Below are 144,179 nucleotides of genomic sequence, written 5' to 3' on the forward strand. Positions count from 1 at the left end.
TATATATTTAAGTATATATCTTACATATCATTTACACATATTTTCTGGTTTCTTACAACTTCTGGAAAATGTTTATATGTATGAAAAATGTAAAATGTATATATATATATATATATAGATATAGGTATAATAAAATTGTATAATAAAACTGCGATAGTTCGGTCTGCTGTTATATAATTCCAGCACGTAGGCGCAGTTCTGCATGCGGATGTGCGGGAGTCCCGGGTGCAGAGAGAAACTCCAGCGCGTGGTGTGATGCTCCGTCTGCTTCTCATCAGCGTGACGTCACACTGCGAGCTGTCCGCGCGCCGCTGGTGCTGAAGCAAGATGGCAGTGCGCTAGAGGCGCGAAAAAACGGCCGATAAACTGAGGGGACTACGGGAAAGTGCTTTATGCGAACATTTTCTGTCAGTTCGTCTGTTAATTCACGCGTTTATTGTCCAGAAGCTGTAGTTATGGCTGTGTGTTGAGTGAAGGCGACTGAATTCAATCACAGCACGTAAACGGACTGTCCCGTTCCGGCGGAGCGCGGCTGCCGGAGGTCGACGCGACGCGGCGCGATGTCTCTGCTGTGCGTCGGGGGTGAGTAACAGTCTTACATTTGCCCTTTGTTGGGACACAATTGTATTTGCCTTGACAATCCTGTTATCCGATACAATCACTTACAAAAAGTACCATATGAGAAGACTGGATCATTACCATGGTACTTCACAGAATGCCATGGTATCTGCATGGTACTTTTTGCTAGTGATCTCTCTTGACATGTACCATGTTAAATACGATGATACTATGGTATAAATCTGAATTTAGTTGTATCATTCACAAAAAAAGTACTGTTGCAGCACCATGGGACTTTAATATCAACCATGAAATTAACTTATTGTGGTATTTACATGGTATTACCTCATTTTTTATGTCCAAAAATGTGGTAAAAGGGAATGTTCATCTGCTAATAATAATGACGTATATAAATAAATATACAAATAATGGAATTTGCACATACACACACATATAATTGAAAATTATTTTTTCATTGTTTTGCATTGTTCAAAAGCAAATTAGCAAATTTCCTAATCCCCATTTAGTGTCATGCATAAAAAAAACATTTTTATTTTTTATTACCATTATGGAAAAATATTGAAAATTATTAAGCTTACATTAGGAGTAGTTAGATATTTTGTGACACTATATTTAGTGAAAAAAAGCTCATTTGCATGGTAGTGTATATATATAATATGTAATATGTATATCCCTTATATTCCGTGGTTCATGTCCAAAAAATGTGGTAAAATGTGTCATCATGTTTTGTCATAGTACATTTACAAAAAACATGTTTTTGCAAGCTAATGCTTGTCATAGATTTTCAGATGTGTTTCTGTTTTATGAAGGTGTTAGTGTTTTTCCCTTATAAGATTCATTCATCAACCTGTTAATCAAGTCAAGTGTTAATTTTATAATTTAATGCAGATGCATTGCAGGACAGTGTTATTTTGTGAATCTGATTTGTAGAAATGTGTTATTGTAAAGGGTTTTGCTCATATGTTCAGCTCAGTGTGGGATTCTCTAGCGCAGCGTGGGAAGTGTGCTCGTGAGGGAATCCTGTGCGTGTGGGTGTGTAGCTTAATGAAATGACATTTCTCACGAAGATCATTCTAGTCACGGTGCGAATCTTTCAAGGCAGTACGTTTCTTCAGGTTCACATGCATTAGCTTTTTAGATAAAATAATGATTGATTGACACGTCAGTTGATTTTTGTTATCAGTGCCTCAGACGCCTCGAAACGATTCACAGCGATAGCGCTGTGTGTGCATGCTGTGAAAGCAACATCTGTTCTGCAACATCTGTACCGCATATAGTCACAGAGACTCTTGTACATCCAGTGCACTTCAAAAAAACAAAGCATCGATAGCGGCATGATTGTAATCCAGCTATCCGGCTGATTTTGCTCTGATGCAATGACACGTGGCTGGCTCATTCTTATTCTGTGCTGCACCAGACTATAAAACACTAGCTGCTCTCTCACTAGTAGTGCTGGTCATCATTATGAGCGCAGTTGTTCAAGGGTGACTCTTACTAAGCCTGCCAAGATTCATGCATGAATCATTTTATCCCAAAATCAAAAACAAAAAAAGTGATCTATGAATAACTGTAATACTATATATAAATAATGCTAAATTACATAAATAAATATAAAATAATGGAATTTTCACATACACACATATATAATTATCGAAGAAATAGTTTTTCATTGGTCAAAAGCAAATTTGCAAATTTCCTAATTCTCTTTAGTGTAATGCAAAAAACAATATATTTATTACCAAAAGATTGAAACTGATTAATCTTATTGTTAGATTATTTTATGAGTTATGAGTTAGATATTTTGAAATTATAATTTAGTTAAAAAAAGCTAATTTCCCAATTCTATTCAGTGTAATGAAAATAAATAAATATTTTCATTACCGTAATGCAAAAAATATTGATGATATGTATATTAATATTTAACTTATTTTAGTAGTAGTTAGATACTTTGTGATTCTATATTTAGTGGAAAAAGCAAAAAAGTTAACTTCCCAGTTCCCTTTAGTGTTATGCAAAAGAAAAAATTATTACCATTATGCAAAAGATTGAAAATTCTTAAGCTTATTATCAAGAAACAATTATGTTTATTTTATGAGTAGTTAGATGCTTTGTGATTCTATATTTAGTGGAAAAAGCAAAAAAGCGATTTTCCCAATTCTCTTGAGTGTAATCCAAAAAAAATAAAATAAAATAAAATAAAATAAATATTTTCATTACCATAATGCAAAAAGATATAAATAAAATGTATATTAACATTAAGGTTATTTTAGTAGTGGTTACATATTTTGTCATTCTGTATTTAATGGAAAAAGTAAAAAAGCTAATTTCCCAGTTCCATTTAGTGTAATGCAAAAGGGAAAAAAATATTACCATTATGCAAAAGATTGAAAATTATTAAGCTTATTATCAAGAAAAAAATTAAGCTTATTTTATGAGTAGTTTTTTTTAAATATATTTAGTGGAAAAAGCAAAAAAGCTAATTTCTTTATTGTCTTCAGTGTAATCCTAAATAAATAAATAAATAAATAAATACACGACATTTTCATTACCATAATGCAAAAAGATAAGGAAAAAGCAAAAAAAAAAAAAAAAAAAAACCCGCTAATTTCCCAATTCCCTTTAGTGTAATGCAATAAATAAATAAATAAATAAAATACAATACAAATATGTATGTATACATTTAAATATATATATTAAATACATACATACATACATATATATATATGTATATATATATGTATGCATGTATGTATATACACTATATAATTTGTGTACACACACATAATAATAAAGATAATCATAAAATAATCATAAAATAGAAAAATGTAAGATTAATAAATAAATAAATCATAAAACAATTCAATGCCATATTGCCAAAAGTATAATAATACTTTACATTGTCTGTTATTTACCATGCCAGTATTTGTTTTACTGATTTTAATTTATGCTGATTTAAATAAACAAACCATTGTGTCCAGACAGTAAGAATCTCATTGTTAGGATTAAATACAGTAATGAGAATCTTGAGGAGATTATGTGCTTTTTTGTAATGGAAAATAACACAGTGCAAATAATTTTAGCCATCCTATTTTTGGGGATAAAATATGACCTGGAAATGGTGAAATTTACACTCAAGTACAGCAGCTATTTGAAATCAAGTCCCTCATCTGGGAATTCTGTCTCAATCCACTCTCTCTTTCCCTGCGCCGTAAATCAGGAGTGCTGTGATTTACAGGAAGTCCCTGAATAAAGGCACAGCGACTGTTCAGGAAAAGGGTTATGGGTTTATTGCTCAGTGAGATGACAAAAGCTCTTATTCTTGATGTGTTGTTTGTCATGACAGAGGTGTTGGATCAATGTTCATTACAGAGAGACTGTGTAGCGTAAAGGGTCATGGCTGAATTAAGCCCTTTACTTAAGATATCACAAAGATGTGTGCTTGGCAGTATATTCTCAGACACTCCACTAGTCAATTTGCATATATAACCCTTAACATGTTGTATAATGAATTTTAAAGATGATTGCATTACATAAGGCCTCTGTTGTGTTGAATAACTCTTATGATGTTCAGTGCTGTTGTCATATGCTGAGTGTAGGAGGGTTTTCGCACTTATGTAATATTGAAAACGCTTTAGCAGTCGGCATGGGTGGATAACATCCCACCTCTTGTTTCCAGCCAAACATCACAGGGAAAAGCAAAGTCTTCACAGTTAGTAATGTGTTTTGATGTTTATGAGGAGTTTTCTTGTTCATAATTGATGTCCAAAAGCTTTACTTGTGGATTATTGTGATGTTTTTAGCAGCTGCTTGGAATCTCAATTGGACGGCACCCATTCACTGCAGAGGATCCATTGGTGTCAGATTTGTCTGCGTTCAAAAGTCTGAAATTTCAATATGAACTCTATGCAAGTATTGACTATTTTAGAAGAAACTTCTGAGACAACCTTAACTTAAATGAAGCGTCTCAGGAGATGTAATGGAGCTCTAAATTATGAAGGAGCAACATCTGAGCAATGACATTTTCCTCTGGGCATGTCAGTAAAACCCATTCTGGCCTTCTTGGTTTCCTTTCACAGTCAGCTGGTTGTATTCCTCTCGGCTGTGGCGAATAAATGGGGCCTGGGAGTCATTGATTACGATGTGTTGTTTGTGGGCAGCAGATCCAGCTCTGAATTATTTATATTGGCAGTGATTTATGATTCTGAGCTATTATTAAGCGCTAGTTTCCTGGGTTCTGCGATCCAGCGTCCTCCTCATTGATCTGGTCTGGGTATTGATATATTACAGTGGTCTGTTCTAACTGCACTCAATGAAACAGCACACGATAGAGCTCCCCCCTCTCTATAATTCAATCTTAGATGGAGCTGAATGGCAAAGATCGCTTCCGGTTTGTCCCCGTTCTTTAGTGTTTATTTGCTTGAAATGGAAAGAGCTCAGTGGCTTAAAATAGATTGGGTCTTTCAGCACAGATGCACAGTGGCCGCTCTTCTTGCACCGGGTCGTCATATTTCTGTCGACTATGCAGATATAAAGAAGCTGTATCAGACCAGAGGATCTATTTTTATGTGCATCTGGGGACACATTTAACCAAGCTCACCTGCAAACTGGCACAAGCATGATTAAAGCAGGGCAGAGTACAGATCTTTTTTTTTTTTTTACTTTCAAAATTTTCATTTGTGTGTCTACCATCCATCCATCCATCCATCCATCCATCCATCATTCTATCTGTTTATCATTTTGTCTATCATTTTGTCCATCCATCCATCCATCCATTATTTTGTCTGACCGTCCATCCTTCTGTCCGTTCATCATCCATCCATCTGTCCATCATTTTGTCTTTTGTTTTGACTGTCTACCCATCCATCCATACATCCATCCATTTGTTCATTCATCCATCCATCCATCCATCCGTCCGTCCACCATTTTGTCTGTCATTTTGTCCATCCATACATTCATCTGTCTGTCCATCATTTTGTCCATTGTTTTGACCGTCTACCCATCCATCCATCATTTTGTCTGCCCATCCATCCATCCGTTCGTCTGTCCATCCATCTGTTTGTTTGTCCATCCGTTCGTCTGTCTTTTTGTCTGTCATTTTGTCCGTCTGTCCGTCCAATATTTTATCTGTTGTTTTGTCCATCCATCCATTTGTCCATTATTTTGTCTGTCTACCCGTCCGTCTGTCCATCACTTTGTCTGTCCATCCATCCATCGTTTTGACTGTCTATCTGTCCGTCTGTCCATTATTTTGTCTGTTGTTTTTTCTGTCCATCTGTCTATCATTTTGTCAGTTGTTTTTTCTGTCCATCTGTCCATCATTTTGTCTATTGTTTTGACTGTCTACCCGTCCATCTGTCCGTCTGTAATTTTGTCTGTCATTTTGTCTGTCCATCTTTCCGTCCGTCTGTTCTTCTGTCCATCATTTTGTCTGTCATTTTGTCCATCCATCTGTCTGTCATTTTGTGTCATTTTGTCTGTCCATCCATCCATCCATCTGTTCATCCTTTTGTCTATTGTTTTGACTGTCTACCTATCCGTCTGTCTGTCCGTCCGTCATTTTGTCTGCAGTTTTGACTGTCCATCCATCCATCCATCCGTCTATCTTTTTTCTGTTGTTAGGTCTGTCCATCCCTCATTTGTCCGTCTATCATTTTGTCTATTGTTTTGACTGTCTACCTGTCCATCTGTCCGTCTGTCGTTTTGACTGTCCATCCATCCATCCATCCATCCATCCATCCATCCATCCGTCCGTCTATCTTTTTTCTGTCGTTTTGTCTGTCCATCCATTCATCCATCTATCCATCATTTTGTCTATCGTTTTGACTGTCTACCCGTCCATCTGTCCATCAATTTGTCTATCATTTTGTCTGTCTGTCCATCCATCCATCATTTTGTCTATCGTTTTTGACTGTCTACCCATCTATCCGTCTGTCCATCATTTTGTCTGTCGTTTTGTCTGTCCATTCATCCATCCATCTCTGGGTTCAGGCCAAAATTGCGAGCTCTGAGCCCTCCCCTCAGGGAGCATGCCCAATATGCATAACCCTTACTCTATTTATTATAATATGTAAGTATGAACTCACGAAATGATATATAACTCATGCTCTCTCTCTTTTATAGTATGCTGTATGAATGAATGTGTGTATCTTTAACTTTAAGAACTCTTGTTTGTTTATGAGGAACGAAATGAAAGGAATCAAGGGTGAATTCAGGGAGCCATTAACGTCTAGTGTGAGATGAGTCTGATGAATGATGTTATCTGCTGTTGGTCTGATAGGGTAGAAAGAAGCGTTCAGGATTCATTAGTGACACCGGAAGCCCTGGGGAGAAAAACGCAGTGGACTTGATCAGACCGCAGAGAGACACAATGAGTCAGAACCCCAGAAACCAACACCTAGTGAGTGTTTTCCACTGAGGAATTTGCTGATGTACTGAAAACAGAATTAAGAGGCCATTGGGTGAAATTGAACTGAAGTCTTTATTTCTAAACTGTAGGGTTTCCTGCTAGAAAGACCTGCATTTATTGTGTTTAGATTATGGTTTCTGGTGTCCCAGGGCTTCTGTTCATTACACAAAGCTCTTGAATGGTTTCAGAAGACTTGAATATTATATACCTGCTTATGGACTGCTTTAATGACGCTTTTTATAAACAGAGTTTAATTTTTTACATGTAAATTTACATTTTTTTGTTATTTATTATATAACAACGCCAAGATCATGCTTTTAATTCCTAACAAAAACTATCGTCACATTATTTTCAAAACTAAAACTTAGGTCTTCACAGCAACCCATCAAGATAAAAGTTTGGTTTAACTTGAAGAAACTGTGACAGAAATATATTACTTAATGTGCGATGCTACTACTACTAAAAAAATGATTAAAACATTATTTTTAAGGAATATTTACCAGAAAAATGTAAATGCACAACACAATATTTCTAAAAAAAAAAGAAAAGAAAGAAAGAAGGAAAATAATAATAATCTCAGTTCTGAAAACAAAGCATTTACTTTTTTTTTTTCATATTAATTAGTATTTCTGGCAACTCGTAAATGTGTTGCGGGTCAGATTGACCTGGAATGTCTGCTTGATTTTCATTCTTCTCTGATGTGATATCCTGAGGTGCTGGCGTAGACTCTCAAGTCTGTAGATGTTCTCTTGAGTACCTCCGGTGAAATTAAACTAACGCCGGCACTTTCCTCTCAGCTCTCATCTTTTTAGATGGTTTTATTGGCCAGAATTCCAGTCAGCAGAGGTGCCGGAACGAATGCGAACGCATCGGAATTACTGCAGCACGGATACCGCAATAGCACTACAGTAATGATTACCCAGAAATCAACTCACTTTAGATAAGAGTGAGGATGAAAACTACATGAGTGGTCCTAATAGAGAAGCAGCAGTGAGTGTTTATGCCGGTGTGTATAGAGTCCAGCTGACTCAGGGCTTTAAAACACACTCACTTCCTGTTTTAATGGCTGTTCTGAGGAAGAGGAGAGAAGATGAGCATTTGGGTGGGGTTGAATGGGGTTTGGAGCGGGTTTGCATATTAATGCTTCTCTGCACTGTATGGCATGTGCTACAGCAGGTATCAATAATGCATGGGAACACACGTCATCACAGTGCAGAGAGGTGGAAAACTTTAAGAAATCCCCTCATTCCTGTATGAAGAGACTTCTGCTCATCTATAATGCATGAGCTCTTCTGTTTCTGAGTATACACTGTATGTATGTATCAGACACCATATGTATATAAAACACCAAATGCAGCAGACTTGTAAGTCTGAAAGTTGAAAGAGTTTTGCACAGACAAACACCAATATCTAGTTTCATTGTGTTTGTTTCAGCTCATTTTGTTCCGTTTTACTGACTCTTTATTACTAATACTAACTTTTATTCTTCTGTGTTTGTATTTTACAGTGAAGAAGGCCAAATATGATGGACCCCAGGGTAAATAAACACCTTTTGTCCCCTTTCGCTATGTATACATTTAAATAAAAATTATGATATATGTTATATAGATAAAACATGGTGCTTTCAGTTAAATTGAATTTTTTGCCATGTATCTCAGTGGTAAAAAAAAATGACCCATTTACTTCATATTTGTATTAAATTGGTCATAAATTTAAATGCAAATGTAATTTTTATAATTTAAATTTCCCTCAAATATTTAAAAACAGAAAGTGGTAAACTGCATAAGGTTCCTTATGTTAACATAAGTTAATTTACATTTACATTTTATGCTTTTAGCAGATGTTTTTATCCAAGAAAACATGCAAATGAGAAACATAAGCAATTTGTCACAAAGCTAATAATATTCATAGAGTATAATAGCAGGTTTATTAGTAGGTCTGATTAGTACATAGTTCAGGATAGGAATTAAATGCCATTTTTTCACATAATTTTGTAATCTAATTAATGTTAATTCATATAAATGAAATAAATGTATACATAATTTATAAATTTATTTATAAACTGTTCAGTAAAATGCTTTTTGTTTTTACTGTATAACAATGAAAATCTTTTTTCTTTTTCCCTATCATTTAGTAATCTAGTTTAATGTTAACTTAAATTATTTACAATAATAAATTATTTACAAAAATAAATAAAAGTAAATGTATATTGTAAAAAATCATTTGTACATTGATTTATAAATTGTTCAGTACAATACTTTTTGGATTTACTTTGGATTTGTTTTTACATTATTTAGTAATCTAGTTTAATGTTAATTTATATAAAATTATTTAAAATAAAACACTAAATAAATGTATAGAATAATTGATTAACATATATGTATAAATTGTTCAGTACAGTACTTATTGGTTTTATTTCATAACAAACAATAAAAAACAGTTTGTTTTACACCATTTAGTAATCTAGTTTAATGTTAATTTATATGAATTATTTAAAATAAAAAATAAATAAATAAATGTATAGAATAATTTATTAATATTTATCAATTGTTCAGTACAATACTTTTTGGTTTCACTTTATAACTAACAATTAAAAATGTAGTAGTCTAGTTTAATGTTAATTTAGATATGTTATTTAAGCTAAAAAAAATAAAAAAAAATAAAAATAAATGTATAGAATAATTTATAAATATTAATAAATTGTTCAGTACAATACTTTTTGTTTTTCATTTTATAACAAACAATAAAACAAATTTTTTACATCATTTAGTAATCTAGTTTAATGTTAATTTATATGAATTATTTAAAAAAAAATAAATGTATAGAATAATTTATAAATATATTTATAAATTGTTTGGTACAATAATTTTTGATTTTACTGTATAACTAACAATGACAAACTGTTTTCTTTTTTCACATAATTTAGTGATCTAGTTTAATGTTAATTTTATATAAACTGTTTAAAATAAAAAAACTAAATTAAAATAAATGTGTAGAATAATTTAAATATATTTATAAATTGTTCATTACAATAATTTTTGGTTTTACTGTTTAACTAGCAATGAAAAAAATATGTTTTCACATAATTTAGTAATGTACTTTAATGTTGAATTTGAAAAATTATGTAAAATATAAAAACAAGTAAAACAAATGTATAAAATAATTTATGCACTTATTTATAAATTGTTCAGTACAATACTTTTTGATGTTAGTGCATAACTAACAATTAAAACAAACGTTTTTTTGTCATTTAGCAATGTATTAATTTTAAAAAATACATTTTGGGGTTGCTGTATATGAATGCTATGACTGACATATCTCTTTTTTTCTCTCCTGCAGAGAAATTCAACACATATGTGACTTTGAAGGTTCAGAATGTAAAAAGTACAACCATCGCTGTACGAGGCAGCCAGCCCAGCTGGGAGCAAGATTTCATGTTGTGAGTCCTTCATATTTTCTCCTTCATGTCTTCTTTTGCTTTCATTTTCTCTTCATCTCGGTATCCCTCTCATCCTGTTGTTTCTTTCATGTCCTTTTCTGTCTTCGTTTAATTCTCTCCTTCACTAATTATGGCCAGTGTTTTATTAGTCTTAATCGAAACACATTTACTCTGATTATCCTCGTGCTTTTCGTGTTATGTAACAGAGTTCGTGCTCTCATTCGATATTCCCGCTGAGTTCAGCTGAACAGGAGAATCTCATTTGCTCAGAAGTTTCTCTCTCGTGACTCAGCACACTTAATGAACTTTTCAAATGCTGCATTAAAACTATCAACTTTGTCTCAGATGTTCCTCCTAGGACAAATAAAAATAGTTTTACATTATAGAGCTATTAAAAAGTTGCAAATACCTTTTTATTTTTCCATGAATCACGCTTTCATGCGCTCTCGTCTGTTTCTTTTCCTCCTTTCTCTCTCTCAGTCATCCTGACCTTCCTCTCATGTTGTGATTTACTCACAGATCACCTTCTCTCTGCTCCATCGCTATCATCTTCACTTTATCTCCATCTGTCGCCCCGCACGCTCGCTCCTGCGTTCATTCACGCATCTTTCTCCACGCGCTGTCGTTCATTGACAAGAGCGCTGGTGCAGCACGGCTGTTCTTACGTAACGCCGCTCTGCAGAGAATCTCCTTCTGTTCTCCACTACGTGACGTGCCTTTGATAGCGGCGGTGTTCAGAAGAGAAAAATGCACTGCATACTGCACACACACACTGTATACTGCCTACTGGGTTTAAAAATAGTATGTGAAGCAGTATGCAGTAAAAAATGTTAGCATGCAACGGCTGCAGCAAATAGTTACGGCTGTTTTGTGTTTTTAATAAAGATTAAAATGTATTATTGCTTCCATTTGTCATACTAGGAATAGAGGTTAAGTACACTGCATTTATAGGGCCCTATGATTTCTGCAATGCAGAAAACATGGACAGAATCGCAGAATCCAGTCATAAAAACGGAGTTTACTGAATAACACGGAATGTCACGGAATTTTGAAAGTCTGAATGAATTATTCAAAAGTAGGTCATTACACTTAAATCAAACCACAATATGGACTAGTACCTGTAAATATTATGCCACAAAAATGCCATTTAAATGTGAAGTGTGCATGTTCTGCATGTCTCTGTTTTAATGAATGGAGCAGACGAGCGGTTTTGTTTACTACACACTATGAAGCGCGTGTGACGCTCGCGGTGATTTCAGCATTTGACCGTTCCATTTTAGGAAAACTAACGTTATATCATATACACGCAGAAATGTAAAGGTAGACACGGCAACCCGTCAAAATAAAAGTCTGGTTTAACCTGAAGAGATTTAGCCAGATATATATTACTACTATTACTACTACTGCTAAAACAAAAATAACATTATTTTTTAGGGTATAATCACACAACATTTCTTCCATGTTCTAATTTTAATAGTAAATTTTCCAAAAAAGTTTGCTTAATTTTCAGTAATTAAAAGATAAATGAAATTAATGTTTTATGTCTTCATTTGATAACCAGAACATTTTAAATACACAACAAACCTTAAAAAAAAACCTTTCATAAGGCTATTTTAAGAATAAATTTGAGTAAATTAAGTATGCATTCAAATAATTAGACAGAATTTGATAGCAATAAAACATATGGTGAGAAAAAATAAAACATTTCATAGGGCCCTAAACATGTCATTTTTGTTAAACATTTATTAAATTGATGTAAAATTGTATAAGTTTCATGACTTTAATTAGACATGCTCTTTGATTAATAAAATTTAATTTAACCATTAAAAAAGAGTTGATAAAAATAAAAACGGAATCCAGAAAAATTAAAATGGAAAAAACAGAATTTGGAAAAAATAAAACGGAATTTGGGAAAAATAAAACGGATTTCATAGGGCCCTACATTTATAATTACTCTGTTGTGTTGAATCTTACTTTAATCTTACTTAAGGCAAGAGATTACATTTTGTTTGAAGATTTTAGGCTAATTTGCTTTCATATCTTCTTTCAGACTAGTGAATATAAAACATGCAAAACACACATTTAAGCATTTATTTTATTGCTATTTATCTATTTGCATTTGTAGATTTATATATCTTGCATATCTTTAAAGGCAGTAAGTTTTTCTCCACTTCAGCAGCACTTACGTACACCAAACTTTGCAGTTTTATTCCTTTTTATATTCTGAAAGCTTTTACTGGGGTTTGTTTCTATGTCATTCACTTGATTTATAGAACATTTTATTCCTAAAAACATGATGAAAATGTATTTTTTTCTGGCCGTTGACAGCGTCTTCTGATTTATGGAGTAATAAAACAAAAAATCCAAAATATCAGAAACCTTTAACTCTAAAATGTCAGCAAAACCAAGCAAGAATTTTGAACCTGGCTTCATCTTGTGTTCAGATTTCTGTTGTATGCACATTAGTGCATATTTAATTAAATATAGATAATACCTCATTTGCATATTTAAATATAGCTTTTTAGAAAACCTGTAATGCAAAACAGTGGGCAAAGTCTGGTGATATAAATTAGTAAAAAATACTAAAATTATAAAATAATATTTTTTACGTTATTTTATAGTGTTTTAAATGATAGAATTAGCAGTGTTATAATGTTGTCTGTTTATAATGTATTTATTATAGCTTAGAATTTATATTTTATATGTTTATTAGTGCTGTTAAACGATAAATCATAATTAATCACATCCCAAAATAAAAGTATTTGTTTACATAATATATGTGTGTGTATTTATTATGCATATTAAGGCTGCAAATTATGACAAAAATCATAATTGTCAATTATTCCCTTGAAGTTGTAATTGTGATTATTACGTAAAAATGTAAATGATCACAATTTACATTTGATGGAAAAAATAAAATGAAAAAACAAAATAATGAAATGAAAAAACAAAAAACCTTAAGATAACCTGTAGAAAAAAACACACTCACCCCTACATCTTTAGAAAGCAGAATAATGTAAGTGGATTTTTTTTGCCTTTACACGTGAACAATTACATAATTGTGGGATCTGTAAATTGTAATCACTATATAATATTTTCTATATAATTCTTCTATATAAGAATTTCTATATAATTTCTATATAATTCTTCTATATAAGAATTTTGAACCTGGCTTCATCTTGTGTTCAGATTTCTGTTGTATGCACATTAGTGCATATTTAATTAAATATAGATAATACCTCATTTGCATATTTAAATATAGCTTTTTAGAAAACCTGTAATGCAAAACAGTGGGCAAAGTCTGGTGATATAAATTAGTAAAAAATACTAAAATTATAAAATAATATTTTTTACGTTATTTTATAGTGTTTTAAATGATAGAATTAGCAGTGTTATAATGTTGTCTGTTTATAATGTATTTATTATAGCTTAGAATTTATATTTTATATGTTTATTAGTGCTGTTAAACGATAAATCATAATTAATCACATCCCAAAATAAAAGTATTTGTTTACATAATATATGTGTGTGTATTTATTATGCATATTAAGGCTGCACAATTATGACAAAAATCATAATTGTCAATTATTCCCTTGAAGTTGTAATTGTGATTATTACGTAAAAATGTAAATGATCACAATTTACATTTGATGGAAAAAATAAAATGAAAAAACAAAATAATGAAATGAAAAAACAAAAAACCTTAAGATAACCTGTAGAAAAAAACACACTCACCCCTACATCTTTAGAAAGCAGAATAATGTAAGTGGATTTTTTTTGCCTTTACACGTGAACAATTACATAATTGTGGGATCTGTAAATTGTAATCACTATATAATATTTTCAAGCTTTTATTTTGGATGTAATTAATTGTGATTAATCATTTGACAGCACTAGATATATAAGCATTGTATAGCTTTATATATTATTATATATGTCATATGTGGTGAAGAAATTCTTGTTTAAAGTGTTAAAAAGAAAAAAAATCAGTTTCTGCTTTTAGTATTTTAATTTGTTGCACTTGACACACAACATTTCTAAAGTCTTAGAAATATGGCATAGAAATTAAAAATGTCCAAAATATGTGCATTTGAGTGCACATTTGATAATAATATCTGAAATATCTGAAACCACTCTAGTTTTGCAGTCTTCTCTCTTGGTTTCTTTCTAACAATGTGTCCTGCTGTTTCGTAAATTAGATATGTGTTATATTTCTCCTGGCTGTGTTTTGTTTCCTATTTGTTTCCATTTAGCTGTGATGTAATTATGTAAAGCAGTTTACTCTATAAAATCCTCTCAGTGTGGTGCCAACAATCAAATGCAAATGTCTCTGGATAAACATCGAATCGCGCTCTTCCCCCACGCAGCTTTCGCTCGGCTTTCCGCTTCACGCCATGCTTGATGTTGATTACTATAAAAGCTTTTAACTTTCTTCCACAGAACATCTCGCTGTCTTTATAAAATTACAAGTCCTTTTTCATTCATGCTTTGTTCATTTTCTTTGCCTATTTATAGTTTCATTCAGCGGTTTACTCTGCAGTGCATCGGCACCCGCATTTATCTTCATCTGAAGGTTGCTCTGTTTTCTCGTTCTCTCTCTGTTTCTGTCCAGTGAGATAAATCGCCTGGATCTGGGCCTCACGGTGGAGGTGTGGAATAAAGGACTGATTTGGGACACCATGGTCGGCTACGTTTGGATCCCACTGCGGAGTATTCGTCAGTCGAACGAGGTCGGTGCTGCACTGTTGGGTTTGCACAATGCGGCTGATATGAGCACCATTCTTAAGACAGGTTTCAATATGACGTTGAAATGCTGTTTAATTAACAAAGTTAAATATCAAGATTAGGGATCTAACACGGACACTGAGACTTTAGCTTGGGGCTTATGGGGCCGGATTCACAAAGATCTTCTTAGGAAATTTCTTAAGATAAATTCCCAGAAATTTTGTAAGAATGAAAGTGCAATTCTTGAAAAAGAAGTTCTCAAATGTTTTAAAGAAAATTTTATTTTTTTTTATTAAAAGAAAATCAGACTTTGTGGAAGCTTGTTTCTGGCATTTATTGAAAAAATAAACGTAATTGTGACTTTTTTTTCTCACAATTCTAAATTTCTGTCTCATAATTCAGATGCTTTTTATGGAATAAAAAATATAAAATGTAATTGCAAATTTTTATTTCACAATTACAACTTTTTTTCTCAGAATTCTGAGTTTACATCTTGCAATTATATTTTTTACAGGATAAAAAAGGTAATTGTGACTTTTAATCTTGCAAATCTGAATTTTTTCCGCAATTGTGAGTTTGTTTATATATATATATATATATATATTTACATATATTTATATATATATATATATATATATATATAACAATTCAGAGAAAAAAGGAATTAAATTACAAATTAAATTTATGGGAAAATAAAATTGATTTTAAGGTTCAACAAACATGTGATAAGTGTTTACTTTCCCATTAATCCCAAACGAATATCATGATAAATATTAATATTGTATGATATGGAAAAAAAATATTGTCATAATATTTTAGCCATATTGCCCAGCCCGAATTATAAGCATAAATGGATACATTTTTTGATACATTTGATGCATTTTTTTTTATAAAACAAGACTTAATATAAATTCCAAGATGTTTGTAAGAAAGTGAAATTCTTAAAAAAGAAGTTCTCAATTTTTTTTAAGAACATTGTATTTTTTCTTTTTATTAAATAGCTTGAAAAGCTTGTTTCTGCTGTGTATTAAAAAAATAAAGGTAATTGTTACTTTTTTCTCACAATTCTAAATTTATATGTCATAATTCAGATTTTTGGTATGGAATAAAAAATATAAAATGTAATTGCAAATTTTTATTTCACAATTCTGACTTTTTTTCCTTAGAATTCTGAGTTTACATCTTGCAATTCTATTTTTTACAGAATAAAAAAAAAGGTAATTGCGACTTTTAATCTCACAGTTCTGACTTTTTTCCACAATTTGTATATGAAATATATTTGTATATAAATGTCAATAATATTTTAGCCATATTGCTCAGCCCAAGTTATAAGAATAAACTGATACATTTTGTGATACATTTAAAATTTTGATACATTTTTTTATAAAACAAGACGTAATATCTTAAGTAATTTTGCTTCTCAAGTAAATATATTTTGATTTAAGAATGTTTAGATATTTGTACTGGAAAATAATGTTTTGCAGTGTGATGCCAAGATGCCTAATTTTTATTTCTATAATTTTATAAGCTAAGAAAAAGCAACATATGAGCAGCGCAGTTGTTCTCTGTGGCAAGGTCAGACTTTCAATGAAATCTAACACAGGATGACAGTGAGTGTGATGTCAGATAAGGAAAGTGAAGGTCACATTTTTGATTCGATTTGGTTCAGACACGGGATGCGCTGCTGGATTTACAGCCGTAAAGCACCTCAGACCTCCTCATGTGCGTCTGTGCCCTTCCTGTCCTGTTACGTAAGCCAGTGCTTGCTTTATTTAAAGGCAGCTGTTTTATTGAGCAGCCTTCCATTTACTGCTTTTATGTCCCGTTTTATAAATGACCCTGAGTTTTACCTCATGCTTTCATAACGTAACATGAATAATATATCATCTGATGTCAATAATGAATGAGTATTTTCTTCTTTTGGGCTCTGATGTTCTGGTGTTTGTGTGAGTTATGTGATTTGAAGGCGTCTAGGCATTTATTGTGTTTTGACTGAAGAACTTCCTTCCTGGAGAGATTTGTAATGTTTGTGCATTTGTTCTGTAATTGTGCTAGATTAGTTAGTGAAAGCAGTGCATTCAATGGATGAAATATAAATGCAAAGCAGTGGCATTATTTCATGATTCCTTGAATTATGTGTTTTGATAAGGAGAGGTTTACTTTACTAAGTGATCAGATGCAGTGGTTTTAGTGATTTAGAGAAAAAGCATTGCAAATGTGATTATTTTTAAAGTTGATTGTGTTAATACAGTTTATTTGTGTATGTGTGTGTTTCAGGAAGGACCGGGCGAATGGCTGACTCTAGATTCTCAGGTCATAATGGCGGATAATGAAATCTGTGGCACCAAAGATCCAACATTCCACCGTTTGCTTCTGGACACGCGCTTCGAGTTGCCGCTGGGTGAGATTACATTCATCACAGCTATAACTACTAAAACACAGCATCTCCAGGGCGCTACAGCGCGAACAAACTACTGCGTGCAACTATGAAAAACATTTAGGAGCAGCAGTAGGACTAAGATGAGTGACAGGTTTTAATGATTTTTAAGGGAGTTTGTAAATGAGATATTGATTTAATACAACAGTTCAATCAACCAGATGTTAATATTAAGCGACCTACACTGTCTGACAATAACACTATTGCCTGATTTTGTGCCGCTGCACATCTCCATTTAAACACAGCGATGTTTCGATTACGAATGAATGTGCATTTTTAAACGAATCTAATGAGTCAATGATTAAATTTCCCATTCATAATGACAGTCAACTTACTTTACTTCTGAATGAATCAGCTGTTCGAACGAATCAAATGAATGAATGATTCAGTAATTAAATCAGTGACTTGCCGCCACCTACTGGCAGTTTTTGTTTTGGTATCTTTTCAGTTATTTAAATCATTTAATATTTCTATATTCAAAATGTTATATTTAAAAAAATAATCTCAATATGAATTCATGAATTTGATTGCACGCATGTCACCTCTGAGCCTCATTTAACATATGAAAATACACCTGCAAGCCACTTTTGTGTTCTTCTGTGTCACCTCTGTTGTACAAATTAATTTAGTTAATACTGATTTTATTTGATTGGTAACATATTCTTATTCTGTTGTTTTAATTAGAAATTTTAAAAAGCTTAGAAAATATAATTTTTAAAAGATTTGACATAAGAGATGACATTTTTGGCTAATTTTTGATGAGATTTTTTGATTATTGATTAGAAGGTGCTCCTAAAATTTTGACTGTGCTCCTAGATTTATTTTAAGTTAGAAGCACAAGTGAAGAAAAGTAAGCATAGAGCCCTGATTTCTGCAGATCTCCTAAACGAAAAACTGGGCTTGTGTGACTTTTACTGCATGTTTGTTTGCTTTCAGCACCTCTATATGATAGTGTAATCCTAAAATAAACATTTAGCACATATATACACACTACGTTTCCTCAGTTTGATGTCAGTAAGATTTTTAACTTCTCTTTAACGTCTGTTTTGCTCACTAAGGCTGAATTTATTTGATCAAAAATACAGTAAAAACAGTAAAATATTATTACAGTTTAAACTAGCTGATTTCTATGTGAATATCTGTTAAAGTGTAATTTATTTCTGTGATCAAACCTGAATTTCCAGCATTGTTACTCCAGTCTTCAGTGTCACATGATCCTTCAGAAATCATTCTAATATGCTAATTTGCTGCTAAAGAAACATTTTTGATTATTATCACTGATGAAAACAGCTGTGATTTCTGTGGAAACTGTGATATAATTTATTTTTCAGGATTCACAGATGAATAGAAAGTTCAAAAGAACAGCATTTATTTGAAATAAAAATCTTTTGCAACATTATAAATGTCTTTACTGTCATTTATGAGCAATTTAATGCAGTCTTGATGAATAAAACCATTAATTAAAAAATAAAATGGCCAAAAACAACGGACTGAGTAGCAATGTAGCAATGTTTTGAAGGGCTGTAACGTAAATAGATGTTAATTTTGTGCTATTAATATGTCTCAACTGTTTTAATAGAAAATTCAGTAACAAATGAAAAAAAATTGTTAATTTATACATCATATGAATGTGCACACAGCTGACACAGCTGCTTAGCAGTATCTTTGTCAATAGTTTAAAAAAGGTTTACTACAAATGAAGTCATAGATGGCCCTCAAACATCAGATGAGCCCTTGTGCACAAACTGTTTTCTGAACAAATGAGGTCTTGTTCTCAAAAAGACTGTGTTCAGCAGAAATTCACCTTCATACTGAAACCCACTCGCTCAGTCAATATAAATGACCTGCTTTCACTCCGAAGAGACTCTGCTGGAGACATACGACATCTGTCTGAGTCCTTTCCACTTTTGCAGTTTGTTCTGGCTAAGAAATGCCCACTTACACTGTCGACTGTTTGCTTTTTACTTCACGTTTAGGAACTGAACATAACTCTGGAATACAACGTTGAGTATATCTTGAATTCTTAGTCTGTAGATATGATATTTGAGGCTTAGACTGTTCTTCTGTGTGTGTGTGTTTCTCCTATAGACATTCCAGAAGAAGAGGCTCGATACTGGGCAAAAAAACTGGAGCAGCTCAATGCCATGCGAGACCAGGATGTGAGTCTGTTGTCTCTCTGTGCTGTTGTTTCTCCATGCACCAACCAAAAAACCTAAGACTCCAAATTGACATATAAGCACCATGGGTATATTTGTAGCAATAGCCAAAAATGGTTTGTATGGGTGAAAATTATAGATTTTTCTTTTATGCCAAAAAATCATTAGGATATTAAGTAAAGATCATGTTCCATGAAGATATTTTGAAAATATATCAAAACTTAATTTTTGATTAGTAATATGCATTGCTTTAAACTTCATTTGGACAACTTTAAAACTGGTTTTCTCAATATTTTTTTGCACCCTCAGATTCCTGATATTCAAATAGTTGTATCTCCAAATATTGTCCTATCCTAACAAACCATACATCAGTGGGAATCTTATTTATTCAGCTTTCAGATGATGTATAAATCTCAATTTCAAAAAATTGACCCTTATGACTGGTTTTGTGGTCCAGGGTCACATATAAGATTCACTGTGGAATTTCACTTTTCAAAACTAGAGCATCTGTAAAGGAACCTGATGAATTCACAATCGCAAATAAAAACTTGCGAGATGCCGTGTTGTTATGTTACGGCTGCATTAAAAAAAAAAAATCTAAGATTACGAGATTAAAGTCGTAATATTTCGAGAATAAAGTTGAAATACTACAAGAATAAAGTCAAAATACTTTGAGAGTAAGGTTGTAATATTTTGAGAATTAAGTCGAAATATTACGAGAATAAAGTCGAAATTACGATAACATAAGATATATATTATCTCAATATATTATCTTATATTCGCAATATAAGCTACTTGTATATAAGCTATAACTTTAATTTCTATGATTTAAACTCTCGAAACGTTCCAACTTTATTCTCTAAACATTTCAACTTTATTCTTGAAATATTTCAACTTTATTCTCATAATTTCGACTTTATTCTGGAAATATTACGACTTTAATCTCGTAATCTTTTTTAATTTTATTTATTTATTTTTTTAACATGGCACATTGTATTATGCATAGTAGTGCTGGGAAATACAGATACATTTTTATTCAATATTCAATATTCAATACTTTTGCATTTGTTCTCAAAAAAAAAAAAAAAAAAACAGTTAAAAAAATACTAATATTTTAATACTAATTTTTTAAAAATAAATGAAAACAAAATATTTAGAATCCTATTCGCTTAAAGGTACCTTCGTACCAGTATAACAATAACATTTTTTACAGCACTAAAAATTTATTTTTTACAAAAAGTTGTGTTTTTTGCAACAAAAAAGCGAGTTCTTTGAAAAACAAATAAACACATTACATAGAAAAAGTGTCTGGTTCATTTCAGGGTTTCTGCAAGTTTCAAAAAGTCTTAATTGGTCTTAATTTCACAAATTAAGGCCTTAAAAAGGTCTTAAATAAGAGCAGAAAATCTTAAACTCATAAACTCATGACTCAAAATGTTTCATGCACTGCAAAAATGAATATCTTCATCTGTATTTTTTTTTCCCAATACAAATATTTAACATCCTTAAATCAAGATACATTTGCTCGAGATGCAAAATGAACATGAAGTCTTGTTTTCCAATAAAAAAGTGCTTTTATGATTAAAACAAGAATAAATATCTGTCAGTGGGGAATGAAAACTTGTTTATATCAAATTATACATGTTCAATATTATAATCTCCTCTGGCAGTTTTTCTCATAATGAGTTTAGTTTAGAAATTGAATCTGGCAGTATTGCATTAATATAAAAGGTTTCATATGAGTCTATTGATTAATGTGTGTGATTTGTGTTGCAGTACTCCTATCAGGAGGTTCAGGAGAGGCCGCTGTCTGTACCGGGAACACAGTGCTGTGAGTGTGATGCTCTACATGCATTAATTAAAGCATAAATCGTCATGAAATTAGCCTAAATATTAAATTTCCCCTTCTTCCGCTTGTGTAATCCACCTTCAGCATGTCAATAGATAATTCACCTATTCTCTTTCAAGCAAATAAACGCTGCAAACAATGTATATTTAATTGAAGCTATTCTAATAATTTGCAAATAATTAAAGTAATGTTTTATCTCAAGTCTCAAGCACTTCTAGATCTACTTCTAAGTATCTATTGTGTCTGATGGTCACTTTTGAGAGCATTAGATCAGATCAGATTCGGATTTCACACATAAATCGGATCATCTTCACAGTTCTGAGCATCTAAACCACTAAGTGCTGTAGCAGTTCAGTCCTTCCCGTATGTGTGTCACCATTAATGTGATTTATGAATGATGGTAATAACAGAAGTCCTGCAAAAAGCTGAATGAGCAGTGGCCTGCATGAATGGAGCTCTGACTTACTGTGACTTACGCTCTTATTTCACACACACACACACACACACACTGCTGACACAGCTCCCGGGGGGGCGGGGCTAGACTGTGGGACTTCCTGATTGGCTGAGGCACGCAGCTGGGAATCATCACTGGATGACGGCCAGTCGCACATCACCTTAATCACAGAACACTGAGTCATCGAACCCGTACTTTACTCAGTTGCAGGAAGAGACACGAAGTCAGTGACGAAGTGAACAATGCTGTCATACAGATTAGATTGCCTAAAGTGGGATGTGGGAGAGCCCAGTGCTCTTCTGCTCACCAAAGTTGCATTTATTTGATTAAAAATACAGTAAAATCAGCAAAATTGTGAAATATTATTAGAATTTTAAATAGCTGTTTTCTATGTCATTATATAGTAAAATGTAATTTATAGGTATGATGCAAAGCTGAATTTTTAGCATCATTACTCCAGTCTTCAGAATTCATTCTAATATGCTGATTTGCTGCTCAAGAAATATTTCTGATTATTATTAATGTTGAAAACAGCTGTGCTCACAAATATTTTTTGTGGAAACGTGATACATTTTACTTTTAGAAAGTTCATTAGAAAAGGATTTATTTGAAATAGAAATCTTTTGTAACATATTAAATGTCTTTACTGTCACTTTTGATCAGTTTAACGCATCCTTGCGTAGTAAAAATATTAATTTAGTCTTTAAAAAAATGTTGTTGACCTCAAAAATCCTGTACATTTGTTTTTATGCCTTACAAATATATTTTGTAAACATTGTGAATTCTGCTTCTAAGTTAAAGATGTCTAACTGGCTATTATTGAATTTGAAAGTGACTAATGATAAGCTTAATTACATTGCGTTTTAAAAATATGAACAGATGCCTGAGTTTACCAGCGTAAGTGTGTTTATTCATTTATATCTGAAAAAACTGGCAGGGCAAGTACAGTGCAGATCTAATCTAAAAAATCTGCATGGTTAAGTGCAGTAGACTGAAAATAGTGGTAGTTTTGAATGTTGCATAAAACTAAAAATTAGTACTTTATTGTTCATTGCTCACGCTTATGCTTTAATGTTGTCATTGATCCACTCTGTAAACACTCTCAGTGCAGAGATACAGTGTGTACTTTTCAGGGCAAGCTGAGGTTAAACGTTAGCACTGCATTGTGGGTAATTCTCTGTCTTTTCTTGTCTCTCATAGGTAACTGGTGGGGCGACCAGCAGAGTGAGTTTATACATCTGTCATTATGAATTCATTAATCTGACATCTGCTTTCCTATGGTTTTGCCGTCAGCGTTACATCTAGTTAACATCACAAGGGTGGATTTACTCACTCAACAAGCGTTTCATACTTGATAAACAAACACACTCATGCTTTATGTGCTGTGGAGGCTGACACAGTTTTCACACCTACAGATATTACACAAATAAACCAATTAATCATCTGCCTTTTGTTGCACAAAATAAAGGTTCTTTATTGGCATCACTGGTTCTGTAAGGGACCTTGAACATCCAAGGAACCTTTTAAATGCAGAAAAAGTTCTTTATAGGTGAAAAAGGTTCTTTAGATTTTTAAAATGTTAATTTTTTTTAGGAACTGTTCACTGAAAGGTTCTTTGGGGAACCAAAAATGGTTCTTCGATGGCATCACTGCAAAAACACCCTTTTTGAACCTTTATTTTTAAGAGCGTAGTAGTAATATTGTTATTTTAGGAATATAAAATCAGTCAAATGATATATGAACAAACCCTTCTCTATTATCCTTGAGAATATAGAAAGAAATAAATTTTTTTAAGTTTAGTGTATGCAAGTGCTGCTAAAATGAAGACACTTTGTTTTTAGGTACACTTTTTTTGCATTTAAAGACCGATATTATTTAAAGATCTCACAATCATCGTCAACAGTGACATTAAAACATATTTTAGGCTTAATAATTAGAGCACAAGTAGTACTCCAAATAAAGTTTAATTACAATTATTATATCAGTCTCGAGCGATATGTCAGTAATTATGTTAATACACTTGAACTATACTTAGTATAAAACAAATGCATTTTAAATCTATTACTTTTTACTGTGGATGGAAGCAAAACGGCATAAAAACTTAAAATTTACCAATGTAAATACCATGACAGACGTGTGTGTTTTTTGTCAGTTTCTCTAATAGTTAAGTAAATACAAACTTGTCTTTGATTTGCTTGTGTACAGACAATGATCCAGACAGCGCGATGGATGACCGAGACAGTGATTACCGCAGTGAGACCAGTAACAGTATCCCACCACCGTTTTACACCACGTCTCAACCCAATGCCTCGGTCCACCAGTATCCCATGAGCCACCAGAACCGCAGTCCCCGCACCCCCTACTCACGCTCCATCAACAACTGCGACCTTGATTACGATCACCCGAGAGGCGCCAGGTGAGGAGAAAGACAGCGGGTAATATTCAGTTACATTTCCCTATTTACTAGCCATATGGCCATTATGGCTCCAGATTTTGGTAGAAACAGGAGTAAACAGTGGTAGCACTACTAGTTTAAACAGGACAGGTTCTGTAATCATAGTTGCATGATGTAGTTTGCCGTATTTAATTTTTTTCATTTGAGTTTTGCTTTTTTTGGCTTCTGTTTCTAAGATGTTTCTATATAAGCCCATATGGCAAAAATGAATAAATAAAAAATATATTTAAAAATATACGAAAAATATATACGTATGTATGTATGTATGTATGTATATATAAATATATATATATATAATATAAGTATAGTCACATACATTTCTTATTTTGTATAAAAACAAATAAAATGTATTAATGTGTAATGTTATGTATAAATACTATAATGTACATAATTTAAAAATGTATGAAAAATATTTATTTTATTTTTAAAATACATATAAAATAATAATACTGAGATTGAAAATAATTTAGCTTAAACCTTTAAATGGCAAATTTGTTTTACAAAATGTAAAATAAATCTTAATGAAAAAAATCTTAAAATAAATTTTTTATTTTTTATATGTTTTTATATATATTTACATTTGAAAAATAAAGGCATATTTAGATAATATATAATATTATATATATATGTATATGTATATATATATATATATATATATATATATATATGCTTGTATATTTTTACATATTGTCAATCTAAATATATTTATATTTTCCAAAGTATATATATATATATATATAAAACATTTTGAATATTATGTGTTAAAATGTGTTATAAGTGTTATAATAAAATGTGTTTTAAGTTTGGATATATTTCTTGATATATATTACATTTTGTAATATATTTTGCCATATGAAGGTTTAAACAAAACGTATTTTCAATAAAAAATAATGTATTTCATTAGGCAACATATTTAGCATGTATTCAAAATAGATTTTAATTACGTATTACGTATTTTAATTTAATAATTGAACAATCCTTAATCAATTATTTAATTAAAATATGTAAGGATTATTAAATTTGATGGAATTTTACTATTAATTAAATTACATAAATCTTAAAAAAAAAGGCCTAACATTTTTTTCTGAGTGTGTGACGCTTTAGTTTTCTGTTTGGTTAAACCCATTCATTCATTATTAATGAAACAACCCTGAAACAATCACGACACAATGAATCGATAGGGCGTAGGCGTTTCTCAGCAGGTGTGAGAGTATCGGTTTGCTCGTTCTTTCTCTTCGGTTTTTCTGTAATGGACTCATTCATCATGTCTGATCGGCGTGTCTTTTATCTCTCTCTCTTTTTGTGCTACTCTTTTCCACCTCGCAAAGACCTTTCAATTCTACTGTCTCCTTTGTCTCGCCTCCATTATTCAATGAGACGTGTTTTCATTGATTTATAAAAATACTTGACATCAGCATGACTTGCTTAAGGGCTCAATGGATCTGTTCCTGGATCAGCCTTGTTTGCGATAAGAAAATCAGCAGTAGTAGTACTAACCACTCTTGTATCTTCTGTTCTGTTCTTCTAGCTCTTATTATTCAATGCCAAGTTTCAAGATAGACTGCTACAGAAGTACACTGCAAAAAAAGTATTTTTCTTATGATATTTTTGTCTGGGTTTCCAAGTACAAATATTTAAGCATTCATAAATCAAGATACATATACTTTAGATGCAAAATGACATAAAACATCTAAATTAAGTGTGTTAATACTTAAAATAAAAATATATATATATTTTTAAAAGTTTCGTAAAAGGAAATGAATTTATTAAAATTGGTCAGAAAAATCAACTTAATTCAAAGATAAAGCAAGTTTGTTTTTCTGACCACACTGGCAGATATTTTTTCTGATTTTAAGCATAAACACTTTTCTCAAGTTTTTCAGAAAACAAGACTTCAAGTTCTAATCTAATGCCATTGTGCCTTTCAGGTAAATATTAAGCCTTGATTCAAGAATATTTAGATATTTGTACTGAAAAGTTGCTTAAAATTAGATAAAGCAAGTTTATTTTTCTGACCCCATTGGCAGACTTTTTTTTTATTTTAATCATATACTCACTTAATTTGCATTAATTTCTCTCAAAAAACAAGACCTGACATTTTGATCTGATGCCATTGTGCATCTTGAGTAAATGATAAAATATTTAAGTTCCTAAATCAAGATGTATTTACTTGTAATGCAAAATGACATAAGCCTTGTTTTCAAGAAATTCATCAAAATTCAGTGAGTTGAGTTGAACTGAATTGAGTTGAATTTAGTTTATGCTTGAAATTAGAAAAATTATCTGTCAGTGGGGTCAGAAGAAAAAATTCTGAGAAAACCCCACTGAATTACTTTTTTTATAAGCATAAAATACATTTTGATCAGTTTGAAAATCAGTTTGAAAAAGTTGAAAATAAGACTTCTTTTCCTATGTCATTGTGTGTAACAAATAAATATGTCTTAATTTAAGAATATTTAGATATTTATACTTAAAAACAAGACAAAAATACTGAGGATGAAAATCATTTTTTGCAGTGTAGTATCTGCAATAAAATAAAACAGCAGCCGGTACAGTGAAAAAAGTAATATATTTAAAATGCATTTATTTTATTCTAAGTATAGTTCAAGTCTATTACCATGTTTACTGACATATCGCTTGAGACTAAAGTTTATTTGATAAACTTTATTTGGAGTACTACTTGTGCACAATGCACATTTCATAATATTAAGCTTAAAATGTGTTTTAATTTCACTATTGATAATAATTGTATGATCTTTAATTAATATCGGTCTTTATATGCAAAATATTTAAAGTGCACCTAAAGTATACTTGCAATAGTTCCACTTCAGCAGAATCAAATATACTTAAGTATATTTTTAGTTGGACTTCAGCACTACTTCAGCACAGTTAAAGTGCATTAAAGGAGAAGTCCACTTCCAGAACAACAATTTACAAATTATTTACTCACCCCCTTGTCATCCAAGATGTTCATGTCCTTCTTTCTTCAGTCGTAAAGAAATTATGTTTTTTGAAGAAAACATTTTAGAATTTTTCTCCATATGATATGGTGTCCTGATTTTGAACTTCCAAAATGCAGTTTAAATGCAGCTTCAAACGATCACAAATGCGGTTGTAAACGACCCCAGCCGAGGAAGAAGGGTCTTATCTAGTGAAATGTTTGGTTATTTTAATAAAAATAATACAATTTATATACTTTTTAATGACAAATGCTCGTCTTGTCTTACTCTGGCTGAACTATTTTCTGGTTCATGACAGTTAGGGTATGTCGGAAAACTCCCATCTCATGTTCTCCCTCAACTTCAAAATCATCCTATATCGCTGTTTTACCTTTTTTGTTAAGGGTGTTTGATCTTCTTTGTATGTTCACCAGGCTTGTGCACAATTCAGAATTTCAGAATTGGCCGCCGTTCAATTCATGAGTTGGAATTTGAAATGAATTGACTCCGCCCCACAGGAAGTTGAATGTGAATTGGAGTTGGAATGACAGGAAGTGGAATTAAATTCATGGCAATTCAAAGACATTCCACACAGTCATACAACAGAAACAATGTGTTGAATCTCACATACAATTACATTAATTTTGTAATTTAATAGCATAATTTCATTACACATAACTAGTCACTCCTCAACCCTGCATACATTTTGTTCCAACATATAGATAATGATCAAATTCTTGAAATAAATTACTTGTTTGGCAACCATTTTAAATACTTGGTTAAAGCAAAGCATTCTGGGATATGGAGTCACGTTCCATTGTGTTCCACAAAATTACAATTCCAATAAATCAAACTTAATTATGTGTTCTGTGACTAGAGCTTTTAACATTCATTGCTGGGTGGAAACATTTCCTGTTAATGTAATCTGTACAAGTAGTTCAAACTAATATCATTTATAGAATAGGTAATGAAATCATATCTGACATATATTATAAAGCTTCATTGTTAAACACTTCACTTATGTATATGAATTTCTTTGAATTTGTATTGAATTGCAATTCTGCTTCCTTTAATTCAAATTCGAATTGTAATTCTAGATCCTGTTTTTGACATCAATTCAAATTCAATTCAAATTCAAGAATTGAATTGGAATTTAGGAGTCATTCTCAATTCAATTCTGAATTGTGCATAAGCCTGATGTTCACTTTGCAAAGACTGGGTCGGTACTTCTGCAGCGATGTAGGATGATTTTGAAATTATTTTGGATAAAATACGGTCAGAGTTTTTCAACATACCCTAACTGTCTTGAACCAGAATACACAGAGTTCAAGGACTGCAAGGTAAGACGAGCATTTGAGAATAAAAAGTATTTAAATTGTACCTTTTTATGTACATAACCGATGGTTTTGCTAGATAAGACCCTTCTTCCTCGGCTGGGATCGTTTACAACCGCATTTGGGATTGTTTAAGGCCACATTTAAACTGCATTTTGGAAGTTCAAAGTCGGGGCACCATATCAGTCCATTATATGGAGAAAAATGCTGAAATGTTTTCCTCAATAAACATAATTTCTTTACGACTGAAGAAAGAAAGACATGAACACAGTGGATGACAAGGGGGTGAGTACATTATTTGTAAATTGTTGTTCTGGAAGTGGACTTCTCCATTAAGTACAAAATTAGTTGTTCCAATTTAGCAGACTTTAAATATACCAGTTTAGTATAATAAAAGTACAACTGCAGGGTATTTTTATTAATTACATAAAATATAAATGTATTTGTACTATACTTAGCATGAAATAAATGTATTTTAAATACATTTTAGTATATTTATTTTTCACTAGAGTAGAGTAAACAATGACCAAATTATTTGTGTAAAATGTGTAGACCAGGGGTGCTCAACCCTGTTCCTGGAGAACTACCTTCCTGCAGAGTTCATCTCCAACCCTGATCAAACACAGCTGAACAAACTAATTAGGATCTATAGGAGCACCTGATAATTAAAAACAGGTGTGTTTGATCTAGGTTGGAACTAAACTCTGCAGGAAGGTAGATCTCCAGGAACAGGGTTGGGCACCCCTGGTGTAGACTTTCTAAATACAACTCACTTTTCATCCTCCTCCAGCCCAACCGGGAGCTACGCATCCTCAGCCGAGCTCAGTCGCTGTAGTTCTCAACTAAGCGAAGAGTACGGCGAGCGAGAACTTTATGACGAGAACGACTCGTACCACTCCTGCCACTCATCTGTGTCCTACAGCAAGGGCTCCCCTGACTGGGACGAGACGCAGGGGGCGTACAGCGACGAATGCGCTTACAGTAAAGACGGAGGAGAAGAAGGTGCTCTCTATGAGGAAGAAGATGGAGACCTGTATCCAGAGGAGGTGGACATGTACGAGGGCGAGGAGGACTTTAACTATGAGGAGGAAGATTTGTATCCGCTGGATGAGGACCAAGAGCTTCCGTTCACCCCTACTCCAACCAGCACCGCCCCAGCGGTGGACGTCCCATCCACCACCAGACCTCCTTTGGAGAAACAGTCCTCGCTTCACCAACAGACTCAAAATGCCAGCCAACCTCCAGTTCAACTGTCCAATCAGACGCAACCTCAGCCTCCAGCCAAACCCCTAAACCAGCAAGTTCCCGCCCCCCAAAAACAACCACCACCCCAACAGCAGTCCTCAGGCCCGATTCCTTCAGTTCAGTCCTTCTTCGCCATGGCCAAGCCATTGACTGCCGTGTTTGGGTTGGGTGGATCTACTCCTTCACCGCCACCTCCTGCACCAACGACTCAATCCCAACCTCCACCTCAACCCGTCCCAACACAATCCCAGCCTCCAATGGCTCAACCTCCTGCTCCTGTTGCCCAACAGATGCCTCCACCTACGACCAAATCCCCTGAGCTTCCCACTCCTGCCCCAACAACCATCTCCCAACCTCCTGCACCAGAACCTAAACCTCCAACCCCGACAGAGGAGAAACTGCCCACGGAAGAGCCGCCAATAGAGGAGGAACCTCCACTTCAAGAAGACGACTTTCACATGGAAGAACCTCTAGACGAGGAAATGAAGATTGAGAGTCCACCTCCATCTCCTCCTTTCGAAGAGGAGGAACCGGTACCTGAACCAGAGAGGTACCACAAATTTCTCAACAACACTTGGGTTTTCAAAACTGGTGATAAAGAAACCAATCCACCAAAACTAACACTAAAGTTGCAGTATAGGTTTATTTCAATAAACTAACGATGCAGAATGACTAGAAGTCGTTTCCATGCTGGTTAGGTCTGGAATAGTGGACCAGCATATAGCCAAGATGTTTACAAGTAAAACTTACTGGTAATGTTGATTGACCAAAGCTCCAGGTCAGGCAGCTTGTCTCTCAGCCTGATAGCTGATTAGTGTCTAAACCACATAAAACCAGTGAACCAGACCAGCTGGGCCAGCTAAAACACACAAACCATAATTATTGGATGATTTACTAATATTGATACTGATGTTTTTAGGATATTTGACTTGGTTAAGATGGTCAACCAGCTTGTCTTCCGGCCTGACCAGCTGATAAGTGCCCAAAGTCACTTTAAAGCCAGCAAACCAGATTAACTTGGTCACCTAAAATGCTCAAACCTCATTTATTGCGTGGTATTAAAGTTGTTTTTTTTAAACCAGCTTAACAGATCAGCTTGGCCAGATAAAACACATATATTGGATTATTTAAACACAGTTTTTTTGGGGGGATATTTGACTTGGTTAAGATGGTTGACCAGCATGTTTTCCAGACTGACCACAGCTGATAAGTGCCCAAGACCACTTTAAAAACAGAAAACCTGACTAACTTTGCCAGCTAAAACATACAAAACACAATTATTGGATGATTTAATAGATGTTTTTAGGATATTTGACTTGGTTAAGATGGTCAACCAGCTTGTCTTCCATCCTGACCAGTTGATAAGTGGCCAAAACCCCTTTAAAGCCAGACCTTTTTGGACAGCTAAAACACACAAACCAAATTTATTGGATTATTTTAAAGCTGTTGTTTGGTTTAAAGGGTTTACTTTTCAGCCTGACCAGCTGACCAGCAAACCCCTTTAAAACCAGCAAACTTGTGGTTAACCGGCTTAGGTAGTTAACCAGCTTGTTGACCAGCTGATAAGTGCCAAACCCCCTAAAAAACAGCAAACCAGACCTGCTTGGCCAGCTAAAAATGCAAACCACATTAATTGGATGATTTAAAATCTATTTTCAGGATATTTCACCTGGTTTACATGGTCAACCAGCATGTTTACAAGCCTGACCAGCTGATAAGTGCCCAAAACCAGACCAACTTGGCCAGCTGAAGCACACAAACCATGATTTAAATGCTTGATTTATATGGTTGATTAGCTTGTCTCCCAGCCTGACCAGCGGAACCCTGTAAAACCAGCAAAACTACATTTATTGGATGATTTAAAAGCTATTTTTAAGATAGTTGAGCAATCTAATATGGATGCACCCAAGACACAACTCCAAGGAACTTGTTAGACTAATTTTGTTGCATTATAGATGCAAACTGTCTTGTTTGTCTGTGCAGTGAACCGGTAATAGAGGAGCCGAAGGAGCCGGTGGACCCGGCGGTCAGAGCTAAACAGAACTGGCTACGACTCTTTGAGAAAGTTCGACAACAGCTGCAGGAGGTGAGACGGTTCACAGCATTTTAAACAGTTACTTATATTGATTTCTGTTTTATTTTATGCACAATTTACACACAAATGCACATTGCTCTTGTTTTATATAGTGTGTAGGAAAGTACAAATCACAGTCACAGAATGCTTGACATCAGAATGAATTCAGGAAATCACAACTGTCCCAGTTTACTCCTTGATGTTATTGTTATTCAGTCCATGTTCCATTTTCAGAAAATGCAAACTCACATTCATTTTCACTCAGTTCCATTCAGAAATGCATCACTTTAAGGAAGTAAAATGGGTTGCAAACATATATTTTCGTACACATTTTCTGCTCGATGCTTATAATGCGATGAGACACCATGGTAATGCTAACGCCACTCTAACCGCTGTCATGATTATTTTGCAGTTTTCCACGTCCTCTTTGCTTCTTTTTTGTGTGCGTTATTCTGTTGACTCTTTATCCTTTTGTTGTCTGTTTGTATCCCGCCGTTTTGTCGTCTTTCCAGTCTCTTTTCATTGCTTTAGCGATTTGCATGTTTGCTCAGATGACCCATGATTGGACGAGACTGTCAGGTGGGTCCGTTGTTGGTGGTGTGAACGTTCTGTGGTGGTTTTGTGTAAGTTTTGACTTGTGTAGGCAGTGTGTGCGTAAAATATAAGCTGAAATAGCTGGCAGAAAGGCCCTTAGCCATTCACCAAAAATTAAATAAATTGCATTAAATATTATATTATAATATAATATTTTATGTAATTGTAAGCAGCACAAAATTGTTGTATCGCAGTAAAAATAAATAAATAAATAAAAAATAAATGTATATATGAAGAGTGTAAAAGAGTGTAGAAGAGTGTAAAATCATGTTTTTTCCATTGTGCATTCCAATTAATCTCAATTAAACTGCAGTTGGGTTATTTTGATATAAAGTAAAAATAAAAAAAAGCTTACACAATAAAACCATGATAACATAATGAAAAACGTGATTACCTTTTATTAATTTATTAACTTTATTATATTTTATTTATTAATTTATTTTATTATGTTTTTATTATTTTTATTCACATTTTTTGCATATATATATATATATATATATATAAATAAATAAAAAATAATAAAAAGATAATAAAATACACATACACACGCATATATGTTTTTCATTTAATTTAATTTTATTATATTTTTTATAAAATATATATATATATATATATATACACATTTTTTTAAAAATAAAAAATATATACACACACACATGTATATGTATATATATATATAATTTTTTTATGAGTATATATATATATATATATATATATATATATACACACATATATTTTTAATTTAATTTAATTTAATTTTTTTTGCTGTGATACAGCGATTATCCCATTACATTATTACGCAATGTTATTTCTCATTATTTCTGAATGAGCGTTCAAAATGTTCAGTTTTTTACTTTTTTTTTTTTTCTTTGGTTATGCAAATGTTTTTTAAAAAATTTTATTTGTACACAGTGGAAGTTTTTTTTTTTGACAATGTTTTTTAATGTGATGTACTATAATAGTTTTATTATTTTTACTATATAGGTTAAAATTTGCAGTTATTTTAATTTTTAATGTAATTTTTTTATTTCAGAATTTTAGAGTTTTAGTAATTTTGCTGTTATTTTTAATACATTTTTTTTTTTAGAAATGTCTATATAGTTTTTAGTATTTAGTATTTCAGTATTGGTTATTTTAAAACTTCGTTAAACGAAAAAAAAAATAGAAATATTGCATTGGCAACTAGCTGAAATAAATGTAGTTTTTAAAAAATATTTTATTTCAGTTGCCATTTATTTTATTTTAAATAAAATGCTGGTTTTACTTTTAGTTTATGATAATAACCCTGGTTTGTTGTAGTCAGTCTTGTAGTGTTGCCGTGTTTGTGCTGTATACAGAAAATATTTAGACTAAAGCTTATTAAAAACCGATAAGTAAATAAAAATACTAATAAAAGCTTCTCTTTCTCTGTCTTTCTGTGTCTTTCTGTGTCTTTCTCTCAGGCACGAGGAGAGTCAGACTCTCAATCGCTGTGGTTTGGTAAAGGAGGGTGAGTCAAAGTCAAGCTCATCTCCACTAGCTGTTTTTAGTACAATCAACAACTAATACAAAGACATCAGTGAAGTGGACATGACGTTGATCTAGTGTACACTCACATACTCAAGTGTTTATCCAATCAGTGCAGTCTGATTCCTCAGATACATGAACTAATAAACTCAATAGTTTGAATGCAATGGTTCAGAGCATATGGCAAATGGATGCATGCAAAAATAGCAACATTTCCATTTCAGTGTTAATCAGAGAGGACATACTTTGCTCTGCACATTCAAGTAAATGTTTACGGTAATTTAGTTCAAGGTGCAGTGGACATAATGTTGATGATGAGGCAGTGAATGGATGTGCGTTTCCGAATGCTCTTGAAGAAAGGTAGTTATTTTTCATGCAACATTATGCTTGATTATGTTTATGTCTCCAGGATGGGTGGAGCGCTGTACAGCATTGACAGCATGCCTGATCTGAGGAAGAGGAAGACCATTCCTCTAGTCAGAGATCTGGTGAGAAACCAACAGCAAAACCTCCAAGAGTTCATCTAATTGTATTCAGTTAAAGCAATTACAAATTACAGTACACTGCAAAACTCAATTAGTACAAAAATGCCCCACATTGAATGTGCGTAACACAGTTTTCATCTTGTTTTCTGTGCCTCTGCTGTCTGGAATCAGGCTATGGTAAGGATATGTTATGATTATTGCATATTAAGGCACCATTGTTTTTCTTTTTGCAAATATTGCAGTTCTCAGTGTTTTATAAGTTCACGTTTTTACTGAGTCTCTTATAGTTTGTCACAGAGAAATGCACTTTCTTAATGGGGATCTTAGTTACGCTTCATAAAGTATCAACTTTGTTTAAGACGTTTCTCCTTACATTCCTTTGGAGAAATAAAAACAGACACAAATGACTTAATAATTGTCATCCAGTAAAGGTATAGAGCTGAAAAATCAATGTGGAGCAGCTCAGATCATTTGAGAAATGTTTGAGTTCATACTGAGATCTCAGACTTTAAAGTCTTGGTAAATCTGAGTCATTGTTGAGATCTCTTCTGAAGCTCTAAAGGAGACACATGTGAGATTACTGGGTTTTTATCATATGAGAAACATCTGAGAAGTCTCCATTTGCTCTCTATGTAATCTCGTTGCTGACTATGAGAAACAGCTGAGATATAAATAATCTCTCATGTGTGATTTTTCAGTCTCTAGTGCAAAACTCGCGTAAGGCTGGCATTACGTCTGCTATGGCCTCTAGTACACTCAACAATGAGGAGCTGGTAAGTGTCTCTGGAAGATTAAATTTGACCCAACTTTAACTTAAAAAGGATTTTTTGTTACTCATTTAATAGTAAAGACTCTGCTGTGTGTCAAGTGTGTGCACTGAGTTCTGTACACTCGAAACATTATGCGAGTCTCTCATGTTTGATATGTTTTAGTGTTGGCTAAAACTAAAACTAGAACTAAATATATTAAAAATCATTTTTGAGTTTGAAGTATAGAAGTAATAAGATTACTAAAACTAAAACTGAAATAAATATATAATAAAGCTAAATAGAAATATTAAAGAAAATTAATATAGATAAAAAATGCGTATCAAAATACTAAAATTGAAGTTAAAATGTAATCTGAAAATATAAAATTAGAAAATTAGATACTATATAATATTTATTAATTTAAATATTTATTTTTATTTCTGCAAGGACTGTATGTCAAGGTTTGAGTGAAGAGGTTTATTCTGCATATCTATCTATCTATCTATCTATCTATCTATCTATATATATATATATACATAATAAAATGTAGTTTTAACTAATTATAAATAAATAAATATATATCAATAAATATAAAAAATATATTTATTAATATATATTATTTAATATATATTTTTTTATTATTTTAATTTTTTGTCAGAATATATATATATATATATATATATATATATATAATGTAGTTTTAAGTAATTATAAATAAATTAATATATATCAATAAAGATAAAAAATATGAAATAAATATACATAACTATGGCTTTACAAATAATATTTAAAAAATATGTTTTGTTTAATTTTTAAATGCATTCAGAATTAAATTGAACATAGTATATTTTTAAGATGAAGTACTAAAATGACTAAAAATAAAAAAAAAACCTAAATGAGCTAAAGCTAAATAGAAATATAAAAACTAATAAAGATAAAGCACATAACAAAATGACTAAAACTTTCAAATTAATATGACTGAAAATATACTACTTTTTAAAATAATTTTATTTTTATTCTCACATAAACTAAATGCTTGATTTGTTAATATTAATATTAATATTAAAATATTAATAAATAGTATTTGTAAAATTTATTTTTATTCCCACATGGATTATATGTCATGGTTTGAGTGAAGAGGTTTATTCTGACTATATATATATATATATATATATATATATATATGTATATATATATATATATATGTATATATATATATACATATATATGTGTATATATATATATATATATATATATATACACAGTAAAAAAAATTATCAAAGTTGTCCTAAGACTAGAACGGGTTTGTTTTGGTTTTAGGACAACTTTGATGAAAGGTTTTGATCAATAAAAAAAATTTATAAATTAAAAAAAAAGTAGTTTTAAGTGAAACTATGTATAAAAAAAAAAAAAAAAAAAAAAATATATATATATATATATATATATATATATATATTTTTTTTTTTTTTTTGCACTGAGCATATTAAATGCAAATAAACAATATAAACAACTATGGCTTTACGAATAGATGCATTTAGCATGAAACTAAACAGTATATTTTTAAGCTGAAGTACTAAAATGACTACAAATAAAAAAAAAAATAAAGCTAAATAGAAATATAAAAACTAACAAAAGGTGAAGAAAGCAAATAACAAAATTACTAAAACTTCTAAATTAATATGACTGAAAATATAAATAATAAAAGCTAAATCAAAATATTAATAAATACCATTTTTAAAATAATTGTATTTTTATTCTCACTTAAACTAAATGTCATGGTGATGAGTGGAGGGATTTCTACCGATAAAAAGCGAACAAAAATAAAATGTAGTTTTAAACTCAATAAATATTAAAATTTTACATTTAACTAAAATATGTAAGTTAAAGTTGAAGTAGCAAAATTACTTAAAGTAAAATTTTAAATAAAAATCAGTTACAGAAATACTAAAATATAAAAAATATAGAAATGTACAAAAATGTTACTTTAAAACTGATAATATAAAAATAAAAGCAAAATCAAAATGTAAATATGTACTTGAGTGTATAAATAGTCCTGAAGTAATGCTGGTCTGTTTGTGCTCCTGTAGAAGAGTCACGTATATAAGAAGACACTGCAGGCTCTGATCTACCCAATCTCCTGCACCACGCCGCACAACTTCGAGGTGTGGACGGCCACGACGCCCACCTACTGCTACGAGTGCGAGGGTCTGCTGTGGGGCATCGCGCGACAGGGCATGCGCTGCTCTGAGTGCGGCGTCAAATGTCACGAGAAGTGCCAGGACCTGCTCAACGCCGACTGCCTGCAGAGTGAGACTTTAATGCTTACAGTGTGTCACTGTGCAAGAAAACTGTACTTATAGTGTAGGGAATAACTGACTAAAAGTATCAAAGGGTGTTAATATTACATTTTCAATATCTTAATCCTAAACATTATATAAGTTGTGTTTGTGGAAGAAGCTTTGTGCATCACTGTTGCTGTGTATGTGATCTCAGGAGCCGCTGAGAAGAGCTCGAAACACGGCGCTGAAGACCGAACGCAGAACATCATCATGGTTCTGAAGGATCGCATGAAGATTCGCGAGCGCAACAAACCTGAGATCTTCGAGCTGATCCAGGAAGTGTTTGATGTTCCCAAACCGAGCCATGGGACGCAAATGAAACAAATCAAGCAAAGCGTTCTGGACGGGACGTCGAAGTGGTCGGCCAAAATCAGCATCACAGGTGAGCTCAGAATTACAGTTATGAGTAACTGCAAAATATGTTTGCATCGTCTCGAAAGATATTATTTTCTGTGTCAGTGGTTTGCGCTCAGGGTTTGCAGGCGAAGGATAAGACGGGTTCGAGTGACCCGTACGTCACGGTACAGGTGGGCAAAACCAAGAAGAGAACCAAGACCATCTACGGCAATCTCAATCCCATCTGGGATGAGAGCTTTCACTTGTGAGTGCATGAATGTTCAATTTGCAGCAAAATATGAAATCAAAATTAAACAGTTTTTTTCTTTCGTGCTTTTTTTTTATATATATTAATTTTTTATTATCCAACTCTTTCTTAAAAAGTGTACATTGTTTGTATGAGGGACTGACGATCTTTACTTATATGTGCACAAGAAAAATATTATGTAATACCAAAAATAAATATTATTTCTAACAATTTAAACAAAAATAAAACAACACAGAAAAACTAAAAAAACTACAACTCTCTTAAAAACAAAAAATCAGTCTAAAAATTGTGAACTTTATTCTACAGGGAAAAAAAATTGGTGTGTTTTAGGCAGCATTATTAAAAAAGGACAATATGAATACAAAATGTTAAAATTTCATTTATTCATTATTTATTTTATTTTTTCCTTTCATTATTATTTTTATTTAATTTTTATTATTTAGTTTTTATTTAGTTTTTTATTTAGTTATTTATTATTCAGGTTTAGTTGTTTTGGTACCTCAACCTGAACTAAACGAAAATAAGAAATGTTGCCTTTGTAACTAGCTGAAAAAAAGTTTTATTTCAATTTTTATTTTTTTCCATTAAAATGCATTTAATTTCAAACAGCATTATTTGATGATGTATCATGATGTATATACTTTTTTTTTCAGATTTTAATTAGGTTTTATGGTTATATTTTGTTTTTTGTTATATTTTGATTATAATTCTGGTTGTAAGTTGATTAACTGTGTCTGTGGTGTGCAGTGAGTGTCATAACTCTTCAGACCGGATAAAGGTGCGCGTGTGGGACGAGGACGACGATATCAAGTCTCGAGTTAAGCAGCGTTTCAAGCGGGAGTCTGATGATTTCCTGGGACAGACCATCATTGAAGTGCGAACGCTGAGTGGAGAAATGGATGTCTGGTACAACCTCGGTGCGTCAAGTCATTGCATGGTTATTTTAGCTGTATCTCTATTAATATGGAGATTTGGAGAAACTATTAGACACTGTCTTTCTGAACAGACAAGCGCACGGATAAGTCTGCAGTATCTGGAGCGATCCGCATGCACATCAGTGTGGAGATCAAAGGAGAGGAGACCGTGGCTCCGTATCACGTTCAGTACACCTGCCTGCATGAGGTACATGCAAATATCACACTTAAAATAGTTTCATATTAAAAACTATTTTTTGATGCATCAACCCAGCTAAACACCAGTATAGTTACGGTTATAGAATAGTTTATTAAAACTATTATTATTAAAAGCTTTTGTTTTTTTTTTTTTTCAGATTTTATATTTATTTTAGTTTTATTTTTTAGTAATTTGCTTCTGTGCTTTTGTCATTTTTCTGACAAAATTTAAAATTTAAAATTTTTTTAGTTTTAATTTTTATTTATTTTAAGTTAGTAATTTTAATGCTTCAACTTAAACTTTTTAATAAAATCAAATGTATAATTTTAAGTTTTTCATCAAATATTTTTAACTGATTTAATTTCAGTTGACAAAAATGTTTTTATTGATAATAACCCCACTGGACGCTCGTCACTCACACCTGGTTAGGACATGATGTCAAACTAAATCAGTGTACTCTACCCATGATGCTTTGCAGCACATCTTCCACTACACCACAGAGAAGCAGAACAGCGGTGTGGTGAAGATCCCTGATGCCAAAGGCGATGACGCCTGGAAAGTGTATTTTGATGAGACGGCGCAGGAGATTGTGGACGAGTTTGCCATGAGATACGGAGTGGAATCGATTTATCAGGCCATGACGTAAGCAGAGAAGAACTAAAATAAAAATAAAACATAAATTAGTACTTAGTACTAATGCTAATAAAAACTGTAATAGTACTGGTACTAAAATACTGTGTTTATCTACCGACCAGTGAGAATTTAGCGTTAGTCGTTCAGCAGAGTAATGCTGGAGATCAGTTTGTACAATCATCTCTTCTTTCCTCTGAGTTTCTCTGATGTTAATGAGCGTCAGCGAGTCTCTCATTGACACGTGTAGCGTGGCTCACACGTGTGCTCAGAGTGCGCTGCTGGAAACACCTCGTTAGTGTTCAGCCACCAAAGATGTGGATGTCCATAATAATGAGGTTGTGATCATTGGTCAGATCACCCTGAGTCTCAGGAGACGCTGAGCAGAGTGTGTGTCGGGAGTGTTAAAGAGAAAGAGCAGACAGTGCTGGAACGAGAAAACGCAAGCTTAGTTTAATCAATATTCCCCATCAGCTGGATGCTATCATGACCTGTCTTAAAAATGATAATAAATTTGATATATTTAGCTGAGTTCAAAGCTTACATTTAAGTAGCTGATGCATAAAATGTAAAACATCAATGAGATGCGATCAGTTGTGAAAACTAGCCGGTTATCAAAGAGTCTAATGGGAGTTTAACATTTTCAAATATCATTAGAAATCTTTTAAGATTTTGGGTGAAAACTACTTCTATTGTGGAAAAGATTTTAGTTGAAAATTACTTGTATTGCAAAAAAGTTTTTGGTTAAAAATGACTTGTATTACTGAAAAGATTTTGGCTGAAAATTACTTGCATTGTAGAAAAAAGATTTTAGTTGAAAACTACTTGTACTGTGGAAAAGATTTTAGTTGAAAATTACTTGTATTGCTGAAAAGATTTTGGTTGAAAATTACTTGTATTGCTGAAAAGATTTTGGTTGAAAATTACTTGTGTGGAAAAGATTTTAGCTGAAAATTACTTGTATTGCAGAAAAGATTTTAGTTGAAAATGACTTGTATTGTGGAAAAGATTTTGGGTGAAAATTACTTGTATTGCAGAAAAGATTTTGGTTGAAAATTACTTGTATTGTGGAATAGGTTTTAGTTTAAACACTTGTATTGCAGAAAAGTTTTTAGCTGAAAATTACTTGTATTGCGGAAAAGATTTCAGCTGAAAATTGCTTGTATTACAAACAAGATTTTAGTTGAAAATTACTTGTATTGCAGAAAAGATTTTGGTTGAAAATTACTTGTGTGGAAAAGATTTCAGCTGAAAATTACTTGTATTGCGGAAAAGATTTTGGTTGAAAATTACTTGTATTGTGGAAAAGATTTCAGTTGAAAATTACTTGTATTGTGGAAAAGATTTTGGTTGAAAATGACTTGTATTGTGGAAAAGATTTTAGCTGAAAATTACTTGTATTGTGGAAAAGATTTTAGTTGAAAATTACTTGTATTGTGGAAAAGATTTTGGTTGAAAATTACTTGTATTGTGGAAAAGATTTTGGTTGAAAATTACTTGTATTGTGGAAAAGATTTTAGTTGAAAATTACTTGTATTGTGGAAAAGATTTCGGTTGAAAATTACTTGTATTGTGGAAAAGATTTCAGTTGAAAATTACTTGTATTGCGGAAAAGATTTTGGTTGAAAATTACTTGTATTGTGGAAAAGATTTCAGTTGAAAATTACTTGTATTGTGGAAAAGATTTTGGTTGAAAATGACTTGTATTGTGGAAAAGATTTTAGCTGAAAATTACTTGTATTGCAGAAAAGATTTTAGTTGAAAATGACTTGTATTGTGGAAAAGATTTTGGTTGAAAATTACTTGTATTGCGGAAAAGATTTTAGTTGAAAATTACTTGTATTGTGGAAAAGATTTTGGTTGAAAATGACTTGTATTGAAAAGATTTTAGCTGAAAATTACTTGTATTGCAGAAAAGATTTTAGTTGAAAATGACTTGTATTGTGGAAAAGATTTTGGTTGAAAATTACTTGTATTGTGGAAAAGATTTCAGTTGAAAATTACTTGTATTGTGGAAAAGATTTCAGTTGAAAATTACTTGTATTGCGGAAAAGATTTTGGCTGAAAATTACTTGTACTGCGGAAAAGATTTTAGTTGAAAATGACTTGTATTGCGGAAAAGATTTTGGCTGAAAAAAATTGGTTGGAGGCCTCACATAGTGATTTAATCCCAGTTGTGATGACATAAGGGAATGTGTCTATCTTTAGTCTTGTAAATGTCAGTAAACTGGTTTTCTGTGTTTGTGTTCAGGCATTTCGCATGTCTGTCATCGAAGTACATGTGTCCCGGTGTTCCTGCGGTCATGAGCACACTGCTGGCCAACATCAACGCTTACTACGCCCACACCACACAATCCTCCAACAACGTCTCTGCCTCCGACCGCTTCGCTGCCTCCAACTTTGGGGTCAGTTCAGATTTCAACAACCAAAGGACTTGTAAAACCCTTGTAGATCTCAGACATCTTGTTTTTATGTTGTTGATGTACACTGGAGTTTGGAGGTTAATACATTTATTCACATTAAATTGATCAAAAGTGACAGTAAAGACATTTATAATGTTACAGAAGATTTCTATTTCAAATAAATGGTGTTATTTTGAACTTTCTATTCATCTGTGAATCCTGAAAAATAAAATGTATCACGGTTGCCACAAACATATTCAGCAGCACAACTGTTTTCAACATTGATAAAAATCAGAAATGTTTCTTGAGCAGCTTTTTTTGTTTGTTTGTTTGTTTGCAGAAAGAACGGTTTGTGAAGCTGTTGGATCAGCTGCACAACTCCCTGAGGATAGACCTCTCTATGTACAGGGTATATTCACATGTTCTCCTATAATAATATATCACTACACACTTATACAAATGAATGCTGTATCTGCTGGAGAGTTTTTGTGTGTCTGTGTTTGTAACAGTTGTGTGTTTGTGTTTCAGAATAATTTTCCAGCCAGCAGTCCTGAGAGGCTGCAGGATCTGAAGTCCACTGTAGATCTTCTGACCAGCATCACTTTCTTCAGAATGAAGGTGTGTTCCTGTTTCAGATAGTAAATGATTTAACAACATGCTTTTTGGAGCAGTTGTGCCTTATTATTTTGAACAATCACTGTTGTGTGCGTTTTCAGGTCCAGGAGCTGCAGAGTCCACCGAGAGCGAGTCAGGTTGTTAAAGACTGTGTGAAAGCGTGTCTCAACTCAACGTACGAGTACATCTTTAATAACTGCCATGAGCTCTACAGCCGAGAATACCAAAATGACCCAGTGAGTACATATGTGTGTATGTGCACATGTCTGTTTTAAATGGCACTGAAAATTGCATGAGACATCACAGCATTTCATTGCTTTATAGGCACAGAGAGCCTCACTGAATTGAGTTTTAATTTTTATGCTTTTAATTTTAGTTAATGATAATAATCCTGTCCCACTTTTTTTCTTTTCTGGTGATGTTCTGTTTTATGTTTAAATGTTTTGAACTTTTAAACTTTGGAATGTTCTGTTGAAAACTTTTAAATGTTTTGAACATTTAAACTTTTGAATGTTCTGTTGGAAACTTGTACATTTTTGAACTTTTAAACTTTTGAATGTTCTGTCAGAAACTTTTACCTTTTTGAACTTTTAAATCTTTGAATGTTCTGTCAGAAACTTTTACCTTTTTGAACTTTTAAATCTTTGAATGTTCTGTCAGAAACTTTTACCTTTTTGAACTTTTAAATCTTTGAATATTCTGTGAAACTTTTAAATGTTTTGAACTTTTAATCTTTGGAATGTTCTGTTGGAAAGTTTCGAATGTTCTGTTGGAAACTTGTAAATTTTTGAACTTTTAAACTTTTGAATGTCCTGTTGGAAACTTTAAATGTTTTTAACGTTTAAACTTTTGAATGTTCTGTTGGAAACTTTTACATTTTTGAACTTTTAAACTTTTGAATGTTCTGTTAGTAACTTGTAAATTTTTGAACTTTTAAACTTTTGAATGTTCCGTTGAAAACTTTTTAAATTTTAAATGTTCTGTTAGAAACCTTTACATTTTTGAACTTTTAAACCTTTGAATGTCCTGTTGGAAACTTTACATTTTTTTAACGTTTAAACTTTTGAATGTTCTGTTGAAAACTTTTACATTTTTGAACTTTTAAACTTTTGAATGTTCTGTTAGTAACTTTTAAATGTTTTGAACCTTTAAACATTGGAATGTTCTGTTGGAACTTTTACATTTTTGAATGTTTAAACCTTTGAATGTCCTGTTGGAAACTTTAAATTTTTTTAGCTTTTAAACTTTTGAATGTTCTGTTGGAAACTTTTACATTTTTGAACTTTTAAACTTTTCGAATGTTCTATTGGAAGCTTTTTCATTTTTGAACTTTTAAACCTTTGAATGTTCTGTTAGAAACTTTTAAATGTTTTGAACTTTTAAACTTTTGAATGTTCTGTTGGAAACTTTAAAATTTTTGAACTTTTAAACTTTCGAATGTTCTGCTAGAAACTTTCAAATGTTTTGAACTTTTAAAACTTTGATGGTTCAGCTGGAAGCTTTGGTTTAACCGAGACCATCACCCTGTTCTGAACGAGTTTGTGTTTGTCTCTTTATGCTGATTTGATGCTGTTTAGTCATTCAGAGGCAGAGCGCCGCGAGCGCTGAAGTTCTTCTCATGGAAAATGAAATATTGATTATGGCGGATGTGTTGTGGCAGTTATGAATGGGGAAGAAGCGCAGTGTGTCGTGTGTTTATCCCTCTCGCGCTCGCTCTCTGTGCACTTTCACTGCAGAACTTTATTAGTGAGATGGAAGACACGTCTGGAGATTTTGACACCTCATAACCGCAGCACTGACTGATGCTCCCTGTGTGTGGATCTGAGATGATAATGGGCCGTACGCACAGGAAGCGTTCTTGCATGCTCTCTGCATTATTTTTTTAATTGCCAATTTGTGTAAATGGGAGTCTTTCCCCAGTCTTTCTGCATGACTGCTGCTTGAGAAACTACAACATTATGTTTCTAAAAAATGATGGAGAGAAATATGTAAACATACTTAAACCAAGTTGTTTACTACTTCATTTTGTAACCTATTTCTTTTATATATTTTTCGCTCTCGTTACTTCTTTTCTAATGTTATGCAGGTATCTTGTGTTGCAATGTTTTTGTATTGTTTTTTTTTTTTTTTTTTTACATGATATGTCTCTCATCTGTGTTCATATCCAGTCGAAGACTGTTCCTCCTGAAGAACAGGGGCCGAGTACTAAGAACCTGGACTTCTGGTCCAAACTCATCACACTCATTGTTTCCATTATTGAGGAGGACAAGAATTCCTACACACCCTGCTTGAACCAGTAAGTGTGTATTCAAACCTGAGATAGTGGTTTTTAACATTAAAACACTCCAGAATATTCCTCTAAAAACCTGAAATCCAGTGGTTAGAGTAATATACAATAACAAAAGCAAGTTATATAAGTGATATGAAGGAAGTACTGCCTGTCTTTCTCCTGCAGGTTCCCTCAGGAGCTGAACGTGGGAAAGATCAGTGCGGAGGTGATGTGGAACATGTTTGCTCAGGATATGAAGTACGCGATGGAAGGTAAACACTGAAAAAACACTAAACCTCTGACAAATGTTTCCTCTTGTATGAGAAACTGAAAAAATGACAGAAACATTCAAATTTGTTATTTTCTTTTTTATGTATATTTTATATGTGTATGTATGTACATATATCATTGCATTATGTACTTATTTATTTAACTCGTTATTTTTTTACATTTATTTTTATTTTATTTACTTCATTTCTCTGTTATTATCGTTACGTTTTAGTTCTGTTGTAATTTACAGTTTGTTTGAATCTGTCTTCACTTTTTAAAGCTATGTTTCTATTATTTATTTATTTATTTATTTATTTATCTCTCTTCACTTCTTAATGTGTATGGTTGAGTTCTGTTGTAATTTGAGGTTTATGACTCTCTGTCTTGAAATGTTTAAATGTTTTTTTCCTATAATTTTTTTGTATTTAATATTAATTATTATTTATTTTGTTTATTTTTTCTTCACTTCTCTAATGTTATTTTCTTGAGATGTTTATTTTTTTTTGTATATTATTTATTTTTTAATATATTATTTATTTATTTTAGTTTAGTTGCAATTAGTTTTTTTTGTGAGTCTCTGTCTTTAAATATTGAAGTGTATTTTTTAATTATTTATTTTATTTATTTTTTTAATTATTATTTAATATTATTATTATATTTATTATTTATTTACATTTTCCTCTCTCTTCACTTCTTCTAATGTTATTTTCTCTGTCTTTAGATGTTTAAGTGTATTTTTCTATTGTTTATTTTTATTTAATATATTATTTATTTACTTTCTTTACTGGTTTCTTATGTTTTAGCTCTGTTATAGTTTGAGGTTTGTGTGAATCTTTGTCTTGAGATGTTAACTTTAATTTTTCCATTATTTATTTAGATTTATTTATTTTTATTATTTTTTTTTTCTAATTTCTTTTCTAATGTTATATTTTAATTCATTTAGGGTCGGTCATCTTGTGATGTTTTATTGCATTTTTCTAATAATAATTAAATAAATAAAACGAGTGTTAAAAGGGCTGGAATCAAACTCTGCTTCTGATCAAGTATTCAAAACAAGTGTGAAAACAGTCACAGCTGTGCCCAATATCCTGTTATCTGCAATGTATTTCTTGTCTCTCAGAACATGAGAAACACAGGCTGTGCAAGAGCGCCGATTACATGAACCTGCACTTCAAGGTGAAGTGGCTCTACAACGAATACTGCAAGGAGCTGCCGTATTTCCAGGACCGTGTGCCGGAGTATCCAGCGTAAGAGCTGTAGTCAAACATCACTATTTAAATTCAAGATTTAGAGTTAGTGACTTGATTAAACTCTTAAAACTGAGTACTAAATGTCGTGTTCATCTGTGAATTGCATGCATAAAAAAATGCACAAACTGCATACAGTGTCTGAACTGTTTCATCTTTGTCTTGATAGATGGTTTGAGCCATTCGTGATCCTGTGGCTGGATGAGAATGAGGAGGTTTCCAGAGATTTCCTGCACGGCGCTCTGGTCAGGGACGCAAAGGACGGGGTAAATATCAGGAGTATATTGTTGTATTTTTAGTAGTGAGATGTCTGGGTGATACACAGTGGAGAGTTTAACACCTCCATCAGTCTGGAGTCTTTAGAGTCCAATTACCATAACATACTCAATCACACACACACACACACACACAGATACACACATACATAATGACTGTATGATGCATTCTGCATAAAAACATGGCAAGAGATGCCATGCCAGGACGTGCATCGACTAATATTTTATAAGTTTTTGAAAAAACTCACTAAGGCTGCATTTATTTGATTAAAAATACAGAAAAATTGTGAAATATTATTGCAATTCAAAATAAGTGTTTTCTATGTAAATATATATTTAAATGTAATTTATTTTTTTAATCAAAGCTGAATTTTCAGCATCATTACTCCAGTCTTCAGTGTCACATAATTCTTCAGAAATCATTCTAATATGCTGATTTGCTGCTCAAGAAACATTTCTGATTATTATCAATATATATTCATATATTTGTGGAAACCGTGATATGTTTCTAAAAAGAACAGCATTTATTTGAAATAGAAATCTTTTGTAACATTTTAAATGTCTTTAATGTATCTTTTGATTAATGTGTCGTTGCTCCTTGCTGAATAAAATAAATGAAAATGTATTTTTAAAAAATATTTAAAAAATAATCTTACTAACCCCAAACTTTTAAACAACTAAATATATATATATATATATATTATATAAAATATCTAAAGTATTTACTTTTACTTAAAGTATTGACAGGACTTCATCTGACCCTTATGTTTTTTTTTTTTTACTTTTTTTTTGCAATAGTTAAACCAGGGATTCCCAAACTTTTTTTGTCAGCCAAGCTCTTTTAATCCAAATTATTTACTTGAAGTCTCCCTGAAATTTTAAATGAATATTTTAGTAATTTAACAATTTCAACAATTGTATCTTTTATAGGAATTGTTTTTTTTTTTTTTTTTTTTTTTTTAGAATTTTTTTTTAATGATAAAATAGGTGAATTTTCATCACCTCACAAACCCTGGGAAACCTTGCTTTAAATTATCTTTTATCCTGCTCAATTCATCCCTCTACAGTTCCAGCAGACGTCGGAGCACGCGCTCTTCTCCTGTTCGGTGGTGGACGTCTTTTCCCAGCTCAACCAGAGTTTTGAGATCATCAGGAAGTTGGAGTGTCCTGATCCTCAGATCGTTGGGAATTACATGAAGAGGTTTGCTAAGGTGAACTCAAGCATCACTGTTATTATTATTAATGCACATACAGTATTTAGGGTTAGTGATGTGCTGAAGCATCATGCACTAAGTACAAACATGCTTCAAATGTGAAAAATTCCTCAAATCGTGACGGTTTTTCTTTCTTTCAGACCATTGGAAATGTTCTTCTGTCTTATGCCGACATCATTGCCAAGGATTTTCCCACTCACTGCAAGAAGGAGAAAGTGGTGCGTCACATTAATGCATTTACAGTTAAATAATATTGCATTAAAAGGTACATGCGGCTCATAATAAAGTCTGTGTGTGAGTTATTAGATGGAGGTACAGTAATTAGCTGACTGGCTTGAATTGCTCCCAGAGGAAGGAAACACACACACACAATGGTCTAGCGAGACTCATTCAGCTCACAGCACTTAATGAAGCTGTCACATTTAGCACTATTCCTCACTTTCTATCGCTGCAGGGATTACTTTTAATAGCGGGTGTGTAAATGTGTGTGTGTTAATGTCATTTAACCTTCTCTGTTCTGTTATTTTCAGCCTTGCATCATTATTAATAATATCCAGCAGCTGCGAGTCCAGCTGGAGAAGATGTTTGAGGCCATGGGAGGCAAAGATGTGAGTTAATTCATGCTTTTACTATTTAAAATATGGATTTTAAGAAAATAGTTCACCATAAAGTAGCATAAAAATGAAGTTAATAACTAAAAATCTTGCCATCCACTTCAGCTTTTAATTCTAATTTTTTAAATGTTTTTGAAAAGTTTCCTCTGCTCACCAAGGCTGTTTATTTGATTAAAAATACAGTAAAAATTACAAAATATTATTGTAATTTAAAATAGCTGTTTTTATATGAATATATTACAAAATGTAATTTATTTCTGTGATCAAATCTGAATTTTCAGCATCATTACTCCGGTCTTCAGTGTGATATATTTTATTTTTCAGATTTTCTTTAATGAATAAAAAGTTCAAAATAACAGCATTAATTTGAAATAGTCTTTTGTAACATTATAAATTTATTTGCTGTCACTTTTAATTAATTTAATGTGTCCTTTCTGAATAAAACAAATAATTTCCAAAAAAAACACAAATAAATAATGAACCCAAACTTTTGAACCAAAAATATAATATATAAAATAATTTTTTTGATAAAGATATAATGCATTTTTAACTTTATTTAATTGATCGCAAATACAGTAAAAATTGTGAAATATTATTATAATCTAAAATAGCTGTTTTTATATGAATATATTATAAAATGTCATTTATTTCTGTGATCAAATCTGAATTTTCAGCATCATTACTCCAGTCTTCAGTGTGATATAATGTGATTCTTTAATAAATAAAAAGTGTAAAAGAACAGCATTTATTTGAAATAGAATCTTTGGTAACATTATAAATGTATTTGCTGTCACTGTTGATAAATGTGTCCTTTCTAAATAAAATAAATAATTTCTTTAAAAAACAAAACTTAACCCAAACTTTTGAACAACCAAAAATGCAATATATAAAATAAATTGAAGAAAAATAATTGGAAGATATAATGCATTTTTACCTTTATTTATTTGATCAAAAATACAGTAATTAAATATTAACAAAAAAAACAAAAAACAAAATATTATTGTAATTAATTATAGCTTTTTTTTATATGAATATATTATAAAATGTAATTTATTTCTGTGATCAAATCTGAATTTTCAGCATCATTAGTCAGTGTGATATATTTAATTTTTCAGTATTCTTTAATAAATAAAAACTTCAAAAGAATAGCATTTATTTTAAATAGAACCCTAGGTAACATTATAAATGTATTTGCTGTTACTTTTGATTAATTTAATGTGTCCTTTGTAAATAAAATAAATAATTAAAAAAAAAATACTGAACCCAAACTTTTGAATAACCAAAAATATAATATATAAATAAATTAAAGAATTTTTGGAAGATATAATGCATTTGTAACTTTATTTATTTGATCAAAAATACAGTAAATATTATATTATTGTAGTTAATTAATTAATATTAAAAAAAACTTTTGAACAACCAAAAATAAAATATAATATAGATAAAAATATATATAATTCAGAAAATATAATATATAATGATTGCTAAGACAGATGTTTATGTTAGATGTTAAACCAAACTTTTGTAACATTATAGATGCCTGTTACTTTAATGCAATTTAAAAAATATATATATAAAATAAATAAATATTAATAAAAATTCCTACTCACCCCAAATGTTTAATAGTGTAGTGTAAAAACATTGTTATGGTTTTGCATGTTGCATTTGTCAGTAAATGCATAAAATAAATAAGAAAATAATGCATATTACAACATTCAGATCTATAAAACGCCTGTTTCCAGTGTAGAATTCAGTCGTCTTTATATCTTTCCTTCATTTATTAAACAGCAGGAATCTCTTTCCTTTGTTTTCGTCTATAAATCTCTCTCATTTAGCATCTTTTCCATTATCTGTCCACCCATTCATCACCCCATCCATTCCCTCCTTCTCTTCTGAGTCATCCAGCAGTAAAACATCCCACGCTCTGTCTTTAGCCCCATCTCTGACTCATTTCTATTTTACTTCCTGTTTAACTCTCCTCACATCAGCCGTATAATTGCTCGGCTCATATCAAACGCATTTTCCGGACAGCTCATTACTCTTGCTTTCTCACAGCATTTGCATTGACGTCATGCATCATTTATGAGCCATATCATAACGCTCACTGACAAACAATCGCATGCATGAATATTCATGACATAATGAATAATTCAAATGCATTATAAATGTTGGCCGGCTTTAATAGTCTGTGATTCACTGGGGACACATTTGCCCGATTCCCAGTATTCACAGAATATTCAATAAGTTAACAGCATTCACAGCGCATATTAAAAAGATTTGCTGGATTTCACAGTGGGGGCGGAGCCTCTGTGTTAAACAGATGCCATTGGCTGGAACAAGTGGCATGATGTCATCAGTCAAGTCAAGTTTATTTATATACAATACAAATTGTTTCAAAGCAGTTTTGCATTAATTTACCTGGCAAATGTTTTAAAATTCATTGAGTCATTATTCAGATCAGTTCAATTTGATGTTCATTTAATTCAGTTCAAATAACAGTGTTAAAAATGAATTAATGAAACAAATGTAACCCAACTTTAAAAGTAAAAAGTATCAATTCAGTTAAAGCTGAATTGATTATAGTTAATAAAAACTACAACCATACATTTTTGTTAATTTAAATAAAATAAATGTTTACTAAAATTAAACGAAAAATAATTTAAAAAATCCTTAAACAAAAATAAAATACTAACAATTTTAACAAAAATGTAAATAAAAACAGAATATATAAAACTAAAAACTAGTGAAAGTCAAACATGTAATAAAAACTATAAAAGTATTAAAATTACTAAAACTAAAGCTAAAATAAAAAAATAAAACTATGTAGACATATTTAAATAAATGACAAAGCACACAATGAATTACTAAAATTAAAATGTGAACAGAAAATAAAAAAAAAAATTAATAGTATCTCATTGTTATTAAAATTACTGATATTACTGAATATTAATTGTCTCAAAGTGAGCAAGACAAAGTTTTTACTCTTGTTTCAACTAAAAAAACACCAGATTCAAGTAGTAAAAGCAAGTCAGACTTGAATCAGACTCATAGCTTTGTTATGTTATTTATTTATTTATTTATTTTTCAGTTAAATGTAGAGGCCAGTGACTTTCTGAAGGATCTACAAGTCAAGCTGAACAATGTGATGGATGATCTCAGCAGGATTTTCGCCGTGAGGTTGGTATTTGCGGGGTTAATAATGTGCAACATGTACTAAAAAATAAAAAGGTCTGCTCACTAAGACTGCATTTATTTGATCAAAAATACAGTAAAATTGTGAAATATTATTACAATTTAAAATAGCTGTTTTCTATGTGAATATATGTTCAAATGAAATTTATTTGTGTGATCCAAACTGTATTTTCAGCACCATTACTCCAGTCTTTATTGTCACATGATTCTTCAGAATCTTAAGAAACATCTCTGATTTTCATGATTTTTCAGGATTCACAGAGTAGATGTCACGTTCGGTGTACGGAGAAAAGAGGTCAGGGTCCAAAATGCAGGGAAGGGAATTTAATATAACAAAACACAAAAGAACATTAACCAAAAGGCCAACACGGCACAACACGACTAGAATCAAGGATCAAAAATAAACAGAACAGAAACACACTCGAAGACAAAAGACAAAAGACAATGCAGACCAGAATGAGTAGTGGGAAATGAGAGTTCTTATAGACCAGGTAATTGTGAACAGGTGAGAGCTTAGATGAGTGCTAATGACAAGACAGGTGTACAATCAGGGAAGTGCAGTGCAGGGAAACCAGCGACCTCAGGTGGCTGAGGGAAGCCCCACAGCCCAGATCATGACAGTAGAAAAGTCAAAAGAACAGCATTTATTTGAAATGGAAATCTTTTGTAACATCACAAGTCAGTAAGATAATTCTGTTGTGTGTCTGCAGTTTCCAGCCACAAATCGAGGAGAACGTGAGGCAGATGGGAGATATTCTCAGTCAGGTGAAAGGAGCAAATGTACCTGCTAATGGCAATGGCAACTTAGCACAGGATGCTGACAACGTCCTGCAGCCCATCATGGACTTCCTGGACAGCAAGTGAGTGACCAAAATCATACGATCTGTACGGTATGGTGATGGAAAACTGCTTTGACACTGCAGTTTCTAATGAAAACTATTTAAACTACAGTTGAGAAGATGTGTCTACACTAGTAGAGATGGCTAGAAGCAACCTTAAATAAATATGAATTAACAATTTTAAATAAAAATGTAATAAAATATCAAATTAAATTAATTAAAATAAAAAAATATAACATTTTAAAAGTTACATTTTAAAAACTTTGTTTACCTACATTTTAAACATGAATTAACAATTTTAAATAAATGTTAAATAACAATTTTAAAAGTTGCATGTTTTGTTGTGTTTACCTACATTTTAATAATGAATGAATAATTCTGAATTAAAAAAAATAATAATAAAAATGCAATTTTAACTTGCAATTTTAAAAGTGCATTAAAAAATGATTTAGATGTTTACTACATTTAAAAATGAATGAACAATTTTCAATAAAAATATAAAAAAACAATTTTAAAATATAAATTTACCTACATTTTAACATGAATTAATTATTTTAAATAAATATTAAATAATAAAAATTGTAAATGTTTAAAAGCATTTTTTTATTGTTGTGTTTTCCTACATTTTTAACATGAATTAACAAATGTCTGTTTATTTGTTCATTTGAAAAGCTATTTATATCATTTAATAATAAATTAAGCTATAATGGTCACAATATTTTTTAAATATCAGATTATTTAAAGTAGCCATCAGATTATGTGATTTATTTATAAAATCAGAGCAGTATTTAACTGACTGAAAAACATTTATTTTAATTGCAACGTCAGGATCAAACGACATTAAACGAAGACTTATTTAGAATACAAAGCATAAAAATAAACAGCAGTAAATGTTTTATGTGAATTAAATATTTAATGGGCATCACTGTAAGTGGTTGGGACAGATGCTGAATATGGCATAGCTCATGAATACTAATTAGGTTACGCATAAACAATTCTCTAATAGCACATCTTTGTCCAGAGATCAGGCCTGCAATTAGTGTTATTTTAGTATCATTGAGATACTATTGTAGTTATTCATATGTTTTTCTGATGATTTTTCTTTAATTTTAGTTAAATTTGAGTATTTCTGTAATCATTTAAAAAAAAATTATGCTTGTGTAGTTTTAATTTATTTTAGTTTTAGTTTTTGTAATAAGTGAAAATGAGAAACAGTGACTTTGCACTTACTAGTTTGTGTGTTGATGATGTTCAGATGAAGTTTTTGATCTGTGTTTCTTCTTCTCTCAGTTTGAGTCTGTTTGCTAAGATCTGTGAGAAGACGGTTCTCAAGAGGGTGCTGAAGGAGCTGTGGAAGCTGGTGATGAACACCATGGAGAAAACCATCGTCCTGCCACCGCTGACCGACCAAACGGTGTGTTTTCATACACACTAACACCACACAAACACTACTGCAGCAGCACAGTAATATGACATAGAAACCAAGGGTGTTTTTTTTTATCTACTTTTTATCTAGTTAATTATTTATTATATACATTTAATAAAATAAATTATATAAATTATAATAAAGTAATTTATTGTTATTATTGTTAATAATAATTTAATTAAGTAATTATTTTTAAATACTGTTATTAATTTATTATTTAAATAAATTTTAGGATTAAAATTATTTTTTTAAAGAAACAAGTGTTTTTATTTATTTATATGAAAACTGGAATCAGAAATAGAGTTGATTTAATAGCCAATTAATTAATCCAATTATTATAAGAATCAACACTCAAACGATTGGCAAACGATTAATTGTGATTAATCGTGATTAATCACATGCAAAATAAAAGTTTGAGTTTGCCTAATATATGTGTGTGTGCTGTGTGTAATCAATATGTATATATAAATACACAAAAATAATGTATATAAATAACATATAAATTCTATAAAAATTATAATAAATACATACTTGTGAATATTTTTAAATATGTACATGAATGTGTTTGTATTTATATAAAAATAATAATTACACACAGCACACACACATATATTAGGCAAACTCAAACATTTATTTTGTATGCGATTAATCACAATTAATCATTTGCCAAGCCTAATAATCAATAATATAAGTCATTTATACATTTTGAAATAATTTTGATTTATTTTCATGCCCAGGTCTAATATTTCCAGGCACCAAAATATATATATTTTTTACAGAAAATTGTTTTCATTTAGCCGAAAAGCAAAAAACAAATATAAAGTTGGTTTAATGATCATTTAATTAATCAAAATAATTTAATAATCAACACTTAAATAAAAAAAAAAAAATGTATGTGTGTATATATATATATATATATATTATTATTATTTTATTTTTTTTTCTAATGTGGATGAATATATATATATACATATTTTTCTATTTTTTTTATTTATTTCAATTTAGATTTATTTTCTGCCTTTTCCAGGCCTTATATTTCAGCACATATATCTAGTTTATATTAAAATACTGTAGTAATAGCATTACTAGTGACGCACCTAAACTATTTTTTTAACCAAAACACCAAAGTTTTAATTTATCTGAAAATGAAACTAAAAAATGATGTATATTTATTAATCAATTAATTAATTTAATTAATTAAAAAATAAAATAAAATAAAATTGTACATCATGTAGTTTTATATCTATTTAGATCGTTTTCTATTTCTCTCAATTTTTTATGTTTTTGTACCAGCATCCGATACCCTCACTGATCCATCAGATGTTTTAAATGATCAAACACACTCACTGCATACTAGGGCTCTTTGATTAAGTGGGTGTGATTTTTGTCAGATGTCTCCATGATTGATCAGACTTCTGTAGGAGCCTGTGTGTTGCCATGGAGACACGTATGATCCTGTACTTCAGAGCGTTTTGATGATGGCAGCATAAATCATCCACGCAGATCAATACTGACTGCTCAACACTCTCGTCCTCCTCATCCATTAACTGTAATCCATCAGTGTGAGTCTGTATTACTGCTGATGTGCTGAGAGACTGCAGTGACACGACCTGAAACAGTCAGCCACCAACACAAAGACTAGGGAGTGTAATTATATGATTTATAAATATATTTAGAATTCAAATGTATTTATTAATAGATACATTTATCATATAAATGTAATTAGAATAATTCATTATAATGATAATAAATTATAATAGATAAATGTATAATGTAAATGTAATTATAATAATTAATTATGATTATAATAAATTATATCAAATAAATTAAATTATAATAACTTCAGCTTGGCTTGAGAAAGCAAACCTACTGATCTGCTACTTAAGCTTTTTATAATTATTCTTCTTAGCCAGATTTCTGAACGCTTCTCCTCCTAGAGCTTTCAGGCTAGAACCACCAAACTCGGCCCAGACCTTCACACTGATCTCATTCAGTGTGCTGTGTCTTTTCTAACTGATCCGACTTATAGTTTTTACAAAATTAAAGATTAAATATCATAAAAATCCCATAGACTTACATTGACGGAATGTTCAAATGAGCAACACTATTCAAACTTAAACTCCCAGAATCCCTTGAGACTCAATCAAGCTTCCCTTCTATGTGCTATTTCTAATCAATTCAAACTTATTTCTATTCTAATATTTCTAATCTATTTATCGATCTACCCAAGCCTAGCAACTAGAATCATGCTAGTAACTTGTTAATCATGATAGAAAAATGCTAGCGACATACTAATACCTTGCTAATCATGCTAGCAACCTGATAGTAACATGCTAATCATGCTAGAAACATGTACGCAACTTGTTAAATCATACATGCTAGCAACATGTTAACAACTTGTTAATAATGCTAGCAACATGGTAACAACTTGCTAATCATGCTAGAAACATGCTAGCAACCTGCTAATCATGCTAGAAACATGCTAACAACTTGCTAATCATGCTAGAAACAAGACTAGCAACATGCTAACATCTTGCTAGTTATGCTAAAAACATGCTAACAACTTGTTAATCATGCTAGCAACATGCTAGCAACCTGCTAATAATGCTAGCAACATGGTAACAACTTGTTAATCATGCTAGAAACATGCTAGCAACCTGCTAATCATGCTAGAAACATGGTAACAGCTTGCTAATCATGCTAGAAACATGCTAATCATGCTAGAAACAAGACAGGCAACATGTTAACAACTTGCTTATTATGCTAAAACATGCTAACAACTTGTTAATCATGCTAGCAACATGCTAGTAACATGTTAATCAGGTTAGAAACAGATTAGCAACATGCTAGTAACTTGCTAACCAAGCTAGAAACATGTTAGCAAAATGCTAATCATGCTAGAAGCATACTACCAACCTGATAAATCATGTTAGCAGCATGGTAACAACTTGCTAATCATGTTAGAAACATGCTAACAACTTGCTAATCATGCTAGAAACATGTAAGCAACTTGCTACATCATACAAGAAACATGCTAGCAACATGTTAACAACTTCATAATAATGCTAGCAACATGGTAACAACTTGTTAATCATGCTAGAAACATGCTAGCAACCTGCTAATCATGCTAGAAACATGGTAACAGCTTGCTAATCATGCTAGAAACATGCTAATCATGCTAGAAACAAGACAGGCAACATGTTAACAACTTGCTTATTATGCTAAAACATGCTAACAACTTGTTAATCATGCTAGCAACATGCTAGTAACATGTTAATCAGGTTAGAAACAGATTAGCAACATGCTAGTAACTTGCTAACCAAGCTAGAAACATGTTAGCAAAATGCTAATCATGCTAGAAGCATACTACCAACCTGATAAATCATGTTAGCAGCATGGTAACAACTTGCTAATCATGTTAGAAACATGCTAGCAACTTGCTAATCATGCTAGAAACATGTAAGCAACTTGCTACATCATACAAGAAACATGCTAGCAACATGTTAACAACTTCGTAATAATGCTAGCAACATGGTAACAACTTGTTAATCATGCTAGAAACATGCTAGCAACCTGCTAATCATGCTAGAAACATGGTAACAACTTGCTAATCATGCTAGAAACATGCTAATCATGCTAGAAACAAGACTAGCAACATGTTAACAACTTGCTTATTATGCTAAAACATGCTAACAACTTGTTAATCGTGCTAGCAACATGCTAGTAACTTGCTAACCAAGCTAGAAACATGTTAGCAAAATGCTAATCATGCTAGAAGCATACTACCAACCTGATAAATCATGTTAGCAGCATGGTAACAACCTGCTAATCATGTTAGAAACATGCTAGCAATTTTGCTAATCATCCTAGAAACATGTTAGCAACATGCTAACAACTTGTGAATTATGTTAAAAACATGTTAACAACTTGCAAATCATGCTAGCAACATGCTAGTAACATGCTATGTGTGCTAGAAACATGCTAGCAACATGCTTTTAACTTGCTAATCATGTTAAAAACTTGCTAGCTAGCTAATTAGAATACTGAATTATAAGTAGTAGTTGCTGCCGGTGCAGAGCGTTTCAGATCAGTCATGTGTTGAAGTTCCATTTGCTGCCTTAGAAGTCAGCTGTCTATGTAGGGCACTGGGTTTTGGAACAGTTACCATCACAGCATCTAATTAAAAGATTTGTATCCTTTAGATAAATGTGTGTGTTGCAGTGCGTGAGTGTGTATGTGTGTTTTGATTTTCCTTCTTCTCTTATTTCTTTTCATCATCATTCATGTTTCACCAGATGATTGTAAGTATAACAGTGTGAGATTCTGTGCTTCTGCCTCCAGTCTGTCTTTGTCTGTGTGAAACTCTAGCATGATGCACGGCAGACTGTCTTCTTCATTCCTGTCGGATGTCTTTCCATCACGGCACTCAGCCTGGTCTTCCTGTCTCCCTCTTACCACTTCCTCTTTCTCCTTCCTTCGGTCACATGTAACTCTATTCCAGGAGTGTGAGTCTGCATCAGGGCTATTATCCATAACTAAAAATAACATTAAAACCAATAACATTTAATAATAAATGTTAACTGAAAGAAAGTACATAAAAATATGATTTCTTATTTTTTTACTTGAAGTACTAAAATAAATAAAAATGAATAAGAACATATAGACATACAGACATTAAGAATGAATACTAATGGCAAAAATACAAAACAGAATTATTGAACTTTAGCTCAAATAAGCCCAAATAAAAAATGTAAAAAAAAAAATATATATATATATATATATATATATATATATATATATATATATATATATATATATATTTATTTATATGACCAATGTGAGAATATTATACTAAAATAATTTTTTCTAAAAAAATATATATATATTAATATATATAAAAATATATTAATTCATAAGAAATGTAATTATTTATTTAATACTGAGTTTATGTATTTATTTATTTTATTTAACATTTTTTAATTAGTTTTCATGAACTCATAATTAAGTCATGCAGGTAAACAAATTATATATTAAATCATTTTAGTAAGTGTTTTACTTTGATTTGTTCATTTTAAAACTGTAATATTTTAATTTTAACATTTTTATTATTTAATTATTAGCTTTTTGTCAACTCACAATGGTCACATGACATGCAGATAAACAAATAAAATATTTAATCTTTTTTAGTAAGTATTTTATTGTGATTTGTTTGTGTTTTAAAACTGTAATATTCTAATTTTAACAATTTTATTATATAATTATTAGCTTTTCATCAACTCACATTGGTCACATGACATGCAGATAAACAAATAAAATATTTAATGTTTTTTAGTAAGTGTTTTATTTTGATTTGTTTGTGTTTTAAAACTGTAATTTGTTCATTTATCATTTTTAATTATTAGCTTTTCATCAACTCATATTGGTCACATGACATGCAGATAAACAAATAAAATACTTCATCTTTTTTGTTAGTGTTTTATAATGATTTGTATTTTTTAACATTTATTTTGATTTAACATTTTTATGATTTAATTCTTTTTTTAGCTCTTCATGAACCCACAAACTCTCAGACTTACACTAATGTGATCTACTGTAATTTGAGCTGTAATCAAAATAAGCTTTTCTCTTTTCAGTAACTGTGAGAAAAGTCCTGGTCTTTGTGTAATTTATCAAAAAAATTATAAATTATAAATGCTGATAAAAGTGCTTTGAAATGCCATATCTGCAATGCCACATCAGTTTTACCTCCTCCTTGGCATATTTGATGAAAAATCACGTCGTTCATGGAAATCTCCAGTTGAGATCTTGTCTGTGAGCAGCAGTAACAAAGACTCTTTGTGTTTGTTTGTGTTTGTTTGTGACTGTAGGGCACACAGCTCATCTTTAATGCTGCTAAAGAGTTGGGTCAGCTCTCCAAACTAAAGGTACGTTTAGACGAACATCACTTCACCTCTGTTAACATTCATTAGCACACTGTTGAGTAAAATGATGGTCTGTTTGTGTCTTATAGGAGCACATGGTGCGAGAGGAGGCCAAAGCGCTGTCCCCTAAACAGTGTGCAGTCATCGAGCTCGCGCTGGACACTATTAAGGTACGAGTGCACATGCATGTTCACAATCACACTTGTTGGTGGTCAAACTAATAATCTCAATTATTTTGCTCAACATTATAATCATAATTACAGATTACGAGCTGATGGTGTGTGTGTGTGTGTGTGACAGCAATACTTCCATGCGGGCGGTGTGGGTCTGAAGAAGACGTTTTTGGAGAAGAGTCCGGACCTGCAGTCTCTGCGCTATGCACTGTCTCTCTACACGCAGGCCACTGACAAACTCATCAGGAAGTTTGTCCAGTCGCAGCACACTCAGGGTACATTGCATTCTGGGATAGTCTTGTCTGTGAAACACACATGCAGTGCTACTTCTTTAGTCAGACCTAGGACAGACCTTTTTTTTAAATTAAGATTTATACATTAACTGAAAGCTGATGGTTTGTTAGGATAGGACAATAATCGGTCGACACAACTATTTGAAAATCTGCAATCTGAGGGTGCAAAACATCAAAATATATTAAATCGCCTTTAAAGTGTTTCAAATGAAGTCCTTAGCAATGCATATTACTAATCAAAAATTAAGTTTTGATATATTTATGGCAGGAAATTTACAAAATATCTTCATGGTACATGATTTTTACTTACTATCCTAATGATTTTTGGCATAAAAGAAAAATCGATCATTTTAACCGATACAGTGTATTATTAGCCAGTGCTACTTAAGACTGGTTTTGTGGTCCAGGGTCACATATTTGAAGCCACTGAGATATTTCTGGTACTTCGGCTACAATGGCAATCTTTTAGTTACAGAAACTAGGAGTAGCTGTATATTACAATAATTAAATATTATAGATAATTAAAAAATATAATCTTAATAACTGACTGTTTATCATAATTCACACTTTTTTTTACCAATTAAATTACACTTATCTAGTTTATATTTTTTTCTGCATTTATTTTTTAGCCATTACCTTTTATTTGTTTGTTTTTTGTTTGTTTTGCATGGATTTAATTTATTTTATATATATGTATAAAGTTTTGTATCAAATGCATTAAAAGTTTAAATTCTTTACTTTTTAATTAGGTGTTTTAAATTGTTCTTTACACAGAAATAACAATTTGTACAAACATTATAGAGAGACAAACTTCATATAAATTTATAATGATATATTTAAAAATAATTTTATATAAAATACATTACATTTCAGTTTTTCTAGTTTGTATTTAAAGTTTTTTTTTTATTGTTTTTACTCACAAATAGCAATTTATGCTATTTAATATAAATAGCAAGTTATGCAATAATAATAATATGAATAATATTATTAATAAAAATAATAATAATAAAAATACATTTAATTTATATGGCATTTTATATATATAATATAAATTTATATATATATATAAAATATACTGCAAAATATAATGCAATATATTGCATTTTAACTAGTTACATTTATTTATTTCCAAGTGGTTTTGATAGAAAATTCCAGCATACAGTATATCCAAGTTGTTGTGGTTCTTAAAAATTGTGGTTGTTAAGGGAATTAATTAACATAAGAAATATGATTTTAGCTTCAATCTTGATTTGCTTATTTAAACCTTTTTTGTTTTATTTTAAAGTAAATTTAAGTCATCTTGTGGCCTGTTTGCAACTGCACTGAGGCCCCCTAGTGGGTCCCGGTCTTCTAATTGAGAACCGCAGCAATGAGCTTAAATGGAGATTTTTTTAAAATCATGAAAAAAACAATGTATTCGTACTTTTCTCATTTAATGATCTGCTCCACATTCACCTTACAGCTCTAAACTCTTACTATATGATAACTTGTCTCAGTTGGATCTGGTTTTGTTTTCCTGTTAATGATTGTTTGTCTTCTGAAGAACAAAAACAAAGCTGCATTTATTCAACCAACATCTTCCTCTTCTCTTGTCTGTAGTTCATGGCGGTAAAGGCGTGCGGTACACTAACAGTGAAGACGTTTATCCAGAGAAGGGTGCGTATCTGCTGATCTCTTGTCCACTTATGCACCTCATCTATATGCATGTATGCAGATATTAATCCAGATTCATGTGAATTCTGTTTATGTTTTATGCTTTGTGTTTTTACATACTGTACATGGCACAGTTGTACAGTTTGATTCTGCTGCCCTCTGCTGGAACAACCTCTAATAGCACTAATAACACCAAAGCACAAGTTGTGTTAGATCAAGGACTTTTTTTTTTCAGCTAAACCCCTTTGATCTACAATATTTACTTACTTTACTTTAATATTTCAATAATATAATGATACATTAATGTGTTCACAGTTCTCTGATGTTGGTTAATGGTCAGATGTCAGATTCCCAAATGCAAATCTGTGTTAGACCTTCAAAACAAAATCTTCAAGAATTTCTTAGTCTCTCTTCTGACCTTTGACCTTGTGAATTGCTCAGGCTCAGGTGTGGATGACGCGGTGGGTGAGGTTTGTATGACTGTGGAGATCTTCAGCGACCCAAACACAGGAGGACACAAGATCACAGTTAAAGGTGCTTCTGTCATATATATCTGCTGTATTTCCTGTCTTAATGAGTGTCAGGATGATGCTAATGGTGTAATTGTGCCCGTTGTGCTGTGTGATTGACAGTGGTGGCGGCCAATGACATTCGCTGGCAGACGCAGGGAATATTCCGGCCCTTCGTGGAGGTTTACATCATCGGGCCGCACCTCAGTGACAAGAAGAGGAAGTTTGCCACCAAATCCAAGAACAACAGCTGGTCGCCCAAGTTTGCCGAATCCTTCCAGTTGTAAGTTTGTAACACAGGCTGATTGTACTTGATAGGCTGATTGATTTATTTATTTAGTCAGTTAGTTATTTACACGTCCAGTTGTTTTTTTGTTTTTGCTTTTAGAAGTTACTTTATCTGAATAATTTGGCTGCTACTAATGGATTTTCAAGATGGGTTCATGATGTGTAAACCCATATGGGGCCATTTTCCAAAATAAATAAAAAATAAAAATGTTAAATAATAAATAATATTTAATATATAATATTTATTAAATAATAAATTAATTAATAATGAATAATACTTAATTAAGTTTTATTTATCAAAAAAAATTCTTACAAATTTTAAATCATTGATTAGAAATTAACATTTTTAAATAATTGATCAGAAATGTTTAATACTAAAAGATTATGATGCCAATCATTTATGATGCCATTTTCCTAACATATAAAAAATAATTATATATTTATTTATTTACATTTTATGTCAAGTACTTCCATTTATCAGAAATGACATAATCTGAATAATTCATTAGAAATTAATTCATCTCTATAATTTTGATTGCTACTAATGGATTTTCAAAATGGCTTTATGATGCATTTTCCTAACCATAAAATGTTTTATTTTATTTTATCTTATTTTATTTTATTTTAATAATAATATTTTTTATTTATTTTATTTTATTATTAATAAAATTTTATTTATTTATTATTATTATTATTATTATTTTTTTGAAGGCATATATTTGTAAAAGTTAACTTTAATAAATAAATGTATTTTATTTTTTACTTATTTAAATGTAATTTTATAAAATGATTCACTTTATAAAAATTAAATAATCTGTTGTCATTAATTAAAACAAAAGCTATTAAAATCATTTTTATTAGTTGAAATAAAGCTGAAATATAAATCTAAAAATTATGAAAAATTATATGGGGAAAAACGTTTTTTAATATTTCTCATGTAATATTTGTTATCATATTTCTTTATCTAAGTTTAGTTTCTGTAAACAAAATTAAATATTTTTTTTTATAGTTTTTGTGATTTTAGCACTTATTTTAGTTAGTATTTTTTAAAGCTTGAGTTCTTTGTCTAGTATTTGTATTTTATTATATTTCAGCTTTATTTCAATAAACAAAATAAACATTTTTAATATTTTTAGCTTTACTAATTGTAATACTTCAGCTTAACCTTATTTCAGTTAGTTTTTAGAGTTCTTCATCTAATATTTATATTTTATGGTATTTCAGCTTTATTTCAATAAACAAAAATGATTTTTTTGTAGTTTTAATTTGTGTTAATTTGAAGATAAAGACTAGTTAAACTCTTAGGTAGAAATATTTAAATAAAAATTAATAAAAATAATGTACAAGCACAAAATGTAAACTACAAAATACAAAAGATATGTTTAAAAAAAAAATATATATATATATATATATATATATTAATAAATACTATAGTAGTATATAAATACTGTTAAAATGAAGGTGATATATGTTTTAAACATGATTTTTTTAAACTATGTTTTGAAATATTTATTTGAGGTGTATTTCTAAATCAGTGTTTGCCTTTCTCTGTCTCGCTCCCTGTCTAGTGTGCTCGGCAGCGAGCTGGGTCCCGAGGGTTACGAGCTGCAGGTGTGCGTGAAGGACTACTGTTTCGCGCGTGAGGACCGGACCGTGGGCATGGCCGTCCTGCAGCTGAAGGAGCTGGCGTCCCGCAGCAGCGCCGCCTGCTGGATGCCGCTGGGCAAACGCATCCACATGGACGAGACGGGCCTCACCGTCCTCCGCATCCTCTCGCAGCGCAACAACGACGAGGTCGCCAAAGAGTTCGTCAAGCTGAAGTCGGACCAGCGCTCGGCCGAGGAGGGCAGGGGAAGCTGAAGCCACGAGACTCAGGTGTAAAAGCACCGAAAGAAAGCAATGGAACTGTCCGACAGCACACAGCTGCAAAACACAGACACACACGCACGCATAGAAACATGCAACGCATTTCTGCACAGACGAAAGCAATCCGACGTGATTCAAGCAAAATAATGATGTCAACATAAACCCCTGACAAATAATATCTCGACATGAAATGAGCATCGACCCCGTTTACTTCCATCAATTCTTGATGGATAAATCAAGTTTTAGTTATTTATTAGTGTTTTTGACATTTTTATTAGTTTTTAAATGTCTATATAGTTTTTATTTTACTTTTGTATTTTCATTTTAATTTTTTTATTTTTAATTTAATACATGTCTCTATAGTTTTTATTAATTTTATTTCAGTTTTATTGTAACTTGATGTACTAAAATAATCAAAATAAAACTGAAATAAAATTACTAAAAAACTACACAGACATTTAAAAAAACTAATACAAATTACAAAACAAAATTAACTAAAATTTAAATGAAAACATAATAAATAAATAAAATCTAATTTAAAAATATTAGCAGTATTAAAAATTCAAAAATATTAATTAGTTGCTTTGGCAACTAGCTGAAATAAAATAAGTAATGATTTTTACAAATATTTAAATAAAAATGTATTTTATTTATATTTTGATATTTTTTTATTTTGTTTTCATTTTAATTTTGCTTTGTTTTTTTGTAATTTTTTTAATCTTTATATCGTTTTTGTTTTTTTGTTTTTTATTAATTTTTAGTTTCAGTTATTTTTAGTACATCAAGTTAGTTAAATATAAATGTTCATTTGCAAAACTCCTGCCTTTTTTCTCATTAAAAATCCTGTTTTCACTCAGATATATGTCATATTATAGAGGCAAATTGGGTATAGAAATGCTCTTTCATGTTGATTATAATATTCTCACACATCCTTGGTTGAGAAGATTGTAGATTTAATTCTACACACTTTGTTTTGCACTTCAGGGGCCGCGTTTAAGTTTCACAGACAGCCCTAACTTTTAGCACAATGCTGGTTTAATGTTACGCCATCTCTGATTGGTGCGTAACATGTTTCCCGACCAATCAAAGATCACGATACTCCTGAAGGCTGCATTCACGTCAAATCGAACTATAGACGTTCACATGGAAGATGAATCTTTTGAGTCTGAACGTACTTGTCTTGAAATGTGTTAGAGCTGCACAATAAATCAAATTACAACCGCTTTTGCCAACAAAGGTGTTAAGGACTTCCTGTGATTTTCTGCCAAAATAAAAGAATATTTTATTTTATTTTTATTTATTTTTTTTATTTATTTATTTTTTTTTTACAAAAAAATGCAAAATATTACAAAAAAAAACGTATTATTTTGAATTCTTTTTTCATACATAAACACACAATGTATTTAACATATATTGTTTTGTGACTATCAAAATGATTATAAAAGTTTTTTTTAATATTATATTATATTATATTATATTATATTATAGTCATTTTTATACATATATTCGCAACATTTTTTGTCCAATTTTCAAATCTTAAAAAATGTGAACATTTTTATCAGAAAAATTTGATTTTTTCCCCGAATTGTGCAGCTCTGGTGGATATTTAATTATTTTTTATTCCCTTTTATTAAGTACTCTTTTTTATTTTGTTGTAAAATATTGCAGAATATTTTATATATATATATATATAACTATATATATATATATATATATATCTTTTTAGTTTTTTGTAATATTCTGCAATATTTCACAACAAAATAAACAAGGAGTATTTAATAAAAGGGAATAAAAAAAATAAAAAATAAAAAAATAATAATAATATTCACCAGAGCTGCACAATTTGGGGAAAAAATCTAGTTGCAATTTTTCTGATAAATATTTTCACATTTTTTAAGATTTGAAATATAATAATATAATATAATATAATTCACAACAAATTTATTTATTTATTTATTTTTTAACATTTTGATACATATATATTTACACAATTGTCCAATTTGCAAATCTAGATCTTAAAAAATGTGAAAATGTAATTTAGATTTATCAGAAAAACTGCTAGATTTTTTTCCCCAAACTGTGCAGCTCTAAAATGTTTCATTGTCGCTGGTGGATGTGATTTTCCCTTTAAATCCAGATCAATTCACTAGTTGATCTTACTAATCTACTAGTCAGTAGTTAAATGACTAGTCAATGATCTGTAGTGAAGACAAGAGTGATTTTTACTAGTCAGATTCTTGATCGGATTCATTCTGACATGACTTGAATGCAGAAGATGATGATGTTGAGATGACTTGCAATAGATGAAGAAACATTTTGCCTTCACATGCACTTACCCACGATGCATTGCGGCCTTGAGACCCCCAGAACCAGACCTGCGTCCGTCCACCTGTGTTTTCTGAGCAGACTGCTGAGATTGGTTTGCGCGCTCTGGAATATTTTGCACTTTCTGCATGTCGAGTCGCTGTTCGTATCCGTCGCTCGTCGCGTCTTTTCCACTGGTGTGCGTGCCGCCCGTCCGTCTTCAGCATGTGAAGATGAGCCTTACAAACACTGTGACTCACTGCAGACAGACGCTGTGCATTATGGGGCTTTTGTTTGTTTGTGTAACTACATGGCAAGTCTTTTCTGTGCAGATCATCCAAAAATACTCAGTAATAATGGAGGGATTGACTGTGATGTTGAGGATTTGTACAGGCTGATGCTGTCAGAAGTGACTGTTGTGCAGTGAAATGGTCCAAAAAATACACATTCGGTGTCTTTTTTTTGGCGATCAACACTTATTATAGTATCATTAAGCTAATATATTTTTTATTAATAATTTAAATTTGTTTTGTGTTTTCATTGAAAGGTTAAATATATATGTAAATATATATTTATTATTATTTTTTTTATTATTTTTTTTTCTTTACTTTATTTAAACTATAAGTTAAATCGAAATAAGAATTGTTGTTTTGGCAGCTAGCTGAAATAAAATAATTTGTTTTCAGTTGAAGTTTATTTAGTTTTGTTTTTGTATTTGTTTTTGCGATTATTTTAATTAATTTTTATTTTTATTAATTTTTAGTTGTTTTGGTACATCGTTAAATTAACTGAGAATGAGGAATATAATATTGAAAAATATAAAATATCACATTTTATTTTTATATTTTCTGCTTTTTTAATTTTATTTAAAGTTTTAGTAATGCTTTACAATAAGGTTCCATTAGTTAATGTATGAACTAACATGAACAATGAGCAATACATTTATTACAATATTTATTAATCATTTAGTTAATATTTGTTTATTGTTATTTGTTAGTTAATAAAAAAATACAGTCGTTAGTTCATGTTAGTTAAGTAATGTTAACACAACTTTTGATTTTAATACTGACTTAATAAAGGTTGAAATTAACATTAACTAAGATAACTATAAGACGTTCATTTGTAGTTCATGTTAACTCAACTAGTTAACTAATGTTAACTAATGAACCTTACTGTAAAGTGGTACCAAGTTTTAATAATTTTGTTTTGGAATTTATGTTATTTTCTCTCTCTTTTTTAAATATTTATATATAGTTTAATTAATGTTTATTAATTATTAATTTATATACATACAAAAAGTTATTAAAAATTGTTGTATTAAAAAAGTGCTTTTATTGTTAAATTCTGTTGATTTTAATGCTCATTTTAACAACTGATGCAATTAATTGTTTGTGTGACGAAAAAAAATTAATTATTGATCAAAGGTAAATTTCTAAATAAAAACGTTGAGCTGTAAAGTCACACTTTTTAAGTTTATATTATTGATGACAAGAACTATGTAGTTAACTAAAAAAAAAAAAAAACTTACATAATACATAAAAAAAAAAAACTTAAAATTTAACAATTAAAATACTGAAAAAATAAACTTTTTAGCTAGTTGCCAAAGCAACATTCATTTTCATTATTTTCTTATTTTCAATTTTCAAAAGTTTTATCAAGTTTTATTTTTTTTGTGTTATTTATATTATTTACATTTTTAATATATATATATATATATATAGCATTTCTATATAGATTTTATATATATATATATATATATATATATATATAAGATTTGCATTGCAAAAGGCACTTCTGACATTCAGTCTTAATATTATAAGGGCAGAAATGTTTTCTTCTTGATGTTTTTGACTGCTGTATCATATTGGTATTGCTTTTTGGTAACCTTTTCTTCAATAATGCATAATTCTAGAGCAATACACCAGACTCAAACTCTAAATGGATGCATTACAGGAATAATTCACCCAAAAACACCCACTCACCCTCATGTTGTTCCAGTGCAAGATTTCCCGTCAGTTAGAAAATCTGTATGTGTCCTCTTACTTAATGGATTTTTATGGCACTCTCTTTGGAGTTTTTTGATCCAAAATGAGTTTGGAGCGGCATGAGGGAGAGGTGTGATTTTAAGGTGAACTATCCCTTTAAATGACTGAATCAGTGTTCTGTTGCTGATCTCAGATCAGTGTAGAGATTCAGCCATTCAGATCTGCTGTTCTAGACTAAACCACAGTGCAATTAAGTCTTTGTAAAGTTAGTTGGCGTATTGTTGTACATACATGCTGTTATGATGAATCACTTGGCTGTGAGCATATTTACTTTCCTTCTACATCTTAATGCGCTTATTCACAATGATTCATCAGTGCGCTAAAGACAAAAATATATATTTTTTTGTTCTCATAATTTTGTGCTGCTTTTAAAATGTCCTTATGCTAACATCATCAAGGCCAGCTACTTAAAAAAATATACTTTAAGTTATATATATTTATTTAAATTTTTAAGTTTAATAACTTTATTGTGATTCTGACTTTACAGTTGATGTCAGCTTTAAAAATAAATTAAAAATTATTTTTTTTATATATTTGTTTCATTTTTTAAGTTTGCCTTATAATTTTATAATTAATTCAGCTGATGTCGTAGCTATATATATTAAAATATATATTAAAATAAATATATTTTAATATTATTTATTTTATTTTTGAAGTTTGAAACAACTTTATGATGTCATCTAGACTGGCTGCTTGTAAAAAAAAAAAAAAAAATAATTTATTTTGATTTTTAAAAAATGATTTTATGGCTGACATCACCTTGGCTGAACATTACATCATATTAGCACTTGATGTTTTGCGTAAAATACTTTTTTTTTTTTTTTTTTTTTTGACGCCAAATGCAACGCAGCCATTGAATGTTGATTCACACGAGCCTTGACATCAGAGAGACGTGATTTAAATCACTCATTACACACATGCTGAAGCACAAACGGGCATGAAGAAACTCATATGCATGCGTGCATGAGCGCAGACGCTGCAGTGCTGCCCGTCCTCTCAATAAAACCACGTGCATGATGGGAAGCCGGTAAACGGCGCCGCGTCTCGATGTTAAGCTGCCACTTACTGACCATCCACTTCACTGTTGATTTCCCAAAAGAAGAGCTTGTGAACTGTGTCTCTGATGTGAATGTCGCATGAGCGGGTGTTTTTATACTGAGGACGTTTCTAATTTCATTTTTAACCATTTTGATTGTTCTTAATGAGGATGATCGTGGATTACTGCAGCATTTGCTTCCTATTAAAACAACAATGATCAACATGCTTTCTTGTCTTATTAAAAACTTGTATCAACAAGCGCTACTCATAGAGAGCTACTCTTTTTTTTTTTTTTTTTTAAATATTTGACATTTATTGATTATTAAATGTGACCTTGGACCACAAAACCAGTCTTAAGTATCACGGTTTTATTTTTAGCAATACCCAAAAATACATTGCATGGGTCAGAATGATCGATTTTTTTCTTTTTATGCCAAGAATCTTTAGGATATTAAGTAAACATCATGTTCCATGAAAATATTTTGTAAATTTACTACCATAAATGTATCAAAACTTAACTTTTGATTTAAGAACTTCAGTTGGACAACTTTAAAGGTGATTATGGGAAAAAAAGGATTGTTCTCAAAGTAGTGTCTTTTAAGTCTTGAAAAAAAAGATTAAAACAGTCAAAGAAACTAAGTAAACATATACTATAACTTATGAATGAATATGAGAAACTTTTGGACAAAAAAAAAAAAACACTTTTAAGTGCTTTAAATTTCTAATAATAGAGCAAACAGGATAATAAATATGAGCAATTATTAAAATAAATGCTTGTCTCTTGAATTTGCATTATTCATTTAAAAAATAATAAAGAAATAAATATATTTGTAAAAAAAGTTATGAAAAAAAATGCTTGCAACAAAGAAAAAAGTTTATTATTTTAATTCATTGTTTTTGTATGAAATTTTTTTTTTTTTTTTTTGTAAAATGTAATTATTGTCATTACTGATCAGAGGAAATTTGGCAAAAAAAAGTCCTTTGAAAATGAAAGATCCTTTATGACTAGTAATCTAGCTTTACAGGAGAAAATACTTTTTTTTTTTTTTCCATGTTTTACTGTTTTGGGTGAATGAACATCTGGTTATTTTATTGATAACAGGAATTATACTTAACTAAAATTGTTTTTTAAAAAAAACTTAAAAAAAAACTAAAATTGAAATAAAATGATAAAATACATACACATTTAAATAAAACAAAAAAAAATACTTAACTTTAAAATTAATTTAAAATTACATACACCAACAAAATGGGTGTAGAAATGGGTAAGAAAAAGAATAAAAACTACGTAAATTTACAAACACAACAAAATGACTACAAATTTGAACTAAAATGAACAAAAACTAGACGTTTTAAAAATTGAATGACAACAGAATTACTTAAACGTGTAAAAAGTGATGTTGACAAATTAAAAATTGAGGAAACCCGTTGCATTAAAATAATTAAGTAAATGATTTTTTTAAAAAAATAAAATAAGTGAACTGTCAAGTTCACAACTTATTTTTTAAAATTATGTACTTAATTTTAAGGCAACGGGTTTCCTCAATTTTAAGTTAAGTCAACTTATCACTTTACAGCGTACTTAAATTAAATGAAAAATGGCATGGTAACTTTTATGGTTATGATTTTGATTTTAGTTAACTATAAGCAGCAAAAGACCTGCACCGTAAAAACATTTAAGTTTGACTAAGGCACGAGCGTTAAGAAAAGCAACTTGTTAAATGGATTTGAAGGCAAATGTGTTATAACACTCTTCAGAGAAATGAAGACACGGACACAGAGGATTATTGTTTTACAGTACAAAAACGAAAACAAAAACAAGATTTTATTAAAGAAGCATAAAAAATAAAACTCTTGATACATTTCTTATAACCGTCAAGTCAGCTCAAATTATACGTGTATACAATTGTTCCAGCTCACGGTTAAAAGGTCCATAAACTTTCAAATAAAATATATTTCAATTTTAAATTTCTTCAATAATTTTTTCTCATTTTGTTATAAATTGCCTATATGTTGTACACAGGAAACAGAAATATGGAAAATAAAGATAAATTTGCTGTAATAAAAGGGTCACATTATAATCTGGGATATTTATGTCAAGGTAAGCAAATAAATTGTAAAAATAAAATGTGTAAAAAAGTTCTTTTTTTTTTGCCTTTTCCTTTTTAGAAAAATTATTAGCTAATGCCTCACGGCTTCAAGACATGCAGAGAGTTTAACTTACAAATAATGATACGCGTTTTAAAAACTACATTAACCTTTTTTTCGTACGTTTGAAAACGAATCCCAATGATTGTATTCAGGATATTTACAATTAGGCCTGAAATTCGGTTATTGAAATCGCTTTTGGTTCTGCGTACAAAAGGAATTAAAGCGAAAGTAAAAGCCGAGCGAGTTTAGGGCACAAATGAATCGTGGGAAAACAGCGTCCGACGTCGTTTCCGATGCAAAAACCGCCTGAGATCGTCCTCGGCGAACCCTGTTCGAGAAAAAAAAATAACAAGAGAGAGAAACTAAACCGTTCGACTTCAGGCCGATTCTTCACTAGTCACATGACCTTCATCGCCGACGCCAAAACACGTCACGTACACGCACGCACGAAAAAAAACTACTAGCTTCTTGTACCTTTCAACCACTACTTTGAACGACGCCTGGCGACGAAAACAAGAAAACGAGCGGCTCAGATTCGACAGCTCTCTGTACAAACTGGAAGAGCGGAGAGAAATTACGTCACAATCTTCATTCCCGGCAGCGAGTCTCACCACCAAGGCACCGTCAGCTCTCCAATCCTGGCACGTTTTTTTAAGAAAAGTCTAGAGAAAGAAAACGCCTCGTGCATCGCTAAAACGTACGGAAGCCCTGGTGATTTAGCTGCCACGCGGACTAGCATCCCGTTTATTAGGACGACCTGAAGTGTAGTGTGTAACCGGAAGCCCTTAAGAGTGTGAGAGCATGGCTTGTCGCGTAAAAACCGTTCGGCGGGGCTACCGATTCCTACGGGGGAGCTAAGTGCGATCGTAAACGAAACGCGAGGGCCGGAAGACAGACTCAAACTCCAGCACATTCACGACTAAACATTCGAAACAATTCAGATACGTCGTAACAGATAATAAAAACTCCTCGGTAAATACTAGCAACCCTGTTTCTGGAGTGCAGGAATGAACCGACACGTGAATGTTTTAAGGTAGTGTGGCGAACGAGAAAAATGCACGGTAATGATATTCATAACATGTACTATTCTAGCTATTTCAGATCCACTAGCACGTCGCGACTTGTAACGCGTATAAATATTAAGTGTTCGAGAATAAAACAGGAATATCTCTCACGTTTTGGTCTAAACGAGCGCAGCATTTAAAATAATTTAAAAAACGACTGCATCGGGACTGCAACACGAAAAAATGCGTTTAATAGTAAAAAGTGCAGCGTAGAAGTCGAAAAATCTGCGAGTAGAAAAAGTCGGAAGCATGAATGGAAAAAAAACAAAAACCAACCCACTGAATATGAACGGCTAAAGATAAGACGCAGTACTTGAGTGGGTAATAAAGTCACCGTGTTGTTATTATTACTGTCAATAAACCAGAATAGTGTCATATCTAATAATTACTCAAGGCAGTCTTCGTTTAAGAGAAGATCCGGATGCACTGCGTGGCAGGAGTGTGGCAGACGGGGCACTCGGCATCCTGCGACTGGCAAATCTGCCCGGCGCAATCCATGCAGAAGAGGTTGTGCCCGCACGGGACGAGCGCCGCCGTCACCTCGCTCTCGCAGCACACGAAACAGTCCCGTGACACCATCCCGGCTAGGGCGCCCGCTTTGAGGCGTCCCAACATAGTTGACGCCATTCCTACGCCGCTTCCGCCGCCTTCGGAATCGGTTGGCGAGCCACCCGGGAGCGACGACGCCGAGCAGGACGAGTATCCGGTGCTGCTTCCTCCGCTGCTGCTACTGCCGCCGGAGAACGAGCCGCCGGCTCCGGTTTGGAGCCAGGAGAGCGTGCTTAGCGGGTCGCTTTGGGCCCGGCGGGCGAGCGGGTGATCCGGGTCGGGCGAGAGGCGAGGGGTTACGGCTCCGCCGCTGAGGCCGCTGCTGTTGCGACGGACCGCCTGAGGCGGCTGCTGTTGCTTTGCGCCGTTCACAAACGGCGCCCAGATATTCGCAGCACCGACTTCGAAACCTAAATCTTCCGTCGTCGCAGGCAAGTTCGAAGTCGAATCACCTGCGAAGGAAAAGCTTCCGCCGGCGCTGCTAGTGCTGAACGGGCTCGTCGGGCTCCCGCCGCCGTCTCCCGCCCGTCGAGTCGCTGAGAACGACTCGGACGACATCTTTCGTGTCGCGTGGTGCATTTGAGCCGGGGGCGGAGGCGCCGAGTGAGTCGCGCGCGACCAAAGCGCACCGCCCAAACCGAGCGACCCGAGACCTTCTAAACTCACATCGGTCCCGTTGCTGTGGAAGTCATTATCGCCTTGGAGGTCGACGAAGGCGCCGGTGCGCAACGTGATGTGAGTTTCGATCTCCTCGCGCGCCCGGTCGACGTTTTCCGGCATGCCGGTGACTTCAAACACGGGGTCTTTTTCGCGGCTCGGCGTTACGATGTAGGTGTGCGTCTGCTGCTGGATGCGTTTGATCGTGGCTCCTTTGGGTCCCACCACTAGCCCCACCACGCGGTAGGGAACGCGCACCTGGATGGTGGTTTGTCCAGGGAGGTTGGGAGGGCCGGGAAGCGAGCCGCCCGAGCCGGGGCCGTTGGCGCCGGCTTTGCAGCGCGAGGCGCGGATCATGGAGAAGTGCTCGGCCGCCGAGATGATCTCGCGTTTGGCCATTTCCACGTCCTCGCGCCGGCCCGTCACGATGAAGACGGGATCTTCTCCTCTCACGGGGGTTTTGATGTAGGTGTTGGTTTTTGCACGCAAAGCTTTGATCTTGCAACCTGCAAAGGACAAGAGAAACACATTAAAAATGATGCATTCAAGTCAAACTGGCAAACACTGATGTATTGCAATACATAGATTCTTTCAATAGTACCATGCTTTAACTCTTTCCCCAACAAACACAGAGGGGGCGCTATTACACATCCCCTGAATGAGTCAAAAATGAGTCAAAAACACAAATGAGGAAGACACAGAAACTCATATGTATGTAGAGATCTCATATGTAAGCATATGCATATGAAAAATAATGCAATCATCAACAATAAACAACGTATATAATACATATAGCAATGCTACAGAGTGAAATAGTGATCCAGGAAGTGGTAAAAGCCTATGCAAGCTTTAGGAGTGCTGATGGAAGCCATCTACTGGATTTTTGATAATATTACTGAATTTGCTACAGATGATCAGATTTTGATAAAAATGTGATTTTCTCTGCTTTAAAAAAAAAAAAAAGATTTTTTGTTTAAAAGTAGAGGGTCTGTTCTTTATGTTGATGTACTGCAAATATTCTTGGGGCCTGGCAACTTTTTTTGGCAACTTAAAAAAAACAAACAAACAAACAAACAAAAAAAAAAAGGTGGGTAAAGAGTTAACACTAGTTACAATAAAATTATTAATTGAGACAACATGGTGTATTACACTTTTTAAAATGCATTCGTCACACCACAGGAATGTTTAAATGAACTAGCAAGGGCAAAAAAAGTTTAATTTCTAAAGGCAAATTATGCACATTATACCGGAATATAAAGACTACATTATATGTGACCCTGGACCTCAAAACCAGTCTTGATTAGCACAGGTATATTTGTAGCAATAGCCAGAAAATATATTGTATTGGTCAAAATTATCGATTTTTCTTATGCCAAAAATCATTAGGATATTAAGTAAGAATCATGTTCCATGAAGATATTTTATAAACCCCCTACTTTAAATATATCAAAACCTAATTTTGGATTAGTAATATGCATTGCTAAGAACTTCATTTGGACCAATTTAAAGGTGATTTTCTCAATATTTTGATTTTTTTTTGCACCCTCAGATTCCAGATTTTCAAATAGTTGTATCTCAGATGAATATTGTCATATCCTAACAAACCATACATCAATGGAAAGCTTATTTATTCAGCTTTTTAAATAAATTTAAAAAAAAAATGTAGATAATGTATAAATCTCAATTTGTTTTGTGGTCCTGGGACACATATTATTAATTAGTTTTTTAGCATCTCAAGTGTTTACCCAAAGAAATAAAGCCTTGTTTCTAATATCTGCATGTATGCTTTTTAAAAAATGTTAACTTTAATTTTCAGTTTGCTTTCAGATTAGCTCATTTTACCTGAAAGACAACATGGTACATGCATTTTTTTTATTATTTTATCCCCACAGGACCAATGAAAATGAACTAGTAAAGGCAAAAGGTTAATTAAAATAAATCAATAAATAAAAAGTAAAACACAAATTATGACAGACATGTGTGTATTTCATACTTGTATATAATAATTCCACTATATTATTAAGTCAACAATAGTGACTTTGAACAACATATAAATGTTTAACTAAATAAAAGCTTGGTTTATAACATATTTTAGAATACAGTTTTAAATGAGTTTATTTACTTTTTTTTTGTTATAAAACTAGCATGCCAGATACCCAAGTTATGTAAGATGCTGTCAGGAAATTATTGAAAAACTAAAACAAATGCATCATTTTAACTGAGAGAAACTAGATTTTAAAACTCATTCAACACAAAACCATTTTAAAAAAGTAGCAAAGATAAAAGGTTGAATAAAAGTGACAGACATATGTAAATTTGTACATAGTTATTAATATTGTAATTAAAATTTTAAAAAGTAAGAAAATGTAAGTAATTCAGAGACAATGTGATATCTCTAGTTTTTAAAATTCATTTGCCACCACATCACCATTTAAATGAACTAGCAAAGATAAAAGCCTGAATAAAAATGTACAAGGACAAATGCAAATTTACAGATCATAATAATCATCACAATAATATACTGGAATGATTATATTCAAAACCAATACTGATATACAGCTATACATTTGCCATAATTTACTTTATCCTAATGCTTAAATTGTTCCAGTAGTAGTGTGCTATATGAATTCTGAAGATGAAATGACAGACTACATGCTTTTAAAATGCTAAAAGATTTATTTTAAACATCTATATTACTAATCATTTGAGTATCAGGTACACCTCTTTGTCTATAAGAAACCATAAAGTGGATAACCATGTTACATTATATTAAGGGCTGTTAAATGATTATTGCATCCAAAATAAAAGTTTGTTTACATAATGTGTGTGTGTGTGTAATTTGATATGTATTGTTATTTATAAATACATACACATGCATGGATATACTCTAAAAAAATTACATTTTAAACTAGCAAAGGCAAAAGGTTGAATACTTGAAACATATATTAAATTATTAATAATAAATTGAATAATACTGACACTTTGACTATTCTATAAGCATTTTACCAGGTCTTATAAAGCCTACAGGTTTCCAATTTTAAATGCTTCATAATTTACTCGTGCACTGATAATAAAGTGAAGAACAGAGATTGAAATCATTGGCGTTGATTTTTTTATTATTCATTTATCAGCTGTTGTCACCGTCAGCATGTGGCCGGACAGAGGCGCACTGTTCCTTTAAATCCGCACGGCTTACTTCTCTCAGCCAATGGCGGGCGAGCTCTGTGATGTCATCGCGGGAGGCTGAACGCATGGCGTTTCAAACAAAGAGAACAATGCCGCGCCGAGACAAACCTCGCGCCGCTCACAGAAATCGCGTTTGTTTCATATAAATCAAATCATCTGAGATTATTCCTCACTCGCGTTTCACAAATAAGCGCAGTCGGAGCTGAAACGCGGCGCGCAGGGCCGTGCTGTGCGTCCCCGGCCCTCTATACTTGCATAACTCATATCCTCACATGACCCCTGCGCATTCATATAACGCTCCGGATCCTGAACGAAACGCAATCAGAGATCGATAATCAGCAGACAGTGAGATGGGCGGGAGGGCCCGTGAAGCCGCAGCGGTCGATACGAGTCTCTATTGTCTGGTTTAGAGCGCGAGACATGAGCAGACCCCCTCCCAAACCCCTCCTCCACCTCCACAGCCACAACATCCATCCACCCCATGACACGCCACTGATGTTTACGAAGGACAAAAATCCGCCAAAACGACAAAAAAGTACGAAAACACCCATGCATGCGTGCAAAAACAACAACAGATGCGTAACGAATATGCAAGTGCCGGCTCACGGCTGCTCGTAATGTCAACTTATTGTTCTGATGCGCTGCATCGCTTTGTTTATGATGTCTAGGAACAGAACGGGGCTGCATATTCAAATAACAGCTTTTGCATGCAATCTCAGACTACTAAAGTGATTATTTTCATATTGTTCCAATGCAATTCACTATTAATGACAAAGGATTCAGGTAAACAATCTCATGTCACATGACTGATCTCAGTAAGGTTATGCTGATTTATTGTTCAACTGCATTCATTGTTGATCATATTTTGGAAGAGAATTAAATATTTGGCACGTAAATAACTACGTGCAATGATTTCCTAATGTTCAAATGCATTGCATTAAGTACTTGAAACAAAGAATATTATAACATTTGTATAAATTTGCATGCAAATAACTATCTATAATGCTTTTATATTGTTCAAATGCATTGCATTTGTTTATCTTTTGTAACAATTTCATATTATGCACGCAAATAACTACCTTTAATGCTTTCATATTGTTCAAATGCACTGCATTAAGTACTTGAAACAAAGAATATTATAACATTTTCATACATTTGCACGCAAATAATTACCTTTAATGCTTTCATATTGTTCACATGCATTGCATTTGTTTATCTTTTGTAACAAATTCATATTTTGCACACAAATAACTACTTGCAATGATTTCCTATTGTTCAAGTGCATTGCATTTGTTGTTTACCATCAAAATAATATCAAAATACTCATTTTGCACGCCAATACAACTTGCAATGATTTCCTATTGTTCAAAGGCATAGCTTAAAACAAAGAATATTATTTAATATTTCTATTTTGCACACAAATAACTACCTTTAATGCTTTCATATTGTTCAAATGCATTGCATTTGTTTATCTTTTGGAACATAATTTCATATTTCGCACACAGATACGAATGGGTATGATTTCCTATTGTTCAAGTGCATTGCATTTGTTGTTTACCATCTTTTTGAGCATACAGAATACTAAAATACTCGTATATAACTACTTGCAATGGTTTCCTATTGTTTAAGTGCATTGCATTTGTTGTCTATCATCTCTTCAGACATAAATTATATAAAAAAATACTAATATTTTGCAGGGGAACAACTACTTATTGTGCTACTGCATAGCATTTATTGTTTTTCATCTCTCGCATCATAAAGAATCGTAACCAAAGGGCTGTTTTACTATAGTTTATGATCGTTTTAGTAAATATTACCTTGTCTACCGACGATCTCGGCCACATGCTCTGACGTGGGCACCGGTACGCACTCGGTCATGTTGACGCTCCTCTTGCGGAGCACCGAGCTTTGTTCCCCGAGGATGGAGGAGTGCGGGCCGGCCATGTGGTATCCGCCGCCGCCTCCCGAGCCGTAGTACTCCGGAGAGGGCGAGCAGGAGCTGGGCGATTCCCGGGAGCCGTTCGTGTGCTCGAGCATCTGCAGGTCGACGTAACCGCCTCCCCCGTTACAGTTCTCACCGGCCGAGGTCCCGTCCAGACAGTCGACCTTCTCCATCGTAATGAGTGACAGCTGATCCAGGGCGAAGCGCAGCGCCTCCTGATGGTCCTCGTCCCGGGACTCCTGCTCGGTCTCCCGGGCGACCCCGCCGGACTGTCCGGTGCTGCTCACTACCATCTCGTGATCCATGATGTCAGGGTGAAACAACGGGCTAGGCATAGTAGTCTCCGCGTGTGCATCAGACAACGAACCAGGCGCGCTTTCTAGAAGGAAAAAACACATTTAAAACTATTACACGCTTTGGGAAGTGATACAAAGTAACGAAGCGACACAAAGTAACAAAGTAACACTAAAGCGCGCTAAAGCGGGTGCGCTTGTTATTTTGTATCGCTCCAGGTCTTGCGCCCCTTTTGTCTTTATTGTCTCTGCTGCTCTTTAGCTCCGCGTTTTAGTCTCAAAACGCGGTTATATTTCATGACAAGCGGCCGTTATTGAGCCAAGTTGACGGCAGGATTGTGACGCGTCTGTCCGCGACCATAAATCGGCATAACTGTGAGTTTAAACGGTGATGTCCGAGTTGAAAGTGAAGTGTTGTTAGCCGCGCCGCTAACCGGAGATGATCAGTCACATTGTCGCCTTTGTTTGTGGATCTCAGCCGCGCACCACGCGGACAATCCCGGGCATTACGGAAACCGGCGAACCTCGAAACTAGCACGAACATGCGTTAAATACAGTGCTAAAACCTCACCTTATGTGCTCCCGTGCCGCTCGCTGCTCGTATCTGGTGTTTTGTGGAGGATGAGGGAGATGGTGATGATGGCTAACCGCTAGCGGAGCTGCTAATTGTTGGGGGGCGTTGGAGAAAAAGGCTCGTTTTAAAAGCATTCGCGGTCAAAATCAAACCCCTGCGCGCGTTCGAATCGCGCGTCCCGCCTCGGCACCGCTCACTCGCGCGGTCTGCTCATTGTTTGTCCTGGCCGTTTTCACGCGTGGAACGCTTGAGAGGAATAGAGCGCTTTCTCCCGTTCCTCCGGTCCGCCGTCTTTGTCTGTCTGTGTGTGCAGACGCACGCCACGCGCGCTAGCGCTCTCTCTCTCTCCCGACAGTCTCGCTCGCACGGCGCTGACGTCACCCGGCGCACAACAATGGGTTCAAAGGCCACGCGTTGCGCTTCTGGAGAGATTATTTCTTTAGAAATAAACAAATATTACCAAAACATACACTACCGGTCAAACGTTTTAGGACAGTACGATTTTTAAGATTTTTAATGTCTCTTCTGCTCATCGAGCACACATTCATGTGATCCAAGATACTCAAAAGCAGTAATATTGTGAAATATTTTTTACTGTTTATGAATATGAATATGTTTAAAATATAATTTATTCCTGCAGTTTCAAAGCTGATTTTTTAAGCATCATTACTTCAGTCACATGATCCTTCAGAAATCATCCTAATATGCTGATTTGCTGCTTCAACAACATTTATTATTATTTTTGTTGAAAACTGCTGAGTAGAGTTTTTCAGGTTTCTTTGATGAATAGAAAGTTTAGAAGAACAGCATTTATATGAAATAGAAATCATCACTTTTGATCAATTAAAAACATCCTTGCTAAAAGTATTCATTTTAAATTACTGACTCCAAGCTTTTGATTTGTATATTATATAATGTTACAAAAGCTTTTTATTTCAGATAAATGCTGATCTTTGGATCTTTCTAAAAAAAGACATTTCTGAAAAAAATACTGTTTTAAATATTGATAATAATAATAATGATAAAAATGTTTTGTGGGCAGCAAATCAGCATATTAGAATGATTTCTGAAGGATCATGTGACTGTGAAGACTGAATGATGCTGAAAATTCAGCTTTGATCACAGAAATAAATTATTTTTTAATATATATATTTAAATGGAAAGCAGTTATTTTAAATAGTAAAATATTTTACAATATTACTCCTATTTTGGATTAAATAAATGCTGTGAGCAGAAGAGAATTCTTTAAAAAAAAACATTAAAAATCTTACTGTTCAAAAACTTTTGACTGGTAGTATATGTCCATTATGAATAGCCTACATACACCAAATCTATATTATAATATATTCTACTGATTCAGTTTCATAAATAGATTTTATACATACATGTACACATAACTGTTATTTCAATATTCCATAAATATCTTATATTATAAACATTTTTTTCACATTAATATGGAAAAGCGTATGTATACAATTAAACACTTAATTGGTGAGAACCATGTTTGTTTTCTGTGAAATAATATAAAATACAAAATAGTATAAAATACTATTTTACTATTAATACATTTTAAATTTAAATAAAAAATATAATGTAATATATAAATATAAAAATATTAAACAAAAAATAAAAATTCAAAAATTCCATATTTTGTTATAAACACAACTATATATAGAGAGAAAGAGTTTATTTGCAAAAACGTAACTTTGTTTTTGAATTTTCAAAAATCATGTTTTTTATTATCATGCTTTTATTGTGTTAGTTGGCTGTATATTTTAGTTATTTTTACTTTATATCCAAATAACCCAACTGCAGTTTGATTGAGATTAATTGGAATAATAAACTATAAGCATGCTTAATAATAACAATATATTTATATAAATTAAATACATTTTAAATATTAACATGGAAAAACGTATAAAATGAAACATTTAACTGAATCTGTTTTCAGAAAAATCTGTTTTCTGTGAAATATGATGACATATTTGCATTAAAAGAAAACATGAATATGTTTACGTGTTGAAAGACTTTTATTTTCCATGATTACAAAATTATGTTTCCTTCAGCTACAAGGTTTGTATCCTCAAAAAGAGAAGTTTTCTTGCAAATAAAGGGCAAAATACAAAAACACCTCTCCTGCATATTTCAAACATGACTATCCAATGCAATCATTTTTTTAAGAAAAAACATCAGGGTATGAGTAAATCTATAGAATTGAATCACGGATGTGTGAAGAATTAGTGTGAATGAAAAACAAGCCACCTACTGACCAAACACTGGATAAACGGATGCATCATGCCGATTTCTATACTGTAACCGTCACAGATCTCAGTCTATAATCATAATAAACCATACCGCATCAGTGAATAATGTCAAATGTACCAACTTCATACAGCAACACAAACAGCCTGATCCAATATGACGTCATTTGAAAAATAACTCCAAAAATATTGTAAAACTGTCCATTTCTTTTAATATCAGCTATGCATTGACAGATTCATGAATACAAAAACCTAAAAGCACCACTGTAAGAGCTTATGTCATGTCTAGCATTGTAACAAAAGCTATAATATAAAGAAACCAGGAAGAACTGAGCACCATATTTGTACCAGCCATCACAAACCAGTATGTACTACTAGTGCATTATTATCAGTCATAAAAACATGGCATTTTGTTTGTATAAAAAACTAATTTGTGTAAAAATGATATTTTAGACTCATGATTTGAAATTAGCTTACGACGCCCGAATTACAAAGCAAAATCTGGGCATCTGTCAGCACTGAAACTCACTCAAACTAACTGTGTTATGCTGGAAACCCAAACCTGATGAAGCCCAACCCCAAATATTAAACTCACACTGTACAAAAATAGAGCAAATCCACCTCAAACAAGATAAAGTTAGAAAAAAAAGTGAATTTGGTTTTATAAAACTGCTTGAAATGTTACGGGTAAAACAAATGTTCACAGTTGAGTTGGAGAAAGAAGGCAGGAGAGCGGGGCTGGTTTCTGCATAGGGATCAGCTTAAGTCTCAGTCTGAGAGCGTCTTTGGGTTCGGGAGGAAAAATACTGTCGTCCAGATTATTCTCATCGTCACCGCTTTCCCTGCAGACACAGAGATAAACAGCATTAGAATCAAACCCAAACTAGATCTTCTTCAAAGTGATTCATACTGGAATAGATCTGATCCTGACCTTGAAATTTTGATTTAATGCACTGGTTCTCTAAAATACTCGATGAGAGGGTAATCCTTAAAAATTATACATTTTGAAAATAATAAAAAAAAAAATTATATTTAATATAATATAAAATAAATACTGTATTATTATTATAACATTTAATATTTAAATAAAACATACATTTAACATTTGTTCAGAAATGTATGCTTTAAAAATTCCATAAATATATTTTGTGATAAACACATTTAAAGGAGAAGTCCACTTCCAAAACAAAGATTCACATATAATGTACTCACCCCTTCGTCATCCAAGATGTTCATGTCTTTCTTCAGTGGTAAAGAAATTATGTTTTTTGAGGAAAACATTTCAGGATTTTTCTCCATATAATGGACTGATATGGTGCCCCGATTTTGAACTTCCAAAATGCAGTTTAAATGTGGCTTCAAACGATCACAAATGCAGTTGTAAACAATCCCAGCTGAGGAAGAAGGGTCTTATCTAGTGAAACGATCGGTTATTTTCATAAAAATAATACAATTTATATACTTTTTAATGTCAAACGCTCGTCTTGTCTTTCTCTCCCTGAACTCTGCGTATTCTGGCTCAAGACAGTTAGGGTTTGTCGAAAAACTCAGATCATATTTTCTCATTTCATAATTATCCTACATCGCTGCAGAAGTACCGACACAATCGTTGCAAAGTGAACATGCAAAGAAGATCAAACACCCTTAACAAAAAAAGGTAAAACAGCGATGTAGGATGATTTTGAAGTTGAGGGAGAACATGAGATGGGAGTTTTTCAACATACAATAACTGTCATGAACCAAAACAAAAACAGTCCAAGCAGAGTAAGACAAGACGAACGTTTGACATTAAAAAGTATATAAATTGCATTATTTTTATGAAAATAACCGATTGTTTCGCTAGAGAACACCCTTCTTCCTCGGCTGGGATCGTTTACGACTACATTTGGGATCGTTTGAAGCCGCATTTAAACTGCATTTTGGAAGTTCAAACTGAAATGTTTTCCTCAAAAACAATTTCTTTACGACTGAAGAAAGAAAGACATGAACATCTTGGATGACAAGGATGAGAGTACATTATTTGTAAATTGTTGTTCTGGAAGTGGACTTCTCCTTTAACTACTAAATACACATATTAAAAAATTAAACACAACTATTAAATACATTTAACAAATATTTACAATGGAAGATGAACAGCTAAACCAGGGGTCACCAAACTTGTTCCTGGAGGGCCGGTGTCCTGCAGAGTTCACCTCCAACTTTCCTCAACACACCTGCCTGGAAGTTTCAAGTATACCTAGTAAGACCTTGATTCGCTGGTTCAGGTGTGTTTGATTAGGGTTGGAGCTAAACTCTGCAGGACCGGACCTGGTGACCCCTGAGCTATACAATCAAACTCAAACTAGATCTTCTTCAAGGTGTTTCATCCATGCTGACACTTTAATTACATCAAATACAGATCTGATCTTGGCCTTGAAATTTTGGTTTAATGCAGCTGCACCGGTTCTCTAAAATACTCGATGTGAGGGTAATCTTTAAAAATATATACATTTTGAAAATTAATTACATTTTCTTTTTAAATTATAGTAATTTTAAATAAATAAAAATAAATTAAATAAATAAAAACATAAATTTTTTCCCATGTCCATAAATTCTAAATAAATTAAAAATATGCTTCTTTTGTTCCATGGATAATTGCAAAGTAGATTTTTCCTCATTTTTATACAGCTAATAATTTTAATTTTGAAAAGCACATTTCTATAAAACCATGAAAAACTGAGCACCATATTTGTACAACCTATCACAAAAAAAATATGTGACCAGTCCTAAGGATCAATTTTCTGAAATTGAGACTTATACTTAATTTCTAATACTTTTTTATATATATACTTTTTATAAATTTTTAATACATTTATATCAATAAATAAGCTTTCGATTAATGATTGGTTTGTTAGGATAGGACAATATTTGGTCGAGATACAACTATTTGAAAATCTGGAATCTGAGGGTGCAAAAAAAAAAAAAAAAAAAAATCAAAATATTGACAAAATCACCTTTAAAGTTGTCCAAATGAAGTTCAATAGCAATGCATATTACTAATCAATAATTAAGTTTTGATATATTTACAGTAGGAAATGTACAAAATATCTTCTTGGAACATGATCTTTACTTCATATCCTAATGATTTTTGGCATAAAAGAAAAACTGATCATTTTTGGCTATTGCTACAAATAAATCTGTGCTAACTATGACTGGTTTTGTGGTCCAGGGTCACATATGTACTACTTGGACATTATTTCAAAGATATTAGTCATGAAAACGCATTTTATATACTTTGAGGCATAATAGACATTGTAAAACTATTATAATCGATCTTTAAAAACACTTATTTTTAATGCAAAAACATCATCCTCAGGTAAAGTGTCCCCTAAATGAAGAATCCTCTATTAGTCTGATTTCTCTTACAGCTATACAGACTCCGTTTCCTCGTCGTTGGACTCTTCCTTCAGAGATTTCGCCTCAGTGGCGGCTTCCTCTATGTGCGCGAGCATGTCTGCCATGAGCGCTTCCTCCAGCCTCTTCCTCACGTTGTACACCAGGTCTTCCTGCTTCCTGTAGACGCAGCACAGCGATGCAGTGCATTTCAATAGAGCATTCAAATATCTGTCATGTTCATTAAACACCATCTGAGATAACTATTCATTATTTTACAGTAACATACTGGAGCTCAAAACATCTCCTACCCAGTCCAACAAGAGCATTTACTAAAACTAAACCACAGAAACAACTCTTGAGGTCAGAGCAGTGTTATTTTAATATTATTGATGTACTATTGCTATTAATATTATGAATTACTCTTTATTTTGTTTTCTCACTTTCATTTTAATTAAAATATTAATTTCGTGTGTTTGTCATTTTATTAGTTTGTTTTTTTTTGTCTACATGGTTTATTTTTTTTTGTGTTTTTTTTAGTTATTTTAAATATTTCAAATTAAACTAAACTGTTGCGTTTTCTTTTTGTCTATGTAATTTTTATCAATTTTTATTTAGTTGTAGTTTAGTTGTCTTATTAAACTAAAATGTGTTTTTTTTTGGTCTATATAGTTTTTACATGTATTTACCTTTAGTTTTATTTTTAGTTGTTTTGGTGCAAGTTAAACCAAACAAAAATTAGGAATGTTGCTAAATTAAAATAGACTAAAATAAAACAAGTAAAAAAAATATTTGATAAAACAAACATTATTTGATTAAACTAACTTAAATTAGATAATAAAAAAAAATTATATCAGTTAACATTTTTATTTAGTTTTAGTAAAAAATAATAACCCTACAACACACATCAAAATTAGTTCATTTCTAAACAGTAGAAGAATTAAAATGTGTTTTTTTGAATCATAGACTGTTTCTGAATGATGGGCAAGTTATAAACTACACTGGAAGTGACATTAAACTCACTGAAAAGTGCTGTTTCTCTTGTCATATGATGGTGTTTATACAAATGTTTAAAAACTGCCTGTTTTACTGTACGGATCAGACAATCATGTACAACTAAATTTGAAAGAATATTGTCTAAGTGAACCTCAGGAAGATAAAACATCATATTATGTCAAAGAAGGCCCACTTTTCTGCATAGTTCAACTCCAAAACACCTGCTTGGGAGTTTCTAGTGATCTTGCAGATCTTGATTAGCTGGTTCAGGCACGTTTAATGAGGTTTAGGGTTAAACTCTGCTGGACTGGACGGCTCTGCTTTACTACAAACACTGTGGAGCGTCTGGTTGTACCTGATGTCTTCATCTGTCACCATGAAGGCTTTGCACAGAGGCTGTGTGGTATTGAGCCAGACTCCAGGGTTTTTCTCCACCGCGGCCGACAGCTGACCCGTGATGGGAGCCGAGCTGGTGTGCAGGGCGCTCGCTAAAGCCGAAAGCAGCGTCTTATCTGAGTAACCCGGACCGACACCTGCCATTTACAAACACAATACTGTATTATTCAGTGCATATCTAACACCACAGTATGTTTACTTCCACAGTACTGTGGAAAAAGAGCTAGTGATTAAAAGAGCTGCTCTTCCATTTTCACCTTGCAATCCTTTGGGAAGATCCATGGTCTTCACCAGCTCCTCTGCGATATCATAAGCATTGAGTCCACTCAGCTTTTTCTCCCAGAACAGCTGTGAAATACATGTAAAATGTGGTATAACACAGACTCACTGATTGGATTGATGTTTTATGGTTCTTTTTGATCTTTTTGGAGCTTGATGATGAGCTATGGTCATTATTAGTGGTCAACCTTTATTTTCATAGTTAGGTGTCAGTAAAATGTTTTCTTTTTTATATATTGAATACACTACCAGTTCAAACGTTTTTGAACAGTAAGATTTTTTTTTTTTTTTTTTTAAGTCTGTTCTGCTCACCAAACCTGCATTTATTTGATCTGAAGTACAGCAAAAACAGTAAAATTTACTATTTACAATAACTGTTTTTTTATTTGAATATGTTTTAAAGTGTAATTTATTCCTGTGATTTCAAAGCTGAATTTTCAGATTCATTACTCCAGTCTCATGATCCTTCAGAAATCATTCTAATATTCTGATTTGCTGCTCAAAAAAACATTTATTATTATGTTGGAAACAGCCGAGTAGAATTTTTTCAGGTTTCTTTGATGAATAGAAAGTTTAGAAGAACAGCATTTGTCTGAAATAGAAATCTTTTGTAACATTATAAATGTCTTTAACATCACTTTTTATCAACCGTAAAGGATCCCTGCTAAATAAAAATATTTCTATTATGTCTTTCCCAAAAAAAAAAAACAAAAACAAATTGAGCAAGGACAATAATAAATAATAAATAAATAAACAATTTTTTTTCACAATTATGAGAAAAAAATTCTGAATTCTGAGTTTATATCTGGTAATTCTTAGTTGTCCGTTTTTAAACCACAAAAAAAGTCAGAATTGTAAGATTAAAAATTGCAATTAAATTTTTTTTTTTAATCCCGTGGCAGAAATGGGCTTCCATAGTAAACACATTTAAAATGTTAAAAAAAAAATATTTTCAAATAAATGCTATTCTTTTTTAACTTTCTTTTTATCTGTGAATTCTTAAAAATAAAATGTATCACCATTTCCACAAAAAATACTGGGCAGCACAACTGTTTTCAACACTGATAATAATCATAAATGTTTGTTGAGCAGCAAATCAGCATATTGGAATGATTTCTGAATTATCATGTGACACTGAAGACTGGAGTAATGATGCTGAAAATTCAGCTTTGAACACAGAAATAAATTAAATTTGAAAAGATATTCACATAGAAAACAGCTATTTTAAATTGTAATAATATTTCACAATTTGACTGTTTTTACAGTATTTTTGATCAAATAAACGCAGCTTTGGTAGGCAGAAGAGACTTCTTTCAAAAAAAATTTAAAAATCTTACCAACCCCAAACTTTTGAATATATATTTCATTTACAAACAGCTGCACCACATGTAATGTTTACCTGTCTTGGCTGGTCAACAGCTTTCTGAGGGTCCGTCTTGACCTTGTTGCTGGGGTGATTTGTAACCTTGGTGACAGGCTGTTTGAAGATGGACGCCGTCTGTCGGACCGGCAGTGACGTGTTCAGATCAGGTTTACCCTGAAAACAGACATCCAGATAAAAACACTACATCAGCACAACACAGAAAGCAAAAACTGCAGTGTACATCATGCATTCAGTCAGATGTGTTCACCTTGCTTTGACTGTGATCGTAACGAATCCGCTGCCTGTTCTTATTCAGTTTGCTCATAAGCATCTTCCCCGTCCGGAAATCGAAGGAGCTGAGATCCATGGAGTTTCCCAGATATCGGGCCAGCTGAGGTTTACTCCGAAACTTCTTCCCTGTTGGACTAAGAGGGAAAAGAAGGATCAAAAAATATTCCTTACTTTCCAGACTGACAGCTGCACTTCAGATCCATGTTTTACAAATAATCCTGCTGTTAAAAAAAAAGATAGATATGCAATCACACAAATCACCACTGAAAAACCATTTTGCATGTTACAAGTTACAAATATATTCAAACAGAATTATGCAAAATTAAAATGACACATGCATGGAGAATTTTTAAGAAAAGCATTACAATGAATACAAACACACTAGAAAAACCCCTAAAAACTGTATTGGTACCATAGTAAAATGACAGTGTCATACAGTAATACCGTGGTGCAAATGATAACTGGCATTTATATAAAAGCTACACTGCATACACTGAATATTTAAACTCATCCGGCTATTCTTCTTATAAATAAGCGATTATAAATCATAAATTATTCATTTATTAAACTTTTGCAGCCCCTGCATCACTTACCACAGTGTTGTCCGATTAAATAAACATCTTTTTTATCATCAATACAGTGCAGACTCGAATATAAACGATAGTCGGACTACAAGGAAATACTTATTTAACTTAAACTAGCACAAATCCATAGCTAAACTAAATCAGCACTGAGAAACAAAACAAAAACAATGCGTTAGCATGGCTGCTAGCGCAGATTAGCGCTCAATGCTAACTCGCACGAGACGCCAAAACACGATTAGTTTAACGTACGCACGACAAACAACAATAACCTGCAACTATAACGTACTATAGTCCTTAGTTAGCCAATTGAGGTCGGTTTAGTGATAGTTAACTAATAGATAAAGGCAGTTTTTGTCTCGGCTCGCTGGTCTCCGGCTAATCCCGCTGCAGTACCTAAAATAATAGACATCACTTTTCCCCGCGGACAAGCCCGACTTTCTGGTCACTTCTTCCCTTTTCCAACCATTTGGGAGAGCCGAGCACTCCCACCTTTTCCTCTCCATGTTTCTCCCGGAGTCTCTCTGGAGGAAAGGCTGTGAATGTTTAGGGTTAAAGGCGGCCGGGCGCTGCTCTCGATCCGCTCACCTCGCGACCTTCTGACTCATGACTCTCCGTGAACCGAGAGTCGACTCGCAGTTCATTCATCCGCGGAGTAGTAAATACGTCAAAAATCATAATTTTACAAAAGAAAAGAGCTGAAAACACATTTGCTGCAATTCTCGGGAAGTCTGCAGCGATTTCAGAGTCGATTTATTGTTTAAGAAGTAAAGCGATGGCTGGTGAATCACAGAATCGGATCTTACAGTTCGGTCGGAACCGATTCACTGTATCAAGAAAGCTATTCATATCAAATCTTTCGAAGTTCAGTAATGCAATTTAATGAAACATCTGACGTTATATATACTAACCAACATTATCAAACAAACTATAAATAATAATAATAATTTAAAAATACATTACTTGAAATAAAATCAACATTAAATGCAATAAAATAAAATATAAAAAATAAAAGTTTTTTTTTTTTTTATTTCAGCTTACCAGTGCAACATTTCTCATTTTCATTTAAAGTATGAAATTAACTTAAAAAATAAAATAAAATCATAATAAAAAGAAATTATATGGAAAAAATTAAATTTTAAAAGGAAAATACTACAATTAAAATTTTACAAAAAAACATCATTGCATATCAATGATACTAAAATAACACTGGTGTATTGGAAGATTTGAAGCCTGATTCAAAAACTTATACACATTAATCCAAGATCTTAACCGAAAATAAAAAATATACATAGAAAGCAGATGAATTTAAAACTACATGAATCATAACAAACAACTCAAACTCTTTTTTTTTTTTTTTATTTATTTATTAACAAGCATCACCAGTAACCCGCAGTTGAGCGGATGACAGGGATCACAAAAGAATTAAAAAGTGAGGTCCACGATGATGTTCTCAATGACAGAATTACAGTGTATTTATTCCAGGAAGATTCAGTGGAAACAAATGATGAAGCTTTATAATCATTTGATTTTCATCATGAGACTTTACTGTTTTCATGAGTATAATCCACACTGAAAAATAATCATGAGGGAAAAATGAACTGAACGCTCCAAAAAATAAATATCACATTGTTCCTTAGCAGTGATGAACAAAAGGAGGGTGATTCACTAGTCCGTTTCACATGGCGGATTGATGTTTTCATCTCCATCTGTGACAAACGTCTCCATCTTCAATCCATCTGAAGCAAAACCGACCTACAGGAACATACAGAATCAGAATAAAATGACGCAAATAAAGACAGCAGCAGTCAAATTAAAACTCAAATTGTCCAATTTTTTGAAGGAAAAAAAAAAAGATTTTCCTATCATACAGTGGTGTATATGCAAATAGACACTATGCAAAAGTCACTGCTCTTGAAGTCTAGACAGGTTAATGAAGAGATAAACATGACTAACCTTTATCTACTCATCCTTCTTGAACTTTCCATTAATGTAGGGAACATAGTCCAAGATGACCCTCCAGTCTGTGAAGTGAACGAGAGCAACACCTCCAACTCCACCCCAGACCGCCAGCGTGGGAACCCTGGACAACATGACACTCATGAGCAAACCATGAAGAAGCTGTATCATTACTGATACACAGAGGCCTCTAAACGATCAAAACTTTTCTGTTAATCCTGTTGCACAAAATCTACTACATTCCTTCTGTCGTCTGATCTTTTAGTGTAATCGTACAAATGTCCACCTTGTTTTTTTGCTGTCAAATCTTGAGTTATAATCTTCAGAATAACTGTAGTCCTATTTCCAGATGAAGCAGCTTGACTTTTTTTTTTAGTCTCAAATCTGATCATCAGGATCTTTTGAGGAATGTTTCTTTCTAGAAGCTTTACGTTCACTGTTCCTCAGGGGAGGAATGACCTTCCCAAGCCTCCAAGACATCTCACATCTTTTGAGAAATGTTTATTTGTTCATCTCTCAATCATCATTGGATTGCATTATATGTTTGGATCATTTTAATCTCATTTTACGAAAACATATTACTGGAAATATAGAGTAGCCACTGATATTTACATCATTTTATGTCAGGATCTGCTCTGCTGTTATAAAGATCTCACTGATTTACATTACAATCACAGAATTTTGTCATGGAAATATCAGTATCTGCACCAAATGGAATATTTTTGCTCAGTTTGAGTCTCTTTTTCACCTCACTTTTATATCCTCACTCAGACTATATGAGTCATTAAAAAAAAGCTCTTTAAGAGATATATATATATATATATATACACACATACATACATACATACATACATACATACATATATATATGTGTGTGTATATATATACACTACCGTTCAAAAGTTTGGAGTCAGTACATTTTTATTGTTTCTTTTTTCTTCTTCTTTTTTTTTTTTTTAAAGAAATTAATACTTTTATTCACCAAGGATGTATTAAGTTAATAATTAAAAATTTATTAAAAGTTAATAATAAATAATTTACATTGTTATAAAATATTTATATTTTGAATAAACACTGTACTTTTTAAACTTGTTAATCATGAAAGAATCCTGAAAAAAAAAAAAAAAAAAAAAAAAAAAAAAAATCACAGGTTCCAAAAAATATTTGGCAGCACAACTGTTGATATTATCCAACATTAATCATTCTAATAATAAATCCGCATATTAGAATGATTTCTGAAGGATCATGTGACACTTAAGACTGGAGTAACAGCTGATAAAAATTCAGCTTTTCATCACAGGAATAAATTCTATTTTAAAGTATGTTAAAATAAAAAACATTATTTTATACTGTAAAAACATTTTGCAATATAATATTTTTTTTTTTTTTTTTTTTTAATCAAATAAATGCAGCCTTGATGAGCATAAGAGACTTCTTTAAAGACTATTACAAGTCTTACTGACCCCAAACTTTTGAACGGTAGTGTATATATATATATACACACATACATATATATACACACATACATATATATACATATATAAACATCAACAAGGTTATCAAAATAGAACTCAACAGCAATGTATGCATGTGGTCTTTTAAACATTTCTCCTAAACTCCCAAACTACAAATCTTGACCATTTTGCTCAAAAAATACACGAAGGTTAAGGCAAAAATACAGTAACAGATTAAGGGACTATCAATAAAGTTACTAGAAATAATCATAGAAACCAGAACACTAAGCTTTTTCAAGACAAAGGGAGTTTTTTCCCCTTTGTTTCAAAAAAACTTTATGTTCTGGTTTATATTTTACAATATTATTATATTATTCTAAAGGTCAGACAGTCTGTAAAATAAACCTAACGATCATCTTGATTTTTTGTGTCTTATTGAACAGTGTAAGGAGTAGTTTGCCACAAGTGAACTGTCTTTTATCGTTTGTATTGATGACTACTGTGTACAACAGCAGTCTGAACATCGATAAGAAAACACAAACAGCTGTCACATTCATAAACACTTACTACACTATTAAATAACTAATATACGCACTACAATGTGAAATAAACAGTGGAAAACACACAAGAGTAAAGTTGATCAGAGAGTTATCGTGACCTGATCTCATTAGCTTTAGCGGCTACAGTCAGGTCGCCACAAGGACAACACGATTAATAAAAACCAACACGTAAAATTAACAAAACGGCAGGGTCCTCCTGCTGTACGGCGTTTTACCATGTTCTTACCATGTTTTCGCGATAGACACGTATTTCTGTCCGATTATTTTGCCCAACATGTTTAGACGCGGGTGATGAGCAACACGGCTACAGCAAACGCACAGAACTCTGCGGATGAAGCGTCATCAGCTGCGCGACACGCGCGGAAGTTCGTTATTGAGGGGCCGTTACAGAATAAGAGTCTCTAAGATAAATTGTATTTATTTTTATATTATTTTATTTCACTCCAAAATAATATTTTTATTTCGATCTTGAATTTTTAAAGTAAGAAGTCGCCTTGAAGATGCTGAATGTTATTTTACAAACAATTTGTGAAGCGGAAGGGGAAAAAAGTAGTTTGGTGTCCAGCAGGAGGCGCTCTGAGATTGAACAGAGATTGTTTGTACAGTAGAGGGCGCAGCTCAAACAAACCTTTCAGCTGTGCTGCCATTCTACGAGCGAAATGAATAAATGCATTGTCAATAAAACATAAATTGCATTTAATAAAAATAAAATTATTTGATATTTAGTCTAGAACTACAATAGCATCATATTCACACAGCGCACATAACGCCTCTGCACTATCTCCCGATTTCTCTCAACATGGCAACACGTGAGCTGTCGGTCAATACATGGGGAAACAAAGTAACAGATATTTTCTTGTAAATTAAAAAGTAACGCCTTACTTTACATGTTACTTGAAAAAAGTAATCGGATTACATAACTAAAGTTACTTCAACATTGGTATTGTCTAATAATACATGTAAGTAGAGATAAAACACTTTTTTTGGGTCATATTTACTCTTTCTGATTTCTGATATATTGTAATGTACTTTGGGTAACAGTCTCTGGACAGTATTGACCCCAAAAAGCCTAAAATATGAAACAGGAGTCAATCTATTGAACTTTTGGACAATTTTTAAAAATAGCCTAGCAGTGTAAAAACGTTAATAAATTATTAAATTGTTTTACAGTTTGTTTTACAAATTGTTTTATTTATTTTTTTAAAGATGATGTCTTAATTCAACTGATTTGACATTATTTTCAATTAATAAACAAAGAATTTGGGAAAAATAGAACAGAATTTTGGGCAAAAAAACAAACAAACAAACAAACAAACAAAAAAACACCAACAACATATGGCCAAAAAGCAAACAAACAAAAAACAATTACATATACTTAAACTGTAATGTTTTACAACTTTTGAAAAATTATTATTAGGCATGCTTTTTTAAATAATCTGATTAAACTGAATCATTAAAATTCAGAAAAAACTGAAAAAATAAAATAAAATAAAATTTAATAAGGGAATAAAATGCTATTTTATTTACACTTTTATTGAATATTTGTTAAATTAGACATACTTTTTTTTTTTAAGTAAATAGTACGGAAGAGGATTAGGGCCACGCAATAAAAAAAAATTAAATAAAACAATTTGTAAAACAAATTGTGAAACTATTAATAATTGTTTAACATTTTTTACACTACTAGGGTATGTTTAAAAATTGTCCAAAAGCTCAATTAAAAATCATTGCTAATTAATTGACATAACAACAAGGAATCTTATTTTTCCACAAATGCACTTTTTCTGCAGTAATTCTGAATTAGACATTATTTTAGATTTTTGGGAATTTTGAAAAATAAACAGAATTTTGGGGAAAAAAACAAAAACTAAAACAAAACAAAAAACACCAAAAACATATGGCCAAAAAACAAACAAACAAATACAATTTCATATAGCCTTAAACTGTAATATTTTTACAACTTTTGAAACAATTGTTATTATTAATTAGACATGCTTTTTGATTAATAAAATAATAATCTGATTAAACTGAATCATTAAAATTCTGAAAAAAAAAAAAAATCTTTTAAAGATTTCTTAATTCAGCTGATTAGACATTATTTTCAATTATTTTTTGGGAATTTGGAAAAAATAAAACAGAATTTTGGGGGGAAGAAAACTGAAAAAAAAAAAAGGAATTTGAGAAAAAATAAAATAAAATGGATTTCATAGGGCTATAAAATGCAATTTTAGTTACACTTTTACAGATTTTTTGTTAAATTTGTTAAATTTTGTTAAACATACTTCAAAAAAAAAGAAAGAAAAGAAAATAGAATCCACAATTACAGCAGAAAAAATGGAATTTAGGGAAAAATAAGACATTTTATAATTTAATTTTTGTTAAACTGTTGTTAAATTATGCAAGTTTCATGATTTCAAATAATTAGCAATGCTTTTTAATTGAACTTTTGGACAATTTTTAAAAATAGCCTATTAGTGTAAAAATGTTAATAAATTATTAAATTTTTATTTTTTTTTATTGTTATTTTTTTTTAAGGAAACAGATTCCAGAATTACAGCAGAAAAATGGAAATCTGGAAAAAATAAGACGCCTTTTATAAGGCCCTAAAACTCAATTTTTGTTAAGCTGTTATTTCAGTTAATTAGCAATGCTTTTAACTGAACTTTTGGACAATTTTTAAAAATAGCCTAGTAGTGTAAAATGCTGATAAATTATTACATTGTTTTAGGTTTTTTTTTACAAATTGTTTTATCTTTTTAAAAAAAGATTTCTTAATTCAACTGATTAGACATTATTTTCAATTAATAAAGAATTTGGTAAAATTTTGGGCAAAAACAACAACAACAAAAAAACAACATGTGGCCAAAAATCAAACAAACAAACAAACAAAAAGTTAACCTTAAACTACTTTTTTTTTTTTTTTACAACTTTTAAAAAATGTTATTAAGACATTTTTGATTAATAAAATAATAATCTAATTAAACTGAATCATTAAATTTCTGAAAAAAAAAAAAAAAAAAAACCTGAAAAATGGAATGGAAACATCACTAAAACAGAATTGACACAAACAGATCCATGTTTACAAAGAAAGTACTTTATTTGCTCAGAGGAGCAAGAATTCACTTAACATACATCTGGAATTCTCACGTCGCTCTTCATGTGAATTTATAAAATATTCTCAAGTCGAAGCCACAAGACGTGACGTCTGAATAAAAACCTGACTGACTCCAGGATAAAACTGAACAAAACGATGCAGGCACTAGTACAGAATCACTCCCCGCCGCCGGAGAATGAGGAAGGCCACTCTCTCTCTCCTTTAAGAGTTTACATTTTTGCAATACATAAACAAGAATAATTCATATAATCATCTTTTAGCTGTAAAAGACGATGTTAGTACTAACGAAGAAAAGAAAACGATCTCTAGAGATAAACTCAGTACTGTGTTTCCTTTCAATTTGGATCGAAAACATCTACGACAAACCACTAATGTGGGTTTTGCAAAATTTGGGCACAGTGATTATTCACCAACATTTCTGTGTGTTCGATGCAAAATTGGCATTTCTAAACGACAAATTTTTTCCGAGCTCTCCCGTAATAAAAAATTGCAACAGAAATATGAAACACAATTTGTTCCTGGCGTACTTCAGCACTAGTTTTGCCATTTATCTAACATTTAAAATCAACATAGATAATAACAAAAACAAGTAAACACAAACAATTAACACAACTTTATAAAAGAAGTAAAAAACAACAACTCCGGGTCGTCTCGTGAAGACCCACGCCATCTATTTTTCTCTACTTTGTGTAGAAATATTGACAAGAAGTGGCAGCAAATTCGTTGAGTTGATCAAATGCACAACTTCAGCAATGAATCGCTAATAAATCCCATTATCTGTTAACTACATACTAGTCAGATGTTGTATTGTAGAACAGAAATCTGTTCTAAAGAAACCAAATTGACGTCACATCCAAAGCAAATTGATAGACGGACTCAGAAACGTGGTAATACATGGCTGAAATGCTCAGACTCAGTCAAACGTGTGCATAAAGAGACGTTTCCGAGCGGTTTTCTCATACGCGTGGTTCGGTTTACGGCGATAGACAATGAGTTACTCGTAAAAGAGACACAAAAAAAGAGAGAAATATTATCCAGCCTTTTCCAATACTTAAGAAATCCACAATGAAAAACACAAGCTCTGGTACTTTGGTGAATGATGGCAGATATTATAGAGTGAATCCCACAAAAACACATATTTCACCTCAAAAAAAACAAGTAAATAAATTAACCAAAAAAACTAAAATGAATAAATAAAGCCTACTTTTAGGATCATTATGACTTTTGCATTAGTTTTGTTTTTTGTAATTCTTATACATTAAGTGTAATACAGTAAAAACACTGTAATACAATTTAAATTAAATCAGAATAAAGGACACAAAAAACACTTACTGATGAATATTTTACATTCAATTTTTTTTGCATTATAATAATTCAATTTTGAAGCAAATGTGTTGGTCAGAATGTCAGAACGAAAAATCCTAATGTTCTGTAAAACAGGCTTAATTTTTCTTAAAAAATATTTTTTCAGTTTCTTTTGGATGATGGCAAATACTGAAGTGAAAAATAAAAACAAGTTCAGATATTTCACCCCCCTCAAAATAAAATTACAAAATAAAATAAAATAAAATAAAATAAATGAAAAACATATTTTGCCATCAGAAAATAATTTACATTATTTTATATATATATATATATTTTTTTTTTTTGCATTAATTAAATTTTAGATTATGGGTTGTCATAAATGTCAGAATGAAAAATCCTAATGTTTTGTAAAACAGGCTTCTTTGTCCTTTAAAAAAAAAAAATAAATAAAATAAAAACTATATTTTATGTTAAGAAAAAAAAGCCTATTTTTAAGATCATTATGACTTTTGCATTATTTTTCCTTAACTTAATGTGTCCAAGTGTTTTATTTTTAAGCATTTATTTTTTGCAATTTTTAGATCCTTTTATATTTTTTTTAAATGTAACACAGTAGAAATACTCTAATACAATGATTTAAATATAAATCAGCATAAAGGACACAGAAAATAAACACTTACTGATGAATAATTTACATTATTTTATTTTTTATTTTTTTGCATTATAATAAAATTTTAAATGATGGGTTGGTCATAAGTGTCAGAATGAAAAATCCTAATGTTCTTTAAAACAGGCTTCATTTTCCTTAAAATTCTTTCTAATTCTATTGGATGATGACCGATATTAGAGTGAAAAAAAAAAAAAAAAAAAAAAAAAAACAAAAAAAAAAAACATTCAGATATTTCACCCCCCTCAAAAATAAAATAAAATAAAATAAAATAAAATAAAATAAAATAAAATAAAATAAGTCAAAATAAAATAAAATAGCAACATTTTACCATAAGAAAATAAAGCCTATTTTTAGGATCATTATGACTTATGTTTTTATTTTTGTATTCATATATCTTTGTTATACAATAAAAAAAAATTTAATTCAATGATTTAAATTTAAATCAGCATAAAGGACATAAAGTAAACATTCAATTATGTATAATTAAAATTGTATTTTTTTTAACCTTACTTAACATTAAGCAAAATCTTAATGTTCCATAAAACAGGCTTAATTTTCCTTCTAAAAATAATTGTTTTTAGAGGTGAAATATGGGCGGTTTTGTGGGATTTGCTCATTAGTGGCGATCCCCAACCAGAACCATAAACATTGCGTATCAAAACTGAATATTTCTTTCTACATCATAAACACAAAACGGTACAAAAGAAAGTCAAACTCGAATACATGAACTACAAAAAAAGGAATCTGTTCCCGTAGCGGAGCTTGACCTTGCGCTGAATACAAAGGCTCGTGGGCTCGGTGTGTGTGTGTGTGTGTGTGTGTGTGTGTGTGTGTGTGTGTGTGCTATATAACAGCACACTGTAAATCCAACATCACACCATCAAACAGCAGGACGGTCCGGGCCCGCAGACGCTGTTTCTCACAGGTGATTTCCACCAATGGTCCATGATTGCGCGTGTTGGTGAGGACATACTGTGTTCGGAGCCGTACGAGCGGCTCGGGAAGTTACGGTGTGTATGAGAGTCTTCAACACATCTGTTTATAATATATAAATCACGAATGTGTGTATGTGTGTGGACTCTGGAACAAGAACGGGAAGATAAGGCCACGTCGACGGAGAGCTTCCTTACGTCAGGATCTGTCGACAAAAACACAGGAACAACATTAGAAAAACGGTCATCAGATACAGACAGAAACTTAAAGCTCTTCATGACAACCAGGCAAAAGAAAAGTTTGGTTTCACTTGAAGAAATTATGAGAAATATATTGCTAATGTAAGGTAGAATGTAAAGAAATAATAACATTATTAATAAACAACTTTAAGCAATATCTCAATTTTTCTCCCACGCTTTAAAAAAAGGCTTTAATTTTTGTTAATAAACTCTTGCTAAATTACATACGTTTCACAGTTTTAATGAATTAGACATGCCTTTTGATTAATAAAATCTAACTCAATCGTAAAAATGGAATTCAGAAAAAATAAAACAGAAAATTTGGGGCAAAAATGTTTAATGTTTGAAAAGTTTCATTATTTTAGTTAATTAGACATGATCTTTGATTAATAAAAATTAACAATTTTTGTTAAACGTTTATAAAATGTCATTTAAAATTCTTAAAAAAAAAAAACAAAAAAAAAAAAAAACATTGAATAGAATTTGGAAAGAAGTAAAATGGAAAATGGAGGAGAAAAAAAACAAAACAAAACAAAAAAAAAAAACAAGTATGCAAGTTTCACAAACTCAATTAATATTAAAATTTAACTTAACCAGTAAATGGAATTCAGAAAAAAAAGCAAACAAAAAAAGAAACAAAAATGTAATTTAAAATTCTAAAATAAATAAATAAATAAAATTTGGAAAAAAAGTAAAACGGAAAATCTGGAGAAACACATTTTATAGACCTTTCAAATTGGCCTAAATTTGTAATTTAATGTAATTAGTGTCATTTTACATTTAAGTTTCACAATTTCAAAAATGTAACTTAACCAGTAAATTGAATTCAGAACAACTGTAACTAAAAAAAATGGAACCCAAAAATAATTAAAACAGAAAAGAAATTTAATTTAAATTTCTAAAAAATAGAATTTGGAAAAAAGTAAAATGGAAATTGGAGGAGAAAACAAAAATTTACAGGCCCTTAAAATTCTTTTAAATTTGTAACTTTATGTAAGTAACGTAATTTTAGTATGCAAGTTTCACAATTTCAATTAATTTAACATAGGCAAATTTAATTTAACCAATAAAACGGAATCCAGAATAATTAAAACAGAAATAAAATTTAATTTAGAACTAAATAAAACAGAATTTTGGGAATAAAATATAGCTGATTTCATAGGACTCTGCTTAAAATAAGGTAAAAATCTCTGTGTTTGACTTACAGGGAACACATGAACTAATCAAATGTATACCTTTATTGCAATGCAACTCACTCTGGATAAAAATATCTGCCAAATGCATGAACATAACATGAATATTCAATTGCTTCATCATAATCACACGTGAAGCTCACCTGAGCGTTACATATGGCCGTGTCCGTCTCCACCCAGACCGGACAACATCTGCGGGTCTCCTGTGACCTTCTCCTCCTCTCTCCTCTTCAGACACGCCGCCTTCGGGTTCAGATTGCGCTCTGAATAAAACAGCAATCAAATCAGACATTAAAGTCTGTGAGTGTTTCCTGTCAGATTACAGTCTGATGAAGCAGCTCATAGACAAACAACACCGAAGGAACAAGAAGATCTTTAAACATTCATGATGGAAGAGCAGCTGGGAGGAAGAAAGCACAACGTGATTTACTTGAGTTCAAAATGATGTACAATAACTACAAAATTAAAAAAAAAATATTTAGAATTTACCAGGAAAACATTTCGTTGTCATGAAATGCCAGAAATCGTAATAGTTAATTAACAAAAACAATAGTATTTGAGTGTTGAATAGCATTGCTTCACAACAGTAATAGGAACGCTTTTTATTTTTGGGTGAAATATGTTTTTTGAGAGATTAATCCTAATGCGTTTAGTTGATCTTGTCATATCTCAAATCGTAACTTTAAAACTGAGGATTGCTAAGAATGTTGTTCATATGAGCAAATGTCACTACTTGTGTAAATCACATTTAAACAAGGCAGAATGTGCTTGGAAAGATGCAAAAGGTCAGCAGACACACACAGGTTAGCAGCAGCGGGAGTCAAAGCAAGGAAAGAGATGCACGGCTCTCAGCAGCAGCAGCAAAGTGTGTCTGGTGTTTCTCGGCAGGACGGTGGCGGATCAGAGGGGTTCGTCCTACCTCGCACCTGTCTCTCCAGGCCCAGGATGACCTGCACGGCCTGCTGGAGGATGATGAGTTTAGTCTGAGCCTTGTCGCTCTTCAGGTGCAGCTGACACATGCGGCCGAGCTCCCTGAAGGCTTCGTTAATGTCCCGCACGCGCACCCGCTCCCGAGCGTTATTGGCCATGCGCCGCTCGCGCTCACGCTGCTCCTTCTCCTCCACCGTCAGACACTCCTCCGACACGCTGCTGCCAGGGGCGACCAGGCGCTCGTTAGTCAACTCGTTGAAGTCATTTAGCCTCTCGTTTAGTACATTCTACACCTAAATGAGCTGTTTCAGCTTCATTAAGTCCAAAAGAACCTTAATACTGAACTACTAAGAACTACTGAAGAAGCTGTTAATTGCAGTTCATTCATTCTACATGGTTCTTTTGTGAATCTACATTTTATAAATTATTGACATATACATTTATATATATAAAAATTCAGTTTAATTTTATATATGTAATTATATAAATTTCATACAAAACTGTCCATTTTAAATATAACTAGTGTATTATTATTTTTGTTCAGCATTAAATAAACAAATTTATAAAAATATTTTTTATATTATAAATATATTATCTATTAGTATTTTTATAACTATATATATTATACAATTAGAATTGCCATTTTAATTAAATAAGTCTTATATATAAAAATTGCAACATTTTATATACGAAACTATTAATATAATTATTTGTATAAAAATGTTATATATTTAATAACATTATATAAATGACAGTTTTGTAAATAATTAAAATTAAACGCATAAATGTTATACATGTATCAATGTTAAATTTTATAAAATGTTATATATTTGAAAAAAAAGTTACAATACAATCAAATATATATTTACTCAATCATATATATGCATTATAACTGAATATATAAATAAATTAAAAAAAAAATAAAAATAATAATATATATATATATATATATATATATATATATATATATATATATATATATATATATATATATATATATATTTATATATTTATATATTTATATAAAGAAAATGACCACAATTTTAAAATGGCCTAAAAATTCCCTGCAGAACTCGTGTCATTACACATGTTTTACATGTTGAACATTAAAGAGATATTTAAGAGGATTTCAAAAGCAAAAACAAATGCTGCATTTTACATTCCAGACCAACGGGAAGTGGCCTGAACAGATTAAACCAATTAAAACGGCACTGATTCCAGTTAAACGAGGGTTGCAGAGAGGGATCCGGTGGCTGCGCGGAGAAGAGAGCGGGATACAACCGATCTGGAGCATCTTTCTTTAATTGTGACCGGACACGCAATTTCAAACAAAACAACCGTTCGCTACGCAATACAGCGTCAGTGGCTTTCAGGAGGCCTGTGGGATCTGCCGCGGAGCGAAAGAGCGCAAGACGAGAGGACAGCAAGATGAGAGAGATGCACCGTCTGCCAAGAACCGAACAGAAACACACACTGCCACTGAGAGAGCCAGACAGAAGACAGGATGAGGTGAATGCGACTGTCTCATCGTAAACGCATCCCGCTGCTGAGATGCATTTATGCAGCATGAGACTAAAAACCACTGCGGCCATCTGCAAAGAAAAGGGCTGAAGAACAGATGGAGAGATGGTAAAAAGAAAAACAACCTGGCAAACAGAGGGTTAAACATGGCATGCAAGCATTAATCAGACTGTTACAATCCGAAGCGAGTAAAACGTTAAGGAGGAAACACAAAAGAACGAGTCCGTCTCTTCTAATCTGCGGGGTTAAAGCCTGCGGAAAAAGCGTTTTCACAGTGGATCGGAGGGATTACGCACATGCAACAGTCAAACTGGGGGGAAAAGAAACTATAAGATGTATGAAGACAGATTTAAAGGACTGAACAATTGGGCAAAGACAAACAGAAGCATCTAAATGATCTCCACTGCGGAAATCAGGATGATTGCATGCATTACGCATACACGGCTGCATTCACGCTAGTCTTGGAGGAATAATCAAAATGCCATCATTTACTCAATCCTCATATGTCACGAGTTTATTCTGTTGAAATTAATTGGGCACGGATGCTGTCAACTCCAAAAACGACAAAAAAAGCAAAGCGTCATGATAGTAGTCCATACAACTAGTGCACTATATTTCAAGTCTTATGAAATTATATTGTATCATCATGTTTTGTAAGTGACTGACATTTTGCCTTTGCAAAATTGAACTAAAAACTAATTAAAACTGATTGTTTCTTATTTGATTGTTCACAGTTGTTTCTTTGGTGTTGTGGAGTGAATAAAATGTGAGTGTGAATAAAACTACAGCAGACAAGATGGTTATCAAACAACAACTTCAATTTGGCTACTTTCATGAGGCTTTTTTGTGTTGACAGTCATTGTACATTTACTCTCACATCCTTCAAAACTTTTCCTAAGTTTACATTTATTCTTTTAACTATTCAACTAGCTTTAATCGGAGTCTGTTAGTTGCATGAATCTTGCAAGCAGGTGAGATGAACAGAAAACAGCAAGGGATGAGCGCTAAACATGAAATGACAGATAGAAACACATGCACAATTATAGAAAATGCAGACAGTCCCACAATCACCCTAAACAGACACCTGTGTGGGCTTGAGGAAGGAGGTTCGTGCAATACACTACATAATACATCACAAAGATTTTTTTTTTTTTTTTTTTTGAGTATAATACAAGCTGGTAGCCAGGGTGTTGACTGGTTGTTTCTAGGGCATATTTTAAGGCAAGACAACACATGTGAATTTTAAGCAACAAATATTATCATACTTCTCCAGTGGATTGGTTATGTTAAGAATTGGTAACATTTTTGCATTACAACATTTCTGAATGATATTGGTTAAATACACAAATGAGGCATTATCTAATTAAAGATGCACTATTTTGCACAGATTTTCCTCAACACTGGACAAAGCCAGGATCAAAATCTTGTTATATTTTATCGACATATTAGAGTTAAAGATTTTTACAGAGGGGATTTGGAATTTCTCTTTTTATCACTCCATAAATCAAAAAATACTGTTAACAGACAGAAAAAAATACAATGTTTTTAGGAATAAAATGTTACAAAAATCATTGTGAATGATATTTGAAGGAATCCCTCAGCAAAATCCTTCAGAATATAGAGAGGAATAAAACCCTAAGTTTTGGTTAATGTCAGTGTTACTGAAGTGGAGAAAAAACTTCTAGTTTTTAAAGATATGCATTTTCACCATGTTTTTAGGAACAAAATGTTACATAAATCATTGTGAATGATATATGAATAAACCCCTCAGTAAAATCCTTTAGAATATAGAGAGGAATAAAACCCTAAGTTTTGGTGTATGTAACTGTTACTGAAGTGGAGAAAAAACATCTCTAGTTTTTAAAGATGTGCATTTTCGCTATGTTTTTAGGAATAAAATGTTACATAAATCATTGTGAGTGATACATGAACAAACCCCTCAGTAAAATCCTTCAAAATATAGAAAGGAATAAAACAGCTAAGTTTTGGTGTACGCAAGTATTACTGAAGTGGAGGGAAAACTTGTTTTTTTTTTTTTTAAAAGATATTAATTTTCGCAATACTTTTAGGAATAAAATGCTACATAAATCATTGTGAATGATATATGAACAAACCACTCAGTACAATTCTTTAGAATACAGAGAGGAATAAAACCCTAAGTTTTGGTTAATGTCAGTGTTACTGAAGTGGAGAAAAGTTTTTAAAAGATATGCATTTTCACCATGTTTTTAAGAATATAATGCTACATATATCATCGTGAACGATATATGAACAAACCCCTCAGTAAAACTCTTTAGAATATAGAGAGGAATAAAACACTAAGTTTTGGTGTACGTAAGTGTTACTGAAGTGGAGAAAAGTTTTTAAAAGATATGCATTTTCACCATGTTTTTAGAAATAAAATGTAACATAAATCATAAATCAATGTGAACGACATATGAACAAATCTACAGATGCAAATAGATAAAAGTTCAATAAAATAAACACTTAAATATGTATTTCAGATGTTTTCTTTCCACTAGTCTGAAACCTGTTATGAAAAGCTAAATGGCCGAAAATCTTTGATAAAAGTTAATTTTTGCTTGTAGTGTCTTGCCTTAAAATATTTGAACTTGTATTGAACCTAGCTGCATATGCATTTATCCATCATGCATTTAATATCTCTAATCAATAATTCTGTCCTCCTCCCCTCGTGACCCATTCAGGTGTCCCGACCACAGACGGACCTCCGCGGTGTCTGAGATCTCGTGCCTGAGCACTGATCGGAGGTCAGCCGCACACACTGACCTCGCACTTGCTGCTCCAGGTTGAGAATAACGTTTACGGCCTGGTGCAGGATGAGCAGTTTGGTCTGAGGTTTCTCATTGCTCAGGTGCAGCTGGCACATGCGGCCCAGCTCTTTGAAGGCCTCGTTGATGTCGCGTACGCGCAAACGCTCGCGGGCGTTATTGGCCACACGCCGCTCTTTCTCCCGCTCCGCCTTCACCTCAATCGGCAAGTCCTCGTCATCGACTTCATCATCTTGACTTCATGGGTCAGAGGAACAAAGGGGTGAGAGGGGTTACAGGCAAAACACTCAGGGCAAACTGACAGGGAACGACGTGTACCTCACGTCAATATTTTAAAATAGACCGATCACAAGCTGCTGGACGTGGGAACATTAAGTATATTGAGTGTTTATTGGTGCAACTTAACTGGCAGGCAAAAAGTTTGGAATAATTAGGACTTTAGATGTTTTAAAAGTCTCTTCTGCTCACTAAGGCTGCATTATTGGAATGATTTCTGAAGGATCATGTGACGCTAAAAACTGAAGTAATGCAACAGCACAGCTATCAATCACATTTTACAAAATATTTACATAAAAAAACTTTTTAAATTGTAATAATATTTCACTGTTTTTACTGTATTTTTAAAAATTATTCTAAACTCTTGACCAGTACTGTATATTAATTTCCCCTGGGATTAAATTAAGGTTTGTGGGGCGGCAGGTACCTCGATCGTGTGCGGCTTTTCCCGTCTTTCTTCTCATCGTCAGATTTATCTGCAATAGAGAGGTTCTCATCATCTTCTTTATCTTCCCGCTTTATGTCTGAGTTGGAGACGTGAGAGGAACGTGGCAGAGAAAGACCTGACAGACAAAAACAGGATGAGATAAGCAACAGAAAATGCTGATCACACTGAAAAACTATCATGTAATTCTTTAAAGATGATGAGTTTGATTTCCGGATGTTAAAATTAGACTCATAAGCGTTGTGCATCTATGCATTTGGCAGATGTTTTTATCCAAAGCAACTTGCATTGCATTCACGGTGTACATTTTTATCAGTTCATGCAATCCCTGGGAATCAAACCTGTAAATTTAGCATTTCAAGCACATTGTTTGAAATACACAAATGCTTAAGTTGTGTCTAAAAAGCATGCATGATACAAAAACATTTTGCATGCTTGTCTGCTGAAAATACCTGCACAAATCACATAATTTATGAATCTCAATCAATCTAATCTCATGAAATGAGCATAATTCAAAGAGCAGCACTAACTGGTAAAGGTGTCGGACTGTGAAGTGGGCGGGGCCTGATGAGGGGCGTGGTGTCCCTGCAGCAGAGCACTGGCCTGTGGTAAACCTGCGGCATCATCACTGTGATTTGACATCTAGAGGAAAGAGCAGGAGACATTTAATACATGCTTAGTGTATACTAGATAGTGAACATCTGCAGTCTCACTCCACAAGCTGCTCAGTCACCAGCATTTCACCATTTAATTCAAGAAATCTATCATCAGATACACAAAGAGACTCAAAGCTCTTTACTACAACCCACCAAAATAAAAGTGTGGTTTAATGAATTACTATTGTACAGTGTACTTCTCAAAGTGAAAAAATAAATAAATAAATAGCGTTATGCATGTATGCATTGGCAGATGTTTTTATCCAAAGCAACTTGCATTGCATTAATGGTGTACATATTATCAGTTAAATGCAATCCCAGGGAATCGAAACTTTAAACTTAGCATGTCTAGCACATTGTTTGAGATACAGAAATGCTTAATAAGTCATGGCTGAAAAGCATGCATGATACAAAAACATTCTGCATGCTTGTCTGCTAAAAATACCTGCACAAAGCACATCATTTATGAATCTCAATCAATCTAATCTCATGAAATGAGCATAATTCAAAGAGATAAATAAAAATAAAATAAATAAATAAAACAGAATATCTGAAAAATAAAATAATTTGCAGAAAAATAAATAAATATAAAACTGCTTTTATAGGTCCCTAAAAGTGTATTTTTTGTAAAAATTCTAATAAATTGTTGGTAAATTATATACACGTTTAAGTATAAATCTGGGAAAAAAATTAATATTTCATAGGGCCTTTAGCAGGCAGCTCACTAGGGTTGGAAACAGAGCCACGTTCACACTCACCAGGCCTGGCAGACGGCTGGCGAGCCCGAAGGCCTGACTGAGGGAGCCCAGAGCCGCTGCACCAGCTGGATGTCCGCTCAGCAAACTGTGCATGTCTGCGCCCACCGCATGATTCCTCAACACATGCAGAGCTTCACCCAGACGATCATCCAGCTTATTCTGCAAAAAATGTTAATTATCACACATATTAAAATCTTTAGTCTAATATGTGTTCATAAGGCCCTCAATATCATTTACAGCAATGCAATCTGCTTAGATCACACCAGTGAGTTTTACGTACCCCCGCCTGTAGTCCGGGCTCAAAACCAGGCGACGGCCCGGCCTGAGAGGAGCCTTTGGGCCACTGAGATGCAGAAGCTGTAAACACAAACACAGACGTCAATACAGCCTGGTGTGTGGAGGCATCATAGCAACCAGAGCTGCCAGTATCACAAAGCAGATGGCGCTACAGAGCCATTTACAAAGTCAAGAATCTTCAGAAAACCCACCAGCAACATTTGAAGGAGAACCCACAGGGGTGGACGGGCTCGAGGAGAAGCTGTTGCCATTATTGTCAGAGGGATATATCTAAAAATGACAAGAGACAATATTAAGAAAAGGATGAGCTGAAAGAGATACATAATTGTTGTGTTTTTTTAAATGGAATTAATCAACCATTAACATTTCCACAATTCCAGAAATTATCTGTATGATCAACAGAGAAACTTGCATTTAATTTGTTTACAGTAATTTTTTATTATATACATAAAATATACATATATATTTATATTCTATAATAAATGAACCTGAATGCTCCATATATAACATAACATAACATAACATAACATAACATAACATAACATAACATAACATAACATAACATAACATAACATAACATAACATAACATAACATAACATGGTTAACATTGTGTGGAGTTGAGAAGCAATTAAAATAAAATTAAAATTAGTTTTATTTATTTGCTATTAATGGTTTGGACTAAAAATAAAGAAATACGAGAAAACATGTAAAAATAAATTTGCTTCCGTTTAAAAATGTTCTTAATAAAAATGACTTAAAATGAAAATACAACTAACTAAAATAAAATGTAAAAAAAAAAAAAAAAAAAAAAAAAAAAAAAAAAATTTATATTTATATTTATATATATATATATATATATATATATATATATATATATATATATATATATATATATATATATTATAATAATAATTTTAGATAGTTGCAACATTTCTAACCTTTTAGATGAAATTTTACATTTAAACATTTTCCAAAAAAAGGAAGAAAAAATAAAATAAAATAAATAAATAAAAATATCACCAAAAATTAATTACTAAAATGAGTAAATATTTAACTAAAATTAAAATAAATAAATAATAATAATAAAAAAAAAAAAAAAAAAATAATAATAATAATAAAAAAAAAAACACCTACAATAGCTTATTAAGGAGCAAATGTGCATAATCTAATTAACGCAATTATTTACATTTATTTAATTTATTTACAAAATTTCAAATTAAGTAAATTCCTCTTCCTATCATTCTAATTCAACATTATTAATTCTTAAAAAATAAGGGTCAATTCTTAAATTCTGAATTTTCAACAATCTTTATTGTTAACCAGTCAATAATTTGCCAATCTGAGGTTGGCATTTGATGATTAATAAATTTTCCCCCAAACTCCATGCAGTTCCCAAATAAGTTTTGAATGAACATTAATACAATAAATTTTTTATTAAATCATATCTCAAAATGATCAGCCTCATCAACCACCGTTTAATCTACTACAGATAACTAACCGCTGAAAAATGGTCAACCACTAGTTTATCACAACATTAAATGACATTGTGGAATCCCAAACTCACCGAAGCAAGAGCTTTCCCGATTTCAGCGCCGGAGCTGCCTGCGTTTCCAGCTCTGCTGACTGTGAACAGAGAAAGAAGCTCATGTTTACAGGTGCAAGTTACTCAGACGCCCTGAAATGAGAGCGCTGCTCTCTGGTTTGTGGTTACGTCAGGGTGGAGAGTCTTACCCATAATGCCATCGGTGCTGCTGATGGGCGGCGTGTGGTTGGGAACGCCGTATCCAGCGGAGGCCGGGTGGAAGCTGGCGGGTAAGCTGACCTCGCTCCCGTGCAGAGGGTAGTTCTGTGGTGACAGGGGCAAAGGCTGCCGCTTCTGCGGGCGAAACACAGACATGCAATTATTCACGAGCACGTGGCAAACATGTTACGGTATCTATCATCCAGCTCCGCTGCGGCCAAAAAGTAATTGAGACGCTGAAAGAGAGCAGGTTCAACATAAGGAATGCTCGATTGCTTTTCCACATGAAGGTCTGCGGTAATTAAATGCATTTTTTCTGTGGTCTCTGGCTCATCAGAAAGGAAAAAAAAATATCTAGATGAGGTCATCAGGACCTATTTTTTAACCAAACATTTCTGAGATCATGAGCGACCGTCTGACCTCCAACCATGTGTGCATGCATGCATATTTTATATTTATATATACACACACACACGTACATTTAGCCACTTATACATGAAAATGTATACATTTTTATATATTTAGAATTTATTTTCAACATAAAAATTATATTAAAATGCAATTTACAAATATTTATAGATTTAAATATTTTATTATAAATAATTTTGACACGTCAATGGTGAGTCACCTGAAAAGTGTTAAATGTGACAAAACTAAATTTAGCCATTTTTATATTTAAACATACAAAATCTAAAATCTATAATTTATATTAAAACTATAAATTATAAATATTTATATATTATTTTTATAACTAAATAACTAAGACCAAGAAGCTACCATAAGTGACAATATTATAATTTTAGCCATTTATATATTTAAATATAAAAAATGATATAGTTAAATAAATATTGCAATTATATATTTAAATATTTTATATATTTATAATTTGCATTTAAAAAAAAAAATGATATATTTAAATACAAATTCTAAAAATGTATATTTATTGTATTTTTTCCCCAAAATAAATAACTGTGAAACGCATCAATGGCAAGCAACATGAGAGATACCATAACCAACAATATTATAAATTTTGCAATTATTTAAATATATTTTTAATTTATTTCTATTTGCATTTAAACAAAAAATATATTTAAATACAAATTGTAAATATTTATATTTATTTGTATATAACTAAATAACTAATACTCAGAAGAGTTACCGTAAGTGACAATACTATAAATTTAGCCATTTACATTTTTAAATATATACATAAATATTTTTTAATAATAAGACTGAGAAGAGTTCTCATAAATTCATAATTTTTATTTAAATATAAAAAAATGATATAGTTAAATAAATTCTGGGATGGTCTGATTATTGCGAAAGTTTTTTTGTTTTGTTTGTTTATTTCACAGAATTAAAATCACTGAATTTTTAAAGGTGTTCAGTGTATTAATCTTAAACTTCAAGTGACAACCGAAGGATTTCGTTAATCATAGTCCTTTGTGACATTTAATAAACGAAGCACCAAAAATGTACGACAATTTGTACGACAATTAATCATCATAATCGGCAAAGCTCTAAAACAGTCAATAAATCATCATAATTGTAATCATTTCTTACGCAATTAATCATCAGCCGAATTTCACAATCTTGAAAGTCCTAGATATAATACGTAAAGAACTCTGAATACATTAGAAACGGACGTTGGGCTCACCTGTGTGTTTATGGAGGGGAACGGGGCCGGCTGACCGATGTGAGGAGAGTTACTCATGACAGGAGAATAACCAGACTGTCCCCAATGATCCGGAATCCCATCTGAGAAACCAAAACAACACGAGACATCAAAACATGTAATCTAAAATACATCGCCTGGAGGAATTACTATATTGCATGCAAGTCAATATTGAAGTATTTGCTCTAATATGAACTGAAACAATCTGGATCAAATATGCATGATAGCAAAGTCTATTCTGAATGTCTACTGCCAAAATAGGGTGAACATGTAATGTAAAAGTCACAATTACTGATGCAAATAAAGTGATAATTCATTGCAATCAAATATTGCCAAAATAACTCAAATACTCTTGACATCACTTAGACACAGTGTTTCAGACAGAAACCACTTATTGTCTGTGCACATACCCGACCAAAAGGAGCCTGGATAAAGGTTTCCAGCTTTGGATCCGGGGTATCCGGTGCCGTCCTGGTTATAGTCCTCACCGGTGGAACCGGGATAAGCCTGCCAGACACAAGAAACCAAAGCAAGCATTTTAGGTCATGGGAATGCGATGCCGAGCCCACGAACGTCATGTGATCGTCCAGAAGACGCGGTTCTGCTTTAGCCGCGGTATGTGTGCATGTGCAATAAATTAGGAAACATTCATCAGAAAACGAACCCTGACTCAAGGGAAAGTCCAAAATAACGGCACACCGACGACCACAACATACAGCAGACAGGAGGAACCGCAAGTAATGACAAATATAACTTTGACATTTCAATAGCTAGTCACCATAAATTTATCCATTTACATATTTTTATATATTTACATATTTGAAATTTAAAAGTTTTATAAATATTTAAAATGCATTTAAAATTTATTTATAACTAATTATAATATTTCTATATTTAAATATTTTTTCCCAGTCAGGAAAGTATTTTATATAATTTAATTAAATACCTTTTTGTCTATATGCTATTTAATTTCCATATGATATTTTATATATGGTGACTGAAATGTTACTATATATATATAAGCAAGTTCAATGCATATATATGTATTAAATTTCATACAACATATGTTACCATTTTATTTTTTATTGCATTTAATAAATATTACAAAAAAATTGGTAAATGCAAATTACCATTTTTTTATATATAGTTACATTTATTTTATTTAACATTTATTTTTAATAAATGACTAAATAATGAATAAATGACTATATATATAAATTTATTAGAAAAATTACATGTAATATATATATATATATATATATATATATATATATATATATATATATATATATATATATATATATATATATGTATATATTTATGTATGCAACTTTACCAATATAAACAACAAAATGATGCATTTTTGCACCTAATATATATAATAAAAAATACATTTCATATATATATATATATATATATATATACACACACACACACACACTTTTTTTTTATGCATATAATTTTAGCAAAATAATTTACAAAATTAGGAATTGTTGCAACTGAGTGACAAAAAGAAATTAAGTCATTAGTCCACTAGCATTTTGTTGCCTTCAACCTTTTTTTTTTTTTTTTTTTTTTTTTTTTTTTTTTTTTAAATAACAATAAAGTGTTCAATGTGAAGCACATCTGATTAAACAAAGCTTTCTTAAGACGACTAGTTCAGGCGATCCACCACAGAGCTGATTTTTTTCTAAACATCTTTAGTTTTCACACACAAAGGCATGACGTGAAAACACTGTATACTTTGTTATTCGCTAAAACAAAAGAAACAACAATGCACGCCTGTCTAGCCATGAAAGGGCGTTAATATAATGAACATGCGACCAAATTACAAGCCAATTAAACACAACAAAGGGGTCAAAAACAAGCGACGCTCCAGCGATCTGATGTCAATAATGGAGAAATACAAAGAAAAGAACCACGTGAAATGTGCGTAAATAAACGACACGAAACAGAAGACGAGAGAACGAAGGAGATGCATGAACACAAGAAAGAAATAAAGAGAGAGAGAGAGAGAGAGATGCATTCCCAATTACAGCGCCATCTGCCCATTCCTGGAGAGCGGCCAACACCACAGACAGCTGGAGACACGCGGAGAGAACGAGCAGGAAAAATGAAAGGAAAGAGAAATAGATGAGGACAGGGAGAGTAAAAATAGAGGTACTATGAGACAGCCATAGAGACAATAAGACCAATGTTAAGAACTGGGAATTGCATTCAGTTCACACATGTAAATACTGATTAAACTCATGAGGTTACGTGATGAGACTGGTCAGAGACGTCCACATCAAATTAATTCACAAAAGCAATTTTATACACACAGACCGCATATTAAAATGAAATGAAACAGCATCCGTTTTCTGACCTGTACTAGTTATTATATAATAAAATTTAGTATGAATACTGTCTTTTATATATCTTAAATAATAAAAACATTTTGCAGGCAAATGAGTAAAACCTAGTGCTTTGAAGGATAGTTGCAAAGATTAATAAAGATACAAAATAACAATTTATTAGTATTCTGTCATTCTTTAATAGAGTCTTTTGACGTCATTAATAATTATGGTTCTAAATATCCTGCCTATCTAAAATTTGCAACTAAATACATAAAATAATTTTTTTTTAAGCCTTAGTTTGAAGCACTAAATGGTGTGAAAGAAAATGAGGGTGAAGTCCAGGGTTATTATTAGTTAACTAAAACCAAAACCATAAAAAAAAACAAAAAAAAAAAAAAACATTTAACTTGACATAAAATACTTAAGTAAAATAAGTTAAAAAAAAAAAAAAAAAAAAAAATATATAATATGTATATATATATATATATATATATATATATATATATATATATATATATATAAATAAAATTATTTTAATTTGCTTTAGCTTAAAGCTCTAAAAAAATAAATAAATAAATAAACCTGAAATTTACAAAAAAAATAATCTGTATAATATAAATAAATATTACATGCATATCACAAAATTAAAGGAGAAGTCCACTTCCAGAACAACAGTTTACATAATTTACTCACCCCCTTGTCATCCAAGATGTTCATGTCTTTCTTTCTTCAGTCGTAAAGAAATTATGGTTTTTGAGGAAAACATTTCAGCATTTTTCTCCATATAATGGACTTCATTGGTGCCCGATTTTGAACTTCCAAAATGTAGTTTAAATGCAGCTTCAAAGGCTCTAAACGATCCCAGCCGAGGAAGAAGGGTCTTATCTAGCGAAACGATCGGTTATTTGTTTGTTTGTTGGTTTTTTTTATTTTTTTTTTTGAAAATAAAAATTTGTACACTTTTTAAGCACAAAAGCTGGTGTAGCACAGGCTCTGGGATGCACGTTCTTGATTGATTCTTTCATTTTGAACGAATCTTTAATGTGACTCGGGAAGAACGAGTCGTCTCGGGGAGTGATTCGTTCAGACGCGCATGCGCAACATCCTATTCGGTTCTGTACTGGAATTAGTTCACCTGTTTTGAGTCTTCAGGTTTTTGGGGTCGTTTATTCATCTTATGGGGCTGTCACGTGATGAACAAACAACTCAAACCCAAAAACTTGTCAGATAAGAGGTGAGGTGAGCTAATCATAGACTAAAGACCCAGGTAAACAATGACTGAACCTTTTCTGTTTCTTATAGCATTATAGTTTTGTCTTGTTTGTGGTGTGATCAACGTTTGTGTAAGCAGTAGATGTGTTAGGGAAGTAATACGTAACATTTTAATTATATTTTGCTAAAACGAATGAAATGACTCAAAAAGATTTGTTAATTTTGCTGAACGAGACTCAAAGGTCCGAGTCCCAAAAATGATCCGAACTTCCTGTCACTACTATGAATCACGTCTAAGTTCATCATCTGTGTAGAGTATGGCGAAAAACTCCATCTTATTTTCTCCTACAACTTCAGAATCGTTGTAGCTTTTTGTTTGTGAACAGTGTTTGACTTACTTGCACTTTCTTAGTCTTTGCGTGTTTGCTTTGTAAACACTGGGTCTGTAGTTCCGCGTGACCTTTTGACCTGATTCAATAGTACGTAGCGCCATAGTCATGCATCCCAGAGCCTGTGCTAAATGAACTTTTGAACCTTTGAAGCTGCATTTAAACTACATTTTGGAAGTTCAAAATCGGGGCACCAATAAAGTCCATTATATGGAGAAAAATCCTGAAATGTTTTCCTCAAAAACCAGAATTTTGTCACAACTGAAAACAGGAAAGACATGAACATGTTGGATGACAAGGCGGTGAATTAATTATTTGTGAACTGTTGTTCTGGAAGTGGACTTCTCCTTTAATTAAATTGACAAAAATTACCGTTGATTACAATATAATTTCAATATATTGGTTACAACAGTTTAACAAACAACCAACATACAAAAATATGCATTAATCACACTAATGACATCTGTAATAATTATATAGCATTCATTAATTTATAAATAATGTATCTGTTCCTTTCTTGTTTTGCTGATTTTTGACTAAATGATTGGTTTCATGTTATGGATTCACGTTAATCTGTTTTTGTTTGTTTGTTTCTTTGTCTGCTGTCATGTTTATCTGTTTTTGATATTGTAAAGCAACCTTGAGTTTGCAGAAAGGTGCTTATAAAATAAACTTCATTATTTTTCATTATATATCATTATTTTTATTAATGTAATATGTAATAATATGTAATTGGCTATTTAAGATGATCAGTTGTGTCCAACGGACCGATTAAATCGATAGCTCGCTTAAAAAGAAAACTGTCTCATCATTTATTCATTATCATGTTGTGCCAAACCTGAATGACTTTCTTTCTTCCATGGAACATAAACAAGGTTATTCTGTATAATTTCCAGGTTGCTCTTGGCTCAGCACACCCAAACTCAACACACCCAGTAAAAATATAAACGTCTTAATAAATAAATAAATAAATACTTGTATATAAATCAAATTAATATGAAATGAAATATGAATAAAAAATGAAAACCTCTATTTTTTTAACCTCTTATTTATTTTTTAACAAACTTTCATATTATGTGTCACCATTTTATTTTTTACTGTATTTTATAAATATTAAAAAAGGTAACAAATATAAAAGTTACCATTTTTACTATATAAAATGAAAATGGTAACATTATATTTTATTTAATCTTTATTTTCAATAAATCGCAAGTTCAATTTGTTTAAATATTGCAGTCTACATTTGCCGTTTTTTAATATTTTGTAATTTATTTTCATAAATATGTCAAATATAATATTCATATAATCATATAATATCTATTGTGTGCACATACAATATACAATATAATTACTTTATTTTACACAAAATAAGTTGCATTGGGTATAAAAAAAAGCATTAATGAGAGAAAAAAAATATATATACATTTTATTATTACATTAAAAAATCCCAATAAATAAAATGAGATGTTGTTATAAACGTGTTTTAATTTCTTTAACTCCAGAACAAATATGATACAGCAATGAAAAATAAATATATAAAACTAACTAATTATGGTAGCTTTTAGTATAAACAATTAAAAAAAATGGCAAACAAAAACCATTTAAAGCAAAACTAAAACTACGGGTGTGTGGAAAATGCGATTAAAAATGAACTGTGCTTAACATTAATTTTATTATACAAGTCATTTTGATGTAAGTGTGGCAGCATGTTTAAGGATGTTAAAAAAACTAGTTTCATTCTGACTTTTTTTCTCTCAACAATGCAATTTTGACCCATGTGACTAATTTTCCACAACGCAGTACTATTTAGGAATATTCTGAAACCATATTCACTACATTCAACCACAAAAAACAGCAAATATACATTGTGAAATTCAGACACTAAAAGGAAATTCTCATGTGCTCACCCTTACGTACACATGCACACTGCATGGTTTTCTTTCTCTGTACATTTATGTTAGATTTAATAATTACTATTATTTTAAATCATATTGCATTGGTAAAAACGGTTGAAACACAGCCTATGAAGACTCAAGTATTAAAAACCCAATTTATGGTTACTGGAAGTGGTTTAGGTGGCAGTAATACATTAAATCGTATTTATCGTCTTACATTTCACTCTGCATTGAAAATGAGAAGGAATGAATGGGCTTAGCAGCCCTGCTTCAAACAGGAAAAGGCACAGGAAGTAGAACATGCACCGTTGCCCACGGCAACCCTCCAAGGCCTCGTGGGAATTAGTAGATGAGCGCTTTGTCCATGCAGAGATTTGCAAGGGAGGGTGTTTTGAATGCATGCGCATGCGAGCATGAATGCACGCCTGTACACACAGCAAACGCACCCAGAAACGCTAAAGAGAATTTATGCACGCTATAGGGAGCTCATGTAGTATGTGACATGAGCCATACAGGAAGTGTGTGTGTGTGTATGTGTGCGTTTTGGGTCAGACTGACAGCACGTGGCACGATAATCTTGGCTCAGACACTAATGAGGGCACGTCAACACTCACCGAAGACACGGACGACGGCAGGCCAGAAGGAACCTTCCGGATCTTCTTGGGCAGTGGATCTGAAACCAAAACATTATTAGCATGCCGTCCAGACCGTAAAACCTCCCACAGGCTGAGTTACACATAAGGTGATCAGTTGAAATGATTGACGAGCTCATGCAAACGAAGACACATCATGCTTTTTAAAAACCACACACATTTTCATGAGTGACGCTGTGTCATCACTGCATGAGCCCACAAAACCATGATGCATGAAGGGAAATATCACTAAATAAACCCTTGAAACCATAAAACGCAGTGCTGATCACTAGAACTGCATGTTATATTGAGATATAATTGATATTAAGATATATTAGTGCACATGGTGCAATTAAATTAAACAAATGTATGCGCTAGTGAGAAACCCTGCATTTACAGACATTTAAGTTCATGATGCAATGTTTCAGTATCTCAGAACGGCTTGGTTCATTCATTGTGAAACGAGCCATTTAAGACTGAAAGAGCACTGCAATTCACTCTGAAACCTGCGAAGCATTTGTTTCTTTGTCAGAATAAAAACTCGATGATCTACCATTTGAAAATGAATAAATTAAGTAAACATCAGTATTTTAATTTTAGAATAAGATATTTTTGCATTTTAAAGTTTTATTTTTTGTTTTATTTTAGCCACTTGAAGTACTGAAAATTATAGAGTAAAAATCAATTTTTCAGGTTTTTTATTTTTATTTCTATGCAGAGGCACACAAACACAAACTCAGCCCACTCACTCCACAATGATTCAGTCGTTACACATACATATATTCTAGTCATTAGGTGAACAAATCTGCATATTTTATATTACAATATATAAAAACAGAACAAGAGTTTATTTTGTGATAAGCAGCCAACTGTACATTTATTTATTAAGCATTATTTATTAGACACCTTCCTGTCTAAGAGGACTGTTCTTGGTTACAAAGAACTGAAAACGTGTGGCTACACAATTATATAATGACATAAATATCGCTATCAACCAACCAATCACAAGCTGACATATCAGTCAAACCCAAAGCCGTGAAGTTGAAATGCTCATATCTCAATATCTCACCTATGCTGGAGTCAGCGACCCTCCGGCGGTGAGGACTGTAGAACTGAGAAGGGACTTTCATTCCCGGAGGGGAAAGGCCGTCGTTAATATCAGCGGGCAAGAGCTGCTGCTAAACACAAATAACAGAGAGTTCAGTGATAACGCACGGGAGGACAACACTAAAAACTGATCACACGACTTAAAAACAGTTCATTACCTGTGCAACGGGGTATCCTCTTTCAGATTTCCCTGCAAAATACACCAGAAACTTTTAAATTCAGACAATATTACACTTGGATTACCATGGCTAAGGCCTACAGACAATCTGAAATTAATTTGTTTCGTTTACATTTTTGTGCCACTCAGAAATCTGGAAATGCCTTCAACATGTCAACATGAACAAGCATTTGCAACCTGTTTAACCTCCGTAATGTGGCTCAAATCTGAGCGAAACATGATGCTTGATGAAAAAAAAAAAAAAAAAAAAAAAAAAAAAATATATATATATATATATATATATATATATATATATATATATATATATATATATATATATATATATATATATATATATATATATATAAATAAAAACAACACAAACACACATATAAATTAAATTACATAAAAAAAAAATTAATGTAAAAAAACTAGCTAGGCGCAAGGGCAACATTCTCATATTTTTGTTGTTTTAGTTTAACCTGAGTGCTAAAATAATTAAAACAAAATTACATAAAAGTGACACCAGAAAAACAGAAAAATAAAGACTATACAGACGTGTAAAAATAATACAATAAAATAAATAGTAATTAAAAAAAAAAAAAACAATATAAAAAAAGTTACAAAAAAACAACAAAAGTGCCAAATCTTCACCTAAAATTAAAAATATTAATAAAATACATTAAAATAAAACAGTAAAAAAAAAAAAATTATTAGCATGTAAATTATACTGAAATACTATTACTTATTTAAATTTATAAATTTTATGATATATACTTTTTTTTGCAAAACAGATAATTTAACAATTTTTGATAATCATGTTTTTTCATTGTGCATTCCAATAATCTCAATTAAAATTTTGATTAAGTAAAAAATAACTAAAAAATACTAACAGAAAAATTATAATAAAACATGATTTTGAACATTTTTTAAAATATAACATAACAAAAATAATAGATAAAAATAAAAGCTAGATGTGTAAACACAAAAACAGTAATTAATAAATAGTAATAATAATAATAATAATAATAATAATAATAATGATAATAAAAGTGACAAAAACCCAACAAAAGTGTCAAATCTTAACCTAAAATTACTAAATATTATTAATATACATTAAAATAAAATATTAAATAACTAAAAAAATACAGCTAATAACACAAAAACATGATAATTAAAAACACGATTTTTGTACATTTTTAAAAATTATCTGTTTTTGCAAATAAACTCTTCATATTTTATTTTATATTTTATTTTACTTAACACTTTATAATACTAAGACTCCACCAACACTAATGAAACTTAATGTAAAGTGTTACCATTGAGATACTTTTATAATTTTAGTTAATATTTTGTTTTGTTTTAATATACACATATGGCGGTATAACTGAGGTACTAGTAAACGAACATAACATTAAATATGAACGAGCGTGTTGGGTCGTGATTTATTCATTGACTGATAATGTTGGGCTGAGGGTTGCTGGACTCCATCTGTCTGCGTGTGACCTCGACTGGCTGAGGTGCGCCCGTTCATGGCTTTAAGACTGGGCACAAACTACAAATCGGCCCATTATAAATGCCTAAGTGGTAATTAGTTCAAAAGCAACCCCCACCCTGCTTTAAAGCCCAGAGAGGGCCGGTTAGGCACGTGGATTAACCCCCCTCCACGTCTCGTGAGGGAAATCCCAGCATGACCTAAACCTGCTCAGGACAGCAGGCAACGCATGGGTTTGTGCACTCATATGTGGTTAAACTTCAGAGAATGAGCTGCAGCGGAAATGAGGTCAGACTGATGCAGTCACTAAAAAACAAAAATACACCTCACCCTTGAAAATATGATCTATGACCTCCTAATAGTCTAAATTAAATACGCTGGTATCAAAATTCATGTAGATGAGTGTAGGTTTGCATTAACTTACCGTCAATATCTAAGTTGTACATGCCATCATGTTCAGCGTAGTGAGGACCGTCTCCATACAGCTAACACACAAAAAACACACAATAATACATTACAAAAATCATAATCAGCAGCACAGAGAATGCAAAATTTAAGTAATTATATCCTGAAATGTGCACAGTGACTATTCAGAATATAAAAATTCCTCTCCAATCCATTCATAACGTTGACTGCAAGTAAAATGTAAAATTATATTTTAATTACATATTTAATATAATTTTATGCACATTTAAAAATATAAATATTTTATACATACATGTGTGTGTGTGTGTGTATGTGTGTATTTACTTTATTTAATTTAAATGTTATTGTAAATTATATTTGAATGTATATACATTTTAAAAATATACTTAAAATTATATTAAGTTTAATTAAATATGAATTTAATATATTATGTATATAATTTAATTTTATATATTTCTATTAAATTTATTTATAAAATTAAAATACATTTATTTAAATTTAATATTTGATGTTAATTTAACATTTATATTTAAATGTTTACATTTAAATATATTAAAATGTATTAAATTAAAATAAATGTAATATTTGATGTTAATTTATAATTGTTAATATACAGAATATTTTCAATATATTTTTACTAATTTGCTGTTAATTTAATATTTGCATTTTTAAAAATAGTATATTAAAAATGTGTGTGTGTATATATATATATATATATATATATATATTTATTTATTTATTTATTTATTTAATGTCTATTAAACTAATTTATAAAATTAAAATACATTGATTTTAATTTAATATGGGACATTAACTTAATATTTATATAATATATAAATATATAATCAATATATAATTTACATAGTTTTTTTTTTAATTATACAAACACACACACACACACAATGATAATAAACATAATTATAATATATGTTTTATAATATAAACATTTTTATTATTATCTGTTTGTATATTAATACAAAAGACTATTCCATATAGCAGGAAAAAAATCCGGTTTAATATTAAAGTCAGAAATGGTCATTAAAATCATTGACTCCTTGTTAAGTGCAAAAACAGGACAAGGCCAAAATAGGACACGCGTGACGTGTCTAACATTCATGAACCCCGACAGGTGAGAGATCAGCGCTAGACAGGCCAGGTAAACATGAGGATCGCTAACAATGGCCGTCTAATCTCACCCAATGACCGACTGACCTACAAACACGCGTCTGCTGACCTTCCCATCTACAGCTACACGCCGCTCTGCTTTAAACAAACCGTCACAAGTCAAAATAAAAGACATCCTCAAGTGGACTAGATATCTGCTCCAGTCGGGTTTGTTTCCTTTAGGGATTAAGGTCTGATGGGAAAAGCAAAGCAGGAATAGATACCGGAGACTGTCTGTGTTCACTCACAGGCCCGACTTCACTAACATGAGCTCTTTAGTGTGGATTATCAGTCACGCACTGATGGTTTGATGCGGTGGAGAGTGAATGTATTTGTGTTTTCATACCCGTGCACCAAATGAGGGACTGTTCGCTTCTCCTGGAGCCCAAGAGCCGGAGCCGCTTCTTTCATCTAAACCTGAAAAACAAACAAACGCTGATCAATACTTAGAACTAGATACTCACTGAAAACCAATAATTATGAATTTGACATTATAAATGCACACGGTTTTCAAAAATAAGATTTCTATGCGTTTGAAAAAAGTCTCTTCTGTCATCAGGGCCGCATTTATTTGATCAAAATTGCAGTAAAATCTGTACAATTTTGAAATGTTTTTACTATTTCAAAAAGGTATTTTCTATTTGAATATACAGTAAAATGTAGTTTATTTCCATGATCAAAGCTGAATTTTCAGCATTATTACTCCAGTCTTCAGTGTCTTGTGATGCTTTAGAAATAATTCTAATATGCTGATTTCTGCATTTATTTGATTAAAAATACAGTAAAAAATGTGAAATTTTATTATAGTTTAAATTAGCTGTTGTCTATGTAAATGTATGGTAAAATGTAATTTATTTCTGTGATCAAAGCTTAATTTTCAGCATCATTACTCCAGTCTTCAGTGTCACATGATCCTTCAGAAATCATTCTAATATGCTGATTTGCTGCTCAACAAACGTTTCTGATTATTATTAATATTGCTGTGCAATATATTTGTGGAAACTGTGATGCATTTTATTTTTCAGGATTCACAGATGAACAGAAAGTTCAAAACAACCGCATTTATTTGAAATGGAAATATTTTGTGACATTATAAATGTCTTTACTGGCACTTTTGATCCATTTAATGCATCCGTGATGGAAAAAGTACTCATTTCATAAGCTCCAATTTAGCACACACTACAAACGTCAACGCACAGAAGAAAAAACACCATTTTATTTTCAAAAACCTGCCACAGAAAATGACATGTGCATGTCTGTGGTTTGCATGTTCGATTAGTAGACTAATAGGTCTTAAAGCCTTGAACTTAGGCTGATTTCAGGTTGAGACGAGTTTCTTAAGCTTCTTTTACACGAGGTTGTTCAGACACAACAGATTTGGTTTGTTAAATCGCTCTGATATTCTGCGTTCGCATTAACAGCATCATCAGGTCAGGTAGTGACACGAGCAAAGCTCGATGGTCGAAACTGCTTTTTTGTTCAGCGTCTCTGTATCTGCCATCTTTACCAGCTGATGTGCGATTTGACATGTCAACCAAACCTCAAAGGTTTCAAAACCACAAACGTCAGCGACCAAAAAGCACAAAGGCTGGAAACTCGCCGAACGGAAGAATTTTAAAGATCGACGGTGCAGAAATTTCCCGAAAACCATCTCCCCCTTAACGCTCGTGAGCATCTCTGGAGAGAAGCAGCTTAATTGTGCGCTGATTTGCATAATTGTGCATATTAATGAGGTCTCTGCTTATGAATATTCATAATTTTTGTTTTGTTGTCTAATTAAAAAGGGGGAAGGGGGGCGATCATGACAGCGCCGGCGACGGAGCGGAACAGAAGTACAGCGGACGAGTGAATTACGACTCGAGAGCCATTGGCGTGACAAACGCGATCCGCGGACGGGGGGGTTGCAGGCTTGTGTCAGCAAATTCAATAAAACGACAAGGGACGACGCAGCAGCGCACACCGCCGAGTACACACACCGCCGACGGAGCAGAACCAGCAAAACAGGAAGAATTATTCAAGCGCTGCCGAGACGAGCTGCTCGCTGCACACAATGAGGACGGAAAGTTCATTACGAACGGTGGTTTTAACAATGACTGGACTTCCTGTGGCCTGCTGAAGGATCGCAGCCGTTCGAAGGCTCAGCTGCGAGACCTAGGGAGACTCCGGCATCCTCAGAACGAGCTTGTGGAAATATTCTTATAAATTCTTATATTTCATTCAAAACAAAACTTTATAAACAGTACAACACACACAGAAAATAAAACATTTAAATGCAACATTATAAATTAGTATAAAAGGTACATACGTATTTGAAGATTAAGTATGTTATATTAAAAAATATTCATATAAAAAGCATGTTATATATACAATATAGTAACCAATATGAAAAGCAAGTAATTGAATAGCGCACTTAATATAATTTTAAGTGAATGCTTGATGATGATTACTGGAATCAAAATACAAAAAAAACACATTTAAATTTCAATATTGGCTAATATACATCCAATATTAATATGTATGCTATAAAAAAAAAAAGAAAAAAAAAAAAGTAGTGCATTATAAAATTTTAGGATTGGTTGTGAGAAAGTTAATAAAAAAAAAAAAAAAAAACAGTTAAATATTAATATTGGCTACTATACATCTAATATTAACTAAAATGGCACAAAATAAATAAAGACTGAATTAAGTGTGTTATTAAATTATTACATTTTTTTCCAGTATTAGACAATGTGCTACAAAATTGGGGAAAAAAAACATTTAAATTTAATATTGGTGTATTTAAATAATTAATATTTAAAATTGGTTTTATTAATTTAAGTTTTATTAATTTATTTAATTTAAGATAATATTGAATTAAAATAATAATTAACAAATACAATTAAAACCAACAACACATCATAGGGCAATGTTTTTGAAAAAAAAAAAAAAATTATAAATTCTTAAATTGGTAAAGTTAATAGCATAAAAACAATTTAAAAAAAAAAAAGGGCTGTTTTTTTAATGCATTTCATAGGGCCTTCAGCAAGTGAAGAATGGCATTTTGAGTTAATACATTAATATAATAATATAATACATTTTTTAAAAAAAGTAAAAAATTTTTTTACAACTATATATACACATTTTTTTAAAATATTGGTGTGTATGTGCTTATACATGTGTCTCACATGTATAAAAAATATTTTAATTATATATAAATAAAATTGGTTTTATTACTTTAAATTTTATTTAATTATAATTAAATAATATAACAATAATAAAAGTAAAAAAAAAAAAAATATACATTTTTTTTTCAGTATTAGCCAATATGCTACAAAAATAAATGAATTATTTTAAATATTTATATTGGAGTTTATGTGCATGTGTGTGTCCCATATTAAATGATTAAGCTTAATTAAATCCAAGTCAATGAATGATCAGCAATGTAACTACTGCTACAAAATAAAATATAACATTTTTAAACCAGTATATATTGTGCAATCCCTAGATAGGATGCTGCTTATGTAGGCAGTTCACTAGTCTTGGGTAACATTAAGCAAAAGACCTTGGTGGCATCAACCAAAAAGAAAGTCATTTCTGAGAAGCAGCAAGTCGTTATATTTCCATGGTCAATTTTGATCCTGATCATGAGAGTCTGAGGTAGAGGGAAGTGAGATTGGTATTTACAGCGATCCGTGACGGGTGGGAGAGAAAGACAGAGATGAAAGACAGCTAATACTGTGAAATACAGCGCGAGAAACAACAGGAGGGTGATGACATATCAGCACAGTATGAAAAAACCCTCAAAAATAGAGGTGATCCATATTCATAAGCGCAGTGAATATTCACTCCAATTAACAGAACTGATTAGTGGGTGGAAAAGTGCAAAATTCATTCAGAAAAAGGCCCTTTCCCTCTCCAGACGGCCGTAAAAATCTCTTTACATTAAAAGCGAACGGCTGGAGTTATGAGACATTCCCCTCCGCACCTGAATAAACAAAACTTTGCTCCGCAGGCCCAATAAAAAGCGTCTGCTGCGTGTTTGAGCGTCTAATGGTTACAGCTGATCCGCAGAGGCCAGCGACCCCGGCAAATCACAACCACGCTTTATGTACTTCACAAACAGGTAGAGACGGACGACGTGCACCATTTCAGAAAATCAGGCAAAGCCATCAAACAAATCAGATCAAAGTTTAGGTATTATGTCGTGTTATATTTGTCTAAATTACAGCTCTGCTTACTCATTCTTTAACCAGCTGGGAGACTCAGACTAGTAAAACACACCGGACGTATGATGTTCACTTGTTAGGGGAGGAAAAGCAGCCGTCTGCGAAATAATGCAAAACGGGTGATTTCGTTCAATCAGAGGAACTATAATCATAACCAAACGGTCACTGTAACAGAGCAAACGCAGAATGTTTAAATGTAAAAGCATTAAAAAAATAAAACGATAAAAACATTAAAGACATGTTTTGAAACTAAATACAACAAGTAATGCATTAGTTTAATTAATTAATTAAATAGCATTATTAAAAAATACAAAATATTATCAAAAACAAATTTACATCACGTTAATGAAAGGGAACGTGCACAATTTTTTTTAAAGCATTAATTGATTGTTTTTGATAATGATATTTGTATTCAATAATTCAGTTAAAATAATTAAATAAAGCAATACTAGATAACACCGAATAAAAAACAAAACACATTAGGAACACTTAATAAATTAATAATAATACATTTTTAATAATAAATCATTAAATTTTATTAATTTAACTGATTAGACATTCTTTTTAATTATTAAAACTGACCACTAAAACAAGATAAGACAATGTTAAATTTAAAAATTAATTAACATTAAATACAATTACAAGAGACAACACATAGGGCACGGTTTAAAAAAAATATATATATTAAATTGGTTTTATGAATTAGATTAGATGCACATCGATTAAAAAAAATAAAAAGCATTTTTTTTTATGCGAAGTAAAGTGAAGAATGGCAAAGTTAAATCAAACTTGTAAAATAACTAAATAAATTTAAATACTTAAATAAATAAATACCTGCTTGTCATGTGACCAAATACAATTAAAACACAACACATCATAGGGCACTGTTTTGGAAAAAAAAAAAAAAAATAATAATAATAATAATAAATAAAAACAAAAACAAACAAATAAATGATTCAATTGGTAAAGTTTTACGAATAAAAAAGCTGATTTTTTTTAATGCATTTCAAAGGGCCCTAAGCAAGTAAAGCATGGCATTTTGAGTTGTGATTAAACTTGTAAAATATAATATAATATAAAATATAATATAATATAATATAATATAATATAATATAATATAATATAATATAATATAATATAATATATATATATATATATATATATATTTTTTTTTTTTTATTAAACTTGTCAAATATAAAATTAATTACATTAAAGTACTCAAAATAAAAAAATGTATTAAAAAGGTGAAATATTTAATTAAATATTTTTAAAAAGTTAATAAAAGTTGTCCTAGGACAAGAATGGGTATTGTTTTGGTTTTAGGACAACTTTGATGAAAGTTTTTGATCCACTTTAAATGTTGACTACTTTTTTGTTTACCTGCATGTCATGTGACCATTAACCAATATCAGATAATCATGAACTATTGAATATTAACAAGTAAACATTTTAAGTAAATATGTTTCAAGGAACTTGAGGAACTTCAAGGAACAGGTAATATTTTAGGTCAAAGGGTTCAGCTGACAAAAACATTTAGGAAACCCTGGACTAGAATGATATAAACAACAATATTTACAATAAATAAAAGCATGTAAAAATGCCAGGCAAAAACTTCCAAACCCTTTGTTAAGTAATATAAATAAATAAACAAATAAATAAATATGGGTGCATTTTGCATCAAAGAAATCTAGACATTTGATCACTAAGTGCATGTTGCAGTTTTTCTCCATTTATGAGCAGACGAATCACAGCAGTCGAGAGTCATGTTGTGTCATCCCGAGATCCACGCTACCTGCTCGCACAGACACGCTAATTACACGGCACAATAGAGGCGTTCAACGCGGCCGCGGAAGTGTTTCTGTCCCGAGGGGATCGTGAGCGGGTCGGTGAGCTCAGACTGACTCAGGACAGATACATTCACACACAAAGACAGCAAAGCTGTAATTATGAGGAGAGAAACGGCGACCCGAACGAGTCACGCCTGAGTCACGGGCTACAGGGCTCCCAGATACACAAACACATCAAAACACCGCATTCAAGAGATAGACGTTCTCAAACAAACACAATTTATTACTAGTTCTCACTCCATGTGACTCATATCTCAGGGTATTTTTATTTAGTCTGCATATCAAAAGTCTTAGAGTATATCATGTCGGTCTGGTTATTTAGGGAAGGGCGGGATATTGAGTATTTACAATAGGTGTGATGATTTTGGAGATATCAAATCAAGAAACACAATTAACGTTGACAAAAGCCGTCAGTATTGATTCGTCAGTACTTTCAGTATTGCACTGAATATTTTTAGAAAAACAAACCAAGCGATTTCAGACAAAATAAAGTAACTTTTAAAGTAAATATATAAAATATTAAAGTAAATATTTCAAGTCAAAGGGTTCGACTGACAAAAACACTTTAGAGTAGAATGACATAAACGGCAATATTTACCATTAATATTTGAAAATTCCATGTAAAAACATGCACAAATGTGACAAAAAAATAAATAAATAAATAAGACAAAAAACATGATTTATTATTAGTTCTTACTCGTAAGGTTATTTTAATTTAGTGTACATGTTGAAATATCGGCCTTGTTATTTAGGAACGACTGGATTATTGAATATTGACGATATGTGATAGAAATTCAAGCAACAATTATGTTGATATAAGCTGTTAATTTGACAAATTAAATGTTTCTATATATTTCTCAGTGTGCATTAAACAAAAAAGTAACAAAAACAGTGTTACAGTATTGAATTGGATATTTTAGTCAATATTGCAATAATGGCTGTGCACCCTAAATTGACTTAAAAAACAAACAAACAAAAAAAGCCATTTCACAGCAAATTCACTAAAAGTAACTTTTAAAAATATTGAAGTAAATATTTCAGGTCAATTGGTTGGATTACGTTGGACCAGAATGACATTAAAAGCAATATTTGCCATTAATATTTTAAAAATCCATGCAAAAAACATGCACAAATGTGAAATTAAGTCTGAATATCCAAATACTGGCCTTGTTATGGGATAACTGGTATATTGAATATTTACAATATATGTGATGATTTTAGTGATATAAAAATCAAGCACACAATTAACATTAACACAAGCTGTTAATCTGACAAATTTGAATTTCCTCTATTTTCCCCTCAATGTGCACTTAGCAAAACCTAAACAAAAAGTGATTTTTACAGTATTGCATTGAATATTTTGGTCAGTATTGCAATAACAGCTGTATGGCCTAAATTATGAGTCTAAAAAATTAAGCCATTTCAGAGCACACACACTAAAAGTAACATTTAAAAAATATATATATATTAAAGTAAATATTTCAAGTCAAGGGGTTCGACTGACAAAAATACGTAGGACTAGAAAGACATAAACAGCGATATTTACCACACATATTTTTACATTTCATGCAAAAACATGCACAAATGTGAAAATTTATTACTAGCTCTCTAATAAGCATATCTTGTGTTATTTTGTCTGCATATCAAAGTATCAGCCTTGTTATTTACTGGTATATTGAATATTTACAATGTGATATAAAATCAAGAAATGTAGTGAATGTTGATATAAGCCGTTCATTTGACAAATTAATTTCTCTCTATATTTTTCTCATGCATTTAGCAAAAACTGAACAAAAAATTATTTTTACAGTATAACAAAGTAACTTTTAAAAAATAAATAAATATTTCAGGTTAAAGGGTTCGACTGACAAGAAAAATACTGAACTAGAATGACATAAACAGCAATACTTACCATAAATATTTTAAAGTCTGCAAAATTCCATGCAAAAACATGCACAAATGTAAAAACATGACAAAAAAAAAAATCATGATTTATTACTAGTTCTCACTCATAAGCATCTCAGGTTATTTTATTTTAGTCTACATATCATAATATCGGCCTTGTTAGTTAAGGATAACTGGTATATTGAATATTGACATTGTGATAACATTGACAAGCTGTTAATTTGACAAATTAAAATTTCCTATAGATTTCTCAAGTGTGCATTTAGAGAAAAAAAAAAAATAACAAAAATATTTTTCAGTACTGCATTAAATATTTTAGTCAGTATGCAATAATGGCTATGTGGCCTAAATTAAAAAAAAATATAATAAAAATAAGCCATTTCAAAAATACACACAAAGTAACTTTAAAAGACATTAAAGTAAATATTTTAGGTCAAAGGGTTTGACTGACAAAATTACGCTGGACTAGAAATGACATAAACAGCGATATTTACCATATATAGTTTAAAATTCCATGCAAAAACATACACAAATGTGAAATTTGGTCTGCATATCGAAATATTGGCCTTGTTTTACCAGTTCTTTAGGGATAACTGGTATATTAAATATTTACAATATGTGTGATGATTTTGGTGATGTAAAATCAAGCAACACAATTACATTTATATAAGCTGTTAATTTGAAAAATTATTTTTTCTATATTTCTCTCAAAGTGCATTTAGCAAAACCTGAACAATTAAATATTTTTACAGTATTGCATTGAATATTTTTAGCCAGTATTGCAATAATGGTTGTGTGGCTTAAATTATGAGTCAAAAAAAAAAAAATTAATTAAGACCATTTTAAAACAAATACACAAAAAGTAACTTCAAAGACATTTAAGTAAATACTAAAGTAAATATTTCAGGTCAAAGGGCTCAACTGACAAATTTACATTGGACTAGAATGACTTAAACAGCGATATTTACCACAAATATTTTAAAATTTCATGCAAAAACATGCACAAATGTGAAAACATGATTTATTACTAGTGAAGCTGTTAATTTGACAAGCTAAAACTTCCTATCAATTTCTTTTAGTGCTCATTTAGCAAAATCTTTTTGCTTTCTACAGTATTTTGTTTCTTGCACTGAACATCTGCAAACAGCTGTTTGGCCTCAATGATGAGTCAAAATAAAAACATGAAGTCATTTCAGAGCAAATACATGAACTGATGCTGAATGTTGTCAAGAGGCTGAAATGTTCTTCACTGTGGCAGCAAGATGATTTTTCTTTCCTACTCACTGAAAAAACCTTTGCATTTCTCTGTATTTTTAACACAAGTTCTGCTGTTATAAATATCTTAGTTGTTCTCAGTTTCAGGTACTCAGTAAATGAAACTGTGGCCGGTGACAGACTCGGATCACGCGAACGGCCTCCTCAAACTTCAGATGAAAAGCTAATTCTTCTCGCTGCATCTTTGCGTCATAAAGCACAATATACTCCTACTCGAATCATCACAGAATGTCAAACAATCAACTAATAAATCACAAAGTGCAAACACTGGGCAGGACGCTTCACTCGCTATTCAAAGTCACACAAAAAAGGGCTAAAAGAAAGCATGTGGTTTTAGTCTTTGATGAGCAGATACGTCTCGGCTGGATTCAGTCATAACACTCATATTCTCTCAATCAGCGCGCTGGGAGTGCCGTGCTGAAACCATACGCTTCTCCACATGTCATCTATTGAGTTATGAAGAACTTTTGTCCTTTGCGTGGAGGATTGTGCCGTCCGGACAAAGACACCAACTGCCTCTCTTAGAGGAGAGCGACTCTAGATCTGATTTCAAACGGAGCCGCTCACACTACATTAAAAGAGATCGTTCACCCAAATATCAGAGCGAATAAATGACGACAGAACGTTCATGTCACTCTAAACCTGTATGACTTACTTTCACCAGAAAAACACAAAAGACGACACTCTGAAAAAAACATTGGAGTTCAAACAACATTGGACACCTTTGACCAAATTCAGGTTTTTTCCATTTAGATTTGGTCAACTTTTTAAATTTAAATGTTAAAATTTAATTTTAGCAATCAAAATGCATGTCTAATTAATTTTAGAACTATTTATTAAATTTTAGAACTATTTATTAAAGGTTTAAAAAGAATTACATTTTTAGGGCCTTGTAAAATCAGCTTTATTTTTTCCTAAGTTCTATTTTATTTTTCCTGAATTTTGTTTTTTAACATTTTAACTTTTCTGGATTACATTAAATGTTTTTTTTTTTATTATTAAATTTAGTAATCAAGAAGGTAGTCTAATTAATTGACATCATGAAACTTGCACAAAATAAGGAATATTTATGAAAAGTTTATTAAGAATTACAGTTTAGGGCCCTATGAAACCAGCTATATTTTTTCTAAGTTCTGTTTACATTTTTGTTTCTCCCAGATTTTTATTTTGAATTCCATTTTAGTTGTTTAAAATTTAGTAACCAATAATTAATTCAATAATTGATTTAAATGATTAAACTTGCACAATATAATAACTATTTATTAAGTTTAAAATTAATACAATTTTTAGGGCCATATGAAACCAGTTTTATTTATTTATTTATTTATTTTTTTTTTTTACCAAAAAAAAAAATGGTTCAAGGAATTTTTAATAACAACAAAAAACCATGTTTAATCAAATTAATACAATTTTAACAATTTATTATTTTTCACAAAAATATGGCCCTATTAAATGCTTTATTTTTCTGACACTGTGCTGTCTATTTTTATTAATTAATTAAGTTTTCATTTTAAGTTTATTTTTTATTATTATTACTATTATCATCATTATTATTACTACGACTTTGAGAAATATATTTTACTGCACAACAATAATAAATTTTATAATTCACAGTAACATCACAAATTCCTCAAGCTAAAGCAAACTTTTATTTTGGCAGGTTGTCATGAAGCCTAAGACAAACAAACTTCACATTAAAAGTCCTTTTCCCAGTTTAATATTTAAAGACACTAGTCCATATCACAATTAATTAAGCCCTAATTCTGCAAATTAATTCCCAAATTTTGCATTATATAGGAAAATACGACATCACGGTCCAATGCTTCAGTTTCAGATGAACACTAAATGATATATATATATATATATATAAAACACTAAAACATGCAATCTACTCAAGCTCTCTGTGACACTGCAAAATAAAACCGCGTTCCTTCCGAACTAGTTTAGATTGCTTTAGTTTGACTGTGAACGGTGAAACATCACCCTTTCATATTAAGTTTTGTTAGATTCACCCGAAAACTTCTGATTTTCGATTAAAAGAATGCGATATCTGAACGTCTCGGACAAAGAGAGACTCCATTCGGGTGAGACGGTGCAGCGCCAGCGGGAGGTTGTTTTGTGTGTTGCTTTAATGTTTGTTGACATTGTTTGCAGGGGTGAGAGGACGACTATCATTTCCCATCATCCCCTCCTCCCCCGTGATGGAGGGGCGACAGCTGAGAACATGAAACGGTGAGAGCAAGATGGATCAGAACGACGAGGATCAAACAGGCTTCGCAAACACTCGGACTCTAACGACATCGACACGTGTGAAGTGAAAGAAAGAATTCATTCATTCATGAATTTATTTTCCGAAAGTGTGAAAGCCGTCTGCGGTTATATCAGTTTCTCTGTATCTTGAATCAGTTGTTTTTATAATCATAGTAGTAAAAGCAAAAGTCATGTTTGTTGTTAAAGTGAGCAAATTAAAAGTGCCTACCAAACTGACTGCTGGGTAAAGTAGCGCCTCGGTTCTTCCCGTTTGACACCGGATGAGGAAACATCTACGAAACAGAGAAAAAAATATATATTAGCAGAGAAAATACAAACCATCACTTAAAAAATACCATTATACTAATATGACAGATCTACTGCATCAATAATAGTTGACAAATACGACAAATATAATTTAATCAGATTTTTTTTTCTATTTATGTTTATTTTTTTCAATTTAAAATTAGGTGTAAATTAAACTATTTAATTAAACAGTTTATTTAGTAAATAATCTATTAAGTAATTAAATGAATAAACATTAAAAAATTAAGGGGAAAGTTTATATCAGTGTTATTAGAGTTAACTAAAACCAAAACCTAAAAAAAAACAAAAAAAAAACAACAACATTAAAACAAAAATGTTAACTGAATAAAATATTTAAAAAAGTAAAAATGGCCATAGACATATAAAAATGAAAAACAACTAAAACAATGAAAGCACTTCCAAATTACTAAAGATTTAACTAAAATTAAAAAAAAAATTATTTATATTTATATCTATATCTATATATATATATCTATATCTATATCTATATCTATCTATATCTATATATATATATATATATATATATATATACACACATACACACTTTTTTTAATTATATATATATATATATATATATATATATATATATATATAAACTAATAATAATATATTTTGATAATATATATCAGTAATAGTTGACAAGACAAACATTTTTAATATAAATTGACTTTTTTCCATTATGTTTGTTTATTTATTTATTTTTTAAATTCAAGTATAAATTCAACTATTATACAAATATATACACATACATACATATTTTTTTTTAATAATATATATTTTTATACACATTTGCTATTTTTATTTTAGGTATTACTTTTACATTTTACATTATTTCAATTTTGAAGTAAAAAAAAAAAAAAGCGCAATTAGGTACAACATAATGAAAACACGTGTGTGGCCTAACAACGGCCTTTAGTTATGACTACCATACAACATAGTCACAATACACTGCAGTTTCTTGACATCTGATGTCAACTAGCCATGATGTGTTATTAAAACCAGCAGAACAGTCTCCTCGACTTACAGCACTGAAATCCAACAAGTCGTTCAGCTCCATGTCGGTCCCCACCGTTGCCATTCTGATCCTGAGTGCTCTTGATCTGCTTTTCTGGCTCGACGTCTCTCTCTCAGCTCAAACAGGTTTATGATCCTGCATGGAAGGAGATGCATAATAGACAAGCGTGCTTTCAGATCATCTATGAACCTCTGGGTCTAGTAATCAAATCTGACATGAATACATACGATCCAAAATAATCCGGCTGCTGCTTCCATCTGAGGAACTACTCTACATTACAGACCTGCTTTAATAGAGTGTTTTCCCAGAATGCACCACATCTGAACTCGGTTAACCACCAAAGGAGACCACCAGCGAGTATCCATGCCAGGCGTTTAACAAAATAACCACCCACTTACCCACACCTAGACTACGGGAACTAGTTAGTAAACAACTATGATTCCTGGAATTAAACAATTCATTTGTAGCACAGCTAGGACCGCAAGCTTTTACACATAACTTTTTAGCTTTAATGCCCATGCAGAACATGCATTTGCACTCAAATAACATGCTTTGCAATCCAAACCTGGAAATCAATTTAGGCAGCTTTCAGAAGACAAATGTCACGTCACACTAAAGCAGAACCAAACAGATCAAATCACGCACTGCGATTTTACACTTTTCCTTAATTCATGAAGCAACTCATTAAACATCAGCACTGCATCACACAGACACAAGAAATGTGAGAAGCCCTCTCCAAAAATACATTCGTCATCAGCACTGCGCCAATAACACCTTCGCTGGAATCATAATCAGCACCTCCATTGACGATCAACAGGTAGATGACTGTGAAACATTAAAGATCACAAATGCTGCAATGAAGCCCAATAATTGCTTTACTTTCACATTTAGGATGCACAGTTTACACTGACAAAAGGATATCAGAAAGTGTTTGTGACATGTAGCATGGCAATACCATGGTTTTGAGCTTGTAATATGGTAATAATGTGATGTTTTTGAATGCAGTCTCACCAAGGCCGCATTTACTTGTTAAAAAATACAGTAAAATCAGTAAAATTGTGAAAAATTAATGCCATTTAAAATAACTGGTTTCTATGTGAACATCTGTTAAAACGTAATTTATTTCTGTGACACAAAGCTAAATTTTCAGCATCATTACACCAGTCTTCAGTGTCACATGATCCTTCAGAAATCATTCTAATATGGCGATTTGCTGCTCAAGAAACATTTTTGATTACATTAATGTTGCAAACAATTACGCTGCCCAATATTTTGTGGAAACTGGATTTTTCCAGGATTCCTTGAATAGAAAGGTAAAAAGAACAGCATTTATTTGTAGCATTATAAATGAATGTCACTTTTGATCAATTATAATGCATCCTTAATAAATACAAGCATTATCACTTTGTAAAAAATCTTACTGATTTTACCTAAACTTTTTAACAGTAGTGTATGCCACGGAAATATCATGGTTTTGAGAGAAAATGACACTGGGCATAAAAAGTACTACACCGTTTTTGAAAATACAATGGAATTTTAGACTTTACAGTTCAAAACAGTGGTCTTAATGATGTTTCCAAGCATCTATTTCAGCATTAATAGATGTTTTTGACATTTATGTTACATGGCACCAGTGTATGACCATGATTTTGAGTCATTTTGGACATCAGTCGTGACATTTCCAGTGATTGGTTTACTTGTAGCTTGGAAACACCATTACATTATTTAAGAAAATACAGTGTAAACCCACTTGAACATTCAGCACCACTGTATATATGAGAGCTCCACCTGATATTGTCATTGCACCATGGTAAAACCACAGTACTACTTGGCTTCAAGCTTCTACAACACGTGCAACTGCAGTATTATAGATCCAACATCCAAAAGATGAAAACAACCCATAGGACTCAACACAGGCATGATCAGCAACAGGCCGAAACACATGAAGACTTCAGGCCACGTTCACCCTCGATGGTGAACAAGACCCCCCCCCCACCCCCATCCTCTCCCACACAAAGAAACACACGGTCCTCGACACAAAGTTTGAAAACTACACAAGAACAACAAGAAACACTCCATATGGGAGAATAGTGATAATAAGAGTGTGTAAACACCTCCACTAGTTTTCCAGACAGGAAAAGATGGGAAAGCCATTCCCAAAAGTGGAAAAAGGAAAAGTTATTTCCCAAGAAAAGACAAATAAACAAAGCAGGACATTAGAAGAACTGCAAATGGGAGGAAATTCAAAACACAGCAAATGTAAAATACATCAAACGAACTTCGCAGATGACTTTATTTAACCCAAGTGCAAACTTTCATCTGGTATAACCATCAAAAACTTCAAATACCCGAATTGCAGCAAATACACAAGCGAAAGAGGCAGTGGATGTCGCATAAAGTTGTAAACACACAGATACTATGGTAAAAACGAGCTATACCAGGGGTTTTAAACTTGACATTGTTGGCAGTATTGAACAAAGAAGCCGTTTCCTCTGGACTCGAACCCCGCACACACACCGAAGCTCATAGACAAAACACTTCACACACATGTACGGTGCAACAAAAGTTCATTAATCACAACAGCCACGTTAAAGTCAAAAACGTGCACGTTTACGCGTGTAAAACGCGATAAACGCGGTAAATACTCACCGTTTCTCGCGTCACACGCGCGGCATCCAGCGGGAGAGAAACGCGCTTCAGCCCGAGAGGAAAAACAGAAAAGTTGGGGGACAAAATTTCCCCCCTCCGCGTCTCAGGTCCCGCTAAATCACGGTGCAAAACGCGTCCTATTTCCCGGGAAACACGAACAATCCGCGTCGAGAGTTGTTACAATGTAACTGCGCTCAAATGTAACTCCGGCCAAAGTTCTATTCTAATTCTTTTGAGCGCTACAAATGTAACATCTCATCTTCCGAGGAGACATTTTAGCACCGTCCACATTGTCAGCCCCAACAGTGTATCCCTCCGCGCTGAGGGGAGACGTTACAGCGGTGTCCGATTTCAAACGCCCAGAAAACTAGGACCGCGTTTATTACGCGATTACTTTGACGCTTACCGTATACGAAACACAAATAACCTGCGAAATAATGCGGACAACAGTATATCTAACTTTATCGTGACAAGAGCAGGATTTTGCGGTAAATTGCGCCGTACTAGACTAACGCGCGGAATGAGACGACGCACCGTTAAAGACCGATGGACTGAGAAACACTGCGAGATGGAGCGATAGACCCACCTGACTAACCAATAGGGTTTCGGGAAGGTTTGATTGACATGTTCAAGGACCAATGAAAACACTTTTTGCACTAAAGCCAAACCTCTCTTCCCTGCACACCCTACCCAGGTTTTAAAAGAATGGCAACAGGAAGCCATGGAATACTGTGTATTTTTTTGTTTTACGCGAAACGTTTACCGCTAATTCAGCGGTAGAATCGCAATCGCAGAAACTTTTGTTTTAAAATTTGTTCGAATTAATTTAAAATGTTATAGTACGGTTACAGTCAGGCACATGTAACATAAAATAGGGTATAACACACTGACAAAAGTACCATGGTATTAACAAGCTGTTGAGGTATCACAGTACCATGATATTCTTTGGAATAACATGTAAATAAATATGGTAACCATTTAAAACCATGCCATATTATGTAAAATATAAACCACTGCTTTTTCTGGCCTATATATATATATATATGCTAAAAATGTGTTGTAATCAGTGAATCTCAATTCAAAAAAATTAAATTGAAAATATATTTAGTTTCAGCCTTCACATACACATAAACATGTATTTTGGAGACGAGATCTGCAGGGAAACTTTACGATATTTATGCAAATTTATATATATTCAAACATATTTGTAAAAAATATTTTTTTATTTACAAATATATTACTGGCAAAATATATGGGCCACCACGCTACTTTCATTTTGAGACTGGAAACTCTTGTTTACATAACATATATTAGATATATATATATTCTGACATACATGATATAGATTAAATCAGAAATTAAATACAGAAAAAAAAAAAAAACTATTTATAGACCTATTTGCCCCACACAGTTAAAAATTGATTTTCTTTAAGATAACGGCACTGGAAAATATAAACAACACTGGTTTTTCTGGCCAAAAAATTTTTTTTTATATATATATATATGCTAAAAATGTGTTGTAATCAGTGAATCTCAATTTAAAAAAAAATAAAATTGAAAATATATTTAGTTTCAGCCTTCACATACACATAAACATGTATTTTGGAGACGAGATCTGCAGGGAAACTTTACGATATTTATGCAAATTTATATATATTCAAACATATTTGTAAAAAATATATTTTTATTTACAAATATATTACTGGCAAAATATATGGGCCACCACGCTACTTTCATTTTGAGACTGGAAACTCTTGTTTACATAAAATATATTTGATATAAATATATTCTGACATACATGATATAGATTCAGTCTGAAATTAAATACAGAAAAAAATATATATAATTGTTTATAGACCTATTTGCCCCACACAGTTAAAAATTGATTTTCTTTAAGATAACGACACTGGAAAATATAAACAATGCCGGTAAAAAAAAAAAAAAAAAATATATATATATATATATATATACACACACACACACATACACATATGCGCTAAATATGTGTTGTAGTCAGTGAATCTGAATTAAATATATTTTTTAAAATGTAAAATATATTTTATGCAAACCATCGCATACACATAAACATGTATTTTGGAGACAATCTTATGATATTGATGCAAATATATATATATATATTTAAATATGTTTGTAAAAAATCTATTTTTTTATTTACAAATATATTTCTGCCAAAATATATGGGCCACCAAGCTACTTTATTGTGAGACCTGAAATAGTTGTTTACATAAATGATACAGATTAACTCTGAACTGAAAACTGAAATTAAATACACAAAATGAGTTTATGCCTGTTTATATCCCTATTTATCCCACGCAGTTAAAAATGGATTTTATTTAAGATGACATATGACATTGATATAAACCAGTTTCTCTTTTCACCTTGAGTTTGTTAAAAGAGCACGCTGGTGTTAAGGCAGTGTTAGCACTTCCTAAATCTATCTTAGATTTGGAGAGCCGACACCTTGGATAATCTAAAACTGAATGAGCCATAATCAGAAGTGAAGCGAAGCAAATGGCCTCTGGCTCAAGGTGCGAAAAGGACTTTCAGGGGGCTTTAAAGAGGAGGAAGCGCCGACATTTGGTGTTGTGGTGGGAAAACAGAAGCTGCACCTCGGCCCTTTAACTGGTGTTTTTTGAGGTCACTGTGGTGCAGAAACCACACCTGGGGGGTGAGATTAATATGAACAAACAGCAACCTGATGATTCATATGTGTAATATATCTGTCCTCAGGTGTTGACAGTGAAACTGTGGCATTTTCTAATGAAAATGAGTCCAGGTAAACACTGACATTAAAGTCAACACACGAAAAAATTCACCCTGTTTACGTTCTCGATTCACGGTTTGACTGTGAACGAATCATCAGTGCACAAAGAATGTTTTTCTTCATAATCGTTCATCAAAATGGTACATTTTCATATCTTTTATTGTTTTCAAGAAATGGCAATAACAGAAATGATCTATTATAGAGCTGATGGAATGTTCTCAGAACATAAATGTTATTTATGGACATTCATGGTTTTTCTGAAACATTTTAGTTTTAACGTTCATCTAACGTTTTTTTAAATGTAACATTTGAATGTTCACAGAACATTCTAAAGCAAGTTGTAACATTTAAAAAACATTTAATGTTTGCAAAATTATAAAAAATATTCCTTAACGTTCATAACAGCGAAAAACGTTTTACAAACACGTTCAGAGAACATTCAGAAATAAGCTTTTCATAACTCCTTTTCAGCTGATATCAATCTGGGCCAAACCTGACAGTCAAAGAACTATTTATGGACACATTTCACAATCCAATCAAATGGTTCCTCTCTACATTTTTTTCCCGGTTTGTCCTGGTTCGCTCATAAATACGTCACATTACGAAAGCAAAATGGGTTGTGAATGCTTCATATTGTCAGCCGAATGCCAGATAACGTTACAAATCGGTAAAGATTACATTATGGCATCAAATAACCTCGTCCGTGCAGCAACATCAAACCTAGTTTTAAACATTCAGGTCGTAAATATCTGTGTCCGGCTTTTAAACTTAGTACATAAGGGTAACTAAAGCAGGTCTGGACTGATAAAGAGTAAATGAAGCAGGTCAGGTCTGATTCTGGAGGTTTAGTGCTGTATTTATGGAAGGAGCAGACGAGACAGCAGCATCATGTCGGTGAAACACTAATCCACTGGAAACACAAACACAGACGCTAAAAGAGGCATGTCAATCAGTTTAACCCCACAATGAATAGAGCCGTGTGTGAGAATTTAACCCCGTGTGGGGGTTTACTAACTTTTTCATCATGTTGTCTTCACCAGTGACCAGACAGTCCACAGTACTTTGCTTCAGTCATTCGGTAATGGTCACTCTATGTAAAAAAATAAAATAAAATAAAATAAAATAACATAAATGACTACAAAATGAGCACAATTATTTTAATGTAATGTTTTTGCTTATTTTTATTTTTGATTACTGTATTATTTCAAATGAAATTAATCATTTATACTCAAAAATTACAACAAAGACAATTACTAAAAAGATAAATAAATTTGTACATTAGCCACGTGTCAGTTCACACATACATTTTAAATTCTCTTTTTGACTCAAAAAATATTTTTTATTAATTATATATAATATATACATGTATTAAAAATATATAAAGTGTTTTTATTTTATCAAAATATTTTCCTTATTTATTTATAATAATTTAATGTTTTTTATATAGAATTATACCATGCTAAACATATCAATTTTTTTAAACTAAAAAATGTTTAAACTAAATTAAGCAATTAAATATATTTGTACGGTGGCCACATGTAAATTAATGGATACTCATATAAATTCCCTTATTTCACTGAAAATTATTTGTTTAATTTTTATTATTTATTTTTGATTAATTATTTTATGTATTGAATTTATTTATTTATATTTTATTTCATACATTTGTACATTAGCCACATGTGTCAATTCACAGATACATATATACATTCACTTTTTCACTCAGTGTTTTAAAATTATATAAACAATATATACATTTAAAAAATAAATTATTTTTTATTTTATTTTGTATTAATATTTTTCTTATTTATTTATAATAATTTAAGATTTTTGTTTATATTTTTATTTATAGAATTATACCATGCTAAACATATCAATGTATTATTTTAAAACTAAATTAAGCAGTTAAATACATTTGTACAGTGGCCACATGTAAATTAATGGATACTCTTAATTTCATTTTTTTTTTTTTTTAACTGAAAATGATTTATTATTCATTTTTTATTATTTATTTTTAATACATTGATTTTTATTAATTATTTTATATATTGAATTTATTTATTTATATTTT

At 31.9% G+C, this 144,179-nt stretch overlaps 5 protein-coding genes across 8 annotated transcripts; 1 reads left to right on the forward strand and 4 right to left on the reverse strand.

The window, feature by feature from the left end:
* The first annotated feature begins 315 nt into the window (after nucleotides 1–315).
* Nucleotides 316–66,686, forward strand: LOC127154041 (protein unc-13 homolog B). The gene is made up of 42 exons (XM_051095421.1): nucleotides 316–582; nucleotides 8,493–8,522; nucleotides 10,325–10,424; nucleotides 15,037–15,154; nucleotides 17,427–17,550; nucleotides 19,675–19,745; nucleotides 21,519–21,573; nucleotides 23,246–23,269; nucleotides 24,251–24,461; nucleotides 29,564–30,568; nucleotides 32,002–32,104; nucleotides 34,129–34,175; nucleotides 34,602–34,680; nucleotides 34,849–34,854; nucleotides 35,376–35,450; nucleotides 37,514–37,733; nucleotides 37,920–38,147; nucleotides 38,225–38,366; nucleotides 39,117–39,286; nucleotides 39,376–39,491; nucleotides 39,961–40,124; nucleotides 42,364–42,517; nucleotides 42,855–42,923; nucleotides 43,043–43,132; nucleotides 43,231–43,365; nucleotides 45,298–45,425; nucleotides 45,585–45,670; nucleotides 46,789–46,915; nucleotides 47,085–47,181; nucleotides 48,258–48,401; nucleotides 48,545–48,622; nucleotides 48,935–49,012; nucleotides 52,107–52,195; nucleotides 52,921–53,070; nucleotides 54,340–54,463; nucleotides 60,343–60,399; nucleotides 60,486–60,566; nucleotides 60,697–60,844; nucleotides 62,462–62,518; nucleotides 62,957–63,049; nucleotides 63,148–63,307; nucleotides 64,881–66,686. The coding sequence occupies exons 1-42, from the start codon at nucleotides 561–563 to the stop codon at nucleotides 65,170–65,172; spliced, it is 5,547 nt and encodes a 1,848-aa protein (XP_050951378.1). The 5' UTR covers nucleotides 316–560; the 3' UTR covers nucleotides 65,173–66,686.
* Nucleotides 66,687–72,349: 5,663 nt separating this feature from the next.
* LOC127153606 (RNA-binding protein MEX3B) lies at nucleotides 72,350–81,351 on the reverse strand. The gene is made up of 3 exons (XM_051094796.1): nucleotides 80,979–81,351; nucleotides 79,990–80,493; nucleotides 72,350–75,492 (listed from the first exon to the last, which is right to left on the reverse strand). Exons 2-3 carry the CDS (start codon nucleotides 80,447–80,449, stop codon nucleotides 74,186–74,188), a joined length of 1,767 nt encoding a protein of 588 aa, XP_050950753.1. The 5' UTR covers nucleotides 80,450–80,493; nucleotides 80,979–81,351; the 3' UTR covers nucleotides 72,350–74,185.
* Nucleotides 81,352–82,992: 1,641 nt separating this feature from the next.
* Nucleotides 82,993–91,164, reverse strand: mbd3a (methyl-CpG binding domain protein 3a). 2 transcript variants are annotated; one of them, XM_051095461.1, is made up of 7 exons: nucleotides 91,013–91,164; nucleotides 89,917–90,073; nucleotides 89,685–89,822; nucleotides 88,264–88,354; nucleotides 87,966–88,143; nucleotides 86,648–86,794; nucleotides 82,993–84,084 (listed from the first exon to the last, which is right to left on the reverse strand). In XM_051095461.1, exons 1-6 carry the CDS (start codon nucleotides 91,024–91,026, stop codon nucleotides 86,650–86,652), a joined length of 723 nt encoding a protein of 240 aa, XP_050951418.1. In that variant the 5' UTR covers nucleotides 91,027–91,164; the 3' UTR covers nucleotides 82,993–84,084; nucleotides 86,648–86,649. The 2 variants fall into 2 exon arrangements, with proteins under 2 accessions (XP_050951418.1, XP_050951413.1); XM_051095456.1 differs by having other exon boundaries at nucleotides 90,917–91,140.
* An 880-nt stretch (nucleotides 91,165–92,044) lies between these two features.
* Nucleotides 92,045–94,832, reverse strand: LOC127173989 (cytochrome b-c1 complex subunit 10). Its single transcript, XM_051124136.1, has 3 exons — nucleotides 94,720–94,832; nucleotides 92,477–92,603; nucleotides 92,045–92,275 (listed from the first exon to the last, which is right to left on the reverse strand). Exons 1-2 carry the CDS (start codon nucleotides 94,767–94,769, stop codon nucleotides 92,483–92,485), a joined length of 171 nt encoding a protein of 56 aa, XP_050980093.1. The 5' UTR covers nucleotides 94,770–94,832; the 3' UTR covers nucleotides 92,045–92,275; nucleotides 92,477–92,482.
* A 2,733-nt stretch (nucleotides 94,833–97,565) lies between these two features.
* Nucleotides 97,566–139,855, reverse strand: tcf3a (transcription factor 3a). Of its 3 annotated transcripts, none has more exons than XM_051134182.1 (20): nucleotides 139,324–139,855; nucleotides 136,684–136,809; nucleotides 135,562–135,625; nucleotides 124,197–124,267; nucleotides 122,685–122,745; nucleotides 120,767–120,798; nucleotides 120,571–120,676; nucleotides 119,484–119,542; nucleotides 113,448–113,544; nucleotides 113,020–113,120; nucleotides 111,353–111,497; nucleotides 111,186–111,244; nucleotides 109,812–109,890; nucleotides 109,604–109,680; nucleotides 109,324–109,482; nucleotides 108,440–108,551; nucleotides 107,892–108,027; nucleotides 107,187–107,425; nucleotides 102,092–102,211; nucleotides 97,566–100,721 (listed from the first exon to the last, which is right to left on the reverse strand). In XM_051134182.1, the coding sequence occupies exons 2-19, from the start codon at nucleotides 136,735–136,737 to the stop codon at nucleotides 102,099–102,101; spliced, it is 1,764 nt and encodes a 587-aa protein (XP_050990139.1). In that variant the 5' UTR covers nucleotides 136,738–136,809; nucleotides 139,324–139,855; the 3' UTR covers nucleotides 97,566–100,721; nucleotides 102,092–102,098. The 3 variants fall into 3 exon arrangements, with proteins under 3 accessions (XP_050990139.1, XP_050990147.1, XP_050990129.1); XM_051134190.1 differs by lacking the exon at nucleotides 107,187–107,425 and adding an exon at nucleotides 102,868–103,097 and having other exon boundaries at nucleotides 120,571–120,679; XM_051134172.1 differs by having other exon boundaries at nucleotides 120,571–120,679.
* Nucleotides 139,856–144,179: the final 4,324 nt, after the last annotated feature.

The sequence above is a fragment of the Labeo rohita genome, chromosome 2, assembly GCF_022985175.1.
Source record: "Labeo rohita strain BAU-BD-2019 chromosome 2, IGBB_LRoh.1.0, whole genome shotgun sequence".
In the NCBI taxonomy this organism is placed as follows: domain Eukaryota; kingdom Metazoa; phylum Chordata; class Actinopteri; order Cypriniformes; family Cyprinidae; genus Labeo; species Labeo rohita.

What these genes read in the sequence shown, in the direction of transcription:
- LOC127173989 (XM_051124136.1), bottom strand. Translation starts at nt 94,769, where the DNA reads ATGTTGGGCAAAATAATCGGACAGAAATACGTGTCTATCGCGAAAACA. An exon ending in GTGTCTATCGCGAAAACATG is followed by an intron (nt 92,604 to 94,719) that starts GTAAGAACATGG and finishes CATGTTGTCCAG; the next exon opens with GGTTCCCACGCTGGCGGTCT.
- LOC127154041 (XM_051095421.1), top strand. Translation starts at nt 561, where the DNA reads ATGTCTCTGCTGTGCGTCGGGG. An exon ending in CAAATATGATGGACCCCAGG is followed by an intron (nt 8,523 to 10,324) that starts GTAAATAAACAC and finishes TCTCTCCTGCAG; the next exon opens with AGAAATTCAACACATATGTG. An exon ending in ATGCCATGCGAGACCAGGAT is followed by an intron (nt 19,746 to 21,518) that starts GTGAGTCTGTTG and finishes TTTGTGTTGCAG; the next exon opens with TACTCCTATCAGGAGGTTCA.
- mbd3a (XM_051095456.1), bottom strand. Translation starts at nt 91,026, where the DNA reads ATGGAGAGGAAAAGGTGGGAGTGCTCGGCTCTCCCAAATGGTTGGAAA. An exon ending in ACGATCACAGTCAAAGCAAG is followed by an intron (nt 89,823 to 89,916) that starts GTGAACACATCT and finishes GTCTGTTTTCAG; the next exon opens with GGTAAACCTGATCTGAACAC. An exon ending in CTGTTGACCAGCCAAGACAG is followed by an intron (nt 88,355 to 89,684) that starts GTAAACATTACA and finishes TGTATTTCACAG; the next exon opens with CTGTTCTGGGAGAAAAAGCT.
- LOC127153606 (XM_051094796.1), bottom strand. Translation starts at nt 80,449, where the DNA reads ATGCCTAGCCCGTTGTTTCACCCTGACATCATGGATCACGAGATGGTA. An exon ending in CGAGATCGTCGGTAGACAAG is followed by an intron (nt 75,493 to 79,989) that starts GTAATATTTACT and finishes TGTCCTTTGCAG; the next exon opens with GTTGCAAGATCAAAGCTTTG.
- tcf3a (XM_051134172.1), bottom strand. Translation starts at nt 136,737, where the DNA reads ATGGCAACGGTGGGGACCGACATGGAGCTGAACGACTTGTTGGATTTC. An exon ending in GTACAACTTAGATATTGACG is followed by an intron (nt 120,799 to 122,684) that starts GTAAGTTAATGC and finishes TGTATTTTGCAG; the next exon opens with GGAAATCTGAAAGAGGATAC. An exon ending in TCCCCTCCATAAACACACAG is followed by an intron (nt 111,498 to 113,019) that starts GTGAGCCCAACG and finishes TTTCGCCCGCAG; the next exon opens with AAGCGGCAGCCTTTGCCCCT.